The sequence below is a fragment of the Bufo gargarizans genome, chromosome 3, assembly GCF_014858855.1.
Source record: "Bufo gargarizans isolate SCDJY-AF-19 chromosome 3, ASM1485885v1, whole genome shotgun sequence".
Taxonomy (NCBI): domain Eukaryota; kingdom Metazoa; phylum Chordata; class Amphibia; order Anura; family Bufonidae; genus Bufo; species Bufo gargarizans.
This window is the reverse complement of record NC_058082.1, coordinates 494,152,764-494,296,942: the sequence shown is the minus strand read 5'-3', so window position 1 is coordinate 494,296,942 and position 144,179 is coordinate 494,152,764. Positions and strand designations below refer to the sequence as shown.

At 45.2% G+C, this 144,179-nt stretch overlaps 1 protein-coding gene across 2 annotated transcripts; it reads right to left on the bottom strand.

Moving 5' to 3' along the window:
* Positions 1–54,525: 54,525 nt before the first annotated feature.
* On the bottom strand, positions 54,526–142,157 carry MNT (MAX network transcriptional repressor). Of its 2 annotated transcripts, XM_044283845.1 has the most exons (6): positions 141,310–142,157; positions 106,763–107,360; positions 100,936–100,977; positions 97,487–97,598; positions 56,416–56,608; positions 54,526–55,740 (listed from the first exon to the last, which is right to left on the bottom strand). In XM_044283845.1, the coding sequence occupies exons 1-6, from the start codon at positions 141,698–141,700 to the stop codon at positions 55,028–55,030; spliced, it is 2,049 nt and encodes a 682-aa protein (XP_044139780.1). In that variant the 5' UTR covers positions 141,701–142,157; the 3' UTR covers positions 54,526–55,027. The 2 variants fall into 2 exon arrangements, with proteins under 2 accessions (XP_044139780.1, XP_044139781.1); XM_044283846.1 differs by lacking the exon at positions 100,936–100,977 and having other exon boundaries at positions 141,310–142,156.
* Between the last annotated feature and the right edge of the window lie 2,022 nt (positions 142,158–144,179).

Sequence of the window (144,179 nt, the reverse complement as noted above, 5' to 3'; positions counted from 1 at the left end):
ACAAAAGCCCAGATCTGGGCTACTGCATCAGGGGAAGTGACAAGTCGTCTTTAAAGACCACCTCAATCTTTCATGGTCAGCACTGTTGTGTGTCTTGTACTTGTGTTTTTCTGCTGCAAAGATCAAAAAGAGTTAAACAACAAAAGGCATTTATGACAACTGTTACAACTTCTTTCACAATATTTTTTTTGAGTTAATCAACAAAATAGTACAGGCATTTAGTAATAGCAGCTTGATCAGACATACCATAGTTGTGATAGTACTGAGAATCTTGGCATCACATCCATTAATTGCCCGCATCAGGACAGGGGGGATAAGGGAAGGGACATAGGGGAAAAACAAATACAGACAGGTAACAACAACAACAACCTGCCCATGGTCCAGAATCATATCCACCATACCAATACACCTTATGTACGCATAATGTTTTAATCAGTATGCTCTCTAGATAAACTGTTACAACTTCTAACAGTAGATAGGGCTGGTCGCAGCAGAAGGATGGAACTGAGCATGTGCGACCCTTCAGTAGGTGGACCTGCACACTACTATACAGATTAAACACCAGGGGGTGCCCTTATAATAAAGTAAAGATAATATCTCACAACTGGAGCATTTTTGTAACAGAAAGTAGAAGTCCTATGTTGCATTGAATTTCACTAATTTACAAACCCAGCCTTTTACATTGACAATGATTAGATAGTCTTCTGTGTGATAAAACAGAAAGTGTTAACCTCCCATCTTTGTATTACATTAAAGTGGGAGCTATGGCTATAGCAGTCCATCAGGATGTTAGCATATAGACCTACATTGCATTGTATCCCTCTGTAAATGGACTCAGCGTAACCAAGACAAATCAAGAGACTCATTGCCATGCTGCTGTATCTGGGCAATGCCAGTGCTGCGGCTACAAGAGACTGATGTTACTTTACAGCCCTAACCTAACACTGGTTAGTGTAATATGGAGAGGTGGCTTCATTTCTGGGCAAGCTTAGTGTAAAGTGGGAAACACAAAGACGAGCTATACATTTATAGGAAGAGAGCTGCAGCAGACAGAACACATTCCCTGATGAAGAGCACACGCTCCTGAGAAAGGACACACATCCTGAGAAAGGACACACATCCTGAGAAAGGACACACATCCTGAGAAAGGACATGCCCCCTGAGCTGCCAGCTTGAAATAAATCTAGCAGAGCCATTGAAACAATGACTGAGGAGAGCTTCGGATCCATCTGAGGTACACGGCTGGTTCTAGCTTTGTTAGAAAGTGGTTGTCAGCTATATCGCAACTGATTTTGACTTTTTAGATCAATCGGTGCTAGCGCAATATACCCTTTCCACAGCAGTAATGTCTTACTGCCATAAACTTGCGGTACCTTACTGACTTTTTTCTCTACAATCTGTATGGATTTCAGGATTTCTTTCTCTCAGTGGCATTCTCTCAGTTCAGTTGCTTTTCCTGGCAGCTTTCAGTCTCAGAGATGAAGGTTCTCTGGACCAGGCTTCTCTTCAGGCCTACTTCTCAGATGCTCACACACAATCATGCTGCCTGTAGCTCTGCTCAGCTAAGACTCCACTAACCAAGAAGCAGGACCAACCACCTCCCTGGAATAACTAGGCTAAAGCTGGCAGTATTAACTTTTTGCTGCCCATAGACATACAGGGATACATAGTGCATAAAGTGCTTTCACAACAAATCACAACATTTAACTCTTGTCAACTCTTAGAAGTGTCCGCTTCATCTGAATGGGGCTGTTTTGGCAGCAAGCACGTGCATTTCTGCAAGTCCTATTATGAATAGAACTGATGATCAGTTGCTGAAATTTCTGGAACAAAATCTGCTGTGTGTGAAGGCAGCATTTGAAAAGATAGAGAACCTATTTTTATCTGCCATAGGGAGAGTTCACATCACTGTTGTTTTCTGTTCTTCTTATCCGTCCGAAGAACAGAAAGAAAATAAAAACAAGATCCTGTTAAAAAAAAAAAAAGGATCCTGTGCATCTATTATGCACATTTCGCATCTGTTTGATCCATTTCCATCTGAGATCAGCATTTTAGATGGGAAAAAAAGTAGTGCATGCAGGACTTTTTTTTCAATCTAAAGAAAACTATCTCAGACGGAATTGGCCCAAACAGATGCAAAATGTGCATAATAGATGCACAGGATATTGTTTTTTGTTTTTTTTCCTGTTCTTTGGACTGATCAGAAGAATGGGAAAATAACGGTGATGTGAACTCTTCCTTATTAAGATATGCTGAGCTGACCAAGTCCAACAATTAGGGAAGCTTTAGTAAATGGCCTGGCAGTGCGGCTGGCCGTATGCCACCAAGCCACACCCGCCCATGGCAGCCAATGGTTTGGCCACATGCAGCCAATCACAATGTCAGGCCATATAATAACCTTTGTGCAGATCCAATAGTCTGGTATATCAATCCGAACACTTGACAGTCCTTTATTTAACATCACTGAAGGACTGAAATATTAATATGCATTATATCCATTGAAAAATATGCCAAATAACCCCATTAACATGCAAAACATTATAGAAAAATTATAGGGGTAATTTATCAAGACCAGTTTTCATACAGTAGCGTTAATACCCCCTGCGCTGGTGAAGGATAGGCTTAATTTGAGATGAGACGCAGGCCTCCTCATGAATTAAATGCACCCTCCAACAGCCTAGTCTAAAATCTATGCAGCTCGTAGCCAGAAAACTGGCACAAATGGTGATAAATATGTCGGTACAGCTGGCCCTGTCACACCCTGTCCCCACCACTGCCCCTTTTTGTGTTACTGGTGAGGAGTAATTTTATTTACGCTGGAAAAGTGGTTTGTGTGTGTGTGTGTGTGTGTGTGTGGGGGGGGGGTGATAAATCTTCTCTTCTATGTTTTTGTTGTTGTTTTTTTCTGAAAAACAGCACCGCTCCTATCTACAGGCTGTTCCTTGTATTGCAGCTTGGCCCTAGTAACTTGAAACTGGAGGAGATGTAATATTAGACAGAACCAATGGACAAGAAGGGTGCTCCTTGTGCATTTAGGCAGATTTTTTCAGGGTAAAACCACCCTACAAATATGCAGTCAGAATATATTTACTTTATAACCTATAGTTATAAATCTTTACTATAAAGCAAAGAGTCAAATCTACATTTGTTGGACCACTGTTACAGCAAAAACTACCACTGGAATACATTCAATTGAGCATGTTGGCCTCAAATTTGCAAATAAGACTTGTTTTGTGCATCTTATTGTTCTTAATTACATGGTATTCATGTGAACACAGTAGACCTTGCGATTTACAGTGGATCATGAGTATATTTAGAGGCTATGCTGGAAAACTACCACAATCCCACCAAATCAGAATGTGGGATTCATTGTATATGTATTAGTCTGTTTACAAGAGGACTGTATAGACTCCTGGTTGTGGTTTATGGATTCTACAGGAATACATGTCACAGCATCTATCAAACATGGGGCTATCTACTTAGAGCCGTTGTCCCATTACAACAACGTATACCCTTTCCACAGGATAAGGATCAGTCTGATCAAGCCCCTGCAGATCATGAGAATGGGGCCTGTGATTCCCTATTTGGATGGGGCAGCTCATGCGCGCTGCTGCTCTATTCAGCTCTATGAGGCTGTCAGAGATAGCCAAACACTTGTACTCAGCTATCTCTGGTTATCCCATAGTGTTGAATGCAGCTCCATTCCATCAGAGGAACACTGGCCCCCCATTCTCATGACTAGCAAGGGTACCATTGGTCAGACCCCCGCCAGTCAATCACAGGATAAGGGATAACTTGTTGTAATGGGACAACCCATCTAAAATGAACAAATGAGCAAAAGGAAGTGCCACTTGATGTGGGCAGAAAAGGATTTACCTATAGACACAGTAGGTATGTAGGCAGAGGTTAGCTAGATGATACAGCATGATAACCATATTTAGGGTATGAACCTGGTTACATTCAGGAACCTGTTTCTCAATTCTCTTGCACCATCTTGTGGAAAAAGTTGCGCACTACTCTAAAACTAGCCACTGGACATAGCTGTGGTTCAACCGATTAAAATGCTTTTTCATTTGGTAAAGTTCCACTGGCACTGCAGAGCCCTTTATGTAACATTGTCTTTTGAATCAATAAAAAAGGCTCATTAAATCTTTGTTCTCCAATTATAATGAGAAGGCTCTGTTCACTCTCTCCCAGTCTATAGAGCAAAGCTGATTTACAGAAAACAGGAAGTGTCAGCTTATTGTGACTGTTGTAGTAGACAGTGAGAAATCTTGTATATACTCTCTTGTATCGAACTGTTCAAAAGGCAGAAATAAAATGGGCACTGGGCTGTCTGGCAGTTACAACCAAATATTTGGAGATAAGAGATAAAAACTGAGAGTACACCCTGCTAGATGACAACTGCACTGGTACCCAGTTGGTTTTGAAACCCTGCTTCTCATACTCTGCACCAGGACCATGAGGCCGTAACTTCAACTCCTGTACACTCACGGTCTTTGCACACAGACACTGGTATTCCCTGCTCACTTCCTGTCTGGGCCAAATCTCCTTTCCTGGCAATTTTAACCAAAGATCTTGATTCCTTACCTTTCTGTGTATAACAATGATTGTTTTGTTGCTGGTGGTATGGTGATTTGCCCTTGCTAAAATGGAAATTAGCTTTCTATGCAGAGGAGTAAATATAGACAAGTTTTACACTAGCGTTGAAACAATGCAGCAGGCTGTTCCTGCAGGGGAACAGCCTGCCCAAGTTCAATGTATCCAGTGCATAGCTGGAAATGGTCAGAGCACCCCCAGACTCCATTGACTATAATGGGACCTGGTGGGGCCTGCTTCTCGCATTAGTGAAAAAAAGATCAGTACCTAAAAGAGCAGAACTGACATATCATTTTTGAGCTACTCACTGGACAGTCGCTTTAAGATTTTGATGAACGGTAACTATCAAAGGTGTTCAATGCTTTTTTGGTTTAGAAGTGTATGGAAGTTCACATTTTTATGTTTTTGCTTTTTACAATTCCTCATAGTCTTGGACATTGTAATAGTGGCTACTGTGTGCCGCTGTTCTCCTGCTTACCGACGCAGTCCTGGGCGCGGTGTTCAGTGGTAATCTGCTGCCTGTGCTTCCCCATTCACCGCTGCAGTCGTGGGCTCTGTCCTTGCAGGTACTTTATGTTCTGGGATCCGCTCAACAGTTTCCTTTCAGCCCAGGCCACAGCATGCTTGCTGCTTGTTCCCTGCAGCACTTCCTTAAGGGCCGGTGCGCGTCACTTCCTGGGCTTTATGGGTTATATCATGTGACCTCGCTGACCAATCCTAGCCCTCCTGCACATATATAAGTGGCTCAGCCCCCTTCCCAGATGCCTGAGTGCCAAGGTCCTTGTGTCCTGCAAAAGTTGCTGATTTCTCTGCTTGTGTACCTGACCCGTGCTTGTGTTTCTGGACTAATCTGCCTGTTTGATCCCTGCCTGCTTGTCTTTACTCTCCTGTTGCTGGCCCGGATTGCCTAACCTTTACCTGTGTTGCTTGCCCATATCAATTGCTTGTTTGACTATGCCACTGCCTCATCCTTCAGTCCTGCACTGTTACTTCTGTTTACGACTCGGCCTGCTGACTACGTCTGTACCTCTGGTACCTTGCTCAGGTACCTCGTGGTCCACCAGGACCAGCTGCCTCGTGTGCCAATCCTCCCCAAGAGGTAGCGACCTGGTAGCCTATCCCCACCATCAGGGGTACTGTGAAGAACGAGGGGTTCACTTAGACAATGCCCTTAGAGGAGGTAGGACCCGTGGAACAGTGGGTTCACACCCGCTAGTTCGTGACAGTATACTCAGGCCGTAGACCCCGCTGGTCACCCCAAGCCTGTCGTATTTTTAAATAAAGTGAGGAGTCAGAGAGAACGTCAGGATGTCATGATGCAGTTTATGAAAATTTTACTGCTCGTCTAGATGCCATCTCTCCTCCAGCTACTGCAGGGTCACCAGTCGCTGCTACCCTTTCAATACATATACTGGTGAATCCGGATTTGTGTGCCGCTGGTGTGCAACTCCCTTTGCCATCACGCTATGATGGAGATCCAAAAACCTGTTGTGGCTTCCTGAACCAGTGCCTGATCCACTTTGAGTTGCATTGGCAGAAGTTTCCCACTGAGCGGTCCAAGGTTGCCTTCATTGTGTCCCTGCTTTCTGATGAGGCCCTTGCTTGGGCAAATCCTATTTGGGAACATAGGAGGTCCAGAGACGACTAATCTTCAGTCTTTCCTGGCTACCTTCCAGCTGGTTTTTGAAGAGCCCGGCCGTACGTCCTCCGCTGCGTCTATGACAGGGTTCCTTGTCTGTGGTTCAGTACGCCATCCAGTTTCGTACCCTGGCTGCTGAACTTGCATGGAACAATGAGGCTCAACTGGCAGTGTTCTGGGAGGGCCTTTCTGACCAGATTAAGGATGAATTAGCTGGTCCTGACCGTCTGTACACTCTGAATGACCTGATCACCTTGGCCACAAGAATAGATATGCGTTTCAGGGAACGTTCTATGGAGGTCGGGCTGTTGTTACCTCTTTCTGTTCCTGATGCCCCATGGCAACACATTGCCATGGACTTTGTTACCGAACTGCCCTCTTCTGCCGGATGTACAGGTATCTTGGTGGTTGTGGACCGGTTCTCCAAGACGGCGCACTTTGTTCCTTTGGCTAGACTGCCCTCGGCTGCTGAACTTGCTAAACTGTTCATGAAACACATATTCTGCTTGCATGGACTACCTTGGCATATTGTTTCTGATCGTGGAGTCCAGTTTAACTCTAAGCTCTGGAGAGCTCTTTGCCAGCTGCTCAAAATTTAGCTAAACTTCTCTTCCAGTTATCATCCCCGGACCAATGGGCAAGTAGGGCGGGTCAATCAAATATTAGAGAACTATCTCCAGCATTTTGTTTCGGCCCAACACAACAACTGGGTTTAATTGCTACCTTGGGCTGAATTCTCCTATAACAACCACTCTAGTGAGTCTACTGGATCCTCTCCATTCTTTTCTGTTTATGGACAACACCCTCGTACTCCTCTCCCTGTTCCTACATCATCTGGGGTACCAGCTGTGGATTCCTCTTTTAGGGATTTTTTGAACATTTGGCGTGACACCAAAGATTGAATCAACAATGCGGTGACCACCATGAAAACGAATGCAGACAAGAGAAGAAGAAGACCGCCTCAGTTCTCATCTGGAGATAAGGTATGGCTCTCCTCTAAAAATATCCACTTAAGGGTTCCCAGTTTCAAGTTTGCTCCTAGGTTCTTTGGACTTGGACAACAAAGTGACATACGTCTGCCTCTCTCTCTCTGAGGATTCCTAATGCCTTCCACGTGTCCTTACTGAAACCAGTAGTTCTTAATCGCTTCTCTACGGCTCCCTCTACTCCGACTCCGGTATCGGGAGATTCTGACGAGGTATTTGAGGTCAAAGACATCCTGGACATCAATAAGCGTGGTAAGAAGACCTACTATCTTGTGGACTGGAAAGGCTTTGGTCCTGAGGAGAGATCTTGGGAACCAGAGGAAAACATTCATGCTCTGAACTTGGTAAAGAGGTTTCTGTCTCCTCTCAGTGCACAGGAGAGGAGGCCATGCTGTAGGAGGTAATACATAAATCATGATAAACACATCAAGCTTCATAAAAGAAGAACTAGTAAATTCAGGTAGGCACATCATTTCATGTGTGGGCACCCTTAATAAACAAATTTCTTGATGGGCAGAGTGTGTTCTTAAATCCGTGATAAAAGATAAAGCTAGTTCCAAGACAGAAGTAATCTATTAAAGGGAACCTGTCAGCAGGTTTATGCTTCTCTTACCATCGGCAGAGTTAAAAGCGTCAGGTTCCCTAATAACAATAATAAAGTTTTACTCTATAAACAGCAGTGTTCCAAAAGAAGCTGGAGGAGAAAGGTCCACCATTCAGCCCCCATCTAGCTTCTCTCTGCCCGACTAAGCTAGAATCACAGATGTCTCCCCATATGCAAATAAGGTAGACAGACACCTGTCAATCATGCTGAGCCAGGCAGGGAGAAGCTGCTCTTTACATTTTTAGTTTATAACTAAGGAATAGCTGTAAAATCAAAACCTGCTGCTCTTTAAAAAAAAGTAATTAGAAATATCGATCAGAAGGAACCTCGCTAGCTCCCATGGTTGTGCGACCTTTCTTTTCTAATATTCCACATCAGGATGGAATAAAAGTTTATCAGATGTTTTTGGAAAATAAGTGAAAAGGTACCTAATCTGTGGTGCAGCTTACAAAATTCATCTTCTTACAATTATTCCTCATTTGTTGACAACATTTACTTAACCACCTCAGCCCCCCTAGCTTAAACCCCCTAAATTACGAGACCACTTTTTACAATTCTGCACTACACTACTTTCACGGTTTATTGCTCGGTCATACAACTTACCACCCAAATGAATTTTACCTCCTTTTCTTCTCACTAATAGAGCTTTCATTTGGTGGTATTTCATTGCAATTGTAAAATTTTTCAAATAAAACTACATTTCTATATAAATTCTTATCTAAATTTATTGTTCTACATGTCTTTGATAAAAAAAAATGCAATAAGTGCATATTTATCGGTTTGCACAAAAGTTATAGCGTTTACAAACTATGGTACAAAAATGTGAATTTCCGCATTATGAAGCAGCTACGACTTTCTGAGCACCTGTCATGTTTCCTGAGGTTCTACAATGCCCAGACAGTAGAAACACCCCACAAATGACCCCATTTCGGAAAGTAGACACCCTAAGGTATTCACTGATGGGCATAGTGAGTTCATAGAAGTTTTTATTTTTTGTCATAAGTTAGCGGAAAATGATGATTTATTATATTTTTTTCTTACAAAGTCTTATATTCCACTAACTTGTGACAAAAAATAAAAATTTCCATGAACTCACCATGCCCATCACGAAATACCTCGGGGTGTCTTCTTTCCAAAATGGGGTCACTTGTGGAGTATTTATACTGCCCTGGCATTTTAGGGGCCCTAATGCGTGAGAAGTAGTTTGAAATCCAAATGTGTAAAAAATGCCCTGTGAAATCGTGAGGGGCATGGCGAGTTCCTAGAATTTTTATTTTTTTGGCACAAGTTAGCGGAAAATGTTTTTTTTTTCTAACAAAGTCTCATATTCCACTAACTTATGATAAAAAATAAAATGTTATATGAACTCGCCATGCCCCTCACGAAATACCTTGGGGTGTCTTCTTTCCAAAATGGGGTCACTTGTGGGGTATTTATACTGCCCTGGCATTTTAGGGGCCCTAATGCGTGAGAAGTAGTTTGAAATCCAAATGTGTAAAAAATGCCCTGTGAAATCCTAAAGGTGCTCTTTAGAATTTGGGCCCCTTTGCCCACCTAGGCTGCAAAAAGTGTTATACATGTGGTATCACCGTACTCAGAAGAAGTAGGGCAATGTGTTTTGGGGTGTATTTTTACATATACCCATGCTGGGTGAGAGAAATATCTCTCTAAAAGTCAACTTCTCCCAATTTTTTAATACAAAGTTGTCATTTTATAGAGATATTTCTCTCACCCAGCATGGGTATATGTAAAAAGACACACCAAAACACATTGCCCAACTTCTCCTGAGTACGGCGATACCACAAGTGTGACACTTTTTTGCAGCCTAGGTGCGCAAAGGGGCCCAAATTCCTTTTAGGAGGGCATTTTTAGACATTTGGATTCCAGACTTCTTCTCACGCTTTAGGGCCTCTAAAATGCCAGGGCAGTATAAATACCCCACACGTGACCCCATTTTTGAAAAAAGACACCCCAAGGTATTCCATGAGGGGCATGGCGAGTTCATAGAAGATTTTTTTTTTTTGGCACAAGTTAGCGGAAATTGATTTTTTTTTGTTTTTTCTCACAAAGTCTCCCTTTCCGCTAACTTGGGACAAAAAGTTCAATCTTTCATGGACTCAATATGCCCCTCAGCGAATAGCTTGGGGTGTCTTCTTTCCAAAATGGGGTCATTTGTGGGGTGCTTGTACTGCCCTGGCATTTGAGGGTCTCCACAATCATTACATGTATGGCCAGCATTAGGAGTTTCTGCTATTCTCCTTATATTGAGCATACGGGTAATGAGATTTTTTTTTCCCGTTCAGTCTCTGGGCTGAAAGAAAAAATGAACGGCACAGATTTCTTCATTCGCATCGATCAATATGGATGAAAAAATCTCTGCCCAAAAAAAAAAGGAGGGGAAAGGCGTCTGCCAGGACATAGAAGCTCCGCCCAACATCCAAACCCACTCAGCTCGTATGCCCTGGCAAACCCGATTTCTCCATTCACATCAATCCATGTGGATGAATAAATCATTGCAGGGTTTTTTTTTGTTTTTTTTTTTATATATACAAAGCTCATAAGCCTCGGCAAACGTATCTTTTTTACTGCAGAGGAGAAATCTTGTCTTGCAGTGCCGCATACACCGACTTTTGTGTAATCTGACAGCAGCGCAATGCTTCTGTCAGAATGCACATCAGTGCTGCAGCTGGTTCATCGGTTGGTCCACCTAGAAGGTAAAAAAAAAAAAAACAGCCCGCAACGCAATCAATTTATTAACATTAACTTTATATAACATTTGAACAGAACATTAACTTTTATAAACTATATTGAACTTTTGAAACAGAACTTTAACTTTTTTGCTTACCGGTGATTTTTTTTTTTTTTTTACCTTTATAGGACAAACCTCTCCTTCCCCATGTGACAATGTGCAAAGCGCACATCGCCCAGAGATGTGGCGAAGTACATTATGCACTTTGTCCCAGGTGAAAGGAGAGGTTTGCAGCAGCTGTGAGTGAAAGGGCCCTAAGAGCCCTGTGTGCCTGTCCTGTGTCACGCAATCCCTATGCTAATAGTGTATCTGTGTGTGGTACTTCCGGAAACACTCCCCTAAGCATAGGGCAGGGTGGTCAGGGCAGTCAGGACAGAAATAGCGGGTGTCACGCCTTATTCCACTCCAGGGCAACCAACCGGCTCCAGGGTCTGATCTTTACCCTCATAGACTCGAAATTTGTGCGTATAGCCTGTGGCCCTTTCACAGAGCTTATACAATTTGACCCCATACTGCTTGGGATGCATTGTTTGAAGCCGAGGCGCCCGGTAAAATGTATAAGGGACTCGTTTATGCAGATGTTTTGCTCAGGGGTATACAAATCAGCAAATTTGGTGTTAAGGTGGTCTATAAGGGGCCGAATTTTGTGGAGCCGGTCAAAAGCTGGGTGGCCTCTGGGACGAGAGGTGCTGTTGTCACTGAAGTGCAGGAAACGCAGGATGGTCTCAAATTGTGTCCTGGACATGGCAGCAGAGAACATGGGCATGTGATGAATTGGGTTCGTGGACCAATATGACCGCAATTCATGCTTTTTTGTCAGGCCCATGTTGAGGAGAAGGCCCAGAAAAGTTTTAAATTCGGAAAGACTGGGCATAAAAGCTTCCCGGGTTGGTGGCTATAAATTGAGTGGCATACCGATTTGTTTCTGCCACGACTAAGTCCAAGAGCTCCGCAGTCAAGAACAGCTAAAAAAAAAACAGTGCCGATCTGAGCTGTCTCAACCCGAACTCCAGACTGGGCGGTGAAAGGGGGAACTACTGGTGCGGCTGAAGTTGGGGGCTGCCAATCAGGGTTTGCCAGCACCTCAGGGACTCTAGGGGCTCTACGGGCCTGTCTGTGCGGTGGCTGCGACGGGGGAACTAATGCACGTGCCACCGTACCAGCTTCAACTGCCCTTCTGGTGCTCGCCACTTCACCATGTTCTACAGCAGTGCTGGTACTAGGTCCAGGATGGGCTGCGCTGCTGGTGTATGCCTCACCACGTAATCCGACAGCGCCAGCCCCACTCTGCTGCCCTTGAAGCAGATCCTGCGCAACCTGTGGTCTAGCAAAACGGGGCCGGGTACGCCTGGTGGTATCAGGGACCTCAACCTCATCGTCCGAACTTTGGGTCAGACTGCCACTGCTTTCTACAGGTTCGTATTCTGAATCGCTGGATTCATCAGATGAGGGTTCCCATTCCTCATCCGACTGGGTCAGAAGCCTGTAGGCCTCTTCAGAAGAATACCCCTTACTTGCCATTTGGTCAACTAAATTTAGGGGGTATTCCCTGAGACTACCCAAGAAAAAAAGCAAGCCTGTCTTACAAATGGGAGGCTAGCGAAGTACCGGAAGCTGCTGTGATTGTTAAAAAATATCAAAACTGATTTTTTTTTTATCGCCGCAGCGCTTGTAAAGTGATTGTGCAGTGATAAAAAAATTATAATAATTTTGTCACTGCGGTGGGGCGGGTGTGATGGATAGGTCATCAGTATGTGATTGCTGGGGGTCTGACACCCAAGAACCCCCGCCGATCAGTTGTTTGAGAAGGCACCGGAACGCCTGTGAGTGCTGCACCTTTCTCACAGCTTTTCCTAGGCCAGTGATGACACCAGCATATTTTGCAGCGCTTTACAATTCAGAGGGAACATGTACAAACAAAATGGAAATTACAGATTGAAAAGTCAATTCAGACTATAGGAGCGAGGAACGGATATGCCACTGACTATACTAGCTAGCCATACAAGCAGATATTAAAAGCTGACACTTTTGCCAATATATTCCTGTCAGGAAAATATCGGAGCCCATCATGCACCACGTCAAGGTCACTCAGCATGGCATGGGTTCCTACCACTGTGCTAACTATGGTGTGAACACGGTCTGAAGGTGATGAAATCCAGCTCACAGCCAGGCTTCCACACAACCGCATAGCAGGACAACTATTGCAATGTGAACAAAGCAAGACTGTAAGCCACACTCATATCAGACCGTGTGATGGAGGTCTCCAGGTGCAAAGGAATGTTTAAATGCCAGGTAGAGGCACATTCAATACATATAAAACAAAATCACAGAAATATAGTGGCAAATATGGGGGAACTGCTCAAACCCCTAACACTGTAGTGTGTTTTTCATTGGGGGAGCAGTCCCACCGCATGTGGACCGCAGCAAACGACCATCCCCAGCAAAAATTGCGTACAATGGAGGATACCGGCGCGGTCCACATGCACCACAAAGGCATCCTACACAAAACGGAGCATTGTGCGGATGAAAATATAATATAAATCACAGAGAAAATGCACCAAACGGATATGCCACTGACTATACTAGCTAGCCATACAAGCAGATATTAAAAGCTAAGACTTTTGCCAATATATTCCTGTCAGGAATATATCGGAGCCCATCATGCACCACAGAGGTCTGCCTAAAGAGATGTGTTTTTAGGGCACTCTTGAAACTGTGGATGTTAGGAATCAATCTGATTGTCTGGGGCAGTGTATTTCAGAGAACTTGTAAAGCACAAGTAAAGTCTTGTAGATGGGAGTGGGAAGTTCGGATTATGGAGGATGTCAGTCTGAGATCATTAGCAGAGTGAAGAGCGTGGGTTGTATGGTAGACAGAGATGAGCAAGGAGATGTAGGGGGTGCAGCACTGTGGAGAGCTTTGTAGGTGAGAGTGAGGCGTTTATACTGTGTTCTATAACTGAATAGTCAACCGGTGCCAGGGGCCTAACTAACATAGCGGCAGACCATGCGACTGCTATGGGGCCTAGGGCAAGAGGGGGCTAGTCTTAGTTGGGATTATCTTCTCTTCTCCTGGAGCTGAAAACTTGGTCAGGACTGTACCCTCTAAAGGAACAACTTTTAGCAAATGAGGACAGTGGAAAAATGGCCCAAGGGTCATTGAAAAGGGTTTAGGCAGAAACACCTCTGTCCTGTGTGGGGGGCCTGGTTTGATCCTATGATTGCTATGCGGCCCTTAATTCTCTATGTACACCACTGACCAGTGCAATGACTGACACAGGGCGTAGGCATCGGTGAAGCAATTTGATAGAAAGATGGATCGGAGATGGGAGAGTTTAGTGAGGGAAACACCAGTGGGTAGTGCATTGCAGTAGTTCAGACGAGAATGAATCAGGGCAACAATTGCAGTTTTGGCTGTCTCCATAGTGAGAAAATGGTGCATTAAAGAGAAGTTTTTGAGGTGGCAGGAGCCTGCAGTGGGCTGAATATGGTGGGTGAAGGAAAGTTCTGAGTTGAACACAACCCCAAGACAGCGGCATGCTGCCTATGAGTTATGGTTGTGCCACCCACTAAAATAGAAATATCACATTTAGGTAAGTTAGTAGATGGAGGAAAAAACTGAAATTCAGTTTGAAATATTAGAAATAGCGAGGACATGATGTTAGAGACAGAGGACAGACAATGGCTATTCTGTAGTAGTGCAGGGTTGATGTTGGGGATGAGGTATATAACTGGGTATCATTGATGTTCAGATAATAATTAAACCCAATTTTGCTGATGGATTGTCCAATTGGGGCAGTGTACAGAGAGAATAGAAGACCAAGGACTGAACTCTCAAGAATCCCAATGGCATAAGGAAGGGGAGAAGAAGTAGAGCCAGAAAATGAAACGCTGAAAGAGCGGTCACAGAGGTCGGAAGAAAACCAGTAGAGAGCAGTGTCTTTGAAGCTGATACAGTGGACCATACTAAGTAGGAGTTGTTGGTCTACTGTGTCAAAAGGTGCAGAGAGATCCAGGAGAATCTGTAGGGACTAGTTACCATTAGCCATTGAAGCTTTTATAGAGGGTAGTTTCTGAAGAGTAAAGAGTGCGGAAGCCAGATTGTAGTGGGTCAAGGAGAGAGTATAAATGTTAGATGAGAGTAGACCAGGCATCTACAATAGTATTGCAAGATTGATTTATTGGTTAAGTAGGAAAAATATAACACAAACTTTCAAGTACAGAGGCCAGTTTTTCTGAAGGGAAGATTACAAATAAAACACAATAGTGCAGCATGTAGCACCACAAGTTGAGGAGGGAATACAGGAAGACCTTTAAACAGAAAGTATTTACTTCCGACTTCTAGCACATATGATTAGGAGTAAGACTAACCATGCTCTACTTCAATTGTGCAATGGTTTTTATATCTTGCACTGAAGAAGGCATGAGAAAGCTGTATGAAAGTTGGGACGAAGGCTCTGTATTTATTAAGCTGTATTTGTTCTATACACTAGTGGTTCTATATATATATATATATTTATATATATATATATATATATATATATATATATGTATATACAGTGGGATGCGAAAGTTTGGGCAACCTTGTGCATGTCCCACTGGGGTAAATAAAGACTTTTGGTATTTTTTACTTTTTGGAGTGCTGCCCATCTTTTCTACTTCTATATATGTGTATATATATATATACAGTGGGATGCGAAAGTTTGGGCAACCTTGTTAATCGTCATGATTTTCCTGTATAAATCATTGGTTGTTACGATAAAAAATGTCAGTTAAATATATCATATAGGAGACAAACACAGTGATATTTGAGAAGTGAAATGAAGTTTATTGGATTTACAGAAAGTGTTCTATAATTGTTTAAACAGAATTAGGCAGGTGCATAAATTTGGGCACTGTTGTCATTTTATTTATTCCAAAACCTTTAGAACTAATTATTGGAACTCAAATTGGCTTGGTAAGCTCAGTGACCCCTGACCTACATACACAGGTGAATCCAATTATGAGAAAGAGTATTTTAGGGGGTCAATTGTAAGTTTCCCTCCTCTTTTAAGTTTCTCTGAAGAGTAGCAACATGGGGGTCTCAAAACAACTCTCAAATGACCCGAAGACAAAGATTGTTCACCATCATGGTTTAGGGGAAGGATAGAGAAAGCTGTCTTAGAGATTTCATCTGTCTGTTTCCACAGTTAGGAACATATTGAGGAAAAAAAAGACCACAGGCTCAGTTTAAGTTAAGGCTCGAAGTGGCAGACCAAGAAAAATCTCGGATATACAGTAGCGACGAATGGTGAGAACAGTCAGTCAACCCACAGACCAGCACCAAAGACCTACAACATCATCTTGCTGCAGATGGAGTCACTGTGCATCGTTCAACCATTCGGCACACTTTACACAAGGAGATGCTGTATGCGAGAGTGATGCAGAGGAAGCCTTTTCTCTGCCCACAGCACAAAAAGTGCAGCTTGAGGTGGGCTAAAGCACATTTGGACAAGCCAGCTTCATTTTGGAATAAGGTGCTGTGGACTGGTGAAACTAAAATTGAGTTATTTGGCCATAACAAGGGGCATTATGCATGGAGGAAAAAGAACACAGCATTCCAAGAAAAACACCTGCTACCTACAGTAAAATATGGTGGTGGTTCCATCATGCTGTGGGGCTGTGTGTCCAGTGCAGGGACTGGGAATCTTGTCAAAGTTGAGGGACGCATGGATTCCACTCAGTATCAGCAGATTCTAGAGACCAATGTCCAGGAATCAGTGACAAAGCTGAAGCTGCGCCGGGGCTGGATCTTTCAACAAAACAACGACCCTAAACACTGCTCAAAATCCACTAAGGCATTTATGTAGAGGAACAAGTACAATGTTCTGGAATGGCCATCTCAGTCCCCAGACCTGAATATAATTGAAAATCTGTGGTGTGACTTAAAGAGATCTGTCCATGCTCGGAAGCCATCAAACCTGAATGAACTAAAGATGTTTTGTAAAGAGGAATGGTCCAAAATACCTTCAACCAGAATCCAGACTCTCATTGGAACCTACAGGAAGCGTTTAGAGGCTGTAATTTCTGCAAAAGGAGGATCTACTAAATATTGATTTCATTTCTTTTTTGTGGTGCCCAAATTTATGCACCTGCCTAATTTTGTTTAAACAATTATAGCACACTTTCTGTAAATCCGATAAACTTCATTTCACTTCTCAAATATCACTGTGTGTGTCTCCTATATGATATATTTAACTGACATTTTTTATCGTAACAACCAACGATTTATACAGGAAAATCATGACGATTAACAAGGTTGCCCAAACTTTCGCATCCCACTGTATATATATATATACATCTATAGAAGTAGAAAAGATGGGCAACACTCCAAAAAGTAAAAAAATACCAAAAGTCTTTATTTACCCCGAGTGGGACATGCACAACGTTTCGGCTCAAAAACAGAGCCTTTCTCAAGCCTTTTGGCTTGCCATTGTTTTTTCTTTTTAATATATATATATATATATACAGTCATGTGAAAAAATTAGGACACCCTTTGAAAGCATGTGGTTTTTTGTAACATTTTTAATAAAAGGTTATTTCATCTCCGTTTCAACAATACAGAGAGATTAAAGTAATCCAACTAAACAAAGAAAACTGAAGAAAAGTCTTTTCAAGATCTTCTGTAAATGTCATTCTACAAAAATGCCTATTCTAACTGAGGAAAAAGATAGGACACCCTCACATGTATTCCCTCTTAAATTGGCTCAGATCTCACACAGGTATATCACACCAGGTGCACATAATTAGTAGATCGTTACTCTGCATGTTGAATGAGGCTTGCCCTATTTAAACCTCAGACATTTAGTTTGGTGTGCTCCTGACTGTTGAAGTGAGAGGGAGCACCATGGTGAGAGCAAAAGAGCTGTCAGAGGACTTCAGAAAAAAGATTGTAGCAGCCTATGAGTCTGGGAAGGGATTTAAAAAGATCTCAAAAGATTTTGAAATCAGCCATTCCACTGTCCGGAAGATAGTCTACAAGTGGAGGGCTTTCAAAACAACTGCCAACATGCCCAGGACTGGTCGCCCCAGCAAGTTCACCCCAAGAGCAGACCGCAAGATGCTAAAAGAGGTCTCCAAAAACCCTAAAGTGTCATCTCGAGAACTACAGCAGGCTCTGGCTACTGTTGATGTAGAAGTACATGCCTCTACAATCAGAAGGAGACTGTACAAGTTTAACTTGCATGGGAGGTGTGCAAGGAGGAAACCTTTGCTTTCCAAGAGAAACATCGAGGCCAGACTGACATTTGCCAGAGATAAAGTTGACAAAGACCAGGACTTCTGGAATAATGTTCTTTGGACAGATGAGTCCAAAATTGAATTATTTGGACACAACAGCAGAGGACATGTTTGGCGTAAACCAAACACAGCATTCCAAGAAAAGAACCTCATACCAACTGTGAAGCATGGAGGTGGAAGTGTCATGGTTTGGGGCTGCTTTGCTGCAGCAGGACCTGGTCAGCTCACCATCATAGAATCCACGATGAATTCTACTGTGTATCAGAAGGTGCTTGAAGAACATGTGAGACCATCAGTTAGAAAATTAAAGCTGAAGCGGAACTGGACCATGCAACATGACAATGACCCAAAACATACTAGTAAATCAACCAAAGATTGGCTGAAAAAGAAGAAATGGAGAGTCCTGGAATGGCCAAATCAAAGTCCAGATTTGAATCCCATTGAGATGCTGTGGGGTGACTTGAAAAGGGCTGTACGTGCAAGAAACCCCTCAAACATCTCACAGCTGAAAAAGTTCTGCATTGAGGAGTGGGGTAAAATTTCCTCAGACCGATGTCGAAGACTGGTAGATGGCTACAAGAACCGTCTCACTGCAGTTATTTCAGCCAAAGGAGGTAACACTCGCTATTAGGGGCAAGGGTGTCCTATCTTTTTCCTCAGTTAGAATAGGCATTTTTGTAGAATGACATTTACAGAAGATCTTGAAAAGACTTTTCTTCAGTTTTCTTTGTTTAGTCGGATTACTTTAATCTCTCTGTATTGTTGAAACGGAGATGAAATAACCTTTTATTAAAAATGTTACAAAAAACCACATGCTTTAAAAGGGTGTCCTAATTTTTTCACATGACTGTATATATATATATATATATATATATGGGAAAGACTAAACATGGTTTACCTAATTTTATGTGCTAAATGTCCTCCTGAGGATCTCTGTGTAGGTAAACCTAGTTAGAAGGTAAGAATCATTAAAATTCTCATTGACACACACGGGTGTATGCAAGATTTTCTCAACTGAGGGCAGGGAAGTTAAAGAAATTTCATTATGAAGCATAGGATATTCTCATGGCTCCTACTAAAGCAGGCTGAGCAGAGGATGGGATTGCCAGGGATCAAGGAGAACGGTTTCTGGTCTCTTCTGGAAGATGTAGCTGCCAAAGTTCAGGAAGAAAGGCAGCCACATCCTCTTCTTAGCAGAGTAGAATACAGCCTATAAATAATACAGTCATACAGTTACCATGTTATTCCACTATACAATAGCCAAATAATACTGGCACATAATACCATCACATAGTCACCGAATAATAGCATAATACTGTTACCAACTAATATATCCACACTAGAAACACATATTACCACCACATGGTGACTGTGTAATACCACTACAAAGTTCTGAATTAAAACCACCATACAAAGGTGAATATTATCACCATACAGTGACCATATAGTGATAGATACCATCTCTATCCTGGCACTCTCCAGATTGTATAAGTGAATAGAATAAGTTAAATCCAGTAATTCACAGATGATGTTACATCTTCTTTGATTGCTGTTGATAATTTTTATATTTCCTGTCCATCTGTCCCAGACCTCCATGACACCTTCCTCTGGGCACAACTGTCTCTGCAGAGTTTTCTACCCAGACATCTATGGTTCCTTGCATTTTTAACACCTTTTCCCCCATTCACCAGCCACTATAAAAGTTCCTGTTCTGCTGTTCCACATTCTCCCACATGATCATCTCCTGAAATGTTTTGCAAAATTGATAGTGCCCCACATAATGTGTTCTACACATTAATAGTGCCCCCCATTGTGACCCACACAGTGCCCCCACATTGTGACCCATTACTAGTTCTCCCATATAGTAAATGTGCCCCACCAAATAATAGTGCCCCCTTACTAACCTCCTCACATGGATCCTCTTACTGCTCCTACACAGTAACAGTGCCTTGTTTGTGCACTCCACACAGAAATAGTGCCCCATTAGTGCCCCCACTAAAGTGAAAATGCCCCCTCAATATTTTATAATTAAAGAGCTCCTGAAAAATAATAAAATGAATAATCATGCAACTTTATTCCCACGATGAACTGTGCAACACAGGTACAGGCCTCTTATGGACTGAAGCAGCATGGTACAGGTGGGCATAAAAATAGCACTGCACTGCGCCACCCTGCGATGAGTACTTGTCACCTTATAGACTGTTGGCAAGGGGCCTGTGGGAACGTATGGAGGGGAAGGGAAGCAAAGACATTGCAAATTACTGTGCATGCCATATTTGCAACATAATTTGCATCTTTTCGTTTTTGTTGCCACTTGACGGGACCGATGGAGCCTCCACAGCCTTCCAGATTTAAAATTATTTATACCAGAAACTGACATAAATTTTAGCTCCTCTATGCCAGTTTCTGACACACAGAGGGAGAGGCAGCTCACTTCAACATAGGAAGCACCAGTCTTGATAAATTTCACCCGTAGCTTGAAGCATGTCTGTAGTCCAAGGGAAATGTTTAGCTAGACCTGAGAGAGAGGAGGAGGACCAGTAGAGTGACAAAGAGATGAGTTCAAAGATTCCATGTGTAGTGTCCCACTAGGTAGGAGTGGGCACTACACAAGGGTCAACTGGGTAACGTGTTACTTCTGCTAACAAGGGACAGTGATATTATATTTATCCATGCATTGTAATGTATTTTCTGTGTGTTTTTACATTTGTATGTTTCCCCTGTTAATTCTTAGCAGGCCTAGTTGGGTGTAATTATGTCCCGTCCCAGGAAGAAATCGGAGGACTGGGAAATCGATGAGGACTATACTGGCTGTGAGCGCTCTCCAGAGCGCTCTCCAGAACCGGCCCATCATTCCTTTCAAGAACGGGGCTCCTTTATCGGCCGAACGTCTTTTGGCAACCTACAGTGGTGGAAAAGAGGGTGAGCCCATGGCCCTCATCTGAGCTGCCTCGCAGGGAAAAGACTATCCGCGAACTAGAAGATGTGGAAAGATTCCATGCTGCCCTGGACAACATCCGAAAAGGAAAGAGAGCGGACGCCTCATCTGAATCAGCAGCGGCTGCGCAGGACGCGCCATCTACTTCACAACTGCCGGTGGCGACATCAGAGGACAGCGATCCCGAATCCGAAAGTCTGGACGACCAGATCGTGCGGCTGGAGAAGCAGATACGTGAGCTGCGCCAGATTGCCTCTGCCAGGATCCAGACTCCACCTGACCAGAAGGAAAAAGGACTTAAGGACTCGGACGTCTCCGGGTCTGAGGTGAGAGTACCTGTCCCTTCCAGCCGGCCATCTTTAGTGTCAGCACCTGCGGTGAGGTCTTCCTATGCTGTGCACCGACGCGCAGAGCCAGTTGTCCAGAAACCCACCGGACCGCTTGCAGCAGCGGTACCCAGGCCAGTGCAGCAGCCCACAATTGTCATGCCTGCACCGGTGCGGTCAGCAACCGTGATCACCCCTAGGCCTATGGGGCCAATACCTATTAGGGGTCCTTTCATGCTGCAGTTGCCCCCCAATACTGTGTTGTGGGCACATCCGCCTGTTGACGCTCACTACAGGCCCAATCCACAAATGGAGCCAGGGAGCACTACTGTGATGCCAAGTGGATATGACATGCCCCTGTGAGTTGGCCTGCTAGGCCATTGATTTGATTACTTTTGCCAAGGGACCTTCTCAAGTGGATTAACCCTTCCAGGACAGGAGTCCTTTGTTGTTTTGGCCCTCTGTTGCTGCTGCCAGTTACCCACGGCTCAGTGGCACGGAAAATACCAATTGCAGCAAGGCCATATTGTTTACAGGACCTCCTGCCTGCTTTCTCAGAGTGAAAAACCCAGTTGTGCCTATTTTTGTATGTTGCACCTTTAACCCCCTTTTCAGGTTGATTAAGGGTATTGCAGCACTTATTTTTATATGCCATTTGAATAATGTGGACTACTTTTATGTGCTGTGACTTTTATTATGCCATTTAAAATTTCAAGGAAATGCGCCCAGGGATAGACTCTAATGCACATGAGCCTCTGAGATCTTGCTACTTTTAAGGAAATGTGCTCAGAGATGGACTCCACCGCATGTGAGCCTCTGTGATCTTATACCTCTGACTTTGCCTCACATTCAGCTATACTTGTCACTTTCACAGAATATTTTACAAGAAGGAAACCTGGGTACGGACTCATTTATATACCTTGAGCCTCCAAGAATTGTTATTTGATGTTTTGCATTTTCTATGGACTACTACTGTTTTATTATGGACAATTTGCACTTAAAGTTTTATACAGGTCAGCGCCCCCTGTTCCCTTACATTATCCTGAGAGAAGAGAGCGACGCCCCTTTTCACCGTAACTTGCTCCTTAGCCAGTGGAACTGCCTGATGTATACATATAATGTATTCTGCAAATGTAGATGTATTTTCCTGCTTTGCATTATTTTTCTCTATTTCAGGAGCAGTATCCAGCTGAGCAGGGCCCCTTTATGTTGCGCCGAGGACGGGCAACGTCGTAGCATGGGGGTATGTAGTGTCCCACTAGGTAGGAGTGGGCACTACACAAGGGTCAATTGGGTAACGTGTTACTTCTGCTCACAAGGAACAGTGATATTATATTTATCCATGCATTGTAATGTATTTTCTGTGTGTTTTTACATTTGTATGTTTCCCCTGTTAATGCTTAGCAGGCCTAGTTGGGTGTAATTAGACATCCCAGACACTAGAGGGAGATAGGGAGCCCCTAGTATAAATGTCCAGGCCCAGACAGGGAGTGGTTAGGTCATAGTCAGGAGTCTGTGGAGACAGAAGTGAGAAGGCACCAGCCCGAGATATGCTGAGTGCCTCCTCCTGACATGCAGCTAGATAGTCCTGGTTTCTATTTGCACCAGGAGGCTAGAAGGAGTACAGCCTGCCTAGAGACCAGTAATCCAGCAAACAAAGATGAGACACCCCAGTAGTAGGAGTGAACCTCCTGGGAGAAACCTGCAGCCACCTTTCCAGCCCAGCAGAGAATCCAGCTAAGAAGCAGAGGTACTGTAGTATTTAAAGCAAGTGCCAATACTGGAGGAAGATTTTGTATGCCAAGGATTCAAGCCAGCAATTAGGCATCCGGGCCTTGGGATCCAGCCAGCTAGAATAGCTGAGGGGATAGAGCAGCATTGTACTGCAAAGCATTAACTGATTTAAACCTGCCGTGCTGTAAAGTAAACCTGCTGTGCATTTGTACTATAAAGGACTGCATTATCATCTACTGCAATTGCCTGTACAAAGTTGGACTGTTTCCCAAAGTAAAGCAACATTTGGTTTACCATCTGTGTACTCTCTTAATCCTCCTACAAATCGGTGTGCCACCATTACAGGCACTGGCGTCACGATTCTTAGAGGGACCTTACCTCAGGCACTCAAAATACCTGCAACATCCAGGGCACCTCACACACCATCAGGCCTGGTCCCTATTTACCGAGTGTGCCCCAGAGGAACTAGTGTCTACCTCTCCTTCACTGTCGCATGCCTGCCCAGGGTTCCCCTCTAAAAAGTGAGTAACCCTCGATTGCCCATTGGTTGATACATTAGCTGTGAGATAACGACTTCCTGACCAAGAAACTGTCTGGCGGGTGCAAAAAATACTGCATGGCCACACATAGCAAAGAAGAACTCAGAAGCAAAGTCAAGTTGTCATTTCAGTTGGCAGAAATATAAATGAACCATCAGTGGTGTGGCTAGAAATTACTGAGCCTCATAACACATTTTTGAATGGGGACTCCCCATCCCCTTCCCCAGCAACTTCTTTGCAACCTCCTCTTTTAGTGCAACTCCCACTCCTGTGGCTAGTCAAGATCGCTCCCTCAGATGAAGCTCGGTAGCCTCTCTGTGCATTTCCTACAGTAGTCCAGTATTGCCTGCGATGGAGGCTTTCTGGGTAGCACTGATAGTAGCTGTGATCTGATTGAAGCCTATATTTTAGAAACCACTTTAACAGACCGATTCATTAGTAACTTTAGGGTGTGTTCTCACACGTCATTTTGATTAATTTTTTTTATTCCGTTTTTGAAGCCTAACAGAGGTGTATTAAAATAAAAGGAGTAGAATTGTTCCTATTTACTCCCCCTCCCCACTCTTGATATTAGCTTCAGAAGCCGTATAAAAACGACACTTGACAAAGCCCCCTTATAGACAGCCATAAAACCTAAGACCTCATCTTCCATTGTAGGTTTAGTCTCTCATATAGCAAAACACGACTATTGTCCTGCTATTTTTCAGCTAGATTTTCCTTCTTTTTTTTGTATGCTGACAAGAAAGTTATCTTTCATGAATTACTAAATGGAGCAGATACATACAGTGCATTAAGTCTCAGACCTTCAATGTCAGAGCGGTTTTTAAAATGGTTTAAATGAGGTGTAAATGAGGCGCACAGTGCTTCACCACAGGCATCTACATAGAAAAGTAATGATTAAAGCAGTGAACTGAGAGACTAAAGACCACGTATGGAGACCCCTTCTAGTATAAGTGGACTGGAAGATGTGGAGGTATACATTTTGTATGCTAGGGACAATAAAAGTACACTCAGCAAGAAGTAGTGATATTGCTGAAACGACAATAGCTGGACTACTTGTCTGTTCAGAGTTCTCTAACAGGCTTAAATGGATACTCTAGTTTCAGCAAATACAGATTAATTTCTGTAAATCTGCAGTACCCCAAAACAGCCACTGCAACAGATTAACTGTTTTAATGATTTCTGATTTACTGTATTTGTGCACCCAACAAAATTGTATACAGACGTGGACAAAATTGTTGGTACCCTTTGGTCAATGAAAGAAAAAGTCACAATGGTCACAGAAATAACTTTAATCTGACAAAAGTAATAATAAATTAAAATTCTATAAATGTTAACCAATGAAAGTCAGACATTGTTTTTCAACCATGCTTCAACAGAATTATGTAAAAAAATAAACTCATGAAACAGGCATGGACAAAAATGATGGTACCCCTAACTTAATATTTTGTTGCGCAACCTTTTGAGGCAATCACTGCAATCAAACGCTTCCTGTAACTGTCAATGAGACATCTGCACCTCTCAGCAGGTATTTTGGCCCACTCCTCATGAGCAAACTGCTCCAGTTGTGTCCGGTTTGAAGGGTGCCTTTTCCAGACTGCATGTTTCAGCTCCTTCCAAAGATGCTCAATAGGATTGAGGTCAGGGCTCATAGAAGGCCACTTTAGAATAGTCCAATTTTTTCCTCTTAGCCATTCTTGGGTGTTTTTAGCGGTGTGTTTTGGGTCATTGTCCTGTTGCAAGACCCATGACCTGCGACTGAGACCAAGCTTTCTGACACTGGCTAGTACATTTCTCTCTAGAATTCCTTGATAGTCTTGAGATTTCATTGTACCCTGCACAGATTCAAGACACCCTGTGCCAGACGCAGCAAAGCAGCCCCAGAACATAACAGAGCCTCCTCCATGTTTCACAGTAGGGACAGTGTTCTTTTCTTGATATGCTTCATTTTTTCGTCTGTGAACATACAGCTGATGTGCCTTGGCAAAAACTTCGATTTTTGTCTCATCTGTCCACAGGACATTCTCCCAGAAGCTTTGTGGCTTGTCAACATGTAGTTTGGCATATTCCAGTCTTGCTTTTTTATGATTCGTTTTCAACAATGGTGTCCTCCTTGGTCGTCTCCCATGTAGTCCACTTTGGCTCAAACAACGACGGATGGTGCGATCTGACACTGATGTTCCTTGAGCATGAAGTTCACCTTGAATCTCTTTAGAAGTCTTTCTAGGCTCTTTTGTTACCATTCGGATTATCCGTCTCTTAGATTTGTCATCAATTTTCCTCCTGCGGCCACGTCCAGGGAGGTTGGCTACAGTCCCATGGATCTTAAACTTATGAATAATATGTGCAACTGTACTCACAGGAACATCTAGTTGCTTGGAGATGGTCTTATAGCCTTTACCTTTAACATGCTTGTCTATAATTTTCTTTCTGATCTCTTGAGACAGCTCTTTCCTTTGCTTCCTCTGGTCCATGTCGAGTGTGGTACACACCATATCACCAAACAACACAGTGATTACCTGGAGCCATATATATAGGCCCAATGGCTGATTACAAGGTTGTAGACACCTGTGATGCTAATTAGTGGACACACCTTGAATTAACATGTCCCTTTGGTCACATTATGTTCTGTGTTTTCTAGGGGTACCATCATTTTTGTCCATGCCTGTTTCATGAGTTTATTTTTTTACATAATTCTGTTGAAGCATGGTTGAAAAACAATGTCTGACTTTCATTGGTTAACATTTATAGAATTTTAATTTATTATTACTTTTGTCAGATTAAAGTTATTTCTGTGACCATTGTGACTTTTTCTTTCATTGACCAAAGGGTACCAACAATTTTGTCCACGTCTGTAAATAGGTCAGGGTTAACACCTTGACTCCACCGCTTTTAGGTTGCCAGGAAATGTTCCTGGGTCTGTCCCCTAATTAGTCAGTCAGTAGAGAGAGCGTGGGCTTAGTTGAGGACAAAAGATAACCTATTTGTACGTTTTCCTCAGAGCTAGGCCTGAGCTTAGAGAACCTCCATTTCTGAGACATCTACAGCTAAAGATTCTTTACCCAGAAACAGAAGGTTCAGAATCTGCAAGGCCATGCATTGGAGCAAGGTATGGAGCATGTTTATGGCAGAAAGAGAAAAGTACTTACTGCAGCGAGAAGGAACATTGCTTTGAGATGGTTTGGCCAGTCGTATCTTAATTTTGTACCCCTCAAAACGGGAATTACAGAAATATATAAGAGCCAAAATCCTATGCCTAAGATTCTACAGTGAGACTTTAGAAAGACAGGGAAAAGAAGTACCACAATCCCCATCACTACTGCTAGCCATAAATTACTATTGAGGAAGAATTGCACTGTGATTTACTCTAACTTGTGCCTTGATACTGTCGGATATACCCCTACTCCTATCCTGCACTTTAGTAAAGAGAGACATTTATAGCAACTGGCCAGGTCTATGACTCCATTACTATCCACTGCTTCCGCATTTCTGCCTTACACCCTGCCAAAACCAAGGGCACCCCAATCACCACCAGGCAGGAACCCCAACATCAGGGTGTGCCCTGAGGGAAGAAAGAGTGATCCCTCCAGTCGCTACATGGCACTAGGGTGTATCGGTATGAGAACTATAACTGTGATTTGTGCGCTTAATTATTATTGCCAGAGCTACTACTGTAACTGTAAACAGTCCTGCTCCTGTGTCCAGTACATAACCAGGAAAGATTCTTAGGACAGGCAGAATACAATGTTCATGAGAAGTGATTTCAGAATTGTATGTTCGCTGTTGTGACCCAGTGGCCACTACTAAGCATAGGGCTTTGCAAATTTTATCATTTCTAATGTATTATTATGTTATACTATGTTATGTGGATTGTAGGTAGTTTTTGGCTGGACCACAGGTTTAATAACAGGCTCTTAAATATGGTCTACAGTAAGGGGCTTGGCTCTTCCTGAGGGAGAAGGGAATCTGGTTGGAGTGAGTCTAGGAGGGAGCAGCCTAGGAGAGCCTCAGAGTCCTGTGGATTTACAGTCAACATCTTTGGGCCCAGAGAGGAACTCTAGGTAATCTGCCAGACCAAGTGAGGAAAAATTATATTTTTCAGAAGGTTAAGCAGCTAAAGAGAAGGGTGCATGGAAGCAGACTGTGGAGGTAACACACGCTTTAAAGCTTCTGGATTCCATAATCCATTGATGGATAAAGAAAGACTTCAGGTTCCCAATCATAACAGTGAGAACGTTTTTGGTGTTTCTGTCTTGTGCATCTTAACCACGGACCTGGAAACAACCCTCAAGGTCTTGAGGAAGCGTGAGATACGTGAAGTGGCAGTGACCTGCTTTTCCACATTCTTTCCGTCTGTGCTGTATTTTATCAAATAATGAAATAAAGGTCATTACATTTTATGGTGAGTGCTTTATTCCTTCTGGTTTTGGATACTATACAAGTGTAGAGCACCACTTGCGATATGGTTTCTCCTCTGAAAGTGCACTCTGCATATGCCTGGCAGTGCCAACGACTCCCTTTTGGGAAATTTCACATGAAGTTAGAACAGTTATGGTGGTGTGTCTGAAAGTTGTTACAAGAGGTTATTCACAAGTCTGTGTTGAGGCCTCAACACATGAATGATTTCTTATACAGCAGCGAGGTCTCTATATTTCCATGTGGGACAAAGACCTGGCAAACACTAGAGATAATGCACTCTATATTTCCATGTAGGATGCAGATCTGGCGACCAATAGAGATAATTTTCTTCAGTCGACTTCAGGTCCATGTTCTGTGAGATAAGGACCAGCATAGGAGATGCTTTGAGCGCGAATGGTGGTGTGAATAGCACCACTTATGGCTTTGTGTCCTGTCCATGTGCAATCCATTGTGAATAAACTCTTGTAATAATAAAATTGTATGTTTATACAAACTGTTTCTCATATAATATGCTAAAGTCCTCCTTCTGTAACTTTAAATTGAAATTATCATCGTGCCAGAAAAGAAGGTGTAGAGAAGGCCCAGTAGAGATAACCCATCTAACAGGACTTATTGACTTTTGTAACAGCGGCTGCTGTGCACCGCTGTTCCCCTGCTTACTGCCGTGGTCCCGGGCGCCGTGTTCAGTGGTGATCTGTGGCCTGTGTTTCCTTTCAGCCCTGGCCACAGCATGTTTGCTGCTTGTTTCCTGCAGCATTTCCTTAAGGGCCGGCGCGCATCACTTCCTGTCCTTTATGGGTTGGCTCATATGACCTCACTGAACAATCCTAGCCCTCCTTCACATATATAAGTGGCTCAGTCCCCTTCCCAGATGCCTCAGTGTCAAGGTCCTTGTGAGGTCCTGCTAAGGTTCCCGATATCTGCTTGTTTTCCTGTGTTTCTGACTCGTACTTGTATTCCTAGACTCTGCTACCTGTTTGATCCCTGCCTGTTTGCCTTGACTCTCCTGTTGCCGACCTGAATTGCCTGACCTGTACCTGTGCCTCCTGCCCTGACCTATTGCCTGTTTTACTTCGCCTCTACCTCATCCTTTGGTCCTGCACTGTTGCTCCTGGTTACGACTCAGCCTGCTGACAAAGCCTGTACCTCTGGTACCTTGCTAAGGTACCTCCTGGTCCACCTGGACCAACTGCCTCGTGTTCCAATCCTTCTCAGAAGGTAACAACATGGTGTTCCCCTCGGGAAAGTCTATCCCCACCATCAGGGGTACTGTGAAGATTGAGGGGTTCACTTAGACAACGCCCTTAGAGGAGGTAGGACATGTGGCCACTCGTTTGTGACGGTACGCTGATGCCATGGACCCCCGCTGGTCACCCCAAGCCTGTCATTCAGGAATTGTTTCACGTCAGCGAACGTCAGGATGTCATAATTCAGTGCATACAAAATGTTGCTGCTCGTCTGTATGTCATCTATTCTCCAGCTACTGCAGGGTCGCCAGTTGTTGCTACTTCTGCAATACCCCCACCAGTGAATCTGGATTTGTGTGCCGCTGGTGTGCAACTCCCTCTGCCATCCCGCTATGATGGAGATCCAAAAACGTGTTGTGGATTCCTGAACCAGTGTCTGATCCAATTTGAGTTGCATGGACAGAAGTTTCCCACTGAGCGGTCCAAAGTTGCCTTCATTGTGTCCCTGCTGTCTGATGAGGCCCTTACTTTGGCAAATCCTATTTGGGAACATGGAGGTCCAGAAACCACTGATCTGCAGTCTTTCCTGGCTACCTTCCAGATGGTCTTTGAAGAGCCCGGCCGCATGTCCTCCGCTGCATCAGCCCTGCTGCGTCTACGACAGGGTTCCTCGTCTGTGGTTCAGTACGCCATCCAGTTTTATACCCTGGCTGCCAAACTTGCATAGAACAATGAGGATCAACTGGCAGTGTTCTGGGAGGGCCTTTCTGACCGGATTAAGGATAAATTAGCTGGTCGCGACAGTCAGTCTACTCTGAATGACCTGATCACCTTGGCCACAAGGATAGATATGTGTTTCAGGGAACGTTCTAAGGAGGTTGCATGCACCAGAAGACCACCTCGTTTGGCTCCATCCTTCTAGAGGCCGGTTCTTCCATCAGAAGAGCCCATGCAAATAGAGAGCCTTTGATTGTCTGACCAGGAACGTTTACGCTGCAAAGCAGAGAACCTGTGTCTGTATTGTGGAGGCAAGGCTCACTTTCTGCGTAATTGTCCACAAAAGCCGGGAAATGTCAATGTCTAGGACAAGTTGGAGAGGTGGTCCTAGACAAGGAGAAGTCCTCTCTGAAACATTCAATTCCGGTGACTCTCTCACAAGGGAGTCACACTGTCTGTGCCTGCATTCTTGGACTCAGCCGGTAACTTCATTCAGCAAGCTCTGGTCCATTAGTACCGGCTACCTACCTTCCATCTAGAAAGGCCTCTGTCTGTGGTTTCCGTAAATGGACTGCCACTTCCTGAACCTGTGCTTTCTGTTACTATGCCCCTTAAGTTGCAAATAGGGGTTCTGCATTCAGAGATGATCTCCTTCTATGGGCTGCCAGCGTCCGTGAATCCTGTTATCCTTGTCTTCCACACTACAGTTGGTAGTGTGGTACAACTGGCACTCTGGTGAGATTCTGCATTGGGGATCATCCTGTCAGTTCACATGCTTATCGGAGGTTCGACCTGCTTCCTCACCTACTGTACCTGTAGACCTGCCTGGACTTCTGCAGCAGTATGCCAGTTTTGCGGATGTCTTCAATAAGAAAGAGGCCGAGACACTGCTTCCTCATCGTCCATATGATTGTCCGATTGACCTTCTGCCTGGTGCCACTCCTCCTCGTGGTCGAGTCTACCCACTCTCACTTCCTGAGACCCAAGCGATGTTTGATTACATCAAGGAGAATCTCGAGAGGGGATTTATCCGCAAGTCTACTTCACCAGCAGGTGCAAGGTTCTTCTTTGTGCATAAAAAAGATGGATCCTTACGGCCCTGTATTGACTATTAAGGTCTGAATAAGGTCACAGTCAAGAATCGATACCCTCTTCCGATAATCTCCGAACTCTTTGACAGGATCCGGGGAGCTAAGGTCTTCACAAAATTTGAACCGCACGACGCATACAACCTTATACGCATTCGAAAGGGTGATGAGTGGCAGACTGCTTTCAACACTCGTGATGGTCCCTACGAGTATCTCGTCATGCCCTTTGGTCTGTGCAATGCTCCCGCGGTATTACAGGAGTTGGTAAACGATACCTTCCGGGACCTGCTCTATGTCTGTGTTATAATGTACCTGGATGATATACTGATCTATTCTCCAGATTTGACCACCCACCGGAAGCATGTACAATTGGTTTTACAGCGGTTGAGAGAGAATCGACTTTATGCCAAACTCGAGAAATGCATCTTTGAAAAATCTACCATACCATTCCTCGAATACATAATCTCGGATGCCAGGTTGCAGATGGATCCTGAGAAATTGAATGCAGTAATGGACTAGCCCTGCCACAGGGTCTTCGTGCTATACAGCGCTTCCTTGGATTTGCTCATTTCTATCGTCAGTTTATCCCGAATTTTTCATCTCTTACATCTCCGATCTCCGCCCTTACTAAGAAAGGGGTGAATGCCAGAGTCTGGGCTCCTGAGGCTGAAGCCAACTTCGTTCAATTAAAAAGGTCCTTTGCTTATGCACCTGTTTTGCGTCATCCCGATGTCTCTTGCCAATTTTTTTTAGAGGTGGATGCCTCCTCCATAGGGCAAGATGTTTACATGTGGATTGTTCTCCAAGTTCCTATCCCCTGCTGAGAGAAATTACTGTATAGGAGATAGAGAGCTTCTGGAGCCAACTTGCTTTGGAGGAGTGGTGTTGTCTATTGGAGGGGGCCTAGCATCCAGTGATAACCTTCATAGACCACAAGAACCTAAATTGTCTGATCAGACAGCTCAGCGTCTCGCCAAGCCAGATGGGCACTCCTCTCCCATTTTGATTTTTCTTTCACCTGGCCGAGAAGAACATCAAGGCGGTGTCACAAATACAGGGGAGGGGAGGGACACAGAACTAGGCCTCAAGGCTAGGGAGAGGGAAAAGGTCACCTCCTAGGAAGCCCCTAAACCTGGTCCTGACTCCTGTCAGTATGTATAGACCCTAAAGGTGGGAAAATACATACGCCGGAACCTAGATCCTAGGAGCCATGAAATGCCCTAGGTAGTGGCAGGGAATGAGACTACTGGTTCCGTCCTAGGCAAACTAACCAACGTCTCTCTGAGGCCTAGTAACACCAAGCACAGGGAAACAACCAAATACAAAGGGCAGTACAACTTATCTTATAGAAAATGGATGAGCATGAACACAGGAGGTCCACACACCAACTCCAAGCAGAGAATATCAACCGCATGGTATGAAGTGTGAGACCAAACTAAGTAGGGAATGCAGTAATGACCACGGGCTGCACCTCACAAGATTACCAAACCACAACACTGAGAATCAAGAGACTGTCAGTTAACCTCACGTGCAGTCAGTTTTTCCGATGTTCTAACCTCTGTCACAGAAGGTACCGTGACAGACGGATGCTCTTCAGTCATTTGACTTCTCTGACCAGCATTAGGAGCCCCAGTTCATTGTAAATCCTGCTCACTTGATCACAGTGGCTCCTGTCCTGGTAAAAAAACATCCCTCCCGGGAAGACATTTGTGCCATTTGCCAAGAGAAAACGTATTCTAGCTTGGGGGCACAACTCCAAACTGTCTGGTCACCCTGGGATCCACAACACCACAGAACTTTTGTCTCACCACTACTGGTGGCCCACACTGTCTAAGGATGTGAGTGATTATGCGTCTGCCTACACCGTCTGTGCTCAGGATAAAGTCTTCAGGATCAAACCACCTGGGCTGTTGTCACCTCTTCCTGTTCCTGATACCCCATGGCAATACATTGCCATGGAGTTTGTTACAGATCTGCCCTCTTCTTCCGGATGTACAGCTATCTGGGTGGTCATGGACCGGTTATCCAAGATGGTGCACTTCGTCGTTTGGCTGGACTGCCCTCGGCTGCTGAACTTGCTAAACTGTTCATGAAACACATATTCCGCTTGCATGGTCTACCTTGGCATAATGTTTCTGATCATGGAGTCCAGCTTACCTCTAAGCTCTGGAGAGCCCTTTGCCAGCTGCTCGAAACTGAGCTGGACTTCTCTACTGGTTATCATCCCCAGACCAACGGGCAAGTGGAGCAGGTCAGTCAAATATTAGAGAACTATCTCTGGCATTTAGTTTCAGCCCAACATGACAACTGGGTACAATTGCTACCTTGGGCTGAATTATACTATAACAACCATTCTAGTGAGTCTACTGGATCCTCACTGTTCTTTGTCGTTTATGGACAACACCCTTGTACTCCTCTCCCTGTTCCTACATCTTCTGGGGTACCAGCTGCAGATTCCACTTTTAGGGATTTTTTGAAGATTTGGCGTGACATCAAGGACTGCATCACCAAAGCGGTGACTCGCATGAAAACAAATGCAGACAAGAGAAGAAGAAAACCGCCTCAGTTCTTGTTAGGAGATAAGGTATGGCTCTCCTCTAATATCCGCTTAAGGGTTCCCAGTTTCAAGTTTGCTCCTAGGTTCCTGGGATCCTTTGAAGTATTCAGGAGGAACAACGAAGTGACATATAAGTTAGGTCTGCCTCTCTCTCTGCATATTTCTAATATACTTGCCCTTACTAAAACCTGTAGTTCTTAATTGCTTCTCGACAGCTCCTTCTACTCCAACTCTGGTATCTGGAGATTCTAACTAGATATTTGAGGGCAAAGACATCCTGGACATCAAGAAGCATGGCAAGAAGACCTACTATCTTGTGGACTGGAATTGCTTTGGTCCTGAAGAGAGGTCTTGGGAACCAAAGGAGAACATTCATGCTCCAAACTTGGTAAAGAGATTTCTGTCTCGTTGTGGACTCAAGAAGAGGGGGGTTAGGAAGGGGGAGTACTGTAACAGCGGCTGTTGTGCGCCGCTGCTCCCCTGCTTACCGCCGCCGTCCTGAGCGCTGTGTTCAGCGGTGATCTGCTGCCAGTGTTTCCTTTCAGCCCTGGCCACAGCATGTAATGAAAAAGGATTGCGCTGCTAGAGAGAGTTCTTTTACAGTGTCAGTCAAATCTTCTACTTGTCTATTCGGAAAAAGCCTTCAAATAAATGGACCACATACAAACATCTGTCCCAACCATAGCATGGAAACCTGAAAAAATATGAAAACCGCACTCTGGTGTAGTATGTATGCAAAAGATTTGCCACACCTTGTGATTAAGCTATACTCACAAGACTCCAATACAAGCACGCATGGATAGAAGTCCGATCAATGTCATCCACAGGAGTGCTTCACAGGTGCAATGGGCGTGCACCTCCAGCCGTCGGTTAGGTGGATATTACTCTACACCACAATAGAAGGGGGTGGATCAAATCTTAGCTTTCACATCCAAAGGTAAGATCCCGAGAATATGCCACACTGGTTGAAATCCCAACGGTAATCTTTAAAGGAATGCTCTGTGTGTGTGATTAACCCAAGCCTGGAGCCGTCAAATCAATAAGGTTCCGAACCGAATTGCAATCCCATCAGTAAAAGGCCGTCGTCAGGGGTAACACCAGATTCACACTTCCAACGATCTCAAGGGAAGGAGGTCACAATAGTGAAATACGTACCAATATATCACATAAAAGGTATTTATTATACTCATGTGTTGACATCTACAGTCTTAAAGAAGGTTTTGGTTTTAAGTCTGCTCTCTTCAACAAAAATAACCAAATCCAGGAATTCCACAGAGGTGGCACTTACATGGCTGGTAAACTTGAGATTAAAATGGTTGATATTAATGTCAGCTATAAAGGCCTCTAGACCCTCCCTCTCCCCAGACCAAATAAGGAGGCAATCGTCTATATATCTGCGCCATACTAATAGTCGTCCTCTCCCTAACTCTAAATTCAGGGTCGTGTCGATCCTCTCTCTCTCCCACATGGCCATAAACAAATTGGCGAGGCTGGGGGCGAATTTCGCCCCCATCGCCACGCCAGAGTGCTGGAGATAAAACAGATCCCTATAAAGGAAATAGTTGTGGGTAAGACAAAAGGTCACACAGTCCAAAATAAAATTACTTTGTAGTGTCCCCATCTGCGGGTCACTGGTTAGGGCTTCCTGAACCCCTCTAATACCTAGGTCCTGCGGTATACAGGTATATAGAGAGGACACATAAACTGTGGCTAGCCAAATGCTTCCTTGAATTTCTCCAATCTCTTCTATGAGGTCAATGACACTTGTGGAATTTTTCAAAAAAGAGGGAGCCTCTGTCACATATTTTTGCAAAAAATAATCGATGTATTCAGAGACACTACTGATCAGGGAATTAATCCCTGACACAATAGGTCTTCCAGGAGGATGTAATGGATCCTTGTGTATCTTTGGCAAAAAATATATGACTGGGGTGACAGGATTTTGTATAAAAAGATAATCAAACTCCCTTTTGGTTAGAACACCATTGTCCAAACCCTTCTTTAAAATCACTTCCAGTTCTTTTCTAAATGTGTTCAATGGATTGTTTTTTAACGCTAAGTAAGTATCCTTGTCCGAAAGCAGTCTTTCCATTTCCAATGTATATTGCTCCACATCCATTAAAACCACCCCTCCCCCTTATCTGCCGGTTTTATAACTATTTTATCGTTTTTTTCCAACCTTTTCAATGCCTCCCTCTCTTCTGCTTATTTCCTGCAGAATTTCCTTTAGGGCCGGTGCGCATCACTTTCTGTCCTTAATGTGACTTCGCTGACCAATCCTAGCCCTCCTGCACATATATACGTGTCTCAGCCCCCTTACCAGATGCCTCAGTGTTAAGGTTCTTGTGTCCTGCTAAGGTTCCTATCTGCTTGCTTTCCTGTATTCCTGACTCGTACTTGTATTCCTGGACTCTGCTACCTGTTTGATCCCTGCCTGGACCAGCTGCCTCATGTGCCAATCCTCCTCAGGAGGTAGCGACCTGGTGTTCCCCTCGGGAAAGTCTATTCCCACCATCAGGGATTCTGTGAAGGTCGAGCGGTTCACTTAGACAACACCCTTAGAGGAAGTGGGACACGTAGCACAGTGGGTTCACACCCGCTGGTTCGTGACAACTCTACAAGATCTGTGTTCAGGAATCGTCTCCGATGCCTAAGTATAACATATAACATTTTGGCCCACTATGCGAATCTACACATCCCAAAGTGGATTTTGTGGACGTGTACTGTTAAAGAAACCTGTTAAAAAAAGGTACAGAAGATTTTGCCTGCCATGAGGGAACAGCCCTCTAGTTACATTTTATTGTTTAAAATATACAGTCTGGATGCTTATATCAGAGTCACCTAGTAAAGTGCAGAGTAAGGAAGATTAGTGCAGCCGTGACCTGTGGAAAAGAACTGTTCTGTTGCTCCAATGTTTCATAATTTCTTCCTGTTCTATTACACTGAAAAGTGTTGGCTTCACAGACCCTGCCTTCCATCTCTTTACCTTTTTTGCTCTATTTTCTGTACGGTTATAAAGGCAGCCATCTTTACCGGTATGATTGCACCTCGAGCTAGCTGTAAAATGTGTTAAAATTTGATTGAATTTGACAGAGTTGGCACAATTGGGTGTATTTTTGGGGCAAACCTGAGACATTCAGTTTTAGAAAAATCCACTGCACCTAGCTTCCCAAGGGAGCGTGGCTTAATGAGAAGGAGGTATGGTGTAATTTGTGAGAATTTGTGCCAAAATGTGGCATCAAATTCTAAAGCAAATTAAGCCAACTGTTAGGTGGTATAAAGTTAAACAAAAGTATCTACCAATGCACCAAGTTTATCATCCAGCTTGAGCCACTCTGGTATGTCATCAATATCAGATCGGTCCAATTCTCGCCAGCCCCTCCAATAAATCATAGTATACCAAGCACTGCTCTGTACATTGTATAGTGGCTATGCTTGTTATTTGCAGCTTAATCCTATTCACTTGAATAAGGCTGAGCTGCACAAAAGACATAATGTCAAAGACCATGGAAGAGACTGCATCACTTGCCCAAGTGTTGCAGCCCCTTCAGACACCCATGGATCAGATATTGATGACCTATGCTGAAGACAAATCATCAATATTTAATTAACAGAAAACTTCTACAGGACATAGTTTTAGGGATATTTTGTAACCTGTGGAGAGGTCACTGTGCAGGAAGTGAGATTAAATAATATTCATTGTCTATTTCCAATGGTGGACCCATCCTAACTTCATAAAATAACTGCTACATACGTCAGTTTTTCTGCGTGGACTATTGGTCCATGAATAGAAAATTGCAGAATGCACCATTCTTGTCTGCTTTCTATCCAAAACTCCTTCATTCAAGTAAATGGTCCAGAAAAATGTGGACATACCAGGACACCATACAGATATCCCCATTCACCTGTGCTTTGTGGACAGTTAGCTGAATGACTGTCTGAATCTGGCCTTGCTGTTTGTAAGTGAATGGAACTGACTTATAAATCCAAGATATCTGACTTCCCGCGTGGTCAGTAGGGGTGCACAGTGTCATACTCCCTCCAATCAAATATTGATGGCTTATCGTATTTCATGACAAAATATAATACCGTATTTTTTCGCCCTATAAGACGCACCCCCCAAAAAAGTGGGGCGGGGGAAATAGCTGTGTGTCTTATAGGGCGAATGCTGCACTTTACAATGATACACGGCCGCCGCGATGCCGTACAGCGCGGTCGGCCGGTGTATCAACTGAGAGGGAGGAGGTGGATTAGGAATGACGACAGGGACCGGTGCAGTCCCTGTATTCTATTGCATCAGCCCCGCTAACTGTTGTATAATCTTATCTAACCTGTAGGCATTGTTAAGATATAATAATACTATGTAATCCAGCTGTATTACTTACAAGTAAGTTCCTTAGCAAAGAGGAGGAAGGAGGCAGACCGGGAGGGCGGGTAGGCGGGCGGCGTGTCACTCACTACGTCATGCGCCTGTGCCTCCCACTTTATGAATGAAGCAGGCGGCACGGGCGTGTGACGTAGTGAGTGATGCGTTGCCCGCCCGTCTTCCCGGCCTGTCTCCTCCCTCCTTTCTGCTACAGAACTTAGTTGTAAGTAATACAGCTGGATTACATATGATTATTATATCTTAACAATGCAGGTTAGATAAGATTATACAACAGTGAGCGGGGCCGGTGCATTAGAATACAGGGACTGCAGCGGTCCCCGCTGTCATCCCTAATCCAGATGCCGGCCCCCAGCCCCTGTATTGGGGGTCATTCACATTGCAGAGACACTATTATGGGGGGGGATCTGTGGATCGCACATATCATAAGATGCTATATATGTGTCATCCGCAGATCCCCCCATAGCAGTGTCATCCACAGATGTCCCTATAGCAGTGTCATACACAGATGTTCCCATAGCAGTGTCATCCACAGATGTCCCCATAACAGTGCCATCCAGAGATCCCCGTAACAGTGCCATCCAGAGATCCCCATAACAGTGCCATCCAGAGATCCCCCATAACAGTGCCATCCAGAGATCCCCCATAACAGTGTGTCATCTACATATCCCAAATAACAGTGTCCTCCACAAATCCCCCATAACAGTGTGTCATCCACAGATCCCCCATAATAGTGTCATCCACAGACCACCATTAGTTCAAATTCCACCAAAAGCACACCTTTTGGTTCAATTTTTTTTTATTATTTTCCTCCGGAAAAACCTAGGTACATCTTATGGGCAGGTGCGTCTTATAGGGTGAAAAATATGGTATATACAAAGTCAAGTCACAATATTATGACCACCAGCTAATATCCAGAGTAACCGCCATGTGCAGCATAGTCAGCAGTTAAACGGGCTGGGAGTGACTCAATAAGGTCCTAGTAGCTTGTCACAGTTATGTGGAGCCATGCTGATTGCAGTGCATCCTACAGCTGTGCATGAGGGAGGATCCATAGAGCAAATACGACGATCGAGGTGGTCCCAGAAATGCTCAAATCTGGAGAATTAGGGGCCAGGGTAGTACTTGAAAGTCTTGATTATGCTCTTCCAACCAATGTCAGACATTTCTGTGTGACATGTCGCATCATCTTGCTGGAAGATCCTATCAACCCCACGGTAGACAATCAGCATGTATGGGTATACGTGGTCTGCAAGGATGTATTCATGTCCAAATTGGTTGAGAGTCGGCACAGAGAAGGACACAAAAACATTCCCCAGACCATAACGCTGCCACCACCAGCTTGTGTTCTTCGAGCAATGGTTGTAGGGTGTTTGTTCTTTTATGTTTCTCAACTGGCATGCAAACATGATTCACTGGAGGCAAACCTGTGCTAATCTGTGGAAGTCCAATTCTGATACTGCAAAAATTGAAGATTTTTCTGTGAATTCAGCTTCATCAGCAGAGGTGCAGTGACCATCCATCTGCTACGGAGCCCCATATGCAGCAGGGTTCACTTAACTGGTGTTTTAGACACATCTGGTGGCCTCCAGGTTAATTTTGGTGGTAAGCTGCTCCACTGTAGCGTGTTGGTTCACATCCCACATCAATGGCACGTAGTGCTTCACAGTTTCCACAAATTGCCACCATTTGTCCACTAACTATACAATTTCACCTCAGCAGCACGAGAACAGTTCATAAACGGCGCATTTTTATAAATACTGACAATCTTGGCCTAAAAAGCAATAATCATCTTTTTTCCCTTCACCCATGACAGCACCCTCAGTGTGGTTTACTGTCTTCCGGGCAGAGGAGCCTGGAGCATGCAGCCTCCAGGGCTGTGAAACAAGGAACACCTTTTGATGTATTGAACATAGGTTATACAGCGAATATTTTTGTTATGTGGTTAGTTTGAATCTTGTTGACTGCGTCATGGCTTCAGGGCCTGGTTAACTGCCTCATGCCTTCAGGGCCTGGTTGACTGCCTCATGGCTTAAGGGCCTGGATGACTGCCTCATGGCTTCAGGGCCTGGTTGGGTGCCTCATGGCTTCAAGGCGTGGTTGGCTACCTCATGGCTTCAGGGCCTGGTTGGCTGCCTCATGGCTTAGGTGCCTGGTTGGCTGCCTCATGGCTTCGGGGCCTGGTTGGCTGCCTCATGGCTTCGGGGCCTGGTTGGCTGCCTCATGGCTTCGGGGCCTGGTTGGCTGCCTCATGGCTTCGGGGCCTGGTTGGCTGCCTCATGGCTTCGGGGCCTGGTTGGCTGCCTCATGGCTTCGGGGCCTGGTTGGGTGCCTCATGGCTTCAAGGCGTGGTTGGCTACCTCATGGCTTCAGGGCCTGGTTGGCTGCCTCATGGCTTAGGTGCCTGGTTGACTGCCTCATGGCTTAAGAGCCTGGTTGACTGCCTCATGGCTTCAGGGCCTGGTTGACTGCCTCATGGCTTCAAGGCCTGGTTGGCTGCCTCATGGCTTCAGGGCCTGGTTGGCTGCCTCATGGCTTAGGTGCCTGGTTGGCTGCCTCATGGCTTCGGGGCCTGGTTGGCTGCCTCATGGCTTCGGGGCCTGGTTGGCTGCCTCATGGCTTCGGGGCCTGGTTGGCTGCCTCATGGCTTCGGGGCCAGGTTGGCTGCCTCATTGCTTCCAGGCCTGGTTGACTGCCTCATGGTTTTGGGGCCTGGTTGGCTGCCTCGTGGCTTTGGGGCCTGGTAAGCTTCCTATTGGCTTCGGGGCCTGGCTGTCTGCCTCTTGGCTTTGGGGACTGGATGACTGGCTTCAGGCCTTCCTGGCTGTATGCCTTTGATTTTATGTTGGTTTGGCTGAATTCTGATGCCTGTCTGGGGTTGTTTTGATCCCCTCTTAAATGGAGTGTGCAGCCAAGGTTACAGGTACTTCTGGTCAGGGATGCCTGAGGGGTCCCTCAGAAGGTAAGTGGATCAGCAGAGAAGATGTCCCGCGGCGCAAGAAACCATCCAATAGTTTGAATCAAATTCAGAGTTTTTATTATTATATGCTTGGTTAAATATCTTGCATCTATACCTGCTTTGTTGAACGCGTGGTTGGCTGAACGCCTGTAGCGTCTATGCCTGGTCGGCTGAACGCCTGTAGCGTCTATGCCTGGACGGCTGAACTCCTGTAACGTCTTTGCCTGGTCGGCTAAACGTCTGTAGCGTCTATGCCTGGTCGGCAAAACGCCTGTAGCATCTATACCTGTCTGGCTGTCTGCCTTTGAGTCTGTGCCTGTCTGGCTGTCTGCCTTTAAGTCTGTGCCTGTCTGTCTGCCTTTGAGTCTATGGTTGTCTGGCTGCTTTTGAGTCTGTGTCTGTCTGGCTGCCTTTGAGTCTGTGTCTGGCTGGCTGCTTGCCTTTGAGTCTGTGCCTGTCTGTTTGTCTACCTTTGAGTCGGTGCCTGTCTGGCTGCCTTTGAGTCTGTGGTTGTTTGGCTGGCTGCCTTTGAGTCTGTGCCTGGCTGGCGGCCTTTGAGTCTGTGCCTGGCTGGCTGCCTTTGAGTCTGTGCCTGGCTGGCTGGCTGCCTTTGAGTCTGTGCCTGGATGGCTGCCTTTGAATCTGTGCCTGGCTGGCTGGCTGACTTAGAGTCTGTACCTGGCTGGCTGCCTTTGAGTCTGTGCCTGGCTGGCTGCCTTTGAGTCTGTGCCTGGCTGGCTGTCTGCCTTTGAGTCTGTGCCTGTCTGGCTGGCTGCCTTTGAGCCTGTGCCTGTCTGGCTGACTGCCTTTGAGTCTGTGCCTGTCTGGCTAGCTGCCTTTGAGTCTGTGCCTGTCTGGCTGACTACCTTTCAGTCTGTGCCTGGATGGCTGGCTTTGAGTCTGTACCTTTCTGGCTGTCTGCCTTTGAGTCTGTGTCTGTCTGTCTGCCTTTGAGTCTGTGGTTGTCTGGCTGGCTGCCTTTGAGTCTGTGCCTGTCTGGCTGCCTTTGAGTCTGTGTCTGGCTGGCTGCCTGCCTTTGAGTCTGTGCCTGTCTGTTTGTCTGCCTTTGAGTCTGTGCCTGTCTGGCTGCCTTTGAGTCTGTGGTTGTTTGGCTGGCTGCCTTTGAGTCTGTGGTTGTTTGGCTGGCTGCCTTTGAGTCTGTGCCTGGCTGGCTGGCTGGCTTTGAGTCTGTGCCTGGCTGGCTGTCTTTGAATCTGTGCCTGGCTGGCTGGCTGACTTAGAGTCTGTACCTGGCTGGATGGCTGCCTTTGAGTCTGTGCCTGGCTGGCTGCCTTTGAGTCTGTGCCTGGTTGGCTGTCTGCCTTTGAGTCTGTGCATGTCTGGCTGGCTACCTTTCAGTCTGTGCCTGGATGGTTGCCTTTGAGTCTGTGCCTGTCTGGCTGGCTGGCTTTGAGCCTGTGCCTGTCTGGCTGACTGCCTTTGAGTCTGTGCCTGTCTGGCTAGCTGCCTTTGAGTCTGTGCCTGTCTGGCTGCCTTTGAGTCTGTGGTTGTTTGGCTGGCTGCCTTGAGTCTGTGCCTGGCTGGCGGCCTTTGAGTCTGTGCCTGGCTGGCTGCCTTTGAGTCTGTGTCTGGCTGGCTGGCTGCCTTTGAGTCTGTGCCTAGATGGCTGCCTTTGAATCTGTACCTGGCTGGCTGGCTGCCTTTGAGTCTGTGCCTGGCTGGCTGCCTTTGAGACTGTGCCTGGCTGGCTGCCTTTGAGTCTGTGACTGTCTGGCTAGCTGCCTTTGAGTCTGTGCCTGTCTGGCTGGCTACCTTTGAGTCTGTATCTGGCTGCCTTTGAGTCTGTGCCTGTCTGGCTGGCTGCCTTTGAGTCTGTGCTTGGATGGCTGCCTTTGAGTCTGTGCCTGTCTGTTTGTCTACCTTTGAGTCGGTGCCTGTCTGGCTGCCTTTGAGTCTGTGGTTGTTTGGCTAGCTGCCTTTGAGTCTGTGCCTGTCTGTCTGGCTACCTTTGAGTCTGTATCTGGCTGGCTGCCTTTGAGTCTGTGCTTGGATGGCTGCCTTTGAGTCTGTGCCTGGCTGGCTGCCTTTGAGTCTGTGCCTGGCTGTCTGCCTTTGAGTCTGTGCCTGGCTGTCTGCCTTTGAGTCTGTGCCTGGATGGTTGCCTTTGAGCCTGTGCCTTTCTGGCTGACTGCCTTTGAGTCTGTGCCTGTCTGGCTAGCTGCCTTTGAGTCTGTGCCTGTCTGTCTGGCTGCCTTTGAGTCTGTGCCTGTCTGTCTGGCTGCCTTTTAGTCTGTGCCTGTCTGTCTGGCTGCCTTTGAGTCTGTACCTGACTGGCTGGCTTTGAGTCTGTGCCTGTCTGGCTGCCTTTGAGTCTGTGTCTGGCTGGCTGGCTGTCTTTGAGTCTGTGCCTGTCTGGATAGCTGCCTTTGAGTCTGTGCCTGTCTGGTTGGCTTTGAGTCTGTACCTGGCTAGCTGCCTTTGAGTTTGTGCCTGTCTGTCTGGCTGCCTTTGAGTCTGTGCCTGGATGGCTGCCTTTGAGTCTGTGCCTGGCTGGTTGGCTGCCTTTGAGTCTGTGCCTGGCTGGCTGGCTGCCTTTGAGTCTGTGCCTGGCTGGTATAATGCTCCTGGTGGGGAGTTAGAAGATGGGCTGGACCATATTGCTTGGATCGTCTACAGGATGTGTGGCGTACCAGCAAAACCATATAAGCCTCCTGGTTGGGAATAAGGATATGGGCTGGACCATATTGTTTGAATGGCCTACAGGACATATGGTGTAGTAACAAAGCACTACACATATGGCTCCTGGTTGGGAGTAAAAAGATGGGCTGGAACATTTAGTCTGGATGGCCTACAGGAGGTATGGCACACCAGCAAAACCCTATAAATACTTGCCGCCAATCTAGAACTTCCCAGCGAGGCCTTGGAGGGTCAGCGGTTATCTGCTGGGGTCCTTCGTGCGGTAGTTCCGGCAGTGGGGACCCTTGGAGGTCTGAAGGGTCCAAGAGGCTCTTTGGACCTCTTGTGGCAGATCCGTGAGCTCCTCCAGGGGATTGATGCCACGGAAGTTTTCCATCATGGATGCCAGATTGCGAGGAAATTTGGTGATTTTGACGTCTGAAGTTCTTCTGGTAAATGTAACAAAGGGCCTCCAGTGGATCTTGGATCAAAGCATCTGTCTCGCAATATACTCTGCCAACGGAATCCGTGTTCAGTAATCATCTTCAGTTTGATCATTCTGTGTCAAGATAAGTACTTCTTTAAGTCTACTTTCACACTCGCGTTTTGGCTTTCTGTTTCTGAGATCCGTTCAGGCTCTCACAAGCCATCCAAAACTGATCCGTTTTCGTTCTAATTCATTCTGAATGGAAAAGGAATCTGCTCAGAATGCATCAGTTTGCCTCCGTTCCATCTCCATTCCGCTTTCGAGACGGACACTAAAACGCTGCTTGCAGCGTTTTGGTGTCCGTCTGATGAAACTGAGGCAAACGGATCCATCCTGGCACACAATGTAAGTCAATGGGGACGGATCAGTTTTCACTGACATATTCTGGCACAATAGAAAACGGATCCGTCCTCCATTGACTTTCAATGGTGTTCAAGACGGATCTGTCTTGGCTATGTTAAAGATAATACAAATGGATCCGTTCTGAACGGATGCATGCGGTTGTATTATCTGAACGTATGTGCATATTCATGACGGATCCGTCTGTGCAGATCCATGACGGATCAGCACAAAACGCGAGTGTGAAAGTAGCCTAAGATGTTTTGTTTGATCCGTTATGATTATTTTGATAAACACTTGATAAAAAATTCCAGATGAGATTTCTTTTAGGTTTTGGGATGTCTATTGATCCAACTTTTTTTTAGTTCTAACCTCTTCTTAGCCTTTGGGTTCCCTATGCTTTCATCTGGGTTAGGCATTCCATCTTAGCTTAGATTACTTTTTAAGCACAGTCCCGCCCAATGGTTGTTTTTATATCTCTGCTATTCAGTCTCTCTATGGTGCTGTCATGGGTGTGGGAAAAAATTATATTTAGACTTACCGGTAATTGAATTTTCCAGAACCCATGACAGCACCCCTCTATTCCCTCCCTGGTGCTTAAGGTTAGGGTTGAGCAAACCCGAACTGTTAAGTTCGGGTATGTACCGAACTTTAGGATTTTTTGACCCCGAACCCGAACATTTCAGTAAAAGTTCAGGTTCGAGTTTGGCGATTTAATGGCGCTTTTTGAAAGGCTGCAGGGCAGCCAATCAACAAGCGTTTAACTCGTGTGCCCTTAGAAGCCATCACAGCCATGCCTACTAATGGCATGGCTGTGATTGGCCAGTGCAGCATGTGACCCAGCCTCTATATAAGCTGGAGTCACGTAGTGCCGCACGTCACTCTGCTCTTACTAGTGTAGGGATAGGATGCTGCTGCTGTGAGGGAGAGAATAGGAAAGAATCTATCTGATATCAGAACTTGTTAACTCTGCGATCTACAGCGATTTTGTTTTGTGGGTGCAGTGCAACATTTTTGTACCCTGACATGAGCCGAGTGCCACAGAAAAAAAAGTTTAATCCGTCTGTTAGTTAGGTGGGCGTCAGCGGCCATTTTGTGCAAGTTCAGTGCACAAGCACTGCATATGTGCCAGGGACAATAATTTAATCCTGTTCTTTTACTTCAGTGGGCAACATATACCAATTTTTTAAGTACACCTGCACTGCATATGTGCCAGGGGAAGGGAAAATAATATAGGTATTCCGTCTGTGAGTTCAGGGACCCAGGGGGTGACATATTAAAAAAAAAATCTGTAAAGTACAATCCAAATAAATCTGTTAGATTATGTGGGGACAAATCATTTATTTTTTGCTAAAAAGAACATTTGTGCCCTGCACTGCATTTGGACAGTCAAAGAAAATCAGTTAAATCCATCTGTTTAATTGTGGGTGAATCAAAATCAAAAAGGAACACCCACTTCCTCCCTCAGTGTTGATTCCAGAGTAGATCAGGAGCCGTACAAATAGAATTCCTATTACTTCATTCTTCCTTTCTAATTTTTGTATTTTTATTTTTTCACTTGAAAGACAGAAACAATTCTCATGAATAGAGTTGAGCGGACACCTGGATGTTCGGGTTCGGCCGAACTTCGCAAAAAAGTTTGAGTTCGGTACCCAAACTTGACCCCGAACCCCATTGAAGTCAATGGGGACCCGGACTTTGGAGCACTAAACTGGCTCTAAAAAAGTCATGGAAAGGGCTAAAGGGCTGCAAAAGGCAGCAAAATGTGGTTAAAAGCATGGCAAGTGCTCTGCAAACAAATGTGGATAGGGAAATGACTTTGAATAATAAAATATGTAAAATTAATAAATAATAATCTTGATCTAGGAGGACGAGGTCCATATGGAGTAGAAGTTTGAGGAGGCGTTGGACGTAGCGGTGGAGGAGGAGGTAGCCAACACTGGTTTTTGTTTTTTATTAAATTTTTTTGTTCAAATTTGGGTTGACCCCAAAACATTGGGAAATATAAAAAATAAAACAAAGAGAAAGTGCGCTGGAGTACAACAATGGCAGGGTGAGGCCGGTATACATGTCTATTCTGCACAAGGTACGGACAAGTCCTGTGGGATCCCTGCCTAGTTAATTTTAATGAACGTGAGCTTGTCCACATTGGCTGTGGACATGCGGCTGCGCTTCTCTTTGATAACCCCCTCTGGCCGTGCTAAACAAACGTTCAGACAATACACTGGCTGCAGGGCAGGCCAGCACTTCCAAGGCATAAAGGGCAAGCTCAGGCCATGTGCCCAATTTGGAGACCCAGGGGGCAGACCCATCGGTCAGTACATGTAGGCGTGTGCACAGATACTGCTCCACCATGTCGCACGTCCCTGTGATGTCCACGATCCAAATGGATATCTTACCCATCAACTTTCGATGCTCTTTTATGCGCCTACCATGGTGATCACGGGTAACGGGGAATCAGGGTTCCATGCCGGAGAGCGAGCCTCAAAAAGGGTTACCACATCCAAGAGAGGTCAATGGATGAAATGTGATCGAGCGGAAATGTTTTTCATCCCAACCTTCTGAGAGTCACATTGGTTTTATTTTTCTGTCAAAGGAGATGAAAAGGGACCTTTTTTTGTGGGACAAGTTGTATTTTTCAAGGCTACCATTCTGCAGGACATATAACTTATTGATTACGTTTTATTTAATTGATCAAGTTTTTCTCTCTTTCTTGGGGGGGGGGGGGGGGGGGTGGTGTTACTATGCCCATTTATTAACACTTTTGCAAAATAAAACTACTTTCTATGAAAAAAAACCCTGCCTCAATAATTGCCCAATTCTCAGCCTGTGTAAAAGGGCCTTTATTGAAAGCTCATATACCATGTAAAGGTCTTTTTACACGGGATAATCTGGCCACAAATGAGCGATAATTGACGATAAAGCATGTCGATAGGTGCTTGTTTGGAGCAATCATCGTACTGTATGGGGATGAATAATCTTTACTAAGATTGTTTGTCCCCTACAGTTTTCATATTGTCTTTAGTACATCAATCCCCACACAAGGGGATCTGCTGCAACAAATGATGTTTTTTATGCCCACATAAAAGATGCAATCAATGATACATGAGTTTGCCCAATTCTCGGTGGTCGCTGGGCATATTAACGTAGGACGATGATTGAGAATGAACCCTTGAAAGCAAGTCTGTACAGAGCCTCATCAGGTAGTCTGGAATCCACTATTTCCCTCCAAGAGTATAATCCCTCCAAAGATCAGCCTTGGATCAACCCTAAGCATTCACTTTTACAGTCCAGGCTGTATCGGTTCATCTCCTGATTAAAAGCTTCAGCCACTGGATTTCTAGTCCTGGACCCTTACCTAAAAAGGTGCGTTTGGTGGTCAAAAATGTTAAAAAATATGGCTTTTAAAATTCAGACATAAAACCTCTAAAAATTGATGTGAAGACTAGTGATGAGCGACAGGGGCAATATTCAAATTCGTGAAATTTCACGAATATTTGGGCAAATATTCGCAAATTCATTATCTCAGTCATTATTTTCTTGATTGTGTAAATCGGCAATTGAAAAATTTGCGATAAAAATTCACACTACGAAAATTCGCAATCAACACTACTCTTAAATTCAAAGATATTGCAGCCTTCTCATTGGCCCACAAGCTAGAAGCAGGGAGGGGTCATGTGTACCGTTTAAAACTAAATCTTGAATATTCAAAATGACGAATATATATCACTATGTTCTAAATATTCGCGAATTCTCGAAGTGCCGATATCCGCAATAAAAATTAGCAATTCGAATATTCGTGATCAACACTAGTGAAGACACAGTATTCCTTAAGAATATGAAACAAATTAAGTTTGGTTAAAGATGACCTGCCTGCTCTCCTCCCAGGTTATAAGTTCCAGCAGTCGGCACGCAGGTAGCGGCAGTGTACTTGGAAGCGGAGGTCCCCGCAATAGAACAGAAATCCTGGCACATGCCCTTCTTGTTTTACTGTGCTTTAATGAAATAATATAGATGAAAGGATCTATTTTGGCCCATCCTGAGCCTTTCTCAACTGCTACAATTTAGAAAGGATCAGGGTGGGCCAAAACGTGTCCTTTCATCTATATGTTTTACTTAAAGCAAAGTAAAACGAGAAAAGCGCGTGCCGGGATTTCTTGTTATATTATACTGCCACGTCTGTTTAAAGGGCATCTGTCAGCAGATTTGTACCCATGACACCGGCTGACCTGTTACATGTGCACTTGGCAGCTGAAGGCATCTGTGTTGGTCCCATGTTCATATGTGTCCGGATTACTGAGAAAAAGTAATCTTTTATTATATGCAAATGAGCCTCTAGGAGCAACGGGGTGGGGGGGGGGGGGGTCTGTTGCCATTACACATAGAGGCTCAGCTCTCTCTGCAATTGCTGCGCCCTCTGCACTTTAATTGACAGGGCCATATAAACATGAGACCAAGACAGATGGCTTCAGCTTTTATTAATACATTTCCCGGAGGAATTACAGAGGAGCAGCCCAGAGTTCTAGGAAAAGATACTCTATTGCTTTTGTCCTCTTTATTTACAATTCATCCACAACACTGTTTTGCAGGCCATTGCAGTAGACAAGCATCGGGAAGCTGAAATATTAAAAAGTATTTTATTTTTTTATTTTTTTTATAAAATCATTATTTCGAGAAGGATTCTGTGAATCATCTGTTTAAAAAAAAAACTGTGATGCCAGGCCAATAAACCTAAAAAGAAAGTTGTTTTACATAAGCAACATTCCTGTATAAGCCCCATATGGTAGACAAACAACAACAGCTTGCACCAACGTTACAAGTGCATATACAACGCCATACAGCTTAACAATGGTCATGATATGGTTATATTTCGGAGAGTGACATTTTAGCAATATTATTTTTTTTATTTTTTTATTTTTTTTTGTGTTTCATTTTTAGGTTTACTGGCCTGGAAGACAAAAGAAAAGTATTGGGTTTGTTTATGCACATAATACTTGGAAATAACGTCTTAGAAATGAGGAACGCCCCAAATACCCTTTATAAATATAGATATTATGTATGAAGTCAAAACGATCTGTATTTGGTAGAATAAACCAAATGAACACATTTCTCACATTGAACACAATTCTGATAAAATGATTCGCAGTGCATCGTTATACACTCTCATGCCTGACACAAAAGCCTCTAGTTAATTGTCATTTTACAACATTTCAAGAGAAGAATAATGCCTTTATGTACATAGTTTAATATTCTAACAGCTCCGCATGGGCCCAGCTGGACCCACGCAGGGCGTATATAAAATCTGAAGATAAAAATATTAACATGAGTTTTAAAACCAGTTTAGTCGTCAATGAAAATAATACAAATAAATAAGTTACAAAAAAAAAATTAAAAATGGCACAAACTCCAGGATAAACGTAGTCCACATAAAATGAGGAAATCTTCAGTGCTTGCAGTTAAAATGTATGAAGTCATATGCCGATTTAACGAGAGTCCTTTAGCGACTCTTACTATATCCCATTTTGCAGGGCGCAGTAGTATTGTTACGATCTTGCTTGGGTGACTGTGCTGCGTTGATACATTACATTCTCAATATATTGGCTAATGATGCTGCATGGCGTATATAATCTATAAGGTAGTTCCCTGAACACAGTCACTAACAATATTTAAAGGAACAGTAAACCTAAAGAAGAACTCTCGCAAAAATGTTTATTCTCTGACCTGTTAGGAAAGGTACATGATGTAAACTGTACTGAAGGACATCTTCTCACCAGTGACTGTATCTGTGAGTTATCCCCTCCCTTCTAATCCTTAGCTGTGTCATGTGACCAGCATCCTGGCTTTTCATACAACACAACATCTTATGTGTGGACAAGGACGCCAGTTTATCTATGTATTCCTATGGGAGCCTCAGTGAAATCTCACAGGAATGAACTGAGAAATAACCATCTTTCTGTCCCGTATTAGTTTGAGATCAGAGTGTTGGTCACATGACACAGCTGAGGATCAGAAGGGAGGTTAAAAAAAATACAGACACTGGTAAGAAGATTATCTTCACTACAGATTACATCACGCGCCTTTTACAGGTAAGAGAATATTTTTTTTTTGTGGGCATGCTTCTTTAAAGAGCACCTCCCCAGATATGTCTGTTTTAACAATACATATATAACAATATAAAAACTATTCTGGAGCATCTATTCTTATGACATGTTCGAGTTTATAAATGAATTGCCAGCAGTTTGCAGTGAAGGTCCGCATGGGTGTTACCAGTTGGGGGTGTGCCTACACAGTCTGACACTGGCAGCACTGATTGAATAGTTTCAGACTGTGCAGGGCAAACCCCCCAACTGGTAACACCAGGACAGACTGCTAGCAATTCATTCATGACTTCTAGCAGGAATTGCACATGTTATTACAAAGGGGTGCAAGCGGTACTAAAACAGACATGTCAGAATATGCGACAGGTCCTCTTTAAATGTGCTAGCCTTTCCTACTTCTGTATATAAGGTATTTGGAGGTTCTAGTTAAAGGTGATATAAGAGGTAAAGTATCATGAGGCGGGGTCACATTTTTGTGCACCTAAAGTTAGCAATTCCACTGAAGAACACTAAAGTCAACCTCTTCCCAAACTTAAAGTGCACCTGTCACCTCTCCTGATATGTCTGCTTTAGTAACTATTTGCCTGTAACAATCTGACACTGGCAGTATTGAATGGACAGTGTGCAGACTCCCCCCCCCCCCCCCCCAAGCTGGCAACACCCAGTCGGAACTTTATTTATAAATTTCTAGCAGGAGTAACAAAGGAGAATAGTTATTACATGGGGAATGCAAGGGAGAGGTGACAGGTCCCCTTTAAATGGATGCTTACAGAATAATATTCAACTACAAAGCAAATGGAGATAATATAGACTTTAGAGTTAGTGTCCCTTTAAAACCTGTTATGTATAGGACGGGATGGTGAGGTATATGGGCAGAATATGGTAAACAGCAACCAAATTACATTTTTTTAAAAGAGTTGTCAATCATCTGCATTCGTTTCCCCCCACAAACAGCGCCACATCTGTACATAGGCTGTGTCTTGTATTGCAGCTCATCCACATTCAAGTAAAATTGACTGAATTGCAATACCAGATTCTGGGGAAATCGAATCCTTGACAACTCTTTTACTAAATCACATCATTCGTCTGGCTACTATAAACGTGGACAATCAATATTAAGGTTACATTTGGTTTAATAAAGGCTTGCAAGATGTATACTGGTGGGTGTATGTAACAGGTTATCTGCTAGGTCGGAAACTATCTAGGGCAGGGATCAGTCATCCAGTTGCTGTGAAACTACGACTCCCAGCATGCACAATTTCTTGGCTGCCTTTGTAACGCCCATAGAATTGAAAAGGAGGATTCTGGGAGTTGTAGTGCCGGAGGTTGCTGATCCCTGATCTAGTGCGCTTGCTGTGTAAAGAAGTACTCTAGGCTTGTAGAAATAAAGGATACACAGCAGATACTGAGTTTGGATTTTAAGAGCAGATATCGGGCTACGAAGACTGCACAATTCTATATGTTCACTGAGCATACACACATATATACATTCCTTGTCTGTGGGCGTCCTCTATGTAAGCCATGAATACCATCTAGTCGTGATCGCCAGGACCGAATAGCGACACACCATAAGCACATACTTTATTTATGAAGCCTCAGAAAACGTTTAATAATTATTTTCCTATATAAAAATAAATATAATTTATTTTTGTCTATCCGTGGACAAGATTGCTTCTTATCAAATCCCATACATACCTCATATTTAAAGAGGACTTGTCTGTCATAGTGAATAATTGTATTCCCCATGTAATAACAGTTCTGGAGCATCTTTTCTGATGACTCTATGCTGTGACATTCCTCTATTATTCTTGCAAGAAATGTATGAATAAAGGTACAAGTGGGTGCTACCAGTTGGGGGGGGGTGTCCCTGCTCAGTTTGACAATATCCAATCAGTGCTGCTAGTGTCAGACTGTGCAGGGGCACACCTTCAGCTGGTAATACCAAGTTGTACCTTTATTCGTAAACTGCTAGTAGGTATAACAAAGGAAGGGCACAACATACAGTTATAAGAAAAGATGCTGCAGAATTATTACATGGGGAACGCAAGTAGTTACAAAAACAGACATGTCAGGAGAAGTGACAAGTCCTCTTTAAAGAGGACCTGCCAGGTCCCCTGACATAGTGGTTTTAGTAAACACTTGTATTCCTCATTAAATCGCATTGTTCCTCCGTTATTCCTTCTAGAAATATATGAATACATTGATAACTGTATGTTACCATCCTCGGTCAAAGGGGGTGTTTAGACTGTGTTTAAACCCCACACACACACACATAGCACTCTGCTGTCATTTTATTAATAAGAATAACAGGATAACGGCACAATGCACAATTCAGAATTATTATTTTATGGGCATACAATTATTTCTTAAAACACACTTCAGGGGAGCCAACAGGTCCTCTTTAAGATGTTGTTTCTTAAAGGGGTTCTGCAGCTTTTCTTTCTGATGATTTGGAGCAGCTGTTTGAGAAGGCAGCGGCGCTCAAGTAGTGTCGCGGTCTTCTCTCTGTATCACTGGCCTGGGGGCGCAGATAAACCCTGTTCACTTAACAGAGCTTAACCCCGCCCAGGCCAGTTGATACTAGTCGTGACGTCACTGGGCCTGCGGTAAACACAGAGAAGGCTGCGGTACTAATGGAGCGCTGCTGCCTTCTCAAACAGCTGATCGGCGGGGGGTCCTGGATGTCGGATCACTACCGATCAGATGCTGATGATCTATCCAGAGGAAAAACTGCAGAACCCCTTTAAGTAGTCTTAGGGTGTATCAAAAATAAGTTTGATCAAAATAATAATGCTGATGTTATACAGAGTAACTATAGGAACGGCCTGCCATAGTTTATTATAGACATCATATGTGTATTTTTTTTTCCTTAAAAAATCTGATTAATATTCCAAAGATGAGACGGAGAATGGCATGGACGTACCGCTGCCAGGTGCTTTTCATCTCTTCTGTTTTCAGTAAAGTGTAACGTTTGATTCACACAACCGCGATCGGTCCGGGAAACATAGGCCATGTTTTTGCCGCATCTCCTTGACCAACCGCAGCTCCCCTGACCCGAACTGACTGCATTGTCACGTGAGCACAGTACAACAGACCTGCGATCAGATAGGAACTGACTATCACAAATCACTATGATGTTCGAGTCAGGGGAGTCGGGGTCGGTCTGGAAGACGTGGCCGACACAAGACCCATATTTCCAGGACTGAGCGTGGTCATATGAATCAGACCCAAGTCTGGCTTTGGGCTGAACAGTCATGTCAGACAATATGGTTGGTATGGATACACAGCCTAAAAGCTATATTCTTTACATGGGGTTGTCAGACAGAGAGTCCATAGCAACCAGTTCCATTATTCAAGTCAGGCTGAATAAAAACACAGAGCCTTAAGGCACATTCACACGACCGTAAGTGTTTTGCGGTCTGTGGATTCCACATTTTGTGGAACACACATGGCAGGCCCTATGATAGGAATGCCTATTCTTTTCCTTGGACAAGAATAGGACATGCTCTATCTTTTTTGCGGGGCCATGGAATAGAACTACGGATACGGATAGCACACAGTGTGCTGTCTGTATCTTTTGTGGCACCAATGAAATTAATGGGTCCGCACCCATTCCACAAAATTAAGGAATGGCTGCAGACCCAGAATTATGGGCATGCAAATGGACCCTTAGCAGTATTCACACCATGCTTTTCTTTATCCATTATTGACATATTAACCAGATTCACTTAAAGTCCTATTTAACAGGTTATCCCTTGAAAAGTATTTGAGGGGGGGTGGGGGGGATGCTATGACCGCTGGAACCCTCCATGATCCCCAGAACAAGGAGTTCCTAAGCTCTCTCTCTGAATGGAGTGGAAGTGCGCATGTCCATCCACTGCTCCATTCACTTCTATGGGACTGACAGACAGCGTGGACCTACATTCTCCATTCAGATAGCGGACCCTGGGACCCTTCATTCTCAGGACAGATATTTATCACCTATCCACGGAGTCTCATAGTTTTTGTGGGATAACACCTATTGCTTAAAATCAAATGATCAGGAACAGATAGAGAAAAAAAAATCTGCAGATGGTGGGTTCAGCCGATTTTTTTTTATAGTTTGAAGACAAAAATAAGAAACCCGTTCAAATTACCTACAGAAAACTCATTACCCCCTTTCCAAGAATTTTTACTGTGTATGTTGGTATCACGATCCAAGTATTAGGAATGCCATGATCTAAATTTGTTTTTTCTTTCTCTTACGCTACCAACAAATTAAGTGGTATTTTTGTTCTTTTATTAGTGTATACGTTCTGCACCAGTCACCTCAATGACATTATAAATCAACATGATGCTTATTGTTTTCAACGTAATCGCTTATATTAGAAAGAGGTCATAAGTTTTGTATGTTACAGATACACATTAAAAAAAAAAAAAAAAACTGAATAAAATAAGTGTGAGTGGAGTAGAAGGTAAAAATTAAAGTCTCATTTTCTATTCACTGATTATTGGTAGGAGTAAATAAAAAGTCATCATGAGTGACAGTCACTGAAACAAATGAGAATGGTCAAATTCCAGCACATTGGGCCCTTGGTGGTTTGTCATACATAGGCCTATCTCATAACGCATGACGTCTTTTCCAAAGCCAATTAAAAAATTTGGATTGGAACCTTTGTCAAGAAGTGTCTCGTCTTCCTTGGAACATGACTGGATAGGAATGTATGGAGTTTCAGATGTCCGGTGGATAATTTATTTAATTAATTCTTAGATTTTTTGAGTGTTTTAGGCTAGCTTCAAAGTGCTGACAGGGAATGATGGCATGGTTACCATAGTCACCGGGTTCAGGACAGTTTGCCCAACTAATTGGGGATGGTGGACCACCTGGGTACCTACAGTTGGCTTTGCCATGACGGTAGGCTGACCCAGGTTTGTGGTTCCATTTACTTGTGGGTGGGAAATGGTGTGAGCAATGTGGCTCATCATGGGCTGACTTACTGCAACAGACTGGGGGTAGATGGGTAACTGCTGGCCAAGATGGGTCATATGATTAATGGCGGCTGGGTGCACAGTGATGTGGCCGATTGGCTGAGCAGCAGTGGTTAGCTGTACAGGGCTTGACGTGGAAGGTGCAATATGAGCAATGTGCTTTGTCTGAGGCCCTGGGATGACATGGTTGAGAGTCTGGATGACAGAGGCATGAGTGGTGGCCGTGTGGGCAATCACAGTTGACTGCACCGTTGAAGCAGCAACAATATGAGTCTGTGCTGGCACCATTGCCTGAGGTGGGATCAGTGCTTGGCTGGAGAGAGGCTGTGCGTGGGGAGAGGGGACTTGCTTCTGTTGAATGGAGACGTGCTGAGGCAGAACAGTGGAATGATGGTTGAGGGAAGCTGCGTTGGATGGTACCATCTTCAAAAGCTCTAGCTGTTGACGTTTCTGTAAGGCGTTAATAGGTCTATCATCATCCATGTCCTCATCAATGTTGTCTTCACCCTCTGAAAGACAGGTACAGAATAGACAGTTAATAATTGTTTGATATTGTTTTTTGTATCTCCTAGGTCAATAAATAACTCCAACTGCTGAGACTCTCACTGATTACAAGAGAAGGAAACCCATGTCCCTTTTTGGAGTGCTAGTCGAGCATGTGGACCACTTCTCCTTCATCTCTTTGGGACTGCCAGGGATAGCCGAGTACATCATTTGGCGATCTCCAGCAGAACCATAGACCTTGAATAGAGTTGTGGTGAGCACTTGAGTGGTGAGCTCCATTCAAATGGGAGACATTGGGTCCACCATTCTTGTGATCAATGGGGGTCCCAAAACTCAGATACCCACTGATCTAAGTTATCTCCTATCATCAGTGCAATCCAAGATGACGTGAGCAGCACCACATCAAATTGGATTGCACTGATGGAGCTGGTGATTTGGAGCCACACAAAACCTCTATGATAACACCACATAGCAAAAGTGTAGTAAGTGATGGCATTTTGACTTTCCTCCTACACCTTTAGCACTACTGATGAACAGAAATCCAATGCTAACACATAAGTACAAAAGTGGGAAACGTCAACTATTGCACAAGGTATTAGACATTTGCCTTTTTCTATGCCTAAAAAAATCCCAAATAGTTTTTAGAAATACCCTCCAAAAACAACAGGACGGAGAGCTACCTGAAGCTGTTGAGGTAGAAGCCTGGTCATCCTCTGGTTGAACATTCTGGCGTACAATTCGGTCAATCTCCATAATATCCATCCATTGGCTGAGTTCATTCTTCAAGTCGGCCAGCCGCTGCTGTGTGGCTATTTTCTCCCTCGCCAGACGTTCCATTTCATGCTCATAATCCTTTTCTTTCCTTTTCAGACTCTGCGAAAGAAGAGAATAATGATGTCAAAATTTCCATTGACTATGCAAGAAACCGAGCGAGTAAGCCCTAACGTTTACAAAAATATTCATTCTTACGCCAGCAAAAATGAAAGTAGATCTGATCATTTGGTTAACACGCTAAAACCTGGACCATCGAAGTGGCTTACTCATGAAATATTGTTTGGTCAGGCAAGGTCGTCTCAGCACACATCATTGTGGCAGAGTACCGGTGAAGAATACCTCATGCAAATTGCAGATGGGTTTCAATTTGACCCATGATTATCATTTGTAAGTTAATGTTTCTTCAACTAGTTCATTGGCCAGTATTGCAAACCACATGTCTCTAAATGGCATGTGACCACAGATACGAATCCCACATATGGAGCAGAAACATCTGATCTATTATTTTTTCCAAAATTATTCAGAAATTGTGTTTGAAAAAGCAGAAAAAAGTATAAAGTAGGGCAAAGAGGGAGAGAGAAAATAGGAGCGAGGCGTGGGGACTATGGGTGTCATTTATGATCACTTTTGTGGCATATATCTGGCGCAGATTATGTCACACACTATAAAAGTGGGTGTAGTGTGGGTGGGGACGGGCCAGTAGATCCCTCTCATTGATCATTTTCTACCCCTGGTTTAGGCTTAGAAAATGGTCTAAATGTAAGACAGCAAGAAAGCAGTCTCAAATTTAGAATCAGTGGTGGATATGCCGAAGTTAAGGAGAGGCCACCACCTCTTCATAACTTCAGCAATCCACCGCAAGATATAGGGCTTAAAAGGGGTCTAAAACACCGGTCTTGAGGTGAACGCATTGCACCCGCACTGAATCCTGACCCATTCATTTCTATGGGGCTGTGCACATGAGCGGTGATTTTCACGCATCACTTATGCGTTGCGTGAAAATCGCAGCATGCTCTATATTGCGTCATAGAAGTGAATGGGGCTGCGTGAAAATCGCAAGCATCCGCAAGCAAGTGCGGATGCGGTGCGATTTTCACGCACGGTTGCTAGGAGACGATCGGGATGGAGACCCGATCATTATTATTTTCCCTTATAACATGGCTATAATGGAAAATAATAGCATTCTTAATACAGAATGCATAGTGCAATAGCGCTGGAGGGGTTACATTAAAAAAAAAAAAAAAAAATTAACTCACCTTAATCCACTTGCTCGCGCAGCCGGCATCTCTTCTGTCTTCTTTTTTGCTGTGTGGTGACGTCACTCCGGTCATTACATGGTCCATTACATGATCTTTTACCATGGTGATGGATCATGTGATGGACCATGTGATGATCGGAGTGACGTCACCACAGGTCCTTTTCCTGCACACAGCAAATAACAAGACAGAAGAGAAGCCGGGCTGCACGAGCAAGTGGATTAAGGGGAGTAAAAAAACATTTTCTTTTTTTTAACCCCTCCAGCCCTATTGTACTATGCATTCTGTATTAGGAATGCTATTATTTTCCCTTATAACCCTGTCATAAGGGAAAATAATACAATCTACCCAGCACCTAACCCAAACCCGAACTTCTGTGAAGAAGTTCGGGTTTGGGTACCAAACATGCCGATTTTTCTCACGCGAGTGCAAAACGCATTACAATGTTTTGCACTTGCGCGGAAAAATCACGCATGTTCCCGCAACGCACCCGCACCTTTTCCCGCAATGCCCGTGTGAGGCCTTAATCTTTATTTCAGTGTTCTGCATCCATTTGGGGGTCTTCTGAAGGGAGTCATATGCATGGTTTGTGATTTAAAGGTGTTGTCCAGTTTCCAATATTGATGACGTATCCTCAGAACTGCTGTTTGAAGAAAGTGCAGCCCTCCTGTGAGCACTGCCTTCTCTTCTCATTCTCTTTAATGAAACAGAGTTCAACTACAACTGCTCCTTCCCATTCAAGTGAATGGGACAGAGGAGCTGTAATTACATTGCTCGCTGGTGCGATGTCGACGGTAAACAGTAAAAAGAATGCAGAACTCTCAGGAGCACTGCGTTCTCTTCAAACGGCTGATCTTCCAGGGAGCTAGATCATCGCCAACCTGATATTGATGACCTATCCCAAGGACAGGTCATCAATATTGGAAACTGGACAACCCCTTTAAAAGCTGTGTATTGGACAAGTGTCCTATAAATTTAGCAGAGTACAGTAAAAAAAAAAAAAAAAAAAACATTTTGAACTTGCACAGCATGCCACTTTTTATTCCCCTCTTCGCAACAGAAGTCACAACACAATGCTCGATCCATGAAACACCAGACATCAATGGTGTCCCGGACAGACCCCCATAACTGACATATAGTTACATAGTTAATACGGTTGAAAAAAGACAAAATGTCCATCAAGTTCAGTTACATAGTTACATAGTTAATACGGTTGAAAAAAGACAAATGTCCATCAAGTTTAACCAAGGGATAGGTGGGGACGCGAATCCCAGAAGGAAGTGAGACTCAGATTTCTACAAGTTTTCATAAAGCATTAATGTTTTTTACTTTTAAGAATTCATGTAAACCCTTTTTGAAACTGTCCACTGTTCCTGCTGTGACCATGTCCTGAGGAGGTCTATTCCACAGATTCACAGTTCTTACAGTAAAGAAGCTTTGAGGCCTCTGGAGACTGAACTTTTTCTTTTTCAGTCGAAGGCAGTGCCCCCTTGTCTTTTGAGCACATTTTACATGGAACAGCTTTTGCTGTATTTTTTGTATGGCCCATTTATATACTTGTATAGGTTAATCATGTCCCCCCTTAGACATCTCTTCTCAAGACTAAATACATTATTTTAATCTTTTTTCATAACTGAGACTCCATGCCCCTTATTTTAGTCGCTCTCCTCTGTACTTTTTCCAGCTGCAGTGCATCCTTTCTATGGACTGGTGCCCAGAACTGGACTGCATATTCCAGATGAGGCCGCACCAGCGCTTTGTAAAGTGGTAGTATTACATCCCTGCCCCGCGAGTCCATGTCTCGTTTAATGCACGACAATATTCTGGTAGCCTTGGAAGCAGCTGATTGACATTGTACAGTCGTGGCCAAGTTTTGAGAATGACACAAATATTAGTTTTCACAAAGTTTGCTGCTAAACTGCTTTTAGATCTTTGTTCAGTTGTTTCTGTGATGTAGTGAAATATAATTACACGCACTTCATACGTTTCAAAGGCTTTTATCGACAATTACATGACATTTATGCAAAGAGTCAGTATTTGCAGTGTTGGCCCTTCTTTTTCCAGACCTCTGCAATTCGACTGGGCATGCTTTCAATCAACTTCTGGGTCAATTTCTGACTGATAGCAACCCATTCTTTCATAATCACTTTTTGGAGTTTGTCAGAATTAGTGGGTTTTTGTTTGTCCACCCGCCTCTTGAGGATTGACCACGAGTTCTCAATTGTATTAAGATCTGGGGAGTTTCCAGGCCATGGAGCCAGAATGTTAACGCTTTGTTCCCCGAGCCACTTAGTTATCACTTTTGCCTTATGGCACGGTGCTCCATCGTGCTGGAAAATGCATTGATCTTCACCAAACTCTTGTTGGATTGTTGGAAGAAGTTGCTGTTGGAGGGTGTTTTGGTACCATTCTTTATTCATGGCTGTGTTTTGGGGCAAAATTGTGAGTGAGCCCACTCCCTTGGATGAGAAGCAACCCCACACATGAATGGTCTCAGGATGCTTTACTGTTGGCATGACACAGGACTGATAGTAGTATCGCTCACCATTTCTTCTCCGGACAAGCCTTTTTCCTGATGCCCCAAACAAATCGGAAAGAGGCTTCATCGGAGAATATGACTTTGCCCCAGTCCTCAGCAGTCCATTCACCATATTTTCTGCAGAAGATCAATCTGTCCCTGATTTTTTTTTTTTTTGGAGAGAAGTGGCTTCTTTGCTGCCCTTCTTGACACCAGGCCATCTTCCAAAAGTCTTCGCCTCACTGTGCGTGCAGATGCGCTCACACCTGCCTGCTGCCATTCCTGAGCAAGCTCTGCACTGGTGGCACTCCGATCCCGCAGCTGAATCCTCTTTAGGAGACGATCCTGGCGCTTGCTGGACTTTCTTGGACGCCCTGAAGCCTTCTTAACAAGAATTGAACCTCTTTCCTTGAAGTTCTTGATGATCCTATAAATTGTTGATTGAGGTGCAATCTTAGTAGCCACAATATCCTTGCCTGTGAAGCCATTTTTATGCAACGCAATGATGGCTGCACGCATTTCTTTGCAGGTAACCATGGTTAACAATGGAAGAACAATGATTTCAAGCATCACCCTCCTTTTAACAGGTCAAGTCTGCCATTTTAACCCAATCAGCCTGACATAATGATCTCCAGCCTTGTGCTCGTCAACATTCTCACCTGAGTTAACAAGACGATTACTGAAATGATCTCAGCAGGTCCTTTAATGACAGCAATGAAATGCAGTGGAAAGTTTTTTTTGGGGATTAAGTTCATTTTCATGGCAAGGAAGGACTATGCAATTCATCTGATCACTCTTCATAACATTCTGGAGTATATGCAAATTGCTATTATAAAAACTTAAGCAGCAACTTTTCCAATTTCCAATATTTATGTAATTCTCAAAACTTTTGGCCACAACTGTATGCTGTAATTTAATCTACCATCCACAAGGACACCCAAATCCTTCTCTATAAGTGACTCTCCCAGTGCTACATCCCCTAGGACAGTGATGGCTAACCCTGGCACTCCAGCTGTGGTAAAACTACAACTCCCAAGATGCCCCGCTTGCTTGGCTGCTCTCAGAACTCTATAGAAATAAATGGAGCATGCTGGGAGTCGTAGTTTCACCACAGCTGGCGTGTCAAGGTTAGCCATCACTGCCCTAGGACATATGAGGCACAGAGATTATTACTACCAAGATGCATAACTTTACATTTGTCCACATTGAACCTCATTTGCCAAGTTGATGCCCAATCACTCAGAGTGTTCAAGTCAGCTTGTAGTTTGTGGACATCTTCCATAAGACCGTACAGTTCTACACAGCTTAGTGTTATCTGCAAAAATAGATATGGTGCTATTAATCCCATCCTCAATATCATTATTAAATAAATTAAATAATAAAGGGCCCAGCACTGAACCTTGGGGTACACCACTTATAACCTGGGACCATTCTGAATAGGGATTAATCAGGGTTCCGACATGGTGTCTGACACTTCGATGGGAAGAACAGTGCTGTATGCTGCGTTACTTTTACAGTCAGATCTGAATGAAATGCTAGTGGCAGTATGATCATAGGGGGGGGGGTGTTACTTGGCTTGAAAACTGCAATGATAAAGGGTGCAAAATTATTGCTGTGTCTGCTCATGGCAGGCGTAAAAACATGTCTTGCCTAATAAGTATGGTGCCAAAATGCACCATGCTTATTAACCGGGTAGTGGCTGCCCGTTGGTGCTTTTACGGCGCTCACTAACGGGCTTTAAAGGGTCACTGGCTCAATAGAAGTCTATAGGCCCGTCCTGATTCTATCCTCTGCAGCAAGGAGAGAAACAGCAATATGCGAGCATTTCTCTTGTCTCGTTCTAGGGATTGGTGGGGCCCTCAGCCCTCCATGGCATATCAAAAGTTTTTTTAAAACTCAGTAACCTGTTAAACCTGCACTGTAGCCTTTTTATGGCGGTGTAGGTTTAGCCCTGCGTGGGTGTCCCTTGCCAGGTGGAGTGGATGGCCGACTTGTCTAGTGACCGCAGGTCGTATACTCAGAGAATCCGATCCTGGCTGTTTACGATATGTGCGCCTTTTAGTTACCGTACTTTTGGTAAATCTTGCCAACTACTCTCTTCACGGGTCACAGGTGTAAAATACGTCATTAATAGTAAATGTGGGTCTCTATACTGAGAGATTATTTAGAGCTACATGGAGATGGAACAAATAAAGACATCTACAAAAGCATCTTGGATTGCATCTGTAAATCATGGAAACGACTAAAGTTTCACAATAAAACGCACAAATCCAATGTAACTGTTCCTGTAAAATAAAATCAGATTACTGAAGTATCATGAGGAACAGAAGTTACACTTATAAGCTGAGCTCTGATTTAATATGGATTCGAAGAATGTTGCGTAAAAAGGTGGGCCCCATGAAGGGCGAAGAAAAGGGAAGAAGTCTTGCAGTAGACGGCTAGAGCATTGCTCCTTTAAGACTGCCCTCCCTCCTGTTCCCTCAGTGGGGACTGACACACGTGTCAGCAGGCACGTCACATCCCCCCCCCCCTCTCACAAGTGCCGGCCCTCCCTCCCCCATGCCTCTTGCTCTTTTTTTGCTGGGAAACTAACTGGACTAGAGCCAGGACTAAGCTCTGCCCCCTGTCTGCGCACATTCCATGTAAGGCTTACACAAACAGCCTGCCAGCAGCCCTCACCCATGTGCTCCGAGCCGCATGCCGGGTGTGCAGACCTGCTCACTCTAAGCTGTGGACTCTGGAAAGGAACAAGTTAAAAAAAAAAACACATTCTAATGAGGATTCCATCCTGAATAACCGCTGACACAGGCTGGCGGATATATTATTTCTAGCACTAGAATTTCCAACGTCTGCCACTGACAAAGCAAATCCTACGCCTGTGCAACGGCTATCTGCCGAGTAACAGGCAAAAACGAATAGTGTAGACGCCATTTTCCCAATTGTAACAGGTCAACGCAGAGATCATTCTGGACCACCTAGTCCAAAACGCCAAAGGGAAACTGATGGCAAAACTGATCCCACAGGTTATCAGTTGTGAAAATCCCCCCCCTCCCCGCCCCCCCCACAAGTCAGATAGACAGTTACACGCAACACGTCTCTGACTTTAGGTGGACAAACATCAGATAGGAGAAGGTTGATGGTTGAACAGCAAATCGTCTGAGGAGCAATTTGTTTCGCAGACAAGGCCTAACACATTTTAGTCCATTCTGGCCGTTACAGTTGCTCAAACTAACCATACGTGTTCAATGAAACCGTGCAATGGACAAAAGATCTTTCTGGGATCGTTCCTTTGAAGGAAGATGTTTGGTCGATGAATGATCTTTCTTTAAATTCTGCTCCTCTGCAGAACAGAATGGCCTACGCAGATGTGAGCTCAGCCTTTTGTTTCCATTTTTCTTTTTGAGGAAAAAGGTTAATTGAATGAACACAACATCTGCATGGAGGATGTATGTTCACTCCGTGGGCTCAAGTTACTCTCATATTAAACAGGTACAGGTCAACTATGGGAAAAACATCCTATGACTGACACAACAGCCCTGTGGAATAAGTTGGTGTTATATAAATAAGAAATAAATGATTTTTTTTCCCGATCATAGTCATATAGCTAACCATCAGTGAGCATCTTCTACATATGTCAATTAAAGCAACTGTCTATTTATGACCCAAAAATGATATGGAGGCAGTAGCTTCAGATGATGCTTACCTGCAATTTACTTTCCTCAGATCTTGCACCCTGGCTGCTTTTTAGCTTATCTTCATTGATCGCAGCATATGATCTATGACTACAATTTATCTACCTACCTACAAGGAAAAAGAGGTAGTCTAAGACACACCTCCCTGCTCATCATTGGTCCAGACTACTGCTCTCTCCTCCTGTAGCTCCACCTCCTCAGAATGATTGCTGTGTTTAAGCATAAATTCATCCCAGGCTCACAAGGAAGTCAGTGCAAGGAGAGCGAATTTCTATTATGGCAAGAGCTAGGATAATTAAAGGAGAAGTTAGGAAAACGACAGTTTATTGCTACACATATACTGAAAGAAATAAGGCTTAATTAAGAGGGGTCTGGATGGGCTGCTTCCTTATTGAAGACTAAAGGAATAACTGGAAAGGTTCAATTTTCCAGGATCCTAAACAGGTCTTGATTCTGAGTGCTGAGGTCTAGGGCCTAGCAGAGAATGATTTCCTTTGGATAGGTCATTAGTATCTGATCAGGGAGCAGTGGTAGCTGTGCTTGCACACTAGAATAAAGTGCCAGCCTCTCTGCTGGACGGAACTGTGGGAGTGCACATAGCCACGCATGCGCAGCAGCTACAGTCCTGGCCACCTTGTATAGGCGCTGCAGCCCCTGGAAAAGAGCAATGTATAATGTGATGGAAAAATGCATCAAGCTAGCATAGGAGGCAATATGGACAATCACAATACATTAGTAAGTGCCTTGTATTAACTTTCTCTACATGATAAATGCCATTTGCTGAAGTGAGACAACCCATTTAATGACTCCACCATTATAATAATCAGTAAATGTCATGTTAACTTTATCAGATCATCTTGGCATCTGTGCTAAACTTTAGACATTTGTTGCTGTAAGTTTCTTTGGCAAACAAACTGAAAAATAAGTATGAGCAAATGAGTGGTCACTAACTTTTGCACTTGCTAAGCCTTGTATCACTGGATGGTGGTTATGCAAGAATGGAAAATATAAAAAAAAATGCTATACCTTCCTTTAGCGGAAGGTGGTCATGACTTAAAATACAACAAATCTTTAGTTAACCACTTCCTGACCGCCCATAGGATATAAACGTCCTGTGGGTGGTTGTTTATATCCAAATGGACGTTCTAAAACGTCCATTCAGAGATGGCAGCTGCACGCTAATCGTGCAGCTGGCGAGTGGGGGGCCCGCTGTCAGTGACAGCAGGGCAACCCAGAGAGAAGGCAGGGACAGTTCCCTGCCTTCTAGATCACTGTATACACCGGGGCTGGGAGAGTGCAGGAGCTGTCGGGTCTTCCACAGACCTTGATCAGCCCTGCACTGAGGCTGTACAGCGCTGTATTCTGCTGTACAGCCTCTCTGGGGGGTGTATTTCCCCTGTAACTGGGGCTACTATGTTAGCCCCAGTTACAGGAGAAATCAATAGTGAAAAAAAAGTGAAGTTAAATGTCCCCCAGAGGTCTTGTATGACCTTTATGGAGGACGCAAAGTGTAAAATAAAAAATATAAAGTGTTTAAAAAATAAAAAAAAGGTTACACATGTAAAATAAAAATAAAAAAAATCCCCAATTAGTAACATAATTAAAAGAATGAATAAAAAATAAAATGTCAAAACTAGAAAAAATAAAAGAGACATATTTGGTATTGCCGCATCTGTGACGGCCGGCTCTATAAATATATCACATGATCCACGAGGTCCGATAAACACCATTAAAAAAATATATAAAAACTGTGTAAAAAAAGCTATTTTTGTCACCTTACGTCACAAAAAGTGCAACACCAAGCGATCAAAAAGGCGCATGTCCCACAAAATGGTACTAATAAAACTGTCACCTCATACCGCAAAAATGAGCCCCTACATAAGAAAATCACTCAAAAAATAAAAAACCTATAACTCTCAGAACATGGATACAATAAAACATAATTTTTTGTTTCAAAAATGCTATTATTGTGTTAAAGTGAAATACATTTTTAAAAGTATACATATTAGGTATAGCCGCGTCCGTAACAACCAGCTCTATAAAATATATCACATGACCTAACCACTCACATGAACACCGTAATAAAAATAAAATAAAAACAGTGCCAAAAATGCCATTTTTTGTCACCTAACATCACATAAAGTGCAATACCAAGCGATCAAAAAGGCATATGCCCCCAAAATAGTACCAATCAAACAGATACCTCATCCTGCAAAAAATGAGACCCTACCTAAGAGAATCGGTCAAAAAATAAAAAAGCTATGGCTCTCAGACTATGGAGACACTAAAAAATTTTTTGGGTTTTAAAAATGCTATTATTGTGTAAAACTTAAATAAATAAGAAAAAGTATACAAGTTAGGTAATCCCGTGTCCGTAACAACCTCCTCTATAAACAATATCACATGACTAAACCCCTTAGGTAGGTGAACACTGTAAAAATAAATAAATACTGTCCCAAAACAACCAATTTTTTGGTCAAATAAATGGGGTTCAGAATATGGAGACACAAAAATTATATTTTTTTCAAAAATGCTTTATTACTTAAAACTGAAACAAAGAAAGTAGACATATTTGATATCATTACGTCCGTAACAACCTGTTCTATAAAAATAGCACATGATCTACCCTGTCAGATGAATGTTGTAAAAAAATTTAAATAAAAAGTGCCAAAACAACCATTTTTTGGTTACCTTTCCTCACAAAAAAAGTAATATAGAGCAATTTAAAATCATATGTACCCCAAAATAGTACCAATAAAACTGGCATCTTATCCCCTAGTTTCCAAAATGGGGTCAACTTTTGGGAGTTTCTACTGTAAGGTGCATCAGGGGGGCTTCAAATGGGACATGGCATCTAAAAACCAGTTCAGCAAAATCTGCCTTCCAAAAACCATCCTTTTCTTCTGCACCCTGCCGTGTGCCCTTACATCAGTTTACAACCACATGTGGGGTGTTTATGTAAACCGCAGAATTAGGGTAATAAATATTACGTTTTGTTTGGCTGTTAACCATTGATGTGTTAAAGAAAAAATGGATTAAAATGGAAAAATCTGCCAAAAAAGTGAAATTTAGAAATGTCATTTCCATTTTCCTTTAATTTATGTGGAACACCTAAAGGTTTAACAAAGTTTGCAAAATCAGTTTTGAGTAACTTGAGGGGTGCAGTTTCTACAATAGGGTCATTTATGGGGGGTTTCCACTATGTAAGCCCCACAAAGAGACTTCAGACCTGAACTGGTCCTTAAAAAGTGGGTTTTGGAAATTTTCTTAAAAATTTTAAGAATTGCTTCTAAAATTCTAAGCCTTCTAACGTCTTAAAATATGACATTTCCAAAATGATGCCAACATAAAAGTAGGCATATGGGGAATGTTAAGTAATAAATATTTTATGAGGTATCACTTTCTGTTTCAAAAGCAGAGAAATTGAAATTTTGAAAATAGAAAATTTGGTGCGGATCTGTCATGGATCTGCACAGACGGATCCATTCAGATAATACAACTGTCTGCATCCGTTCAGAACGGATCTGTTTCTATTATTTTTAACATAGCCAAGACGGATCAGTTTTCTATTGTGCCAGATTGTGTCCGAGAAAACGGATCCGTCCCCATTGACTTACACTGTTTGGCTCAGTTTCGTCAGACGGACACAAATTCTGCAGGCAGTGGTTTGGTGTCCGCCTCCAAAGCGGAATGGAGACTGATCAGAGGCAAACGGATGCATTCTGAGTGGATCCTTTTCCATTCAGAATGCATTAGGGTAAAACTGATCCGTTTTGGACCGCTTGTAAGAGCCCTGAACGGATCTCACAAATGGAAAGCCAAAACGCCAGTGTGAAAGTAGACTAATAAATACCCAAGAAATAAAGACATAGCCCAGAGCTACTCTGCTTAGTGTGTCTGAATACCACAAGTGCCTGGATGGCATGTATCTTCTATGATATTTTTATCTGTATGTCCTTATAGAGGATATAGCAAAAAATGCTAGCATCAAAGTACTTGCTCTACCACAAAGTAAAGGGCCCGTGGCCCCCAGTTGCTGGTGACATTGTAACACAGCCTGTCAGTGCTTCTTACACTACCGGACGCCGAGCAGGCTGGCTGTGATAGGTGGAGGTAGCCAACGCTGCAGCCACATGTAGAAGAACCTTGTTGCAATGTTTGTAACCTATAGAGTAATTAGGGTAATCTGGTCTGAACCAAGGGGATTTATCAAACTTACAATGCTGTAAAATCAACCTATTATTATTTAGCTGATCCTGAAACTACAGAGAGTTTTCCCATCTTTTTTGGGTCGCTAAATCAAACATAATTATTTATATACCTAATTCTGATTTATGTTTCATTTACAAAAAAATATAAACTAAGCTTCTTATTGTTTAGATTAAAGTTTTTTTTCAGGAATTTTAATATTGAAGGTCTGTCCTCAGGACAGGCCATCAATGTCTACTCTGTGGGGGGTCCGACTGTGACGTCATGTTCATCGGTCACATGGGCCTAGGTGCAGCTCAGTCCCATTCAAGTGAATGGACCTGTGCTGCAATAACAATCACAGCCATGTGCCTGGTAAGCTGACAAGAGGGTACAGCTCTCTCCAGAACAGGGTGGTCTCTTCAGACAGCTAAGTAGGAGTAACGGGCCCCCACCGATAAGATATTAATGACCTATCCTGACGATAGGTCATCAACATCAAAATCCCTGAAAACCTCTTTAACCCCTTCCAGACCTCCACCATACATGTAGAAGTCTAGTATTTAAACATGGCGTGAACTCAAAAGCTGTGCGGATGTCATAGCTGCTGGGTGCCTGCTGTTTTACACTGCAGACATCCGAGGCTAATGTCTGTGATTGGCGATAACGCAGATCACAGACATTTAAACCCTCAGATGCCATGGTCAACTGTGACCACGGCATCTCAGCGGCTTTTTCCCCAGGAGAGGTGCACGGCAAACACCATAATAGAGAAAAAAATTGAAAAGGCTGATTTCATAAAAAGTAATCAAAAAGTCATATACACTCCAAAATGTTATCAATATAATCTACAGACTGTCCCGCAGAAAATGAGCTCTCACAGTTCTGTAGACATAACTATAAAAAAGTTAAGGTCATCAGACAGACGTTTTAATTTTTTTTAAATATTAAAACACAAGAAGAACTATATAAATGTGGTGGGAGAATGAAGTCAACAGATCAGTTTCACCGCATAAGGAACGATGTAAAAATGAAACCTATAGAACTGGAGCAAAATTGTGGTGGGTTTTTCCCCCCATTTGGAATTTTTTTCCAGCTTTCTGCCAAATGTTATGCAATATTAAATGGTGCCATTAAAAAGTAAAACTTGCCCCGCAAAAAACATGCCCTCATACAGCTACGTGAACGTAAAAAATAATAAAAAAAAGTTATCACTCTGGGAAGGGAGTAAAAAACTGAACCCACATACAGTTTGCTCTCTCTCTTACACACATAGATAGAGAGAGATATATGTGTATATATATATATATATATATATATATATATATATATATATATATCTCTATCTTTTTATATATATATATATATATATATATATATATATTAAAAAAGAATAAAACAAATGGCTGTTCAGTGGGATGTTTAGCATGTTTACCGAATTAGAAAAAAAGGATGTGTTACTATTTTTTAATTTTATATTAATATGATATATTATATAATATAATATTTAAATTATATTATAAAATATTTTATATTTTATTAAAACTATAGTTTTAACTGGCAGATCAAATTTTTGGTAACACATTTCTTTAACTGTTTAATACCCTATGAATTTGTGTGCAAAGTTCTTTATTTGTGGATTAAAGTACTAATACGTACTTGTTTCAGCGCTTTAACAAATCACACATTAACCACAAGTAACTTTGAAAAGTTCATAAGTTCAAAAATAAAAATTAAAAAATCACTAGAAAGCCCTGGAATCTAATGTTAGCGTTTGTTCTGTCTGAAGCTTCCAAAATGTTCACCTTTAAAGAGAACCTGACATGTCTATTTCAGTAAAAACTTGTGTTCTTCGTGAAATAGCAATTCAGGAACAGCTTGTCTTAGAACTTTGTAACAAACATATAAAAGACACTCCTTATAAAATATATAAGAAGTGATGCAACCTGACAGCACATCTGACAGTCGGGTTACTATGGATATGTTACCTAACAACCACAGTCTTTTCAGTGATGTTGTCACACAACACATTACTAGTAAGGGTAGGTTCACATATGCGTTTACAAATTCTAGATCTGGACTAGCCAGAAAATGCTGGGCATGCCCGGATCTCTATTGACTATAACATAATCGTGGCGATTTCCGGCAAAACGTTCATGAATTTCTGTTTGGCCGAAACGCGGCATTTATACTGGATCCCATTATAGTCATTGCACAGCATTATCTGGCAAAGCCGTATCCAAAGTCCTGGAATACCCCTTTAAGGCTCTGTTCTGTGAAGTGGCATTTCACCAGGGGGCATGGTGTGGCTGTGGAGGGCCACACTCAGAGCTGGCGTAGATTTCAGTTTAGGCCTATGAACTTTTGGAAGAGAGCATAAAAAGCTCCCCTATGATAAATCCCCCCCCTATGTTTGGCGTGTGCACAGGGAAAGTTCCTGATGCATCCACAGCACTACGCAATAGTGTTATAGACTACGCTGTGCAATACAAAGGAGCACAGTGGGGGGGAAAAAATTACACGGCGATACATACATCCGATTGAGGGCTCAAGTGCGGTTTGAACAGTCCTAATTCAGGATTAGGCGCCATTGCCTTGACTTACCATCTCCTACCTCCGTCCTGGATACAATGCAGATATCACGCTACACAGTCAACACCTACAGATGTAGCCAGTGTTATTTTGACACCAGTTGCACCCGGATGGTCACTGTAATGCAATTTGCTTTATTACGGTGTCTTCGTTGCGTTGAGCCAGTCCAAATAATGGTGGCCACATCTGTATTTGTCTCTGTAGAAGAAGGTGTTCTCTTTCACAAATATGGACAATGCAAGGATCCATGCTATTACCCTTGTCTGCCATTGACTGTAAGTGCTGAAATGTAAATCCTCACAAATGCGTCTATAGAGACCATGAAGTTGTATTACATATTCCACTGGAGGAAACCCAGCGCGTTTCCAGGGAGACAGAAACGAGATATTGCCTTGGAAACCGCCTCGGTCGAGTTACTTCTCGCAGATAAATACTGCATCAATTTGGGTTTCCTCGGACTACCTCTTTCTAAAAAAGAGACACTGAACCGTTCTCAGACTGTTGTTTGTGAATGACGGAGTAGTACTGTGCATTGGTACGTTTGTTCTTTATAGAAAAGATGATTCTATTTGAAAGCCTGAGAAACTGGACTTTCGTCACCCAAAAGTGGAACACAAAATGGTGCAAAAGGATATTGCAAGCCCTTTCCATAAGTAAACCAATCTCTGTCAATCAGTCAAAAGGCCCAGATAGGGTCAGGGACAGGTGGCCAACCTCAGCAGAAGCCAAGGAAGAACCAGTCGTGCTCAGTCTTTCACCTAGGCTGCCATCACAGGTGTTGGGCAGGAGCCTCAGTCAAGGTTTGGCTCCCAACTGGAGGGGGAAGCTAATGGGTTGCAGGGGGTTGAGGAACCTGATGGCCACAAAAATACCCCTAGACCTCAGGATGTAGCCCATAAGGGCGGCACACCCTAAAAGTTATTGTGACAAGCTTTCATTATAAGGAGTAGTGTGGATATGAACTTTTATTCTGACAGATTCAGCTCCTGCAAGTAACTGGAAGGCGGGGCTTCACTATGAAGTGTTCTCAGCTCCTCCCCTTTGCTAACAGGTGTAGGGCTCTACTGGTTGGATGCCACAACTGTCACTCAGCAGAGGGGAGGGGCTTTGAAGCAGTTTAATTCAGAGAGCACTTCACAGTGAAGCCGGGCATTTGCAGGACCAGTATAAAACTTCATATTCTTGCTACCCCTAATGATAAACACTCAACAAAAGGTATGGTTGCACTGCTCTCCCCAGCCCCTACCTATTGCTATCAGAAGTTTAGTATAGTCTAAACTGCTGACAGACTCCCTTTAAAAGGTCCAGTCCATACCTAGTATATCAAGTGAACGATGGATGTTTTGTGGATATGGAAGGCAAAGCTGAAATATGCTACAAAGTACAGATATAGCTTGTTGCAATGTTTCCTCCTGCCCACAGGTAGGCTGTGAAGGAGTAGTCCTGTTAACTTAGGGTCCATTCAAACGACTATAAAATGGGTCCGCATCAGTTCTGAAATTTTGCGGAACAGGTGCGGACCCATTCATTTTCATTGGGGCCAGAATGTACTTTCCGCATCCGCATTTGCGGAACCGCACTTCTGTTCTGCCAAAAAATAGAACATGTCCTATTCTTGTCCGCAATTGCGGACAAGAAAAGGCATTTTCTATGAGAGTGCCGGCGATGTGCGGATCCGCAAAACACATACGGACGTGTGAATGGACCCTTATCTTGCTAAATTATGACATGTACAATCATTTTCAATAGAAATGGGCAGCGATTTCATGGCAAACATTTCTATGTTTCTCGGGCCCCAGTAGCACCTTGGTCATGGTAATTATAGTGAGTTCTCACAGCAGATGCAGGACTTCTAGTAATATGCCACTGAACTTAATAAGTGTCCTATAGATATATCTGGAATTTCCTGACAGTGGTCTGCAGCAGAGAGGACACAAGGTCGAACAGGCATGGTTTCCTGGTGATAAAGTAATTAACCATCAAGCCCTAATTTATGTAGGACTATATTTAGCTGTTGGCCACACGAAAATAGTATTTTATCCAGGGTAGCATTAAAGAGAACACAGAGCCACAGGCACATTCATATTTAAGTGATAAAGATCACTGTAACCCAGTGCATTCAATGAGAACAGATTTAGAAAATAAGCTCTCTGTTCTTAGCTTTATAACTAGGTCACTGACAGCCAGAGACCACTTTCTTCAAATTCAACCAGTAGACTGTTCAAGCTATCTTCTTCTCCCTCACAACCCTGTCTTGTACAGATACTGCCATGGGTCATCTGGAAAGAGGGGGCCCAGACCAGGTTGCCTGTATCCCTAAAATGTGGTCAGAAGGGATCCCCTCTCCATTAATGAGGGCCCAACCCAAGTATTGTGGTAAGTAGATGAGGCACACAAGTACCAATCTACCATGTTTGAGGTGAATAAAGGAGTTTGGGTTATATATATATATATATATATATATATATATATATATAATATATATTTATTTTTTTTAAACAGGCACTAAATGGTTCTGATATTTCCTGGTCCCCAAATATTACTGAATTCCCCCCTAAGATTATAAGTTTTATCAAAACTGGTGCAAAGGGAAACTGGCTTAGTTGCCCATAGCAACCCTGTCAGATTCCATCTTTCATGGCCCATTTGGAAAATAATTTTGGTTGCTATGGGCAACTAAATCAGTTTTGATGAATCTGCCCCAATTATCAATCTGCTCAGCTCGTTCTGCTCTATAACTTGGTGCCTTCAGCTCAGACACCAATGTTTAACATGCCAGGTTCATTTTAAATATGCAAACTGGCAGCAAAAAACAATTGTTAACCACTTTAACCCCGCTAGCTAAAACCCCCTTAATGACCAGACCACTTTTTACAATTCTGCACTACACTACTTTCACCGTTTATTGCTCGGTCATGCAACTTACCACCCAAATGAATTTTACCTCCTTTTCTTCTCACTAATAGAGCTTTCATTTGGTGGTATTTTATTGCTGCTGACATTTTTACTTTTTTTGTTATTAATCGAAATTTAACGATTTTTTTGCAAAAAAAAAATGACATTTTTCACTTTCAGCTGTAAAATTTTGCAAAAAAAACGACATCCATATATAAATTTTTCGCTAAATTTATTGTTCTACATGTCTTTGATTAAAAAAAAAAAAATGTTTGGGCAAAAAAAAAAAAATGGTTTGGGTAAAAGTTATAGCGTTTACAAACTATGGTACAAAAATGTGAATTTCCGCTTTTTGAAGCAGCTCTGACTTTGAGCACCTGTCATGTTTCCTGAGGTTCTACAATGCCCAGACAGTAGAAAAACCCCACAAATTACCCCATTTCGGAAAGTAGACACCCTAAGGTATTCGCTGATGGGCATAGTGAGTTCATAGAACTTTTTATTTTTTTGTCACAAGTTAGCGGAAAATGATGATTTTTTTTTTCTTACAAAGTCTCATATTCCACTAACTTGCGACAAAAAATAAAAAAATTCTAGGAACTCGCCATGCCCCTCACGGAATACCTTGGGGTGTCTTCTTTCCAAAATGGGGTCACTTGTGGCGTAGTTATACTGCCCTGGCAATTTAGGGGCCCATATGTGTGAGAAGTACTTTGCAATCAAAATGTGTAAAAAATGGCCTGTGAAATCCGAAAGGTGCACTTTGGAATGTGAGCCCCTTTGCCCACCTAGGCTGCAATAAAGTGTCACACATCTGGTATCGCCGTACTCAGGAGAAGTTGGGGAATGTGTTTTGGGGTGTCATTTTACATATACCCATGCTGGGTGAGAGAAATATCTTGGCAAAAGACAACTTTTCCAATTTTTTTTATACAAAGTTGGTATTTGACCAAGATATTTATCTCACCCAGCATGGGTATATGTAAAATGACACCCCAAAACACATTCCCCAACTTCTCCTGAGTACGGCGATACCAGATGTGTCACACTTTTTTGCAGCCTAGGTGGGCAAAGGGGCACACATTCCAAAGAGCACCTTTCGGATTTCGCAGGCCATTTTTTACACATTTTGATTGCAAAGTACTTCTCACACATTTGGGCCCCTAGAATGCCAGGGCAGTATAACTACGCCACAAGTGACCCCATTTTGGAAAGAAGACACCCCAAGGTTATCCGTGAGGGGCATGGCGAGTTCCTAGAATTTTTTTTATTTTTTGTCACAAGTTAGCGGAAAATGATGATTTATTTTTTTTCCTTACAAAGTCTCATATTCCACTAACTTGCGACAAAAAATTCTAGGAACTCGCCATGCCCCTCATGGAATACCTTGGGGTGTCTTCTTTCCAAAATGGGGTCACTTGTGGCGTAGTTATACTGCCCTGGAAATTTAGGGGCCCATATCTGTGAGAAGTAGTTTGCAATCAAAATGTGTAAAAAATGGCCTGCGAAATCCGAAAGGTGCTCTTTGGAATGTGTGCCCCTTTGCCCACCTAGGCTGCAATAAAGTGTCACACATCTGGTATCGCCGTACTCAGGAGAAGTTGGGGAATGTGTTTTGGGGTGTCATTTTACATATACCCATGGTGGGTGAGAGAAATATCTTGGCAAAAGACAACTTTTCCCATTTTTTTATACAAAGTTGGCATTTGACCAAGATATTTATCTCACCCAGCATGGGTATATGTAAAATGACATCCCAAAACACATTCCCCAACTTCTCCTGAGTACGGTGATACCACATGTGTGACACTTTTTTGCAGCCTAGATGCGCAAAGCGGCCCAAATTCCTTTTAGGAGGGCATTTTTAGACATTTGGATCCCAGACTTCTTCTCACGCTTTCGGGCCCCTAACATGCCAGGGCAGTATAAATACCCCACATGTGACCCCATTTTGGAAAGAAGACACCCCAAGGTATTCAATGAGGGGGATGGAGAGTTCATAAAAATATTTTTTTTGGGCACAAGTTAGCGGAAATTGATTTTATTTTTATTTTTTTCTCACAAAGTCTCCCTTTCCGCTAACTTGGGACAAAAATTTCAATCTTTCATGGACTCAATATGCCCCTCACGGAATACCTTGGGGTGTCTTCTTTCCGAAATGGGGTCACATGTGGGGTATTTATACTGCCCTGGCATTTTAGGGCCCTAAAGCGTGAGAAGAAGTCTGGAATATAAATGTCTAAAAAATGTTACGCATTTGGATTCCGTGAGGGGTATGGCGAGTTTATGTGAGAGTTTATTTTTTGACACAAGTTAGTGGAATATGAGACTTAGTAAGAAAAAACAAAAACAAACAAAAAATTTCCACTAACTTGGGCCCAAAAAAATGTCTGAATGGAGCCTTACAGGGGGGTGATCAATGACAGGGGGTTGATCAGGGAGTCTATATGGGGTGATCACCCCCCTGTCATTGATCACCCCCCTGTAAGGCTCCATTCAGACGTCCGTATGATTTTTTACGGATACATGGATCGGATCCGCAAAACGCATACGGACGTCTGAATGGAGCCTTACAGGGGGGTGATCAATGACGGAGGTGATCAGGGAGTCTATATGGGGTGATCACCCTCCTGTAAGGCTCCATTCAGAGGTCCGCATGTGTTTTGCGGATCCGATCCATGTATCCGTAAAAATCATACGGACCTCTGAATGGAGCCTTACAGGGGGGTGATCAATGACAGGGGGGTGATCAGGGAGTCTATATGGGGTGATCAGTGGTTCATAGAGGGTTAATAAGTGGCGGGGGGGGGGGGGTGTAGTCTAGTGTAGTGTTTTATGGTACTTTACAGAGCTGCCTGTGTCCTCTGGTGGTCGATCCAAACAAAAGGGACCACCAGAGGACTAGGTAGCAGGTATATTAGACGCTGTTATCAAAACAGCGTCTAATATACCTGTTAGGGGTTAAAAAAATCACATCTCCAGCCTGCTAGCGAACGATCGCCGCTGGCAGGCTGGAGATCCACTCGCTTACCTTCAGTTCCTGTGTGCGCGCGTTCACAGGAAATCTCGGCTATCGCGAGATGGCGCACGGATGCGTCCAGGAGGAATAGATCAACCACCTTCCGGACGCATCCGTGCGTTAGGCGGTCGGGAGGTGGTTAAAGGCGAGTTCTCCATTTTGTGTTGCTCAGTTTGGTATATAATATGTATATTTTCATGTGAATGGATTGATAATAGTGATGGCTTCAGTTGGTATGGGTGTTTTTATTTTTTATTTGTATTTTATGTTTAATATACTTTTTAATGTGCCCAAAGAGGTTTTTCCAATTTGTACTCTTTCCACTGTAACTGGGGCATCCAAAGGAGCCTCAGGTACAGGGGAAAACGGCCCACTGTGGGGGAATTGTACACAGGCAGAGCTGATCAGGGTCTGCTAAGATCCAGCAGCTCTGCTCTGTCCCCAAGACACTGAGCAATCACGTGATCGCCAGGTCCAATAGAGGAAGCGGCATAGTCCTTTCCTGTGTTCACTACATAGTGCTTACTGATCGCTAGGCACCGAGGAAAAGAAAAGCAGAAGTGGTAATAACCCGCTAATGTCTTCTTCTTGGGATCCCCACTGTCAACCGGAGATTAAATCTGCTCTGCTAGATTTCAGGAGCAGGAGCCTTAATCAATGCCTTAAAGGGGTTGTCTCATCATGGACAATGGGGGCATATCGCTAGTATATGCCCCCATTGTCTTATAGGTGCGGGTCCCACCCCTGCGACCCGCACCTATATCGAGAACGGAGCCCTGCAAGGTGGTGGCTGGAGGACTCCGGGCCAGCCACCACTAAGCCCGCTCCCCATAGAAGTGAATAGGAACGTACAGCACACGCGCGGCCCCTGCTCCTATTCCTATGGGAATGGGAATTTCTATGGGGCCGACGGAAATAGTCAAGCCAGCGCTCGGCTATTTTCGCTGGCCCCATAAAAAATTAATGGAGGGCGGCTGCGCATGCGCGGTGCACCCTCCTTCACTTGCGGGGCTCCGTTCTCGATATAGGTGTGGGTCCCAGTGGTGGGACCCGCACCTATAAGACAATGGGGGCATATCCTAGCGATATACCCCCCCATTGTCCATGATGAGACAACCCCTTTAGGCTACTTTCACACTAGCGTTCGATCGGATCCGTTCTGAACGGATCCGATCGTAATAATGCAGACGGAGGCTCCGTTCAGAACGGATCCGTCTGCATTATATTAGCTAAAAAAAAGCTAAGTGTGAAAATAGCCTGGGACGGATCCGTCCAGACTTTCAATGTAAAGTCAATGGGGGACGGATCCGCTTGAAGATTGAGCCATATTGTGGCATCTTCAAACGGATCCGTCCCCATTGACTTACATTGTAAGTCTGGACGGATCCGCACGCCTCCGCACGGCCAGGCGGACACCGACGCTGCAAGCAGCGTCAGCTGTCCGCCTGTCCGTGCGGAGGCGAGCGGAGCGGAGGCTGAACGCCGCCAGACTGATGCAGTCTGAGCGGATCCGCTCCATTCAGACTGCATCAGGGCTGGACGGCTGCGTTCGGGTCCGCTCGTGAGCTCCTTCAAACGGAGCTCACGAGCGGACCAGCGAACGCTAGTGTGAAAGGAGCCTTAATGTGGTCAGAAACACAAAAGCTGATCGTACAGGCAGACGATCAGTTTTGTTTCTGTCCAGCAGGACGGGGGAGTAGGACGTCTTCATGTTTCAGTTCAAGTCTTCCAAAAATAAAATACTGCCAAACTTTAAGACTCTGGTAGACCTGTCAGGAGTGTCTAATATTAGTTCAGTGATGAATTAATGGTTCACTAGGAGTGCTGACAGCAAAATGGATAGTTCTATATCATATCAGCTACATCATTTATCTGCCCAAAAATAAGCTTGTCAAAAGGTCCAGCCTGGTATCCATCTAGAGCAGACATAAGCATGAGGAAGCAGGCTTATCGTCAAGAGCTATTAAAACTCAGGAGGAGAAATTTGGGTCAAAGCCCCACCAGTCCTACATACACGTGGCCCACTCTGGTAGGGACCCAGGGAGATAATACGTGAGCATGTTCATGTCAGGGATGACAGAAGAGTTGTGGAGACAGATTAAGGCTACTTTCACACCAGCGTTTTGATTTTCCGTTTGTGAGATCCGTTCAGGGCTCTCACAAGCGCTCCAAAACGGATCAGTTTGCATTCTAACGCCTTCTGAATGGAAAAGGGTCCGCTCAGAATGCATCAGTTCAGTCTCTATTCCTCTTTGGTGTCCGTCTGATGAAACTGAGCCAAACGGATCAGTTCTGACACACAATGTAAGTCAATGGGGACGGATCAGTTTTCACTGACACAATAGAAAACGGATCCGTCCTCCATTGACTTTCAATGGAGTTCATGACGGATCCGTCTTGGCTATGTTAAAGATAATACAAACTGATCCGTTCTTAACGGATGCAGACCGTTGTATTATCTGAACGGATCCGTCCATGACAGATCTGCACAAAACGCGAGTGTGAAAGTAGCCTAACCCTTTAGATACTGAACATCTGCTGCTGTGTGACAGTCTAATGATTGCATATATTGTACAATTGACTGAACTCCCATGGAAAGAGACTGTCTCGCTAGACAGCTTTCGGTTGATGGTGAATTTCTCCCTTTGCTATTGCATGAGAGCTCAGTGAGGCACTGAACATCATACTAGAGGCGCAGAATAGCGCTGTGTACATGTGGTCACGCACAGTGTTCAACATTATTAGTGTACGGAGGAGAATGACCGGTAGTAAGTTATCTTTTTGCATTTGTCGACACAGGGAGATGTCCTGCTCACAAACAAGCATTTTATGACCCCTATAAGATACCATTAGTTGATCAGCAGTATCTTTATATGGGGCAATAAAACCAGAAGCGGACATTGTAGGGATCAGCCTGTGCCAAAGGACCTGACGCGTCTCCCGGCTGTTTTGTGCTGCTCCCATTATTTGTGTTACTACTTGGGGTGGGGTCTAAGGGCTCATGCACTTATTTTCTGTCCGTGTCTGTTCCATTTATTTTAATTTTTTTTGTGGACCGTATGCGGAATCATTCATTTAAATGATTAATTTAAAAAAAAATATATAAAAAAATAAACAGAAGTTATTCTGTGTGCATTCCGTTTCCGCATTTCTGTTCTTCAAAAAAAAAAAAAAAACATGCCCGATTATTGTCCGCATTACAGACAAGGATAGGATAGGACTGTTCTATTAGAGGCCAGCTGTTCCGTTCTGCAAAATAGGGAATGCACACGGACGTCATCCGTATTTTTTTGTGGATCCATTTTTTGCGGACCACAAAATACATACGGTTGTGTGCATGAGCCCCAAGAGTACGGCCACATGGTCAGGTTTACTGATGCAGTTTTGGAAGCAAAAATTAGGAGAGGGTTATTAAAGGAGAGAAAGTATAAAGGACAGATACGACTTCTCTTTTTTATTTTATTTTTATTCATTCCTGGTTTTGTTAGACGGTAGCCTAACACTCTAATCAGTGCTGACTGTAGGGATTTCACTTTAATAATGTTAACAAAGAGTTGTCAATTTATTCATATAGTTGTAGGATGAATAATAGAGGAAACGATACAAAGCAGGATATGAAAAGTTGCTTGGGAATTGCTATTTAATAAGGAATACAAGTGTTTACTAAAACTAATGTCAGGGGAGCTGTTAGGCCTTCTTTAAAGTCAGTTTTTGGAACTACTTTCATTCCCTATGTAATAATTCTGGGGCACCTTTCCTTAGGACGATGCAGTGCCATTCCTTTATTATTCCTTCTAGAAATTATTAATGAATTACCAGCTGCCTGCAATGGAGGTCCAGGTAGGAGTTACCAGTTGTGGGTGTGCCCTTGCATAGTCTGACAATGGCAGCACTGATTGGACTGTGCAACTGGAAACACCCACAATTGCTAAAACAGACATGACATGAGAGGTCCTCTTTAAAGGGGTAAATGGGAGCTGAACTGCAGGACCCCAGCACGGCCACTACACTGTGGATGGAGCTTTCTGCTTCACGTTCGTCCACAGTTTTTTTTACAGCACTGGGCGGCCAATAAGAATGGCTGATGAGTGGAGGTCTTGGGTGTCGGACCCCCCACAGATCTCATACTGATGATCTATCCTAAGGATAGGTCATCAATGTCCAGAACCTGAAACATCCCTTTAAAGGGAACCTGTCACCGGGATTTTGGGTATAAAGCTGAGGACATCGGTTGCTAGATGGCCGCTAGCACATCCGCAATAGCCAGTCCCCATAGCTCTGAATCTCCTCCTTGCTCTCCGACGTCAGAAACCTAGAGCGCCGTAATCTCGCAATGCGCGTGCTAGCGCATGTGCAGTGTCGTCATAGTGTTCCTTCCCTGTGCTGGCATCAGCCTCAGGGAACGAATTGTGCATGCGATCCCATAAAGTCAATAGAACATCACGCTGCCTGTAAACACAGGGCACGACCAAACCACAGACACCAACCATCTGTGGGCCACATACCACAGCCACTTCCAAGGATAAACAAACAGTCTGTTTCCCATAGCAACTAATCACAGCACAGGCTGGTTGCCATGGGCAACAAAGTCAGTTTTTAGTTTGGGCAGTTTTGATAAATCTGCATTGGCGCTTCCAGCATAGTTACCGAGGAGCGACGATCCCTCTTACAATTCTGGTCACTTGCCTCTGTCTGCTCGCGGACGGTCACTCTATCAGCTCTCATTGTTATGCTAAACACTCAGGCTGTAGTCTGTCGCTAAGGAGCAAGTGATGAGCAACTGACAGGGGTTCTCCAGTTTTATGCAAATGAAGCCTAATCATTGCCTAATGAAACGTTGTATCATTTTCTAACCTGTTTTAAGTGATCACAAATTTCAATTTCTCTGTTGTCAGTGAATGTAACTATTTTTTTTCAGTTGAAAACCTGGACATCCCAAGTCCTGCTCCCCGCGAAGAAGGGAATACAACGGTATACAGCCTGGACAAGGCTCTGTGAACCAATAGAGCTGCAGTAATTGTTACAATGTATCAGTCAGGGTGTTAAAGGGGTATTCTAGTAGAAAAACATGTTGGATGACCATGAAATGGCTAAAGGGGTTGTCTGACTTTAGCAAGTGCTAGTTATCATGTAGTGAAAGTTAATACAAGGCACTTACTAATGTATTGTGATTGTCCATATTGCCTCCTTTACTGGCTTGATTTATTCTTCCATCACAGTATACACTGCTCGTTTTGGTTACGACCACCCTGTAATCCAGCAGTGGTGGTCACTGGATAAAACACTGGCCTATGGACCTTCCTGCAGTTCTGGCCACCAGAGAGGCTGGCACTTTTTTCTATAGTGTGCAGGCACGACCACCACTGCTGAACTACAGGGTGGTCGTAACCATGGAAACAAGAAGTATATACCGTATTTTTTGCTTTATAAGATGCACTTCTTTCCCCCAAAAAGTGGGGGAGAAATGGCTGTGCGTCTTATAAAGCGAATACTAGCGAGCGCTTCCATTATGCGCACTATGACCTGACGCTACACGCAGTCAGGTGAGAGAGCAGTGCAGGACGGAAAGACAGGGGAGCGCGACTTCTGCCGGAGGTGGAGAGGAGCCGCGGCGCAGGACAGGTAAGAGATGGTTTTTATTTTAATCTGATCTGAGGTCTGATGGGGATGTCACTATGGGCTGATATAAGATCTGATGGGGGTCACACTATGTGGGCTGATCTGAGGTCTGATGGTGGTCTCACTATGGGCTGATATAAGGTCTGATGGGGTTCTGACATGATGGGCTGATGTGAGACAACCCCTTTAAAGAAAGCTAGCTTATACTGATCTCGCCGATCCTCCAACAATACAGTTCTTATGGCGTCAGCTCTCCACTCCCTGCTCCTCTCTCAACACGGCAGGAAATGGATGGGGTGACACTCAGCCAATCATCACTGAGGTGAGTCTTCGCTGCAGCCAGTGATTGGCTGGCTGCAGTGCCGAGTGTGGAGCGCCAGCCCTGTCGGAACGGCAAGGTGAGCATAAGCTAGTTTTTTTTTTTAACATTTCATATTGGAATTAACTGGATATGATATAAACTACATGCTGGTGCTGGAACAAACTACCATAATGTCACTGAATCGTTTCTGCTGCTGGGGGAGAAAGATGTGCTCCTCTTATCGGGGAATGGGGATAGATGAGTATTACTTTTTGATTTTAATCAACCCCAAGGGTCACTAAGGGTTAAAGGTGTGGCTTAGAGTAAAAAAGATTTGCCACGGCGCTGCTGTTGTCCCTCCACGGGTTTTTTAAAAGTTGGAAGGTAGGATTATTTTGTATGTTATTGCGGCTATGTTGGAGAATATCATTTCTCGTCCACATGAGGCTGGATACCATTTTATACATGACAAGCTAAAGCAGAGTTCAGTCTCCATCTGCAGAGTCTGACACTACAAAGTTACGGCAGGTTTCAGATTTCCTCCTGAATTCTCCCTAATCTGCTCATCCCTCATCATTCCATAGATTCTGTGGTGGAAATGAGAATCCTGGCAGAGAATCAGCTATTTCATACAGCCACCCACACACACAGAACGAAACCTTTGCCATTTACGCAAACAGAATACAGACGCCATGCTGCTCTGGGATGTAATTTTCTACTAGTAAACAGAGAGCTTGATGCCAAGATCCGCAGCACATGCCATGCTGCCGGAGACCACACACATTCCCGTATGCATCCGCTGAAGCACGTGCGCAGAGTATCAGGGAGAGCGGAGACCTCAACATACAGCAAATCCAAAAACAGCAAAAAAGTATACCTTACCACTAACCCAGAAAAAGGTAGAACATGATGCATGAAGTAGTATGACACGAGAAAAGATTCACCGGCATCAAAGGGGCTGAAAATAATCAGTTACAGTCATTTTTAATTTTTCGCATGATTGATGACATCACCCTGTCTTTATGACTCTTAAGGGTGCATTCACACAACCGTAAGTGTTTTGCGGGCCGCAAATTGCGGATCCACAGTGCACGGATAACGGCCCTGTGCGTTCCGAATTTTGCGGGCCGCACATGGCCGGTGCTATATAGAGAATGCCTATGCTTGTCGCACAAGAATAGGATATGCTCCATATTTTTAGCGGTGTGCTGTCCGCATCTTTTGTGGCCACACTGAAATGAATGAGTCCACACCCATTCCACAAAAGTGCGGAACCATTTATACGTTCGTGTGAATGCACCCTTGAAGGGACAGTCTGGTTATAAAGAGCAATGAGCATGTTTACCGGATAGCCGATAACTGCTAGATCATTGGGGGTCTGACCATTCGGACCGCCACCAATTGCCAGGTGGTGGTGAGCGTCACTAACTTTCAAAAAAAAAAACTTTTGATGTCATATAGACATATTACAAATTTCAAGTGATGATGGGGGCTATGTGCCGAGACCCCCACCGATCCCTAGAATGAGGAGAGAGAAGCGCCCACATATAGTTTTTGGGAAAATTAGTGCACGCCGCCACTCAAAGAGCTTGAAAAAGGCCGCACTATGCCAAATGGTTATATTTTTGGGCTGAAGCTCAGAGACAGCCCCGAAACCTGACAGATCTAGAGGAGATCTGTGTGGAGGAGTGGGCCAAAATCCCTGTTGCAGTGTGTGCAAAGCTGGTCAAGAACTACAGGAAAGTAGTACAGCAAACAAAGGCTTCTGTACCAAATATTAACACCGATTTTCTCAGGTGTTCAAATACTTCTTTTCAGCAGTGTAAGAAAAATATATTATTTAAAAATCATACAATGTGATTTCCTGAACTTTTTTTTTATTGTCTCTGAGAGTGGGAATGCACCTACAATGTGAATTTCAGACCCCTCCGTGATTTCTAAGTGGGAGAACTTGCAAAAATCGTGTTCAAATACTTCTGTTCCTCACTGTATGTGCCCAATGTGAATACTATGGTAGTAATATACGGACATTGTATTGTGGTATTATTTATGCCCATTGGAAGCATTATGTTTTCCTTGAGTCCAAAGACAAAAAAAACAACAAAAAAACACATAAAAGACGGGCCCAATATATGTTTTCCAGAAAACAGCCTCCAGAAAAAATTACGTGGCCCAAATTCATAGAAAAAATGAAAAGTCCTAGGGGAGATTTATTAAAACTGGTGTAAAGGAAAAGTGGCTCATCCACACGAAGGGGTAGCGGCCGTTCCGTACATTGGGGGTCGCCATTTGCGGTCCCCAAGGCAGGGGCACCATCGGTGTGGTTGCCGCAGACAGATGCAGACTCATTCAACTTGAATGGGTCGGTGATCCGTCCGCACCTCAAAAAAAAAAAAATAGAACATGTTACATTTTTTTTTGCAATGCTTCCGTGCCCCCATTCGAAATCGCTCCTTCCGGATCGCAGACCCATTCAAGTGAATAGGCCCGCACCTGTGATAAGGTGTGCACATGGCCGATGCCCGTATATTGCAGCCCCGCTGTTTGTGGGCCGCAATATTGTCCCGGCTGGGCAACGGCCGTGTGCATGATGTCTTAGGGCTGTTTCACACGAGCGGATGCCGTGCGTGGCATCCGCTCCGTGAAAGAGTGCCAAGACCCGATGCGGACTGCAGAGGCACGGAGCATTATCAGTCATGTTAATGCTCCGTGCTTCTACTGTCCGCATTGGGTCTTGGCACTCTTTCACGGAGCGGATGCCACGCACGGCATCCGCTCGTGTGAAACAGCCCTTAAGCTTCATTCACAGGTCAGTGATTTCTATCAGTGATTGTGAGCCAAAACCAGGTTTGTAGGATCCGCAGACATAAGGTATTAGGGAAAGATCTGCACCTGTTCTGCGTTTAGAGCCGCACCTGGTTTCGGCTCAAAATCACTGATGGAAATCACTGACTAAACACTGAAATGTGAATGAGGCTTTAAGGGGCTTTAAAAATAAAAGGTGGAATCGGATTGGTTGTTATGGGCCGTTTTGACCCCTTAGTGTTTTTTTTTTTTTATAAAACGTGAAAAAAAAAAACTTTCAATCATTCAAGCCACATTTCACATTAGTATAACGACTAAAAGATAAACTAAAAATAGTGAAGAGACTCCAAACCCACATAACCGCCTAGTGATAGTGGCAGTCTCGTAGAGACATTTATGTGGAGCACTGGAGGCACTACCATAGGGGGAAATGTATTAAATCAACAAAATCTACTTTTTTTGGGTGCCCCAACTGCCGCATTCATCATTTTACCAGCTCCTGACTAGCGTAGACATACATTCTGGCGCCCACATGGGCAGTTTTTACAATTATTAAGACGTGGCTGTAGCGCGTCTTACATCAGCGCACACATGGCGGATTTTGTATGTCTTTCTATTTGAATGCAGCGGACTGACTTTGGGTTTTGCCTCACTGAATGGAGCTAAACCAGAAATGGCCACCTGTGGGACTTCCAGAGTCATCTGTCCGTACATCGTGCCGAGAAAGGTCATGTATTGTCCTTTTGTTGAGTGGTCGCCGCTTTAAACCGCCGGCCACGGAAACAGCAGGGCAGCCTCCGACTGAAAACAATGAGAATCTGCCGCTACCAGATTTTAGCGTGGAATCCGTTCCCAATAAAAAAATAACCCAAAAACAAAACTTTAGTCCAACGTGTAAAACGCCAGTCTGAATAAATGTCCCTCGTGGAGCCTGGGAAGACGATATGCAAATGAGCTGTTACCAAGCTCTATCACATTTGCATACCCTCCTCCCAGAATTCCAGAGGCCTGGCCTATAGCTATAAGAGTACTTTCACACTAGCGGCACGGACTTCCAGCCGCTAGTGACCGTGTGCCTCCGGACTGTCGCTCCGTCCCCATTGACTATAATGGTGGCGGTGCAGACGGGCACGGCGAGAGGCTGCCAGAATGTCGGACATGTCGTAGTTTTATTCCGGCAGCCTCTCGCCGTAACTCTGCCCCCATTATAGTCCATGGGGACGGAGCGGCAGTCCGGGGGCACGCGGTCACTAGCGGCAGGACGGATACGGCCTGTCAGAGGTCCGTGCTGCTAGTGTGAAACTAGCCTAAGACTCCTCACTCTCCATAAGGAGATATTGCATTTCCCTCATGGATCCCTCCCAACACTTCTAGATACGAATTTTCCTCACAAAAATAAAACACACGAGTGTTTTTCCCCTTTAAATTACTCATAAATACAAGTTCTCTCCATCACATCTCCATGTAAACCGCCTTCCACCAGTGACACCTCACAAATAAGGGAACACAGCACGCCACTGAAAGCTTCACTGTCTAGCGTAGAAGCGCTGCAATTCTCCGTGTTCCCTGCAGGGGGCAGCACTATTACTACTCTGTCATCTAGTAGCTATCGACCAGCCCCGCCCCCCGCCTGACCTCAAACACAGTAACACGCGTTGCGGATCTCGTGTGGCCGCTGGCGCCGTATCCCCCTCCCCCCACCTCTAGCATCAGTCAGGGGGCGGGGCTCGGGTGACGTAAGCGGACTCGGGGTAGCCATGTGCTCCTTGCGCACGTGGAGTAGGGCGGAGATGACGCCCCCGCTCTGTTCCTCGCACGGAGATTTTTTTTTTTTTCCTCTTTCGAGGCGCGCTCACGTGATATCAGAGGGCGGAGCTTTCCTGAGTCAAGCTCAAAAAAGTGGGCGGGACAAAGTCGTCTGGAAACACAATACGCCACTACGTCACCATCCTCGCCGCCGCCTCCACACATGACAGGCGGCTGAGGAGACTCTGGCAGACTCCTGTGTCATCCAGCCGCCCTTGTGCTGGCGAAGCGGGAAGTCAGTCCAGTATCGGGCAGCTGACGTGCTCAGCTCCATGTAGGGCAGGCTGGGATTTGTGGTGCCAGGAGACTTCACTAAACCACCTATTTCCATTGCTACAGGGTTCAGACGTGGCAACCCTACTGAATAAATACACTAGAGCAGGGGTGTAGCTAAAGGCTCATGGGCCCTGGTGCAAGAGTTCAGCTTGGGCCCCGTCCCTCGGTGCTTTGTGACCAGGGAGGCAAAAATTGAAACTGCACCCCCCCCCCCCCTCCATACCAAATTCTTAACCTAACCCCTTCTTTCCAGCCAGAGGTGTAACTTGCATGCACTTTCTATAATACCAGTGTCTTATGTGGCACAAGGGTCTTTGGGTCCCTCAGGCTCCTGGGCCCGATAGCGACTGCTACCTCTGCACCCCCTATAGCTACGCCCCTGCACTAGAGGTGGAACACCCCAAAATACACAAACCATACTCTATACAATATACTCTGCTTTCTGTTTCATTTCCCTGGCACCACTGTCTACTAAAGATGTGTTGCAGGTACATCACATCACATGACTGTGGCAACCAATCACTGGTCTGCACGGTGACGTCACTAAAGACTGCCCGGCAACAGCCAGTAATGACATCAAAGGGTAGATGTGCAAAAGCTGAGGAACCAATACAGCCATGGGGTGGTAATATGGAAAACATGCTAGGTTAGGGTAGTCCGTGTTCAGTTTCTATGCATACAAACTGCGGGGAGAACGCCTCTCTGCAGTGACATCCTGTACACCGCTGCAGCCAATCACTGGTCTCAGCAGTCTCGTGCTATACATTGCTGCAACATATACTGGATGTCACTGCAGCAGCCAACGCATTAAAGGGGTTGTGTAATCTCAGACAATGATCACTAGGATATGCCCCCATTGTCTGATAGGTGCTTGTCTCAGAGGTGGTAACCGCACCTATCTAGTAAACAGAGCCAGCAAAGTTCTGGAGGGCGCATGCGCGGCTTCCCTCCATTCATTTCGATGGGGCTGCCAAAAATAGCCGAGCACTGGCTCAGCTATTTCCGTTGGCCCCATAGAAATGAATGGGAGTGGGGGCAAGCACAGTGCGGTCCTATTCATTTCTATGGGGAAATAAATCTGAAATTAGACAAGCGCACAGCTCAGCTATTTTCAGCGGGCCAATAGGAAGGCTTGGTGGTGGCTGGACCCAGCACCCCGGCCATCAGTTTACCGGCCTCATGTTAGGCTTCATTTTAGTGATAGGTATCAGACAACGGGGGCATATCGCTAGGATGGGAATATACCTTTAATCAGGTATCAGCAACCTCCAGCAGTTCCAAAACTACAACTCCCAGAATGCTTGATTCACTTCTGTGGGAGTTAGAACAGCCGAGCATGTTTGCATGCTGGGAGTTGTATTTCACAGCAGATGGAGTGCCAAAGGTGGCTGAAGCCTAGCAGACAGGACTGAGTGTCAGCACGGGATCGGAGTAGGGTTGCCACCTTTCCCAACAAAAAAATGCTGGCCAAGTTTACCCATGTTAAAGAGAACCTTTCACCTGGAAAAACATTGTGATCTAAGTATCATGACATATACAGCGGCACCCAGGGATCTCACTGCACTTACTATTATCCCTGGGCGCCGCACCGTTCGGCCGTTATGTCCTCCGTTATCTTCGCTCACTTGGTTATAGTAGGCGGAGACTTAAGGGACTTGGTTATAGTAGGCGGAGTCTGCCCTTGTTCTGCTGGGCGTCTCCTCCTCCTAGGCTGTAGCGCTGGCCAATCGCAGCGCAGAGCTCACAGGCTGGGAGGTTTTTTTCTTCCAGACTGGGAGCTCTGTGCTGTGATTGGCCAGCACTACAGCCTGGGAGAAGAAGACGCCCAGCAGAACAAGGGCAGACTCCGCCTACTATAACCAAGTGATTGAAGATACCGAAGGACATAGCAGCCGAACGGAGCGGCGCCCAGGGATAATAGTAAGTGCAGTGAGATCCCTGGGCGCCGCTGTATAGGTCATGATACTTAGTTCACAATGTTTTTCCAGGTGAAAGGTCCTCTTTAAAATAGGGTGTTGCTTAACACTAGTGGGTGTTATTTGATATTTTAGGTTTTGCACTTTTTTTTGTTCTAAAATCTAAATTCTTACTGTTGGGGATACCCCTGCGTATTTAGTTTTATTTTGCCTCTATTTTTGAAGTGTTGCCTCTATTTTTGAAGTGTTTCTGCCCAGATTCAAGCTCATTACCATCTACATTAAAGGCAAAAACCTTAACCGTTGAGCTATAGAGCTCAATGTTAATAAGTAATAGATATATTCTGGTTAAAAAAGTAGTAGTTTTCCATGTATTCATATACTGCATATATTTTATTTAGTAATTGTAAATTTAATTTGCACCCATAAATTTTTTTGCAATTACAAAAAAAAAAATCTAAACTGATTCGGTCAATCTAAGCAAAATACCAGCCTGGCTGGTAACCCTAGATTGGAGAGGTCTTGGGAAGGGGGGGGGGCCCGCCTACAATATGAGGCTACTTTTTTCTTCTACTTTAAGTTCCCAGTCCGTCCCTGCTTACAACACAGAGATGGGGTGGAGCATGCTGAGTGCACCAGAGACGTTTTTGGGGGTTGTACCTCGGGCTACACATAACCAACTGTCCCACCTGGGCAGTCCCTGTTCATATACCCTAGGAGGCCATATGAAGATAACCAGATACAGCATACAAATGGAGCATGCGCAGAGAAACTCAGGGCATGCACCAGTTTGGTCTGGATCTCACAGATCACAACCCTGGAGACAATGGTCTTTGGTGCTCGTCAGATCCATGTCCAATATGGACATAAAGACCTCACCGCGTATTATGGCAAAAACACTCGGATGATCCTGGGTCTTTGGTGTGGATTTTCTGTTTACGTTAACAACCCCGTTGAAGTCTATGGTGAACCACTCTACATAGTGGGCATGCTGCAGATTCCAAAATCCGCACAGCGGGACAATATCCACACAGAAGATAAAAGCAAAGTGTCAAATCTCATTCACTTTGCTGGGACTGTATCCACACAGAAAAAAAACATGCATAATCTGCACCGTGTGCACCTTTTTCAGGTGTTTTGACATCGCCTCCTCTATAGGAGGAAAACAGCATAAAGAAAACTGTGTGCAAAAAACGCTAAAAAAAAAAAAAAAAGCAGCAAAACAACCCACAAACGGTTGTTCTTTTTTTGTGGTTGATTTAGTCCCAAATTCAAAAGGTGTAGGGACCCTCGAAGCTGTTTTCACAAAATCAAATGTATCATCTATGCACAGGACAGGCGAGTAGTGTCTGACTGCCCAGACCCCAGCCAATCACAAATATGGGAGTTCCTTGTTTGTATGAAAAGGCGGCCGTGCATGCTGCGCTCCTGTACTTTAACCTCCCCGTGACCCGCGCACCACGCACTGCAAGGCCGCTGCCTTCTTTAACAGTACAGGGGTTAATGTTAACTTGAGAAAGCGTGACTCAGAAAGCATCCTTGGATAATTAATTCCTACCACCCCCGCATAGCTTCAAAATGCAGAGAAACATGACACTTGACAGTCCTCACGTCAAACGCACAACTTTAGTTTCCTCTGTGTTTTAGGCGCTAAATGGATTATAAAACAGAGGGGTGAAGCTAAAGTCACAACCTGTCTGCAGTGTAACGCTTGCGTATACAGGCATGGGATCCAGCCGGTTCTCTCCGGTTCTGCCGAACCGTTTGTTAAAATTACAGGCGGTTCGCAGGACCGGTGAGAAGCAGGGATCCCGACCCGGTCCTGCAGCTGCGCCTGCACCCCTGTATTTTTCAGCCTGCGGCTGTTAGGGCTGCAACGATTAATCGATGTAATCGATTATATTCAATAACTGGATTCGTTGTCGACGAATCCAGTTATCGAATAATCGCCGATTCGTTGCTATCCGGGCGGGCGGTCGCTGCATCTTTATTTTACCTTTTTACAATGACGCTCCTGTAACAGCCAGGCAGAGCGGACGGCGGCGTAACGTCACTCACTCACGTGACACGCCTGCTCCGCCTCCTTCATTCATGAGGTGGGCGGAGCAGGTGCGTCACGTGAGTGACGTTACGCCGCCGTCCGCTCTGCCTGGCTGTTACAGGAGCGTCATTGTAAAAAGGTAAAATAAAGATGCAGACGTGATTAGTCCGACTTATAAGCATCGGGGCCGGGGCTGTTATGGGGAGGATCTGTCTATGGCACTGCTATGGGGAGGGGGGTCTGTGTATAGCACTTCTATGGGGAGGGGGGTCTGTGTATAGCACTGCTATGGGGAGGGGGGTCTGTGTATGGCACTTCTATGGGGAGGGGGGAGGATCTGTCTATGGCACTGCTATGGGGAGGGGGGTCTGTGTATAGCACTGCTATGGGGAGGAGGGGGGATCTGTGTATGGCACTGCTATGGGAAGGGGGATCTGTGCACTGTTATGCCCATAACAGTGCACATATCCCCCTCTCCATAACAGCGCCACCCACAGATCCCCCTCTCCATAACTGCGCCACCCACAGATCCCTCTCCATAACAGCGCCATCCACAGATCCCCCTCTCCATAACTGCGCCGCCCACAGATCCCCCTCTCCAAAACAGCGCCATCCACAGATCCCCCTCTCCATAACTACGCCGTCCACAGATCCCCCTCTCCATAACTACGCCACCCACAGATCACCCTCTCCATAACTACGCCGTCCACAGATCCCCCTCTCCATAACTGCGCCGTCCACAGATCCCCCATAATAGTGTCGTCCACAGATCCCCCCTCTCCATAACTGCGCCGTCCACAGATCCCCCATAATAGTGTCGTCCACAGATCCCCCATAAGTGTCGTCCACAGATCCCCCATAATAGTGTCGTCCACAATTTGTTTTAATATGGCCTTTGAACATATTTTTTCAAGTAAGATCATATAAACCTCTCTGTTTTGTAATTTTGTCGTTTTTGCCGATTAATCGATTAATCGTAGAAATTAATCGGCAACTAATCGATTATTCAAATAATCGTTAGCTGCAGCCCTAGCGGCTGTTACTTACAGTCAGTCAGCGTGAGCGTGGCTGTGTGTGTGTCAGCCAGTCTTGAGAGTGAGGAAAAGGGGAGTGTCTTGAGAGTGAGCAGCGCCGCGAAGCTGCCAGCCCAGAACAGAGAAGGAGAGAGGAGTCCTCTCACTGTCTGCAGAGTGCCCTAGTTGCTGACAGTCCACACCCCACACACAGCCATGAAAGATTGAAGAGCCGGCCCCTAGCCTAACAGAAAGGAGTCTGGACAGGTCAGGACTCAGGACAGCCTGGTTGGTTGAGTGTGATTTGTGTGACACTGACAAGTTGGCATTAAGGAGGGGACCAATGACCAGGGGCTGAAATTGAAATGTGACAACATAACAAAAATGGAGGGGGCCATGAATCTGTGGGGAGAAGCTATATGAGAAGTTTGAGAACATGGAGGGAGCCATGAATCTGTGGGGAGAAGCTATGTGAGAATATGGAGGGGGCCATGTGGGGAGAAGCAATGTGAGAACATGGAGGGGGCCATGAATCTGTGGGGAGAAGCAATGTGAGAACATGGAGGGGGCCATGTGGGGAGAAGCAATGTGAGAACATGGAGGGGGCCATGTGGGGAGAAGCAATGTGAGAACATGGAGGGGGCCATGTGGGGAGAAGCAATGTGAGAACATGGAGGGGCCATGAATCTGTGGGGAGAAGCAATGTGAGAACATGGAGGGGCCATGAATCTGTGGGGAGAAGCAATGTGAGAACATGGAGGGGGCCATGAATCTGTGGGGAGAAGCAATGTGAGAACATGGAGGGGGCCATGTGGGGAGAAGCAATGTGAGAACATGGAGGGGGCCATGTGGGGAGAAGCAATGTGAGAACATGGAGGGGGCCATGTGGGGAGAAGCAATGTGAGAACATGGAGGGGCCATGAATCTGTGGGGAGAAGCAATGTGAGAACATGGAGGGGCCATGAATCTGTGGGGAGAAGCAATGTGAGAACATGGAGGGGCCATGAATCTGTGGGGAGAAGCAATGTGAGAACATGGAGGGGGCCATGAATCTGTGGGGAGAAGCAATGTGAGAACATGGAGGGGCCATGAATCTGTGGGGAGAAGCAATGTGAGAAAATGGAGGGGGCCATGTGGGGAGAAGCAATGTGAGAACATGGAGGGGGCCATGTGGGGAGAAGCAATGTGAGAACATGGAGGGGGCCATGTGGGGAGAAGCAATGTGAGAACATGGAGGGGCCATGAATCTGTGGGGAGAAGCAATGTGAGAACATGGAGGGGCCATGAATCTGTGGGGAGAAGCAATGTGAGAACATGGAGGGGGCCATGAATCTGTGGGGAGAAGCAATGTGAGAACATGGAGCGGTGTATGTAAATATGTGTCGTGACTCGTGACGCGCTGCGTATCCACCGCTGAGTAGGGAACCTGTTGTTAAAAATGTGAATCCCACCCCTGTGCGTATAGACTGGTGCCCATATGTAAAAGGGTATCCTTCAGGATCCGCAGCCCCAGCTGTATAACAAAAAAAATATATAAAGCATAGCCCACTGCACTTCTCAATTCAACTGCCTACATGGCACAATTACATTTTTGTCCCCGACTCCCCTTAGATAGTAAGTTAGGCTATGGTCACATTTCGGAACGGCAGGCAGTGGACCCCATTGACTTATTATGGGACTATTGGGGTTCTGTCAAGGTTTCCCATTGTTTTGACTGTACAAACAGTGCTGCATGCTTTGCTATCCTTGCCCTCAAAAGTGACCAAACTGCTGACACAGGCACCGAATTGCAGTGTGAACACAGCCTTAGAGACTTCTGTAGCAGTTACAGAACACCAGACAACTGGTCTTTCAAAGGGTATTCTGGTTATGTGAATTTATCACCTATCCATGGGATAGGGGAGGACTATTAGATTGGTGGGGGACCTACTGCTGGGAACCTCACTGATCACAAGAACGGGGATCCTGTACCCCGTGGAGCCCCCTAAATGGTAGGTCGGGCATGCGCAAAGCTACTCCATTCATTTGTATAGGATTTCTGGAGATAACCGAATGCTGTATATGCCGAAAGTGTTTTAGATGTCTGTCCGATGTTCGTTCAGGATATGCTGAGGAAAAGGATCAGGCATGTTCAACGTGCCAGATCCTCTGTCCTCAAGGATGATAAGTTGCCGCTAGAGATATCTGGCAGCAGCTAAATGCCCTTGCCCCACTGAGAACTCATGCACACTGGGCCAAACTTCCCAACTCTGCAGTGGGTAAAGTCAGGACAAATAGGCCCCATTCTGGGAACACCCCCAAACAATGCAGGACTTCCCATTTATGGATGGGGCTTACAAAAGCCTTGGCCATTTTCAGCCTGGGACAGACTGAATATGCAGGCACTGTTTCTGAAAATTAGGGACAGCTCCTGCAAATTTGGGAGTGTTGGCAAATATGCAGTGTTCCTGCATTGGGCATCATAGAAATGCACTAAAACACTTATAAAATGGGTACATGTACCCTCTGTGAAGGAGGCTTGCATTTTGTAAAATATGAGAAATCAGCCATGATATATGACATGTGATGTGTTGTGCATCTGCTAGCTGAATATGAGAAAGCTTGTTTAAAGGGGTTGTCCAGGTTATTCAAAAATGTGGCCAAAGGGAGAGAGTCTGTTATGAAGAAATCACCCATCTGACCCCCCGCCACTCATTTGCCTCTCTCCAGTCTGTTTACTTGGCTGCAGCGGTATATACATGTGACTGCTGCAGGCTATCACTAGCCTTTCAGTTCTAATGCAGTTTATCACTGAGGACAATGACCAGCTGCAGTGGTCATCTGTCTATATGGCCACATCACTGCTGTAGCCAAGTAAACACAGACTAGAGGGGGACTTAGGAGCAGGTAGCAGTAAAAGTGACCGGGGTCATACAGGTGAACACAATTTTTTTTCGTTTGTCCATATTTATGCAATACAGACAACCCTTTTAATGACATTCGGCGGCTGCAGATCTGTTTCTGAAATTTCTGTAACTGTCCTAAGTATCTGTATGTGGCTTACAGAAATCATCTATATACATGGAAATCTTCAGAAATTTCTGCACCAAAACGTCCACGTGTGACTATACCCTTAGGTAGAAGTTGGTTGATGGTTGAACAGGAGATGATCAATCAATCATCTGGTGAACGTTAGTTTTGCAGACACGGCCATATACGTTAAAAGTCCACATTCCCAGTTACAGTTGTTCCAACTGGTCATATACGTTCAAGGAAACCTGGCGACGGACGAAAGATTGTTTTCTGCGTATCGGGCATTCGTTAGCCACATTCTTTTATGCAAATGACAGCACCGATGATCAATCTGCCTAAATTTTAAACCTCTGGGATGGATTTTTCTGTTCGTTAGTCGCCCATACCCTAAATTTGGCAGGCCTGTCTGAGAGCGAGTACAGAAAATAGTAAAAGCGACGCATAAATCCTAATTATAAGGAGAACAACATTTTATGAACAGAAGTTTGAGGAAGATAAAAAAATAAAATAGGTCTAAGAGCTTCCAGCTCAATACCCAGCTGAATATTACTTCTCGATTCCTAGATTTCTGGGTTATGTTCCCTGCGGTTTGACGTTTGCTTACTTTTTTACTTCTTTGTGCTACCACTGTACTATTCCCAAAGCATGTGATTGTTGTGCCAGAGGCAATATCTCACAAGACTGTTCAAGTGTCTGCGTGATACCAGCGGGAGACACGGAGAAGTAGAAAGGCCTTCAAAGGAGTGGTGAAGGGGATTTCAAAAACAAATAGTTTACAATTCCATTTCTGCAGAAATCATTTCAAATTTAGTTTTAGCTGCTGTAATAAGAAGCTGATTTGGAGCAGATAACCCATTACATTAATATTCTGGTCTGCGGTTTGTGATATTGTGCAAGCAAAAATAACAGCATCATTAGGGATTCAATAGCCAAAATTCAAGCAGAGTAGAAAAAGTAATATCATAGTGAACGGTGAATCAATATGTATTTTATAGACAGTTTCTAATTTATCATAACTACAACAGGAAAAATTGGAAATGCACAACCAATCAGATTCCAGTTCCCATGTAATTCATTTACGGAGCTGCAATATCTAGGTGTGAAGTATTTAGAAAATGAGCAGAAGATTCATGCAAGGAAAACGTTTTAGTTTTCTACGCCAACCCTGTATATAACTACCCTGGGCCTAGAAAAAGCGTACTGCTGGCATCCCCACTGGCATCCAGCACCTGTGGCACATGTACCACCATCCACTACACCCTGAGTAAAGGTGGAAGTTCACAGTTACCAACAGTCCCAAATTTACAGGGACTCTCCCTAATTTTCAGAGAGAGCCCCGGCAAATTCAGGTTGTCCTGGACTAAAAATGGGTGCGTATTGTGGTAATTTGGCCGCTGGGTGGGCGTTCTAATATGGGTTAGGGCTTGTTCACATGACCGTATGGCTTTTTCAGTGTTTTGCGAGCAGTTTTGTTTCAGTAGTGTTTCCGGTTCCATTCCGTTTTTTCGTATGGCATATACAGTATACAGTAATTACATAGAAAAAATTGGGCTGGGCATAACATTTTCAATAGATGGTTCCGCAAAAACTGAACGAATACAGAAGACATACGGGGTACATTCCGTATGTGTTCCATTTTTTTTGTGGACCTATTGACTTTAATGGAGCCACAGACCGTGATTTGCAGGCAATAATAGGACATGTTCTATCTTTGAACTGAACGGAAAGCATATGGAGTACATTCCGTTTTTTTGCGGAACCATTGAAATGAATGGTTCCGTATACGGATCTCAAAAAACGGCCTGTATACGGAAAGCAAAAAACGTTCGTGTGAACGAGCTCTTAGGGGCACTTCCGGGGATGGGGCTTACAAGTGTTGATTTTACCAACTGCAATGATACATGGTAAGTATGGAAACAGTTTTTGATCATTTCAGAGATGAATGAAGACTGTAGCGGAGGAATGATCCGTGTACTTGTCAGGGCGTGACCACAATCACTTCACTCAAGCAGGACGTCAGGATCTTACCTGAATGTATCTGAGAGCACTTCTTAACACGCTGAGGTTGGAAGTCTTCTTGTCATCTACATTTGGGATGTTCCTTTTTAGCGTCTCAAAACATTCCTTAAGATGCGCTCGTCTGTAGGAGAATAAATCACAGATAATGATCAGATTTTTAGTAAATTCCGATCCCAAGTGCACAAATAGTACATAATTTAATTTGCATAAAGCACAATTTAAACTGTATGCATGTACTGCATGTACTTAGGTCTTTATCAATTGCCAAATTTAGGTAAAAAAGCTTAGAAAACAAATGTACGTACTGCATGCCGGTCTACAACTCTACTTCTTGAAGCAGTTTCTTTTTACAGAAGACCTGTAACCTCTCCAGACATATCTGTTTAGCAACTACTTACATACCCCATGTGGTAATAATTCTGGAGCATCTCTTCTTAGAATTCTATGTTGTTCCATTCCTTTATTGTTCCTGCTAATAGTGTCTAAATTCATTGCCTGCAGTCTACAAAGGGCCAGCTGGGTGTTACCAGTTGGGGGTGTGTCCCTGTACAGTCTGACCCTGTCCAATCGGTGCTGCCAGTGTCAGATTGTCCAGGGACACACCCCTAACTGTTAAGACCTATCTGGATCTTCATTGCAGACTGCTGACAATTCAACTTGTAGCAGGAATAACAGAGGAACGGCTCAACACAGAGTCATGAGAACAGTTTAAAACGGACCCATTTGTATTCTCTGTAACATAGCCAAGACGGATCCGTCGTGAATACAACTGAAAGTCAATGGAGGACGGATCCGTTTTCTATTGTGCCATCAAACCGGATCCGTCCCCATTGCCTTACATTGTGTGTTAGAACGGATCCGTTTGGCTCAGTTTTGTCAGATGGACACCAAAACGCTGCAAGAAGCCTTCAAAGCGGAATGGAGACGGAACGGAGGCAAACTGAGGCATTCTGAGCGGATCCTTATCCATTCAGAATGCATTAGGGCAAAACTGATCCGCTTCTGAGAGCCCTGAACGGATCTCACAAACGGAAAGCCAAAACGCCAGTGTGAAAGTAGCCTTACATCAGTGAGGAGGGCCCGAACACAGTGTAGAAAGCATCAGGGGAGAACTGGGGTGAGCAGCAATTTTTGTTATTGTAGACCATTCACAGATCCTGCCCGAGTTTTTATTTACCTTGGACAACCTCTGCAATAGAATTACCCCTGTCCGATCTGTTTAGTAGCATTCCCCAATAGGGAAGTAAAATAAAGGTATCAGGACTCTTAACCAGGGGCAGACTGGCTTAAAGTGGCCCTGGAAATAAACCTGAAAAGTGGACCCATGTTGTAGCCAGGTCCAAATCAGGGCAACACAACTAGGCAAGGACAGCAGTAGCAGACAGGCCAGCAATACCATAGTACAGCACAAAATACCGCCCCAGGAGAACCAAATACCACACTGCATCACAAAATGCCGCCCCAGCAGAACCAAAAACCATAGTGCAGCACAAAATACTGCTGCCCAACTGCAGTATTCAACTGCCTCACTGTCCTGAGCATGGCGATACAGTAGAATTTAGGAGGGCACCTGTGTCCACTGGCCGGATGCGTATGTAGCTGATGCCCCTAGTATTAATTAATGCAGAGAACATCAGATTTTTACGTGCCCAGGTGACATCTGAGAGAAGGGCACTGGCGGCCCCCTAGACATCGGCCCACCGGGAAATTTCCCTTCAGGGTATATGGCAAGTCCACCCCTGCCCTCAACAGAACACATCATGTGGTCTCTGTGGTCACCAGAAGATATTTAACACTTTGTGCAAGCTTACAGTTTATTTTTTAAACTGGCTCCCTGATCGCGCAGAATGTCACCAACTCGCCACATTCTAGTCGATGCTTATCATAGGTCTCCCAAGTTTCTGATCGGACTCCGGTACTATGAGCTAGGCACAATATTTGTATTCAATAGTCCAGCATTCAGGTTCATAGGCGAGGTCACACATAAATCTGCGGTCAATGTTTCCATCTTCCCAGATCTTGTTCATGGTATTAGCAGAAGTGTGAGAGAGACATATGGTGTTGGATCAACACCAACTAACACTGCATGCCTCCCTCACACTTCTGCAAGGCCGTGATGTCCAGAGATTTACATAGGGACTTACCTAGGTGACTGTATCCTGGACTATTGAACAGAGATAATTGTGTTGTGTTAGCTGGGACTAGAGTGCTGCGATTTTCCTTTTCAATATCTTGAGTTTAAGGTCAAATTGAATCGCTTGTACTCTTTGTATGGTCTACCTATGATTTGATTCATAATAGGGGAAATAGTTAAAGGGGTTGTCCGGGTTCAGAGCGTCACCCGGACACACCCCTGAGGCTAGCATCGGAGCATCTTATGCTCCTATGCGCTCCCTTGCCCTGCGCTAGATCGCCCAGGGAACGGGCTCTTTTGTTTATCATAACACACTGCCGGGCAGAAGCTTCCACTCGGCAGTGTGTTCGGTGACGTCACCGGCTCTGATGGGCGGGCTTTAGAGCTGCCCTAGCCATTCTACTGGCTAGGGCAGCGCTAAAGGCTGCCCATCAGTGCCGGTGACGACACTGGGCTTTCTGGCAGCCCCATGGAGAGCCCTGTTCATCACCGTAACTCCTAAAAAATGCCTTTGCCCTGCGCGATTTAGCACAGGGCAAAGGAAAGCATCGGAGCATGAACTGCTCCGATGCTCAAGTCAGGGGGGCTGCCTGGGTGAAAATGGGGATATGTCCGGGTTCAGATCTGAACACGGACAACCCCTTTAAAAAGGGAGATTCTAGGTATTTAATATTGATGGCCTATCCTTACAATAGGTCATCAATTTCTGATTGGTGTGGATCTGACTTCCGACACCCTAGCTGATCAGCCGGTGACATCTCGTTCATTGGTCAAATGGCCCAGGTGCAGCTAAGTCCCATTCTAAGCACAGACGATATGCAATGAACAGCTTTGAAGAGGTTGCAAGGCTCACTGGAGTACCGCAGCCTACAAACATCTGATCGGTGGTGGTGCCAGGTGTCGGACCCCCACCAATGTATTTTTACAGTTAGCCATCTTTTTTATACATACAAATGCTGTACCTAATAGTAAATTGCTGTCAAAAAATGAACATATAGTAAAAGCTACTAGTCACTTCAGAGGAGGCAACAGTCCAGCAGAACCTAAAACCTACATCCTGGCTTGTGGTATGGAGAAGAGGTATTTAAAGCAATTAATACCTGATAAAATACACCATGGGCTATGAAAATGTTTATGCGGCTATTAAGGGCTCAATAAAAATTGTCTTTTTAAGCTACAAAATCCATGAAAGTGTCTTGAGAGCAACAGCTATACTAAATATTAAATGAATCGGTTAACTTGGAGCATAACGTTAGATAAAGGCTAGAGAGAAATGGTCTGGGGAGTCGGTGAAGAGCGGAGAGTGCCTGGGCTAATTACATACCTGTTTTTCTCCAATTTATTATGAACTTCCCGAGTGCCAGCCCTGCAGGCAAAAGAAAAAAGCGGAAAACACATTATATAATCCACTGTTTTATTGCCTTAAACTCATTTGTGTAAAAAAAAAAAAAAAAAAACACTCCACAAAGCAGTGTTGGAAATGAAAATGTATTCATAAGGCTACATGCACACGACCGTATGTGTTTTGCGGTCCGCAAAAAAAATTAAAAAAAAATAAATCAGAGAGCATCCGTATGCCATCCGTTTATTTTTTTGGGTGGATCCATTGTAACAATGCCTAAAACGTACAAGAATAGGATATGTTCTATTTTTTTTTTATTTTTTTTTGCGGGGCTACAGAACGAACATACTAATGCGGACAGCACACAGTATGCTGTCCACATTTTTTGCAGACCCATTGAAATGAATGAGTCTGCATCCTATCCGCAAAAAAAACGGAACGGACACGGAAACAAACAACGTTCGTGTGCATGTAGCCTAAGAGTGAACTATAAAGTCATGAGGGACCAACGATACTATCCTGTACCTCAGGGATCTGGGGGGGGTTATAGGTTCTGTTGCCAAAATAGCTGCCTATCGTGTACGGTGAAGTGGTGAGTTGAGCGAAGCGAGCTTCAGATGCTTCGTTCAAAACTTCGGAATAATACTGTATGGAGATTCGTCTCCGTACGGTATTAGAATGTATGGGCTCTGACGAGCCGAAGTCGCACGTGACTTCGTTGAATAACTTCGGTAGTTGATTTTTAAAGTGGAAAACCACTTTAAAACTTGAAACTGAAGCTCGCTTCGCTCAACGCTAGTGAAGTCTCCACCAAAAAAGAAAGAAAAGAAAAAATGAAAAGACGTCCACATGACCTACGGTAATACACGCAACGTTACATAGAAAGAGCGCTCATATTTCACTCCTGTACTCTACTATAACAAAGAGTTAAGTAAATTTCCTCATTTTTCTGTACAGCGCCAGTATGCGATACGAGGGTATACTATCAGCAGAGACCTCTGCTTTGTAGAGGAAGAAAGTTCTTTTACAGAAAATGATCCTGCACCAGGCAAGGGGCCAGGGGTGAACTGGGAACAAAGTGGACCTGGAAAACAACCCCATAAGTGGCCCCAATGTTGTAGGTGGCTCCAAACTGACAGAAGGTGGGGCAACACAAGTAGAAGGGGCCAATACAAGTTGGAAGGCTCAGTAATACCATAGTTCAGCACAGAATACCATCCCACAGAACCAAACACCACAGTGCAGCACAAAATACCTCCCCAGAAGCTGTCCCTCTGTGGTGGCCATCGCTAGCTGCCATGTTCTGTCATCCTCCTCCTCCTCCAATATGGATATGGTCAGAGGGCTAAGCAGTTGAGATGTGGGCCATGACACCAAGCCAGCCCTACTTTTAGCACGCTGCCTGGACTTCCTCTAATAATGACCCCTATATTTCCCCCACTACATACCCAGTGGCAGTGAGGAGGGCTCGGGTGGCCCTATGGGCATTGGCCCACCATGAAAATTGCCTGTAGGGTCTATGGCCAGTCTGCCCCCGGCAAGGGGAAGAATACCGGGAAACAAAAAAAAAATCACGATGGTAACATTTATCCTAATTTTTTGATGGGGAAAGAATTACATGTGAGAAATATGACCTTTGTCAGGTGGTTGGTAAAGAAAACATCCATGGTAACAAAGGGATCTTAGATATATAGCTTTGAAGAGCATCTATCAGCATGATCAACACATGCTGAAAGTAATGGCCCCTCTTTTGCAGCAATCCGATGTGTGCAATACTTTATTTGAATGCCAATGAGGTGCTCTGCGCACAGAGGGAATGGCCTAGGCCCTTTGAGCACTTCTGCCTTTCATCTGTTGTCACTCCCTCTTCCCCCACTGATTGACAGGGCCAGGCATCCTAATTGTTCCAATACTTGGTCCTAAAATCTTGTGCATGCAGGGCTACAATCACACAATCTGGATCTCACAGTGGGGACAACAGAATGAGATCCACTGCGCATGTGCCAATCGTACTCTCACTGGTGCATGAGAAAGGTTTCTGGGCAAGGCAATTTGAGGATGTCTTTCCGTCAATAGCAGTGGCAATGGGTGAAAAGCTGAGGTGAAGCAGTGTTGCGGAGGGCTAGGCCCAACCCTTGGTGCTACTAGTAGCACATTATCATAAAAATAAGAGTATACATTTCTCAAAAACTACACTGTACATGTCGGATTTCCGCAAAAAGAGGGGTCGTTGCACACAGCATGATCATGCCGAAAGATTATGTTTTTAATGCTACTTTTATACATTTACAATGATCAAGATTATATCACAGGGGATGTCTCACTGCAAACACTGAAAGCACAAATGTTATCAATGTCTGACTCGTGGGGGGTTCAACCACAATAACGTTACGACAGCTAAAACAAAATGTCCGACAACTTCCTTTCCAGTAGACCCATTACTGTGAAAGTCAGACCATGCAACCAGCTAAGCAAAACCAACAGAAGACAAAGCGTCATCGCACCTTTCTAATGTCGTAGCATTCCAGATACTGACAGCCTACAAACATTGATGGCATATGTGGCAACTCCTTTAAAGGGGTTGCCCCACCACAGCATAGATGATGAATGTTTGATCGCTGGGGGTAACTGCTGGTACTGAGTGAGATATCCTGGTGCTGTATTTGGCTATATCCACCAGTCCCATAGACATTGATGTCGTGACATAGGCACACTACAGCTCCTTCTCCATTCAAACAGCAAACATGGGACCCCCACTCTCATGATGTGGGTGGGGTAGATGATATATGGTGGGACAACCCCTTTATGGTGGCTCATAACAGAAATGTGTGATGAAGAACCTTGGAAATGGGTCCAGTGTCCTTGAGCTAAAAAATGTGGATACTTATGCACAGGAGTAGAAAAACATGGCCGCCTTCTTCAAAAAACAGTGCCAGACCCCTCCTTAAGTTGAATGCAGCATTACAGCTCAGACCCATTCAGTTCAATGACGTACAGCTGCAATGCCAGACAAAGACATGGACAGATATGGTGCGGTTTATTGGAAGAAAGCAGACATATTTTTCTGATCCTGGACAACCCCTATAGATCTAGAACCACTTTTCTAAATTTTTGAAAAATGCCATTTTCCCTAGGACCCAGCTTCTTCGACATGACGTGATGCAACACTGCAAAATTGTGCTATAACATATATATAGACAAACCTTTCAGCTGCTTACGTGGATGGAATTTCAAGCAGCATTTTCCCCAAAGTCACTAGGAGCAGGACAACCATAAAACTGATGGGTTCATAAGCTGCACTGATTGTTCTGGATACGGCTATTGTGCAGCCCCTATTTACCTGTACAAGAGGTCCGCTTGTAATAGTGGACAATGCAGTTTTAAAGGGAACCTGTCACCATGAAAATGCAACGTAAGCTGCAGGCGGCATGTTATAGAGCAGGAGGAGCTGAGCAGATTGCTATATAGTTTTATGGGAAAAGATTTAGTAAAACTTTAATTTACCCATTTAAATTCCTGCTCATTCTGGTCCTTGAAGTCCAGGAGGCGGTCCTATCAGTATACTACTACAGAGGGATCTGGATAGATTGCAGGCTTGGACAGATAAGTGGCAGATGAGGTTTAACACTGACAAATGTAAAGTTATGCACATGGGAAGGAATAATGCAAGTCACCCGTACATACTAAATGGTAAATCACAGGGTAACACTGACATGGAAAAGGATCTAGGAATTTTAATAAACAGCAAACTAAGCTGCAAAAACCAGTTTCAGGCAGCTGCTGCCAAGGCCAATAAGATAATGGGTTGCATCAAAAGGGGCATAGATGCCCGTGATGAGAACATAGCCACTACCACTTTACAAATCATTAGTCAGACCACACATGGAGTACTGTGTACAGTTCTGGGCTCCTGTGAACAAGGCAGAAATAGCAGAGCTGGAGAGGGTCCAGTAGAGGGCAACTAAAGTAATAACTGGAATGGGGCAACTACAGTACCCTGAAAGATTATCAAAATTAGGGTTATTCACTTTAGAAAAAAAGACGACTGAGGGGAGATCTAATTACTATGTATAAATATATCAGGGGTCAGTACAGAGATCTATCCCATCATCTGTTTATCCCCAGGACTGTGACGAGGGGACATCCTCGGGGTCTAGACGACTCTAGAGGAAAGAAGGTTTGTACACAAACATAGAAGAGGATTCTTTACGGTAAGAGCAGTGAGACTATGGAACTCTCTGCCTGAGGAGGTGGTGATGGCGAGTACAATAAAGGAATTCAAGAGGGGCCTGGATGTATTTCTGGAGTGTAATAATATTACAGGCTATAGCTACTAGAGCGGCGGCGTTGATCCAGAGAGTTATTCTGATTGCCTGATTGGAGTCGGGAAGGAATTTTTTATTCCCCTAAAGTGAGGAAAATTGGCTTCTACCTCACAGGGTTTTTTTTGCCTTCCTCTGGATCAACTTGCAGGATGACAGGCCGAACTGGATGGACAAATGTCTTTTTTCTGACTTATGTACTATGTTACTATATACTGAATCTTTTCCCATAAAACTATAAGGCCCCTTGCAGACGAGCGTGTCCGGATTAGGTCTGGATGTGTTGCGTCTGCGATCAGGGAAAATCGTGCGAGTAGGTACGCAATTGAAGTCAGTTTTGACTGCCATTGTGTTCCAAAGTTCCGTTTTTATTGCACGGGTGCAATGCGTTTTGCACGTGTGCGACAAAAAAACTGACTGTGGTACCCAGACCCGAACCCGGACTTCTTCACTGAAGTTCGGGTTTGGGGTTCTGTATATTTTATTATTTTCCCTTATAACATGGTTCTAAGGGAAAATAATAGCATTCTTAATACAGAATGCTTACTAAAATGTGGCTTTAGGGGTTAAAAAATATGTAATTCACCTCATCCTGTTGTTTGCGCAGCCGGCATCTTCTTCTTTCTTCATCTTTTAGGACCTGCCAAAGGACCTTTGATGATGTAATCACGCTCACCACGTGGTGAGCGCGGTGACGTCAGCGCAGGTCCTGCTGAATGAAGATATAAGACTTCTATCTTCATTCAGCAGGACCTGCGCTGACGTCACCGCACTCACCATGTGATGAGCGTGATTACGTCATCAAAGGTCCTTTGGCAGGTCCTAAAAGACGAAGAAAGAAGAAGATGCCGGCTGCGCACACAACAGGATGAGGTGAATTAAACTTTTTTTATTTTTTAACCCCTAAAGCCACATTTTAGTAAGCATTCTGTATTAAGAATGCTATTATTTTCCCTTAGAACCATGTTATAAGGGAAAATAATACAGTAAATTGACTTTTATTAATTTACTTACATCCTCTCCTAGCAACAGTGCGTAAAAATCGCACCGCATCCGCTTGCGAATTTCACGCAGACCTATTCATTTCTATGGGGTCTGCGTTGCGTGAAAAACGCAGAATATAGAACATGCTGCGATTTTCACGCAACGCACAAGTAAGGCGTGAAAATCACCGCTCATCCGAACAGCCCCATTGCAGTGAATGGGTCCGGATTCAGTGCGGGTGCAATGCGTTCAACTCACGCATTGCACCCGCACAGAATTCTCGCCTGCATGAAAGGGGCCTATATCAATCTGCTCAGCTCCTCCTGCTCTATAACATGCTGCCAGCAGCTCAAACACCATGTTCAACGTGACAGGTTCCCTTTAAGGTCGGACGCATAGGCCTGCATCAGTTCTTTTGAGATCAAACAATCCTCCATTTCTCATTAGATGGCAGATTCCAACACCAGAAGCACCAGTCTGTGTCCTAATGAGAAAGCTCTTACCCTCCAGGTCGCCTTCTCTGCTCATTTGGCCTTCCATCATCTGCTGAAGATAGTCTAAGAGCACCCAAGGGTTGTGCTGGAGGCTGCTGCTGTGGGTGCTGTAGGGCTGTTGGCTGGGGCTGTATAGGTTGCTGATGTTGTTGCTGTTGTTGCTGCTGCACAATATGGTGGTGTGTTATTGCCAGCACTGGGGTTGGGTAAGGGTGCAACTGCTTCGGACTTCCTACACTCAAAGGTGAGGACTTGATCTCTGGTAGTCCAGGGCCTTGTGGTCTCTGGATGACTGGAGCCAGGGATACATCTTTGTTGATAACAGGTGGGTTGACGAAAGCTGGCTGGCGCTGAACAACAGGAGGTGACAAAGATGTTTGGACTACTGGTTGAGGAGTGTTGGTTACCACAGAAAGGGGGATGACTGTTACTGGAGTAGGTAGAGGAGGAGGTGGGGGTGGAGGAGGTGCAGGCGCTGGTGGAGAAGCAGGATCAGGGGGGGCCTGGTTTACCAGTTCTTCTTTTCGAGAAATGATTTGCTTTTCTTTCTCTTTTTCCTCTTCTTCCTCCTCTTCCTCCTGTTCCAGCACAATATTATCATTTTCCTCTGCAATGAAAGAGTAAAAATGACATTAGATCTAGGTGACCTTTCATGCATCACTGGTAATCTGCTGAATGTTTCCCACTTGACCTGTGAACAATTCTTACTATGTGCCAAGCAATTTGCATTTGGTGGTTCCAGTAATTATAAGGACAACCCTGACAAATCCCATCAGGAATAATGTTATAATAAGAAATAATGAATATTTATGAATCATTTTCTGCAAAAATAAAAAATAAAAAAAAGGACTAAAATACGGTATTTTATTTTATATCTATGCAGTGCAGCCAAATAATCCACATTTGGGTAACCCCACTTTAAAGGGGTTGTCAATTCCTACTGTATAGATGGCCTTCTCCTCAGGATAGGCCATCAATATCTGATTGCCACTGTCCAACACCGCACACCCCACCAGCACCCAGTAAAGTGAACGGGAGGAGAGGTTTTCTAGGATGGTCTAGGCTTAGGACAATCCATGTATATTAAATCACTGAGCACAGTGTCCTGTTCACATAGGCACAGCAGCACCAGACACAGCCTCTCATACAGACCAGCTGGTGTTCCAGGGTAAGAAATGAAGGGGACACTGGAGTACTGCTGCCTATTCGTTGTGCTGATCGTCTAGGTCCCATTGGTACCCATTCCTAAGGATCGCCATCAATATTCTAAAAAAATAAAATAAATGGGCCATAGCGTTTTGCAGCGTTTTGGTGTCCGCCTGACGATGCAGAGACAAACGGATCCGTCCTGACACACAATGTAAATCAATGGGGACTGATCAGTTTTCTCTGACAATAGAAAACTGATCCGTCCCCCATTGACTTTCAATGGTGTTCAAGACGGATCCGTCATGGCTATAGAAAACATAATACAACCGGATCCGTTCATGACGGATGCAGACATCGCGTTTTTTGCACATCTATGACGGATCCGCAAAAAACGCTAGTGTGAAAGTAGCCATAGACGTGAGGCGAAGCAAGTCTCGCGATATTTGCAGCAAGATTGCAAAGAACTCAATGGAGCTCATACATTTTACAGCAGTACGGAGGCTACATTGTTTTCAAACTAATTGGGTTCAGGTACAGCAGTCCAAACCCGATTCGCTCAACGCTAGACACAATGGTCTGGAGGAGACCTCACTGACTTCTATTTGAGAGTTGAGAAGAGATTAGCTTTGACAATCACCTAGTGAATGGTGGATTCTGTGTTATCCATACCCAGAGGTTCTGTCATTCTAATCCTGCCTGTAATGATAAGCTGATAACTGCAGTAAAGTGATCTGTACAGACAAAGAAGTGGCACCTATTATTAAGCCTGTATTACACTGGCAGATTTTCTGCCAGATGATCGCTAACGAGTGTTTGTAGTAACACGTATTAGTGATCACCTGGCAGTGTAATATTGCTGCCGATTACCCGATAAACAAGCAAACGATCGTTCATCAGGCAATCGTGATCTTTCAGCATGTTGTCTAATCACGATCTGCTGCTGCCAAATAACTAGATAGCATGGGGACGAGCAATGGCATAATGATCGCTCCCCCCCATGATGTGGAGGAGATCGCTGCATGTAATAGTAGGAGTCTCCTCTGCTGGTGAGCAGGACCGCTTCCTTCCCGACAATCGCCTGCAGAATCGGGTTGTGTAATACAGCCTTAGTGGCCATGAGTGCCCTAATGAGTAAGGCTACTTTCACATTAGCGTTCGGGGCTCCGCTTGCGAGTTCCGTTTAAAGGCTCTCACAAGCGGCCCCGAACGCATCCATCCAGCCCTAATGCATTCTGAGTGGATGCGGATCCGCTCAGAATGCATCAGTCTGGCAGCGTTTGGCCTCTGGTGCGCTCAGCAGGCGGACACCCGAACGCTGCTTGCAGCGTTCGGGTGTCCGCCTGGCCGTGCGGAGGCAAACGGATCCGTCCAGACTTACAATGTAAGTCAATGGGGACGGATCCGTTTGAAGTTGACACAATATGGCTCAATTTTCAAACTGATCCGTTCCCAATTGACTTTCAATGTAAAATCTGGACGGATCCGTCTGAAGCTACTTTCACACTTAGAATTTTTTCTACAATATAATGCAGAGGGATCCGTTCTGAACGGATCCCATCGTCTGCATTATATGAGCGGATCCGTCTGGGCAGACCCCAGACGGATCCGCTCTGAACGCAAGTGTGAAAGTAGCCTAAGACGAGTACAGTATATACTTCCTTGCTCCTTTAACAGTTAAGGTAGAAAACGTGGTTGTGATCCACTCCAGTGAGCACTTATCATTGGCATAGTAACCGTGATGTGGTAGGAGGCGCAGATTGAGAGATTCCCTTCTGATTCTCAGCTAATGCATAACACATGGCAGAAAATGAAAAATTGAGTTGTTTGCCAGCAAAGCCATTTGTAGCTTCTCGTTCACGTGCAACGAGTAAATGGTGTGCGCACGTCTGCAAAGCATATGCTACCTCGAATCACATCCTCTGAAGGAGAATGTAGTGGCTGCATTCACATGCTGCAGTTTTTAACACACATTCTATGCCATTTTTGTCAAAATTACAGTCATATAAAGCATCTGACCGTGTAGCCCCCAAAAATATTAACAAGGAATCAGATCTGACAAAAATGGCTTCCTCCACTAGAAGTAGACATCCCAATCAACGCTTACATGACGAACCCTAGATCATGGCTTTGTTCCAGTATTAAAACTCTGCGAGGACAGCGTCCATCCCAGTGACAACACTTCCTGTCTTGTGTGCCCCAGTGCTTTAGTAATGTCATAAAGAAACTGGGCCTCGTGCACAAAACTAAGGAAGCAGAATGCAAAGAGTAAATCCTCCGTACTGGATGTCCTTATATCCACCACCGCTACTAATATATTCTGCAGCCGTGGATTTCCAGCAAAATTTTATTTTCTTAAAAGTAAAAAAAAAAAAAATATCTACATTGCTAATTTTTATTACTACTTCCGTAGAAACCAGGGCCTGCACCACCTCCGGGCTTGGCAAGAAGTTCACTACCAGTCACACACAGTGAGTCACCGGGCTGGCACATGAAAGTCAGTCAGCCAGTCATGGTCAAGTGTCTCAGAACAGGACACGCATTCTTTAGGAGCTTGAAACAACAATGGGTAAAAGAAAAATGAGCTTGAAAAGAAAAAAACGGGAGCCTTCTAAGGGTACGGCCACATGTGGACACAGCGCAATTTAATTCAGCAATTATTAAGCATTAACAGTACCAGCAAAGTGGATTAGATTTTAAAAATCTTAGGGTGCAAGTACACAGCGATCTTGGTCACCCAACAACTGTCACACCCAGGGATCGCAGTGTAGCGTTGCTAGCATTGAAATGAATGGGGTCACAACGCGACTCGTACATTTGTCACAACTGTGATCTCAGAAGCGCAAAAAAAAAATTTTTTTACATTTATTTTTAAAGGGCTTCTGTCACCCCCCAAAAGTCATATTTTTTTTTTTTTTAGGCTAATTAAAATCCTTAGGCCCCTTTCACACGGGCGAGTATTCCACGTGGATGCGATGCGTGAGTTGAACGCATTGCACCCGCACTGAATCCCGACCCATTCATTTCTATGGGGCTGTTCACATGAGCGGTGATTTTCACGCATCACTTATGTGTTGCGTGAAAATCGCAGCAAGCTCTATTTTGTGCGTTTTTCACGTAACGCAGGCCCCATAGAAATGAATGGGGTTGCGTGAAAATCGCAAGCATCCGCAAGCAAGTGCGGATGCGGTGCGATTTTCACACACGGTTGCTAGGAGACGATCGGCATGGAGACCCGATCATTATTATTTTCCCTTATAACATGGTTATATAGAATGCATAGTACAATAGCGCTGGAGGGGTTAAAAAAATAATAATAATAATTTAACTCACCTTAATCTACTTGATCGCGCAGCCCGGCATCTCTTCTGTCTGTCTTCTGTGCTGTGTGGAGGAACAGGACCTGTGGTGACATCACTCCGGTCATCACATGATCCATCACCATGGTAAAAGATCATGTGATGGATCATGTGATGACCGGCGCGACGTCACCACAGGTCCTGTTCCTCCACACAGCTAAGATGAAGACAGAAGGAGATGCCGGCTTCGCGATCAAGTGGATTAAGACGAGTTCCAGCGCTATTTTACTATGCATTTTGTATTCAGAATGCTAATATTTTCCCTTATAACCATGTTATAAGGGAAAATAATACAATCTACAGAACACCGATCCCAAGCCCGAACTTCTGTGAAGAAGTTCGGGTTTGGGTACAAAACATGCACGATTTTTCTCACGCGCGTGCAAAACGCATTACAATGTTTTGCACTCGCGCTGAAAAATTGCGCGTGTTCCCGCAACGCACACGCATATTTTCCCTCAACTCCCGTGTGAAAGAGGCCTTATACTGTGATTTTTCAATATATAGGGCTCTTACCCTTTTCTGTTGGCTAGTTTCTTTAAAAACGGCACTTTTATAATATGTAAATTACCTCTCTACCAGCAAGTAGGGCGGTTACTTGCTGGTAGCCGCCGCATCCTCCTTTAAAAAAAAACGCCCCCTCCTCCTGCTGATTGACTGCAATTCAAATCCCGCGCCTGCGCCTCATTTGGCGCAGGCGCTCTGAGAGAAGGATGCTCGCTTCCTCAGCACTCCCTCAGTGCACCTGCGCCGATGATGTCACCTCTAAACCCGAAAGAGAAGACGTCATCGGCACTGAGGAAGTGTTGAGGAAGCGAGCGTCCTTCTCTCAGAGCGCCTGCGCCGAATGAGGTGCAGGCGCGGGATTTGAATTGCAGACAGGGCCAGCCGGAGGAGGAGAGCACTCGCTGGCCCTGTCAATCAGTAGGAGGAGGGGGCATTTTTTTTAAAGCAGGATGCGGCTGCTACCAGCAAGTAACCGCCCTACTTGCTGGTAGAGAGGTAATTTACATATTATAAAAGTGCCGTTTTTAAAGAAACTAGCCAACAGAAAAGGGTAAGAGCCCTATATATGGAAAGATCGCAGTATAAGGATTTTAATTAGCCAAAAAAAATGAAAAATGACTTTTGGGGGGTGACAGAAGCCCTTTAAAGTGTTGGATTTTTTGCAATTCTGGGTTGTGGCACACGTGCGAGTTGTGCTGCAACCCCATTCATTTCTATGCTAGCACCTCTAGACTGCAATCCCACTATGATCCTTCAGCGCGTTGCCATGTAGCCAAACCCTTAGCCACACACTACAGAAAAATCTACAGTGTAAACGGACTTGTCAAATTATGCTGTAGGTTTCACCCAAGTTAAAAGCAGTGGAAGACCCTCTGCAATTCTAGCAGCATTGCCCCGCAAAAACCAGTCCATTTTACAGCAGCGCATTTCAGACAGGTTCGCTGTGGATTCTCCGCTACAGACCCACCATGTGTGGCCATAGCCTTAGGCTAATTTCAGATGAGGGTATCTGGTCCAGGGTACACTGAGTGATTTCACATTTCCCGGACCAAACACTGCTCCTCTGACCTGAGTACAGTACAGTAGACCTATGGTTATGCAAGAACTCATAGTACCATAAGTTATGATGATACTCTGAGTTTGGAAATGAGAAGTAGTGTTCAGTCCAAGTAATGCAGCTGTCACATGGAGGGTAAGGCTACTTTAACACTTGCGGCAGAGTGATCCAGCCAAACGTATGCCAACTGATGGCATTTGTAAGACTGATCAGGATCCTGATTACCAAATGCCTGATTAGTCAGAAAAGTGCATTGAAATGCCAGATCTGTCTTTCCGGTGTCACCATACTCTTGACTAGGAGAGTCAGGTTTAAATAAAGGAAACAGCAAGAGGCCCTAGCACCCAAACAAAGGTAAGCTAGCAGGTACATCTGCACCCTCTAAGTCTAAATGACCCCTTGAATTGGGAGCTGAAATCGGATTTGTGATATATGCAAATGGTGTGCATTACAAGCTGAAGCTGTAATCTTAAAGGATAACTGTCACATTTAGACCCTAATTTCAATTTCCATATATGCAGTTACTAATAACATGATATTCCAGAATCAGTTACTATTAGACTGACTCGCCCCATAAGATTCAGCCCTTAGCAACCAGTCTGCATAAAACTGCAATTTCACTATTCAGTTAAGATGGCCGCCACTGCCCTCACCCTGAGGCTAATCCCGCCTGCCCTCACTAGCCAGTAACAATAGCACCCCAAATGTGTCAGTAACCAGAGCCCTCCCCCCCTAAAGGGTTAATCTCCTGCAGCACAAAGGGGTCCTCTCACCACATGTTGCTTTCATTTAAACACTGAGCAGATGGCAGATCTCCCTTCCCTGCTCTGCACTGCTTCAACTCTGCCTTCTCCAGCTCTGCTGAGTGAGGGAGCGTCTGCCAACCGCAGGGACAGGGAGAAGTGCACACAGCCCAGGCACTGTTATCAGCTGCTGGGGAGGACCTGGCTTTAATCATTTACTTACAGTCCCTGGCTGTCAGTAATGTGAGCCTGTACGCAACACAGACGGACCATGCCTAGCAACCCTATTTTAAGCAGAGGTAGAAGTAGGCAGTACAGGGAACAAGACTGCGGAATTAAGGGGTAATTGAATACACAGGGAAAAGTTGAAATAGGGCCACCAAGGTGATATTAATCACCACAATCCAATACTCCCCCCCCCCCCCCAAAAAAATATGACAGTTATACTTTAAACTGGCCATTCACATGACAGAAGACATCGAAATCCACCGATTTTGGCAGGATCGTCAAATGGTCTCATGTTCCGATTTTAAAATGCAAATCTCCACAGAAGATACCCATGAAATCAACTATCGTTATTGAAATAAAGGCCCAAGGTCTATGGGAAAGGCCCAACTCGACAATTGGGGTCTTGATCTATCCAGTCCGGTGTTTCACTCCCCGCTCTCTAGATACATGCATGCTCAGGTGGGGGTGGTGTCAGGGAACATAGTCATTGCGGTATATGACCAACAGTGATCTTGCAACAGATATTTCCTACCATGCCTCAGACAGGATTTCCTCTCACCTGTAGGGATTTTTTTTAGGGATAATTGCAAGACACATAGTAAAGACGACGACTCCCCCTTGGAGTTTCCTATTTACACCCCAGTGACGTCACATGGAAAACCTTTCATTCTGTGAAAGCATCTAAAACGAAGGAAGCTTCTTTACTGACATCTTCAGACAAACCACTTACCAGGTGAGGCAATGGAACAAGGGAGACCAAAAAGTTCATTAACATTTCTTTATTGCTTGTCAAAAATCAGGAAGTGGAAGTAAAGGCGAGAAACAAAGTTAAGGCCGACTGAGCAGGCAATTATCGGGAATGAACCGAAAGTTCTTGATAATTGACTAACCATAAGTGGAGGTTAGAGCTGCATTTACATGAGAGATCACTACCCTATAGTTCACTTCTATGATATGATGAAGCACCTTACCAGGGTGGATAAAAAAATAAAATTAAAAAAAATCTGATTTTTTTTTATTTAATGTTTTTAAAATTTATTTAAATTGGATTTTTTTTATTTAAATCGGATTTTTTTTATATAAAATGCTTTTTGAGGAAAATATATTACCATCCAAAGGTTATTCCATCATGAAATAAAGATTCGTTTTTAAAATTATGTAGAATAGAGCTGTATATGTTTAATTTTTTGGGGTAAATAAATTCCATTAATCCATTCACAATGTCATGCTCTTCCAGAGGTTTTTGTAACATTATTGGGCAGTTTCTCTGCCTACAATTTATTGTCACAGATGCTCGGTTTACTTTTGCAGTTCTCAAAACTGAAATTTGACTCAGCAGAGATCACATGCCTCTTCTTCACAGCAAAAATGTTATAACATGAACAGAGTTGAGAAAAAGACCCTAATCCTAACTTCTACAAACCTATGAATGCAGAATCAACCTAATCAAACTAATATGAAAAGATGTTATTCTAAAAATCTTCATCTACTTGCATATTATAAGTTATACCAGCAAGAATTAGTCTTTATGTAGAAAACTATGATTTAAATCAAGCCTTACTGACTAGTGATTTAAATCAAATCCACCCTGCACCTTACCCAGCAGGAAAAGATGTATTACAAGCCGCACCGTCACAATATGCAGTGCTACTGCGGCCACATCAGGGAAGCAAAGATGCAGGTTATATGCTGATAATTGTTTTGACCTAGTTAGCTATAGAAACGGGGAAGCAGTGCACCTGTTCTGTAGCCTCCCTATGTTCCTCCCTTTGTCCTGGATTTTACCAGACCACACCTTTATCCTTTATACTGGTTTGAACCAACCTTGGAGGAAGATTTCAGTGAATACACAAAAGTGCAGAATAGTGACCGATGTGGGAAAACTCATTTTTATTTTATATAATATTTTGCAGTATTACTATTAGGGTTAATTAGAGTTAATGCGTTGCGAGTGGAGTAAAACAGACCTGTGATCAGATAGGAACTGACTGTCTCATAAAACACTATGAAGCAGTCACTTCGGGTCAGAGAACCAGTGGTTGGTCGCGGGAAGCGGCAGACACGGGTAGTGTTTCCTGGACTCAGCATGGTTGTGTCAATCAGCCCTTATTCTTAAATTGCACATATGAAAAAAAATAAAAAAGTTCCCTCCCATATATCAGACATCCCAGCATCTCCGGCTAGGTTCACTCCACGTCTGTTTTGGACGGTCAGGGTATACGATGAGAAAATCTTTTAAGGGTACGTCCAGACCTGCCTGAAAATAGAGGAAAAGACCGCTGTGGTTTTTGCCACTGTACCACTGGAAAAACGCACAACTAAGGCTACTTTCACACTTGCGTTCGGAGCGGATCTGTCCGGTATCTGCTCAGACGGATCCGCTCCTTTAATGCAAACCATGATATCTGTTCAGAACGGATCCATCTGCATTATATTTCTGAAAAAACGTCTAATTGTTAGTCAGACGGATCCGCCCTGACTTTGCATTGAAAGTCAATGGGGGACGGATCCGTTTGAAATTGCACCATATTGTGTCAACGTCAAACGGATCCGTCCCCATTGACTTACATTGTAAGTGTGGACGGATCCGTTTGGCTCCGCACGGCCAGGCGGACACGAAAACGCTGCAAGCAGCGTTCGGGTGTCCGCCTGCTGAGCGGAGCGGAGGATAAACGGTGCCAGACTGATGCATTCTGAGCGGATCCGCATCTACTCAGAATGCATTAGGGCTGGACGGATGCGTTCGGGGCCGCTTGTGAGAGCCTTCAAACGGAACTCACAAGCGGAACCCCGAACGCAAGTGTGAAAGTAGCCTAAGCAATTTTCGCCCTTTCCGATGTGGAGAAGAACGCATCATAAATTGACATTCTGCAGATTTTAAATCCGTACGTAACGCAGGTCGATTTACACTGTGGATTTTGTACGCAGCGTGTACTCTGCTGGTACTGTACAGCGCTGCAGATCTGCCACATGAGAATCTGCAGCATTCCAGTCACAGCCTTAAAGTCTACTATGTGCCGAAGCACTGCAATAACTAAATTATATGTTCTGTATGTAATGCAAAAAACAACGTGGATGAGGTATGTGTGGGGGATCTAGTCTAATCAACATCATGACCTAAGATCTATATATATATATATATATATATATATATATATATATATATATATATAATTATTTTTTATTTTTTTACTTTTTTCTTGGGGGGCGTTTGAAAAGCCCCATTAACTACAAAGCACAAATAATGTGTTAAAGGACGGCTTCTACCAACACTACAAAACAAAATGTTCAGTAAATGGAAGGACACTATGCATGCCTGGCATAAAGTCCCATTATCCCAGTGCCCAGTTCTGGGCATGAATGCATGGACTTCATTAGGAGAAGGATACTACAGTCTATATAGCCATGAACGTAGTGTGGGCCTCTTCCTATGTTCCCAGGCTCTCACACAGAATGGCCCCTTGGCTCCGGGCCATGTACTGTGCACTAGGAGATCCCGATTAAATAGAAGCTCAGTGTGACATTGTGCAGTCTGCGCCAAACTAAGCTGTAATCTATTCAGGTCAGCAATCAATGTTCATTCACCAGAAACGTCACACGAAAACAACACTAGACAACCTAAAGTGACCCTTCCAAAGTTTGGGGTGGTGAAGCCAGGGGATTTCGAGCATATATAAAACAAGATTAGGGCCTCATGCACACGACCGTTCCATTTTTTGCCGTCTGCAAATTGCGGATCCGCAAAACATGGAAGCCGCCCGTGTGCCTTCGGCAATTTACGGAACGCGCGGCCCATTGTAGAAATGCCTATTCTTGTCCGCAAAACAGACAAGAATAAGACATGTTAAAAAAAATTGCGGGGCTACAGAACAGAGCAACGGATGTGGACAGCACATGGAGTGCTGTTCGCATCTTTTGCGGCCACATTGAAGTGAATGGGTCCGCATCCGAGCCGCAGTACAAAAACAGCGGTCGTGTGCATGAGGCCTAAGGCTACTTTTACACTAGCGTTTAAGTTTTCCGGTATAGAGATCCGGGGACAAAACTGAACAAAACGTAATGCTCCAAAATGCATTTTGTTCCGTTTAGTTGCGTTCCCAGACCGGAGAGCAAACCGCAACATGTTGTATTTTGCTTTCCGTCCTGGAATACGGAGCAAGACGGATCCGGCATGACCCCCAATGCAAGTCAATGGGGACAGATCCGTTCTCTCTGCCACAATAGAATATGGATCCGTCCCCCCATTGCCTTTCAATGGAGTTCATGACGGATCCGTCTTGGGTATGTTAGAGATAATACAACCGGATCTGTTCATAACGGATGCAGACGGTTGTATTATCAGTAACGGAAGCGTTTTTGCTGAACCCTGCCGGATCCAGTAAAAACGCTGGTGTGAAAGTAGCCTTATATTTCTCTTTTGAATCATATAGGAGATATTGACTGTGTACTGAAAAAATACTGAGTACCTTCCCTGGACAGTATCCAAGTAATCTAAAGGGTTGCCTGGATTAGAAAACCCATTTTCAAATACTTTTTTCTTTACGATATATCAAGTGAAAAGAAGAGAGTCCCCTGTCCATAGACATTATGTAACAACCAGTGTCGAGGCCCCATTCTTCTTCTTTACACCCTCCCCGTTTTCTTGTGTCCTTGGACCTATTGCACGTCTTATTCGGCCATCCTTACCTTTTCTTTTACTACTGAAAATAGGCCATATTGGTCAGACTGTCTCCTCACACAAGAGACTTTCTCATTCCACCGCATAGGAACGACTGGTCTCCTAAATCAGTAAGTGAGACAGTCATTGTATTCACAAATCATAGTAAATGGATTGCAGGTAGGATATAAATCCAAACAGTAAGGAAATCCATGATGACTCGAGGGTCGTCCATAACATCGTAGGAACGCTCGTTAGCGATGAGCTGTTTGTGTAAGGGTTCATTCACACGTCCGTAATTTGGGTCCGCATTCGTTCTGCAATTTGCGGACCCATTCACTTTCAATGGGGCTGGAACGGATGCAAATCTACATTTCCTGCATCCGCATTTTCGGGATCAGCATCCGTTTTTTCGGGATCCGCAATTTAGTTCCTGAAAAAAATAGAACATGACCTATTCTTGTCCGCAATTGCGGACCAGAAAAGGCATTTTCTATTATAGTGTCTGTGATGTGCTGTCTGAAAATTGCGGATCGCACATTGCAGGTGTCCGTGTTTTGCGGATCCGCAAAACACTTACGGACAATGGCATTAGTGACCCCCCCGTACTGTGGAGGAGATCGCTGCATGTAACTGCGGCTCTCTCCTTCATTTCCTTCCCGACAATCGTCAGCCCCATCTGAAGAACATTCAGGGCAGCACGGTGGCTCAGTGGCTAGCGCTGGGGTTCTAGGTTCAAATTTAACCAAGGACAACATCATCATGCAGTTTTTATGGTCTCCCTGTGTTTTTGATTGTCTTCCTCCTGGTACTCCGGTTTCCTCCCACACTCCAAAGACGTACTGATCAGGACCCCATTGGGGACAGCATGATGCTCATGTCTGTAAAGCGCTGCAGAATATAGTAGTGCTATATAAGTGCATAAAAGAAATAAGGGCACGTTCACACATAATGGATATGGCAAGGATGTGCAGTCATGAACATTCCAACAGAGTTGGATGAAATTTTAAGAAATCTCATCCATATGCTGCATTAGAAAAATCCGCAGCATATCTGCTAAGTGTGAACATGCCTTTAAACTTGCACGTGTAGATTGAAACCTATGAAATGAAAACCAGTTGGCTTTGGTTTCATCTTGCGAACCACACGGATTCAGAAGCTGCCCGGCTCATTTTAGATTACACAGCAGATAAGGAAGCATGCACATACATGACGTATAATTCTCACAGTGCGGCCAGTGCGCTCTTTATTTTTGAGGACTACAAACTATAACCCTTCTCAGATCCACGGCATTCCAGCTCAGGGGGACCTCTGGTGTTGGTGCCCCATGAATGGCTATGAGAGTATTGGAAAATTGGTTGCTTATTCCAGAAATCACAACAGCCTTGCCCATGGGCTACGTCTGCCAATCAAGTAAATGTATACGATGGCCGTGAAGCTGAACTCCATGATATACAGTTTCTCTACAATTCAATTAGGAATAAACCTTAGCAGTGAGGCTTATTTATACTGTAAACCACAAGATTAGCATCATGTAGCCATACTGGACAGGTGAAGCCAAGCCGATGCAGCTCCATTAGGGAGGTCTGCTGATGACCACACATAACGTGATAACCAGCCAAGAGCAATTCTGGCAACTGTATACTGGAAGGAGTTCAGATCTTTGAAGGCCAAATATTCTAGTCAGTGGAGCTGTATGCAGGCGGTGCACATTGACTATACTGGCTGTATGGGTGGCCAGAGAGTTATGTGCACTACGGGAATGCAGCTAAATATGTATACTACATGCAGAACTCAGAGTTTTTACATTGTTCTTGTGTCTTCTCAGGTTTTCCCAAGTTCTTTTCATTTGGCAGAAAAATTTGAAAGCTCTCACTAAACTGGTAAAACACTGCAAAAGTAGGGTCGTTTTTCTTAAAGGGGGTTTCTGAGATTCTGATATTGATAGCCTATGTTCAGGACAGGTCATCAATACTGGATAAGTAAAGGTCCCACCCCCGGCACCCCTGACGATCAGCTGTTTGAAAAGGTAGAAGTTGCCACTGCACCACCAATGAATGAAGAGAAGGGGACCCTGTGCCGCACCTGAGGGGTTAATTGCCGCGGATCACAGCCCTGTCATAAAGGCCGGTGTCGGCTATGTGATTCTGCCACCGGCACCCGCCGCCTATATTTGTATTAATAGGTGAGTTATCGTCATTGGTGGCGCAGTGGTCACGGCCCCTCCCCTCCTCCTCCCGTCTCTCTTCTTATTGTCAGCAGTGGCACAGGAGGGAGGGACTGCTTCCTTCTCCCCTGTGCTGCTGAGAACATGGAGCGCGCCGAGAGCAGCGTGAGCTATGTTCACTGATGTGAAGTAGCACAGCCTAGCATCGGTAAATGTGAAATCCCGGTATCGAATCGATACCGATACAAAAGTATTGATTGGGTATCGATAATTCAATACCCGCTACAACCTTAGGAAAGACCAGTGACCATCATTTGTAAAGAAGCGTTAATGTAAGTTAAAGCGCTCCTCTGATTCAAAGGAACCCGAGTTCAGGAAATGTTTTCTTACAGTAGCAATTAATTTATGAAGTTATTATGTGAAGTCTCGCGAGACTTTGTGAAGTAATAACTTCGGCTCATAGCAGCCAATACATTCTAAGGCCGAATGCCGTCAACGGTCCGTGGTATCCCGGCCTGGCATCCTGATGAGAGCAGGAGCGCACGGCATCATTGGTTGCTATGACACAGTGCGCTTCATGCCGCCGCTGCACTACAGTAATACACTTGTACAGATCATACGAGTGTATTACTGTAGTGCAGCAGCTGCATGAAGCGCACGTCGTCATAGCAACCAATGACGCCGTGCGCTCCTGCTCTCATCAGGATGCCAGGCCGGGATACCACGGACCGTTGACGGCATTCGGCCTAATACTGTATGGAGTGCTTGCTCTGCACAGTATTGAAACAAAGTTTTATACAAATCAATTTAGGATTAGAGTTGTTGCGATACCAAATTTTTTATTCGATTTCAATACCATAAAGTATTGCGATACTCGATAAAGAAAACACCAAAAAAAGCCACGTGCATTCCGCATTTTAAAAAAAACACGCAGTTATTTCTTTTCTTTTTTTCTGTTCTGGCGTTCACCGCATAGATTTTTTTAAAATATTTTAATAGTTTGGACTTTTTCGGACGTGGCGATATTTGATATATTTATTTATTGTTTATATATTTTATATGTAAAATTGGGAAAGGGGGTGATTTATACTTGGTGTGTCTCTCTCCTGCCCTGGGCTCTGTGCACACAGCAGCAGGGAGCTCACTATGGCAGCCAGGGCTTCAGTAGCATCCTGGCTGCCATGGTAACCGATCAGAGCCCCAGGATTACACAGCTGGGGCTCCGATCAGAAGCTGCCACTGCCACCACTGAGGGGGAGGGGACCCTGTGGCCACCGCCACCAATGATTCTAATACTGAGGGGGGGGGGGGGGTTGAGTGGGGCCGGAGCAATGATAATTAACCTTTAATATAGGAGGCGGGTACTGGCAGCAGATCAGCGGCAGTTAACCCCGTTAACTGCCGCTGATCGCAGCTCCCTGTCAGAGGCAGGGTGTCGGCTATGCAATTCTGCTGCCGGCACCTGCCTCCTGTATTAAATGTTAAAGACAACCTTTCATGGGCAGGCTAGATAGAGCGCCCACTGTGGCCCCCATTACGGTTTCCTGCTCCGTATGCTAATTACTACTATCGGAGCAATGGGCAGGAGACTTCAGCTTCTCTCCTGGGCGTTCCTTCTCTGTGACGTTCTGCGCTGCGATTGGACAGTGCTACAGCCAGGGAGAAGGAAAGCCCAAGAGAGAAGCTGAAGTCTCTAACCAATAGCTCCGATAGTAGTAATTAGCATACAGAGCCGGAGACGATAATGGGGGCCACAGCGGGCGAACGGAGCGGCGCCCAGGAATAATAGTAAGTGCAGGGAGATCCCTGGGCGCCGCTCTATGTAGCCTGGTAACTTAAAGTCCGGACCCATTTAAAGTCCTGCTAACATTGGTGGCGCAGTGCACCCGCCCCTCTCTCCTCTCTTGGCAGCACGGGACAGGGGGGAAGGAGAGACTGCTACCTTCTCCCCTCTGCTGCTGAGGGAACATGAGCACACTGACAGCAGCACGCTCATGTTCTGTGATGCTAGATTGTGCAGCAGCGCAGCCTAGTATCGAAAAAATTGAAATCCCGGTATCGTATCGATACCAGGACAAAAGTATTGATTGGGTATCGAAATTTCGATACCCGCAACAACCCTACTTAGGATGTTTCATCCGAAGTCGATTCGCTCACCCGAATATTCACATTAACTAGGGATAACGTTCTATAACCGTAATACCCCTTAAAAGGGGTTGTCCGGGTTCAGAGCTGAACCCAGACATACCCATATTTTCACCCAGGCAGCACCCCTGATGTTAGCATTGGAGCATCTCATGCTTCGATGTGCTCCCTTGCCCTGAGCTAGATCGCGCAGGGCACGGGCTCTTTTGTTTACAACAGCACACTGCCAGGTGGAAGCCCGACGTCACCAGGCTTCATGGCAGCCCCATGTAGAGCCAGGTTCATCACTGGAACTCCTGAAAATGCCTTTGCCCTGTGCGATTTAGCGCAGGGCAAAGGAGAGCATCGGAGCATGAACGGCTCTGAAGCTCAAGTCAAGGGAGGCTGCCTGGGAGAATATGGAGGTATGTCCGAGTCTAGCTCTGAACCCGGACAACCCCTTTAAGTATTGATAACCTATCCTTATAATAGGTCAACATCAGATTAGCAGCGGTCCAACTCCTGAACCCTCCCATCACTCCGCTGTTTGCAGGAGCAGCGCTGCGGTAACTAGTTATAGCCACTACAGAGCCGTGTCATTTTGATCCTAGATCCCGGCAGCATGGCTCCTGCAAACAGCTGATCGGCGGGGGATTCGGAGCTCCACCATAGCCATCAATATTTTAGGTCTTCTTTAAGGTTGATATGTAGGGGAAGGGAAATCTTCAAATAAATTATTACTATATGACAATCGAGGGGCAATGATTAACATGTGAGACCATCTCCATCCGGCCAAAATGTAATGATGAACCATAACCATTCTCCAAATCCTCTCAATGACACAAACATTTGTCAGAAATGTATCTAAAGTTCTCAGTACTCCACGGGGAGGAAAAGGGAACTCTGTAAATAGTGCTACAAAGTTAAAGGAAGTAGAACTGCAGAACCACGTTAGACGTCACGAGACTAAACTGGGGAATTCTTACATCGCTAAGACGGACTCATCAGATTCTGACAGGCGTACAAACCACATATTGGTGAATGTAGCCTACAATGCTCAATGTCCAGGATAGTCATCTACAGTAGTCTCTAAATCACGCAGGAGAATAGAGGACCACGAGAGAGAACTGACAAACACTGATTAACTGCAGGAAGGAAGACGAAGTAGAGTTCAAGACCTTGTAAGTGATATAGGCTGGAACAAATGACTTGAATCCAGTACGTGTCAATGGTTATCATGGCTACCTGTGCACCATCACAAGCAGCAGACGGCGTGAATCCTCTGAAAAGACCATAGACACTGCAGTTCTTAGTCTAAGGTCTCTTTCGCACAAACGTAAGGGCTCACCAGCCGTCCGCAAATGCGGTGCGGAACGGAAGCACAGAACCACTAGAGTGCTTCTGTGGTGTTCTGTTCCGTAAAAAGATAGAACTTGCACTATCTTTTTGCGGAACGGACGGATCGCAGACCCCATTCAAGTAAAAGGGTCTGCGATCCGCATGCGGCTGCCCCACGGTCAGCACAGACACGGAGCCCTTACGTTCATGTGAAAGAGGCCTAACAGTTCTGATTTCCTCACCTTGTAGGAATGACCATTGGTCTCCCTGTGGTTGCTTCTCCAAACCCCTACCAGAAACCAAGTGAACCCCATTAAAGTCCATAGGGTCTGTCAGTACCCATCTGAAAAGAGATCTGTGGCAGCACTCCTAGGTGTTATACGTGGAAACCATGAGAGTAATGCGAATGTAATGGTTATTTCCTTTAGGACATTTATGGCATAATACATTTCTGACAGGCCCCACCTGCTGTGCACCACCAGAATGGCTCAGCTATTACTGGAAGGTCCACAGCAGTGAATGGAGAGAGAAGCAACTTGCCTGACTTCCTCTCCATTCTTGATGGAACGTGCTGGAGCCCCCGCTTTCTTGACACAGAAACGGGTCCCAAAAGGTGTCGATGCTGGGCATTGTCTTTCATGAGCAAAGTCCTGGGCTATAGCAGTCCAAACCAAAAAGCCATTTGGCCTTAGTATGGACGTGACCAGGGCAACATCTTCTTGTTTTCATGTGTTTAAAAATTGATTAATGGGCTTCCTCTGAAATCAGCGCTTAGAGTAGCGGAGTACCTGGTGGCTACTCAAGCTGTGGCGGGATCACATTGACTGATTAGAACCGGATTACCCATGAACACAGAATACACAATTTGATTCTAAACAGCTGTGAACCTGCTGCAGCTTGCAAGGCCACCCCGTCCCACCTGTGGTGTGGCCGTACCCTAAGGCCCCTTTCAGACGAGTGAGTTTTCCGCGTGGGTACAATGTGTGATGCGAACGCATTGCGCCCGCACTGAATCCGGACCCATTCATTTCAATGTGTCTGTGTAACATGAGCGTTGTTTTTCACACATCACTTGTGCGTTGTGTGAAAAACACAGCATGTTCTATAGGGTCCATTCACACGTCCGCAATTCCGTTCCGCATTTTGCAGAACGGAATTGCGGACCCATTCATTTCTATGGGGCCGCAAGATGTGCTGCCCGGATCCGGAAATGTGGACCCGCAGTTCCGGGTCTGCATTTTCGTTACCAAAATAAATAGAACATGTCCTATCTGCAATTGCGGACAAGATGAGGCATATTCTATATATAGTGCCGGCGATGTGCGGTCCGCAAAATGCGGAGCGCACATTGCCAGTGTCCGTGTTTTGCGGATCCGCAAAACACACACGGATGTGTGAATGGACCCATATTCTGTGTTTTTCACACAGCCTTGGCCCCATAAAAGTAAATGGGGCTTCAGTGAAATTAGAGTCAATGGAGCTGACCTGCGATACCAAGCACAGCCGCTATCCAATGGACGGCATTGCGCTTGGTAAGCTGCGAGGAGGCCATGGCGCTCCTATTCCAACAGCAGATGAGTGGGGGTGCCATGTGTTGGACCCCTACCGATCAGGTACTGATGACCTATCCTGAGGATAGTGCATCAATATTAAACACCCACAAAACCCTTTTAAAATGTCACCATGGAAATGCTAATACACAGGCAGCATGTTGCTGAGCAAGAGGAGCTGAGCAGAATGATATATACTTTATAGGGAAATATTCAGTAAGGCCAGACACACACGAGCGAGAAACTCACAGTGTGTGGCAGTGTGAGGTCCTGTTCTGACCTCTGCTCCTCTAACAGGATCACACAGCATTAGGCTCCATTCAGACGTCCGTAGTGCATTGCGGATCCGCAATACACCCGTCCGGCACCCACATAGAAATGCCTATTCTTGACATGTTCTATTTTTTTCCAGAGCCACGGACATAGTGTGCTCTCCGCATCCATTCCGTCCCCACAGAGAATGAATGGGTCCGCACCTGTTCCGCAATTTGTGGACGTGTGAATGGAGCCTTATAATGATTTATAATGCTGTGTGACCCTGAGTCCTGGCTCTACTGAATTACATTGACATAATACTGTTGCTGATGTCTATTCAAAGATCAGTATTTTATTTTATTTTTTTACTGATCTCAGATACACGCACCACTTTGGTCCAGCAGACCAAGCACGCCCGCTAAAGTCTATAGGTCTGTGAAAATCACGGACGCAACGTGGATGGCATCCGTGTTTGGTCCGTTTTTCACTGACCACTGATAAGAGATGCTTTTGAAATTAATTTTCAGCTGCGAATGACAGATGACAAATGGAGAGGGGGGAAAAAAAACGGACACAGAGACCAAACACAGATATCATCTGAAAGAAACACGGATGTCAACGAGCCTTCACGGTCGCAAATCTCAGCTAACCTCTAACAGCCTGCCACCATGTCCTGTCCTATCTTCACTCAGCACAATCTCCTCGGGTCTACCCCGGCCTGAGGTCTGCAGTCGACATGCAGACCTCCTATAAGCACAGCGGACAGGGTCAGTCTTTTCGCACACTATACACAGACATGTAGGCTGTAAATAATTGATCAACCTTTTGTAGATTTAGGTGCAGATGGCACACAGAGCAGTACACTGCTGCAGCCACTCTTTTTTTTTTTAGATGTCCCAGTGCCCCCATAATATTGCTCGCAGCACCAGTTGATACCAGTCAATGCTTTCTTTATACAGGAACGTTCAGCAGCATCACTAGACTGATCATTAGCTGTCAGGGATGTTGTGAGCGAGTCCAGAAGTCTCTGTATGATTCAGCTTTCACTAGAAAAGGCTGGCAGCAGGAACACAAACCTATAAAGGAGCCAGTTGTCCCTTGCCCAATATCTATACAAGCATAAACACAGCATTCAGCCAGCCGTATTTTCGTTTTCCGAATTGTTGCAGACCAAGACCCCTTGCTGTGAACCAAACGTAGATCATCATAGACCCCTATGGTGATCCATGCTTGGTTCTGTAGAATTGCAGGAGACCTGGGTGTTGCAGCCATATTACGTCTGTATGAAAGCGCCCTTAGGGACAGACAAAGGTTTTTAAGTAGAACAAGATGCTGCACTGCACCACAAAATTCCCACCCCTTCCCAGTCCTGTGTTAACGATGGATGTTCATCAACAGGACATATGCTAAACGTCTCAATGCTGGGAACCCCATGATCACGAAAACGAACGGTGGACTCAAATTTGTATGGAGGGGTGCACGAGGACTGCTTTTCACTGTCAGTCCCATGAACTCTGAATGGAGAAGCACCATGTGTGCTTTACTGCCAACTTAGACTACTTTAACATTAGCGTTTTCATTTCCGCTATTGAGATCCGTCCAAGGGTCTCAATAGCGGAAGAAAATGCTTTCGTTTTGTCCCCATTCATTGGCAATGGGGCCAAAACTGAACGAAACAGAATGCACCAAAATGCATTCCGTTCCATTTGGTTGCGCTCCCATCGCAGACGGAATAACGTTGCAAGCAGCGTTTTTCTGTCCGTGATGTGGTGCGTAGCAGGACGCAATAGAAAACGGATCCGTCCCTATTGACTTTTAATGGTGTTCATGACGGATCCGTCATGGCTATAGAAGACATAATACAACCCAATCCGTTCATGACGGATGCAGGCGGTTGTATTATGGTAACGGAAGCGTTTTTGCAGATCCATGACTGATCCACAAACGCAGGTGTGAAAGTAGCCTTATTCAAACTGCATGACTGCAATGAGGAGGAATGGGGGTGGGGGGCTCGGGAATCCCGTTCAAGTGACTGGTGGGGGGTCCAGCGATCAGACGTTTATCCCGTATCTCGAGGTAGGTGATAAATGTCTGTTGTAGCACACCCTCTTTAACCCAGATGAAAATCACAAAAAATGAATTTAAAAGCTGTAAAATATGTCTAGAAACCACAGACTTCTTTTGTATCTTTTCTTCTTAGGTCAATGAATGGAAAAGCAGAGACAAAGTAGCAGCAATATCTTTTGTTTGAGGAGCAGAAAAAAGTTCAGGTCCAATAACCGCAAGAAGCTAAATCCCGTTATTTTACAGCTATATGCTTCAGTCAGCAATTCCTTTCCAAGTGCTCTGAAAGAAACCCCTGTCCTTAATTCACTCCTGTCCTAGAGGACTGATCATCTGCAGGCTGATCTCGGGTCATGTGACTGAGAAGAATCAATGTGCTGCAGATAAAGCAAGACTTGACCTTGTGACCTGCCGAGAACGTGTCCTCCTGCTTAAAGGGAACCTGTCACCTGAAGAATGGGTAATAAGCTGCCGACAGTAGCGATGTGCTAATGTCAGCTGAACGTTATATTAGCGCCATCTCACTGCCTGCCGCCGTTATTGAGAAAAACTAACTTTTATAATATGATAATGGGGCGTTGAACCTGCTCCTAGAGGCTCCGTTTGCCCACCTCTTTTCACGCCCTTCTCTTGATTGACAGGGCCAGGGCAGCGCTACTCTCCTCCCGCCGGCCGTGTCTGCAGTGTAAATCTCGCGCCGTTCAGTATTCGGTGCAGGCGCAGTGAGGAAGCCAGCAGCCGCCGAGCATCCTTCCCTCACTGCGCCTGCGCCGAATACTGAACGGCGCGAGATTTACACTGCAGACAGGGCCGGAGGTAGGAGACCAGCGATGCTTGACCCTGTCAATCTAGTGTAGCAGGGCGTGGCCAGAGGTCGGAGAACGGAGCCTCTAGGAGCAGGCGCAACGCCCCCCCCCGCCCGCGCTCCTAGAGGCTAATTAGCATATTATACAAGTTTGTTTTTCTCAATAACGGCAGCAGGCAGTGAGATGGCAGTAATATAGTTATGTTCAGCTGACATTAGCACATCGCTACTGTCAGCCAGCTTATTACCCTTAACACTGTTCTGCAAAACTATCATTCACGCTTTTGCAAATCTGATGAAAACAAATCCGCACAACTGCAAGATCACATTACTGATTTGCCTTGATTTTATTCAATGAGTTGCCCTTTGTAATAAACATATGTATGTTTGGGGGTTTATTGTCCCGCTGCAAAAGAACATTTGGAGCCAACCGGGTGTCTCCCTGATGGTATTGCACGATGGATAAGGTCTCTTTCACATGAACCATACGGATTTTGGATGCATTTTTCACACACGTGAAAAAAACCCTGAAGAATCACAAGCCACATCTCCTAGCAACCATCAGTGAAAAACGCTTTCCATCTAGCTTTGCAGTCCACGATGCACAGGCACCGACCGTAGGGCTGCTGTATGATGCAGGACACATTCACCTGAATAGGGTCCGCAATCCACATTCGACGGTCTGCATGCATTACCTTTTTGAGGTGCGGAAGCACGGACAGAAACCCCACGGAAGCACTTCGTAGTGCCTCCATTTCACACCGGACCTTCCGGATTGCAGACCCATTCAAGTGAATGGGTCCGCATCCCAGATGCGGGGTGCATGAACCCTTAATCCTGACCACATTGAGGACAGCAGGCGTAGTGGTTGGCCAAGGAAACAATGCAGCAGATGATGTCAACTAGTGCCATCAGCTCAGAACTGGCGGAAACCAGTGGGACCCAGGTACACCCATCTACTGTTCTGAGAAGTCTGGCCAAAAGTGGTCTTCGTGGAAGAAGTGCGGTCAAAAAGCCGACTCTTCGATGTAGAAACAAGGCCAAGTAACTCAGCTATGCAGGAAAACATGGGACCTGGGGTGCAGAAAACCAGCAGCAGGTGTCCTGGACTGAGTGTTGAGAAATACAGGCAGATACTTCTAGATCATGTAGTACAGTCAGGGCTCCAAATTTATTCTGCAGCAAAACAATGATCCCGAACATAGTTATTGTCGTTAAGAACTATCCTGGAAGTTATTATATGGCCTCCACCGAGCCCTGATCCCAACATTATCGATTCAGTCTGGGATTACATGAAGAGACAGAAGGATTTGAGCAAGCCTGCATCCACATAATGTTTTGAAGGCAAAGGGTGGTCACACCAAATATTGATTTTAGATATTGCTTTTGTTTATTCACTTAGCATTTTGTTCATTGATAAAAAATAAACTATTAGCACTTCTATTTTTGAGAGCATTCTTACTTTGCAGGTTGTTTTTTTTTTGTACACCTGGCTAAAACTTGCACAGTACTGTACATGCATACTCAGCCAAGCATGCATGTGTCCTGAGAAGGGTAAAAAAGCCACGGGCAGACACCTCTAGCAGTGACTCATCTCCCAAAGAATAAGGCCTCTTTCACACGGGCGTCATGTTTTTTGCCCGGATAAGAGCCGGGTGCGTTGCGGGAAAATGCGCAATTTTTCAGCGCGAGTGCAAAACACTGTAATGCGTTTTGCACTTGCGTGAGAAAAATCGCGCATGTTTGGTACCCAAACCCGAACTTCTTCACAGAAGAAGAATGCTTGCGATTTTCACGCAACCCCATTCACTTCTATGGGGCCTGCGTTGCGTGGATTATCGCACCGCAACGCACAAAGAGGAGCATGCTGCGATTTTCACGCAACGCATAAGTGATGCGTGAAAATCACCGCTCATGTGAACAGCCCCATAGAAATGAATGGGTCAGGATTCAGTGCGGGTGCAATGCGTTCACCTCACGCATCGCACCCGCGCGGAATACTCGCTCGTGTGAAAGGGGCCTAAGGCTACATGCACACGACCATATGTGTTTTGCGGTCTGCAAATTACGAATCCGCAAAAAAAAAAAAACGGATGACGTTCCGTATGGCATTGCTTTTTTTGGGGCTCCATTGTAATAAGGGCTCATTCAGACACTGTACGCGGTGTGCTGTCCGCGTTTTTTTGCGGACCCATTGAAATGAATGGGTCCGCATCCTATCCGCAAAAAAAAAAAGGAAACAAACAACGTTCGTGTGCATGTAGCCTAAAAAGGACAGAGCAGCTGAAATTACAACTGGTGAAACCTTCCCCGACATCAGGTGTCGGGGGGAGAGTTGGGAGGACCCCTTACAAATTAGCTGGGTGACTGGTCCATGGAAATTGTCAGGTTCGGATGTTTGCCCTCTATGAAGTCATGACTAGAACCAATGCAGACAATTTGGAACATGCACCTTTGGGTTCTCTAAGAGGATCTTCATACTTTCACTTTCATTTTCTCCGTTTGTCACAGGTCCTGGTCAATAGTTATGACAATCCACTGAGCCAAGATACATAAAAGCAGATTAAGTAAAGCTCGCAGTATCACACTGTAACAGCTGAGAGTGGACACATATCGCCTAGACCTAGACACACCAACAGCCGTCATGTTTCACTCCAGCAACGTCATTACTGTACGCCCTCACAATCTGCTGAGATGTAGAAGATCATTTTTTATGCTTCCATTTTTTCTTTAACATTGAGTTCTATGCTAGCAAATACAAACCAGACAGGGTTCTCAGAGGTCACCGACCTTGACCTTTGCGACCCCAGACTGGTCACAGGGAGGTCAGAGAGATGACTGCTGTTTACCATACATTTTCAGGACTGGAACGATTCATGTCCTTCTAGCTCTAAATCTTGGAGAAAACATTGCATATTCTTTAGTGAGACCTCCACTGGTCAACAGTCAGTATAAAGCCCCCCTCTTTGAAGGGGCAGCTATCAAAGTGAACCCTGACCTTTTTATTCTGTGCTAGTTTTTATGGATGCAGCGCTGGTTCCAGGTTAATATGGAAGTCCTGTACGCCTCATCACGGACCTACAGCCCAGCTATATGTATACTGCTCCACACACTGGTGGAGGCAATAGTAATACTATTTTAGAGCCAAGACCTACTGAATACCTCCAGTGCTGGTGGGTGATCAAGAGGACACCATGCTTGGAGGACCCCCAAATCCCTTAGTTTTAGGGTAATTTCATGCTTGCGGCAGAGGATTTCGGCAGGCAGTTTAGTCGCCGTAACTGGTAATCCGGACGCAAACTGATGGCATTTGTCAGACTGATCCGGATCTGTCTGACAAATGCATTAAAATACCAGATCCGTCTCTCCGGTGTCATCCGGAAAAACGGATCCGGTATTAATTTCCTTTTGCATTTTAAGGTCTGCGCATGCGCAGACCGGATCCGTTTTGCCGGAATATTTAATGCCGGATCCGGCACTAACAGACTTCAATGTAAATTATTGCCGGATCCGGCATTCCGGCAAGTGGTCAGTATTTTTCACCGGAGAGAAAACTGCGGTATGCTGCGGTATTTTCTCCGGCCAAAAAACGTAAGAGGGACTGAACTGATGCATCCTGAACGGAATGCTCTCCATTCAGAATGCATTGGGATAAAACTGATCAGTTTTTTTTCCGGTATTGAGCTCCTGTCACAGAACTCAACACCGGAAAACAAAAACGCTAGTGTGAAAGCACCCTAAGGGATTATTGTGGATCATATTTCAGCAAGACATGCAAAACTGGACCTTCCCTTTAAAATGCAGTATGTTAAAAGGGTGTCTTGTCAAGACAGTTTATTTCCATATGCACTACTAGGGTACATGGACATCTCTGAGGGGTTTCCTCATCAGCATTGCTCTGCTGTCCCATCGATGAAGTACCATTTGCAGGAGGAGTCTAAAGATTACCATTGGGCCAGCTTCATTTTGAAAAGTATATTTTTTTTAAAGAAAATGACCCCTTCAATCCCTGTACAGTCTACACCAGTGGTCAGCAACCTCCATGACTCCAGCTGTGGTGAAACTACAACTCCCAGCATGCTTCAATCACTTCTATGGGAATTTTGAGAACGGTCAAGCAAAGCGTTCATGCTGGGAGTTGCAGTTTCATCACAGCTGGAGTGCCGGATGTTGCTGATCCCAGGTGACAACCTTAGATATGGCAAGTGATGTTGTGTGCATCTGATCAGTCTTAGGGCTCTTTCACACCTGCGTTCTTGTCTTCCGGCATAGAGTTCCGTCGTCGGGGCTCTATGCCGGAAGAATCCTGATCAGGATTATCCCCATGCATTCTGAATGGAGAGAAATCCGTTCAGGATGCATCAGGATGTCTTCAGTTCCGGAACGGAAAGTTTTTTGGCCGGAGAAAATACCGTAGCATGCTGCGCTTTTTGCTCCGGCCAAAAATCCTGAACACTTGCCGCAAGGCCGGATCCGGAATGAATGCCCATTGAAAGGCATTGATCCGGATCCGGCCTTAAGCTAAACGTCGTTTCGGCGCATTGCCGGATCCGACGTTTAGCTTTTTTAGAGTGGTTACCATGGCTGCCGGGACGCTAAAGTCCTGGCAGCCATGGTAAAGTGCAGCGGGGAGCGGGGGAGCATCATACTTACCGTCCGTGCGGCTCCCGGGGCGCTCCAGAGTGACGTCAGGGCGCCCCAAGCGCATAGATCACGTGATCGCATGGCACGTCATCCATGCGCATGGGGCGCTCTGACGTCATTCTGGAGCGCCCCGGGAGCCGCGCGGACTGTAAGTATACCGCTCCCCCGCTCCTACTATGGCAACCAGGACTTTAATAGCGTCCTGGGTTCCATAGTAACACTGAAAGCATTTTGAAGACGGATCCGTCTTCAAATGCTTTTAGTACACTTGCTTTTTTCCGGATCCGGCGTGTAATTCCGGCAAGTGGAGTACACGCCGGATCCGGACAACGCAAGTGTGAAAGAGGCCTTAGGCCTCATGCACACGAATGTATTTTTATTCCATGTCCTTTCCCTTTATTTTGCAGCCCGTATGCAGAACCATTGACTTCAAAGGGACCACAAAATAATAAAAACGATAGTGACTCAGTGTGAATTCTGTGTCCGTATGGCCAGTCCGCAAGGGAATAGAACATGTCCTATTATTGTCCGCATTACCAACAAGGATAGGACTGTTCTATTAGTGGCCGGCCGTTCTGCAAAATGCAGAATACACGTGGCCAGTATCCGTGTTTTACAGATCCACAATATGCAGACTGCAAAACACCCAACAGTCATGTGAATAAGCCCTTAGGGACATGGTTGCCAACTTTAAAGGGGCTGTCTCACATCAGCAAATGGCATTTATCATGTAGAGAAAGATAATACAAGGCCCTTACTAATGTATTGTGATTGTCCATGTTGTCTCCTTTTCTGGCTGGATTCATTTTTTCATCTCATTTTACACGTGCTTGTACACTATAGGAAAAAGTACCAGCCTATGTGCGCTCCCACGGTCCCGACCACCAGAGAGGCCAGCACTTTTTCCTATAGTGTGCAAGCACAACCACCGTTGCTGGTTTGCACGGTGGTCGTAACCTCTGGATCAAGCCAGCAAAGGATGCAATATGGGTAATGTTGAGCAAACTTGTGTTTTAAGTTCGGCGTCTAAAGTTCGGGTTCTCGAAGTATCCCGTTATGGATTCCGCTACCACGGACCATAACGGGGTACTTCAATAACCCGAACTTTAGACGCCGAACTTAAAACACAAGTTCGCTCAACACTAAATATGGGCAATCACCTTCATTAGTAAGTGCCTTGTATTAGCTTTCTCTACATGATAAATGCCAACCTTTTTGAGGCTACACGCACATGGCGGCGGCGTTTATGTAGATTTTCCTGCGGTTTTCACTGTATTTCCGCAGGAAAATCTGCATGTGTTAGGGAGAGTTCACATTAGCGTTATTTTTCTGATCGAACAGAAAAAATAAGGCTGCTTTCACACTAGCGTTCGGTATTCCGTTCGTGAGCTCCGTTTGAAGGAGCTCACGAGCGGACCCGAACGCAGCCGTCCACCCCTGATGCAGTCTGAATGGAGGCGGATCCGCTCAGACTGCATCAGTCTGGTGGCGTTCAGCCTCCGCTCCGCTCGCCTCCGCACGGACAGGCGGACAGCTGAACGCTGCTTGCAGCGTTCGGGTGTCCGCCTGGCCGTGCGGAGGCGTGCGGATCCGTCCAGACTTACAATGTAAGTCAATGGGGACGGATCCGTTTGAAGATGCCACAATGTGGCTCAATCTTCAAGCGGATCCGTCCCCCATTGACTTTACATTGAAAGTCTGGACGGATCCGTCCCAGGCTATTTCCACACTTAGCTTTTTTTTGCTAAAATAATGCAGACGGATCCGTACTGAACGGAGCCTCCGTCTGCATTATTATGGGCGGATCCGTTCTGAACGGATCCGCCCGAACGCTAGTGTGAAAGTAGCCTAAAAAGATCCTCTGCATCAGTTTTTGCATGCACTACTTTTTTTTACGTCTGAAAAACTGAACGGATGCCATATATTTATAACTGATGCACAGGATCGTTTTTTTTTTCCCTGGTTCTTTTGTGGATCAGAAGAACAGAAAAATAACGGCAATGTGAACTTCTCCTTACTTGTAGATTTGCCGCAGATCTGCACAAACCATTCGGCATGCCGAAGATTAAAAAAAATAAAAATTAAAATCTGTATGGATTTGCAGCACAAAAAAATCTAAACGGAAGTTCCATGTGTAATATATCAAAACTGCGATTTTTCCGCACAAACATACGTTCAGAAAATCCACGTGTAATATAACAAAACTGCAGTCATAGGACTGTCATGGACAAAAATACACAACTGCTCAGAAAGTACAACGTGAGACCACTCTCTAAACAGTGACCTACAGCGCATGCACCAATATAATAGATTTTCCGAAAGACCTTACAGCTTCTACAATGTTATGAAGCAGATCCCTCTCTTAGGATTGCTCCCGGGGCCATGTCATAATCCCAATAAATACATAGGAACACGAAACGCAAGCAATATTGATCTGCAGCAGTCACTGGGCCGCGGTGCAGAATATGCTGCTCTGCAATGTACCCAGCAGATTCTGCAGCCTCCGCGACAAGAGGTGGGAGCTCAGATTTCTGGCTGTGCATGAGCAGGAAGTTGGTTAATAAGGATTGCCCTGTAGTGTCTGCCCATCCCCCAGTCTCAGTGTACTCCGGAGGGCTCTCCCAAGAACCAGACATAGCAGTAAAAGGAGGGGGGGAGGCTGTTTCACGCAGGAGCCGCCTGCCACTCCACCCCCTATACATTTGTGCTGGAGGTAGGGGGAAATAATTAAAACCCGCAAATAAACACGAGAAATACTGTGCAGCAATGCGGCTGTAATAGGAAAGGAAGGCGAGAGCGCTGAATTATATACGCAACCCTGCCTGGACCTTGTGCTCCAACTGCGGAGAACAGACTTTGATCCGCCACCGACTGTATGTACACAGCACGCTGCCTGCCATGTGTTGTTATGAAGCCATTAGGCATATAACGTACACAGGCAACCGTAATCCACAGCCGTGCTCAGATCGAAAAACGCCAGCGCCGCGAGATCCGTGCCACGTCTGAGACGGTTAATCTCTTGCAGCAGACGGCGGTGGTTTCCTTGACATCACCGCTGATGACTCGCATACAAATGCGTCTGCACTACGGAAAGGGTATAGGGGAGGCATGTATCAACACGGCCGCTCCGTGGCAATCATGGCCTCTGTTGTGGGTCTGTAAGTAAAGAGGATACGGCGTACGCTATAATACCGTCTACGGCATGTGGAAATGCATATTTTTTTGCAGGTGTAAAGACAGGAGATAGTATTGTGATCAGCGTCGCAGTACAGGCTGCAGCTTGGGAGCCGTCGGTAGGTGACTCAGTATGAGCCCCGTATTGGCAGGTACAGTGCACGGAGCAGGATTACAGGCGCACAATGCAGTACCGGGAGGAGGAAGGGCGTATTACCATCTACTGACCAGGCACCTGCGAGGGTAGGATCCTGGTGCTCGTTACATGGGAGGACTCTGCACTGCCTCCAGCTACAAACACAATCACAAGAGTCACAATTTAAAGGAACGCCCAACTAGCACAAAAAATATTGCTTAAAAAAAAAAAAAACTATCACAAAGACAGGCATGTATTGTGATGTACGGGAGATTAACACGATAAAATGTTGATCATGGGGACAGATATCATTTTAGGGTTCCTGTCATTGATCCCACAGCACTGCAGACAGCCTCCGACAAGTCTGAAATGGCTGATAACAGAGAACACTACAGTGCAGGACAAGAAAATGATCCCCTTCTCTGCAGAGATGAACTGTGGAGAGAGCCTAGAAATAAGGAGACGGCTACAACCGGTGCTCTGTCAGGTAACACTGGGGTAATAATGAGGCAGCTACAACCAGTGCGCTGTCAGGTAACACCGGGGTAATAATGAGGCAGCTACAACCGGTGCGCTGTCAGGTAACACCGGGGTAATAATGAGGCAGCTACAACCGGTGCGCTGTCAGGTAATACTGGGGTAATAATGAGGCAGCTACAACCAGTGCTCTGTCAGGTAATACTGGGGTAATAATGAGGCAGCTACAACCGGTGCTCTGTCAGGTAATAATGAGGCAGCTACAACCGGTGCTCTGTCAGGTAATACTGGGGTAATAATGAGGCAGCTACAACCGGTGCTCTGTCAGGTAATAATGAGGCAGCTACAACCGGTGCTCTGTCAGGTAACACCGGGGTAATAATGAGGCAGCTACAACCGGTGCTCTGTCAGGTAATAATGAGGCAGCTACAACCGGTGCTCTGTCAGGTAACACCGGGGTAATAATGAGGCAGCTACAACCGGTGCTCTGTCAGGTAATAATGAGGCAGCTACAACCGGTGCTCTGTCAGGTAACACCGGGGTAATAATGAGGCAGCTACAACCGGTGCTCTGTCAGGTAATACTGGGGTAATAATGAGGCAGCTACAACCGGTGCTCTGTCAGGTAACACTGGGGTAATAATGACGCAGTTACAACAAGTGCTCTGTCAGGTAACACTGGGGTAATAATGAGGCAGCTACAACCAGTGCTCTGTCAGGTAACACCGGAGTAAAGAGGCAGCTACAACCAGTACTCTGTCAGGTAACACTGGGGTAATAATGAGACGGTTACAATTACAACCAGTGCTGTCAGGTAACACTGGGGTAATAATGAGACGGTTACAACCAGTGTTCTGTCAGGTAGCACTGGGGTATTAATGATACAGCTACAGCCAATGCTGTCTGGTAACACTGGGGTAATACTGAGACAGGTGCAGTCTGGTCTGTATCAGGTACCACTGGTGGAATAATGGAGACAGCAACAAGCGATGCTCTGTCAGGTAACACTGGGGAAATTTATGAGACAGCTACAATTGGTATTGTCAGGTAACTGGTATAAGGAGACAGTCGGTGCTCTGTCGGGTAACTGGGGTACTGAGGAGACAAGCGGTGTTGTCAGGAAACTGGGGGGACAGTGTTGTCGGGTACTGGTGTACTGAGGAGACAGTGTTCTCAGGTAACTGGGGTACAGAGGAGACAGGCGGTGCTCTGACAGGTACTGAGGAGGAAGGCGGTGTTCTCAGGTAACTGGGGTACAGAGGACACAGGCGGTGCTCTGTCAGGTACTGGGGAACTAAGGAGGAAGGCGGTGCTGTCAGGTACTGGGGTACTGAGGAGGAAGGCGGTGTTCTGTCAGGTACTGGGGTATGGAGGAGGAAGGCGGTGCTCTGTCAGGTACTGGGGTATTGAGGAGGAAATGCGGTGCTCTGTCGGGTACTGAGGAGGAAGGCGGTGCTCTCAGGTAACGGGTACAGAGGAGACAATCAGTGCTGTCAGGTTCTGGTGTGATAAGGAGATAGGCGGTGCTCTGTCAGGTACTGAGGAGGAAGGTGGTGCTCTGTCAGGTACTGGGGTACTGAGAAGGAAGGCAGTGTTCTCAGGTAACTAGGGGAACTGAGGAGGAAGGCAGTGCTCTGTCAGGTACTGGGGAGACAATCAGCGCTGTCAGGTTCTGGTGTGATAAGGAGACAGTCTGTGCTCAGTCAGGTACTGGGGTACTGAGGAGGAAGGCGGTGCTCAGTCAGGTACTGGGGTACTGAGGAGGAAGGCAGTGTTCTCAGGTAACTGGGGTACTGAGGAGGAAGGCGGTGCTTTGTCAGGTACTGGGGAGACGATCAGTGCTGTCAGGTTCTAGTGTGATAAGGAGACAGTCAGTGCTCTGTCAGGTAACTGGGGTACTGATAAGGAAGGCGGTGTTTTCAGGTAACTGGGGTACTGAGGAGACAGTCGGTGCTCTGTTAGGTACTGGGGTACTGAGGAGACAGTCGGTGCTCTGTCAGGTACTGAGGAGACAGTCGGTGCTCTGTCAGGTACTGGGGTACTGAGGAGACAGTCGGTGCTCTGTTAGGTACTGGGGTACTGAGGAGACAGTCGGTGCTCTGTCAGGTACTGAGGAGACAGTCGGTGCTCTGTCAGGTACTGAGGAGACAGTCGGTGCTCTGTCAGGTACTGAGGAGACAGTCGGTGCTCTGTCAGGTACTGAGGAGACAGTCGGTGCTCTGTCAGGTACTGAGGAGACAGTCGGTGCTCTGTCAGGTACTGAGGAGACAGTCGGTGCTCTGTCAGGTACTGAGGAGACAGTCGGTGCTCTGTCAGGTACTGAGGAGACAGTCGGTGCTCTGTCAGGTACTGAGGAGACAGTCGGTGCTCTGTCAGGTACTGAGGAGACAGTCGGTGCTCTGTCAGGTACTGAGGAGACAGTCGGTGCTCTGTCAGGTACTGAGGAGACAGTCGGTGCTCTGTCAGGTACTGAGGAGACAGTCGGTGCTCTGTCAGGTACTGAGGAGACAGTCGGTGCTCTGTCAGGTACTGAGGAGACAGTCGGTGCTCTGTCAGGTACTGAGGAGACAGTCGGTGCTCTGTCAGGTACTGAGGAGACAGTCGGTGCTCTGTCAGGTACTGAGGAGACAGTCGGTGCTCTGTCAGGTACTGAGGAGACAGTCGGTGCTCTGTCAGGTACTGGGGTACTGAGGAGACAGTCGGTGCTCTGTCAGGTACTGGGGTACTGAGGAGACAGTCGGTGCTCTGTCAGGTACTGGGGTACTGAGGAGGAAGGCGGTGTTCTCAAGTAACTGGGGTACTGAGGAGACAGTCGGTGCTCTGTCAGGTACTGGGTACTGAGGAGGAAGGTGGTGTTCTCAGGTAATTGGGGTACTGGGGAGACAGTCAGTGCTGTCAGGTTCTGGTGTGATAAGGAGACAGTCAGTGCTCTGTCAGGTACTGGGGTACTGATAAGGAAGGCGGTGCTCAGTCAGGTACTGGGGTACTGAGGAGGAAGGCAGTGTTCTCAGGTAACTGGGGTACTGAGGAGACAATTAGTGCTGTCAGGTTCTGGTGTGAAAAGGAGACAGGCGCTGCTCTGTCAGGTAACTGGGGTACTGAGGAGACAGGCGGTGCTCTGTCAGGTACTGAGGAGACAGGCAGTGCTGTCAGGTTCTGGTGTGATAAGGAGACAGGCGGTGCTCTGTAAAATAACTGGGGAGACAGTCAGTGCTGTCAGGTTCTGGTGTGATAAGGAGACAGGCGGTGCTCTGTCAGGTACTGAGGAGACAGGCAGTGCTGTCAGGTTCTGGTGTGATAAGGAGACAGGCGGTGCTCTGTCAGGTACTGAGGAGACAGGCAGTGCTGTCAGGTTCTGGTGTGATAAGGAGACAGGCGGTGCAGGTTTTGTGCACTCATATAAACACTATGTGGAGCCGTGTGCCGGCGCTCTACCATTTCCCGGTGAGTGGAGGGGGAGGCCTGGATACGTGCACAGCTCGCGGTATGAGGAAGGGGAGTCAGTGCGGAGGTAGAAGTGGTACGGCCGGGATGGCTGCTGAGGGGGAGGAGGAGGTTGTGAGTTACGTGGATCATGCTGTGTGCGTGCTGCCCAGTTTGGCCCCGCCCCCTCTGTCTGTCTCCGGGTCCCGCTCAGACTCGCTCTACACCTTCCCCTCCATAAGGGCGTGTTCCCAATGCACGTGGGGGAGAGGCGGGGCCAGACACGTCACCAGCCGCGCTTAACCCCTTCAACGCCGGCCGCGCTAGCCCAGAAGACGAGCGCTCGCTTAGTCTCAGCCGCTCCTGAACGCTACGTTGTACCTGTCAGAGCGACTACACCATATCCTGCGTGAGCCGCCCCGCCGTCCCCTACACACAGGGCGCGGGGAAGGTGGCGGCCGGCAGCGAGAGGGTTAAGGGGAGAGGCCGGCAGGAGTCATATGACAGGCCCATGTCATGCTATTATGCAAAGTGCTGCTGGAGCATTGCCACCGCCCTGCACGGTGACTCCGGCTCCTAGCACAGGCGGACCGCGAAAAATCTATAAGCAGCCCGCTGGCATACAGTGCGAGCCCCCCATACCCTGCAGCCAGTGCCCGGCCAGTCACACGGCGCCCCCCAGCCCTGGCCCCCGGTCACTCACCACGTGTACTCTGCTGCTGCTGCTGGGCTTGCCATTCCAGGAACAGGGCTGCCTGTAATAGTGTCTCCAGGCTCATGTCTCCGGCAAGTCTTCTCTGCCTCCGGGAATCAGTCACACATACAGGGGCTGTGCCGAGCGTCCTCACCCTCCACCACTGGCCGAGCGGATCCCCAATCCCACATACAAGGCGGCCACACGGCTGAGATGTCACCCCGATCCCCCCACTGATCGTCCAGACAAGAAAAGGGCTGCAACAAGATGGCGATGAGTAACAGAAACACAACAAGAAAAAAAGGGACTCACAGAGCTGTGAGCTACTACCGGCGGCAGGGAAAACCCGGAGACTGGAGCCGGGGAGGGGAGTGTCCTCATTATGCAGCCAGCCTGTCATGTCAGACACTGCCTCCTGTACTCCCAGGACATCCCAGTTCTACTGGTCACTTCCTAAAGCGGCGAAATCAATCCACACAAATACAGGCAAAACCCCAGTGCCCTGTACGGGCGTAGTTCACACTGACACTTTTTTTTATTTATTTTTGTAGGCGATTCTGTTCCACAACAAAATATCCATTGATTTCCGAAATATTCCAGAGAACCTTGTGCGCTGTTACTTTTACCATTAGAGCGTATTATAGGCCCATTCTCTGCCGAGAATCTGGAAGTTCTGGTCAGCGGACCCTCGTCCGTAATGGGGTACGACCACTGTGTTTAGGACAGTCTGGTTGCGTACCGCGCCGCCGTGTGAGCCACAGCCGGCTCATGTTAAACCAGTGAGACCGCACTGCGTAGTGGGTCTGGGGGGATTTTTGCTGGATCTGTCATGGATCAGCAAACGCTTCCGTTACTGATAATAGAGCCGTCTGCATCCGTTATGAACGGATCCGGTTGTATTATGTTTAGCATAGCCAAGACGGATCCGTCAAACAATTGTAAAGTCAATGGGGGACGGATCCGTTTTCTTTTGTGTCCGAGAAAACGGATCTGCCCCCATTGACTTAGGGCTCGTTCACACGAACGTGTGAAGCCCGTGCTGTGGACTGCAAATTGCGGTCCGCAATGCACGAACACCGTCCGTGGGGCAGGCGCATGGGGATCGCAGACCCATTCACTTGAATGGGTCCGCGATCCTTCCGTTCTGCAAAAAGATAGAGCAAGTTCTATCTTTTTGCGGTGCGGAAGCACGGAACCCCAGAAATCACTCCGTAGTGTTCCGTTCCGCATTTGCGGACCCATTGAAATGAATGGGTCCGCATCCGTGATGCGGAATGGCCACGGAACGGTGCCCGTGTATTGCGGATCCGTACGCGTGGGGCACCTATGCGCCATGCTTGCCTGCTTCTACACTTGATAAGTATTTAGCATTATTTTGATGTCATTTATCGCTCATTATGAATTTGGCGGCTCACATTTGTCCATACGCCTGGTGATCACAGGGATGTGTATAGGACGTATTGCCTTTGTCCGAACACACGGTCTTGATTGGATACAATGTTTTTAGCTTTTGTCTGTTGTTTAAATAAATAGAATTTTGAATACAGAGATGTGCGACCTTTGTGTGCGGACTTGCTTCTTCTTCTTACATACCGCGGTCTGCACTCCGGGCTTATTCTTTGGTGTGCCCCCTGACCTTGTCTGTTGCTGCGCTTTTGTGTGCGTCATGGGGACGCAACCAAACGGAACGGAATGCATTTTGGAGCATTCCATTTTGTATAGTTCAGTTTTGTCCCCATTGACAATAAATGGGGATAAAACCGAAGCGTTTTCCCCCGCTATTGAGAACCTATGACTGATCTCAATAGCGGGATTGAAAATGCTAATGTGAAAGTAGCCTTAGGCCTCATGCACACAACCGTGCCGTTTTTTGTGGTCCGCGGATCCGCAAAAAACGGAAGCCGCCCGTGTGCCTTCCGCAATTTGTGGAACGGAACGGGCGGCCCATTGTAGACATGCCTATTCTTGTCTGCAAAACAGACAAGAATAGGACATGCTATATTTTTTTTGCGGGGTCTTAGAACGGATGCGGACAGCACACGGAGTGCTGTCCGCATCTTTTGCGGCCCCATTGAAGTGAATGGGTCCGCAGATGTGGACCATAACTACGGTCGTGTGCATGAGGCCTTAAAAGGGTTTTCCAAGATTTTTAGGGCACCTTCACACGGTACAGATTTTGTTGCAGACTTTTCCGTGACTGAAGCGCATGGATTTTTGCAATCTCCATTCAGGTGAATGGAACTGAATTTTAGTTGCGTAAAACTGTGTGCGAAGGCTCCCTTAGGGCTCATGCACAGGAACGTATTTTTTTTTTCCATGTCTGTTCCGTTTTAGGGTTTTTTGCGTCCCCATTTGCAGAACTAATCACTTCAATGGGTCCTCAAAAAAAAGTAATGGACTCTGTGTGCATTCAGTTTCCATATGTCCGCATGGCTGTTCAGCAAAAAAGATAGACCATGTCCTATTCTTGTATGTTTTGCAGACACGGACAGGCATTGTTACAATGGATCCGCCAAAAAGCAGGTGCAATACAGATGTCACACAGACAACATCAGTATTTATTGCGGATCCGTGTTTCGCAGACTGTAAAATACATACAATCATGTGCATGAGCCTTCATACTGATGACATCAACCGGGACCCTCACTGATCAGCTGTCTGAGAAGGTACTGGCAACAGCTCATGGGCAGGGGTCCCAGGTGTCAGACCCCCACCAATGAGGTACAGTATAAAAGTCTCTGAAAACCTCTTTAAACAGTGCGGCCTCGTTAGTTTCACAGGAGCCCATACACATGAGGGTGCTTGACAGCGGCGGTAACCACGCTAAGGCCTCATACACACGGCCGTTGGGCGGCCCGCAAACGACGGGTCGGCAATCC

Coding starts and splice junctions, on each gene's coding strand:
- MNT (XM_044283845.1), bottom strand. CDS start 141,700: ATGACAGGCTGGCTGCATAATGAGGACACTCCCCTCCCCGGCTCCAGT. Junction 107,361..141,309: donor GCAGCAGCAGAGTACACGTG/GTGAGTGACCGG, acceptor CTTTCATTGCAG/AGGAAAATGATAATATTGTG. Junction 55,741..56,415: donor TTCTACCTCAACAGCTTCAG/GTAGCTCTCCGT, acceptor CCTGTCTTTCAG/AGGGTGAAGACAACATTGAT.